Here is a 122,026-nt window from a genome sequence, read left to right as displayed (position 1 = left end):
TGTGATGATGTAAAAAAAAACTGGTACTCAGGGCATGAAGATTCCCATTTTGTAAATGATTTTTTTTATCAAATTTAATTGAAGTCAACAACAAAAATAAGACAAAATTTACATTTTCCCAAGCATCTAAATCACCTCCAGGTATGTTCAGAATGTAAGGTTTTGAGTCTAAAATGTCAAAATTTTCTTGGGGGAGCATACGATTTTATAAATAGCAACTCGGTTACAGTTTTATACGGAAGGGGATTTCCTAACTTTGCAGCTCCTGTTGACTGCTAGTGAATATGGTTTTTAATTTTGTAAAAAGGGGGACCGGTTGTAAAAACAAAACCAACTCTTTTTAAAATCATTAAAACATATATAATTAATTAATGTTCTCAATGTCAAAATTACAATTTTCATTTAAAACTAAATAATTCAAGTGATATTTCAAACTAATCTTTGGAATCTTTCAGTTCAACCATATTCACTAGCAGTCAACCTGCTGCAAAAATGCACAGAAATGTATATTGGTCTTGCAAGTTGCCAACATAACAGCAGTTCTAAGTCTGGATCAAATGCGAATATCAATCTGATCAAATTTACAGAAAATTCAACCACCATGCTACTAATTTTAATTAATCATTAACATTATCTTCATTAAAAAATGATGTTTTCAGTGGTCTGAATAAGGGTCCAGGAGACCCTCAAAATACTGGATTTTGCACCATTTTTAAAAAAAATTCTGGACACCCGGCCATATTTACTAGCCTTGCTACTTCAGAAATTTAACCTGCTTCATAAAAATTTACTGACACCACTGGATGCATACTACATGGTTCAGCATAATGCATATAATTTATCTGTCTTTTTATTTATTATGTGGGTCCAATTATGTGATACAAAATAACAGCTTTCTGCTCACTGAAAGGACAAAAACAGTACATATATGCCAGTTATTTTGCACCATTTAGCTTTTTGTCTTTTATCTTGAAAACTTTAATAGATCAATAGAAATTTAAATCTGTCAGGGGCAAAAATGGTCAGAATGTAGAGATCTCCTAACTCCATTTACATTAAAACTGTCTTGACGACTTTATATAGGGAGTATTTTACCAATTTTTATACGTCCGCAAAAAAATTTTGAGGTCGTATATTGGTATGATGTTGGCGTCGTTGTCGTCGTCCGGCGGCGTCGTCGTCGTCGTCTTATTCCGAAGACACATTGGTTTTCGCACTCTAACTTTAGTTTAAGTGAATGGATCTCTATGAAATTTTACCATAAGGTTCAATACCACAAAAGGAAGGTGGGGATTGATTTTGGGGGTTATGGTACCAACAGTTAAGGAATTAGGGGCAAAAAAGGGGCCAAAAATAAGCATTTTGGTAACTTCCAGACATAACTTGTGTGTTAGTGTATGGATCTCTCTGACATTGTACCACAAGGTTCCATATCACAAAGGGAATGCTGGGATTGATTTTGGAGGTAATTGCCTCCAAATTTTAGGAAAAAGGGGCCAAAAACAAGCATTTTTCTAGTTTCATGACAATAACTTGTGTGTAAGTGTATGGATCTCTCTGACATTGTACCTCAAGGTTCCATATCACAAAGGGAATGCTGGGATTGATTTTGGGGGTAATTGCCTCCAAATTTTAGGAATTAGGGGCCAAAAAGGGGCAAAAAACAAGCATTTATTCTAGTTTCATGACCATTACTTGTGTGTAAGTGTATGGATCTTTATGAAATTGTACTACAAGGTTCCATATCACAAAGGGAAAGCTGGAATTGAGTTTGGGGGTAATTGCCCAAAACGTTTAGGAATAAGGGGCCAAAAATAAGCATTTTTCTAGTTTCCAGACAATAACTTGTGTTCAAGTGTATGGATCTCTCTGAAATCATACTGCAAGGTACCATACCACAAAGGGAAGGCTGGGATTGATTTTGGGGGTAATTCCCTCAAAATTTTAGGAATTAGGGGCCATAAAAGGGGAAAAAACCAAGCATTTTTCTAGTTTCAGGACAATAACTTGTTTGTAAGTGTATGGATCTTTATGAAATTGTACTGCAAGGTTCCATATCACAAAGGGAAAGCTGGGTTTGAGTTTGGGGGTAATTGCCCCAAACGTTTAGGAATTTGGGGCAAAAAAGGGGCAAAAAAACAAGCATTTTTCTAGTTTCCAGACAATAACTTGTGTTCAAGTGTATGGATCTCTCTGAAATTGTACTGCAATGTACCATACTACAAAGGGAAGGCTGGGATTGAGTTTTGGGGTGATGAATCATAAGGGGGTTCAAAAAATTTGGGGGGGGGGGGGATTTTTTTTTCCTTTTTTTTCTTTAAAATTTTCCATTTTAAATTGGTTATTTCTGATTTATATATAAAAGCAAATAATAATGATATGGTTTGAATAGGTAAATTAAAAGTTCTTAGACCACATTCATTCTGTGCCAGAAACCTATGCTGTGTCAAATATTTAATTACAATCCAAATTCAGTGCTGTATCAAGCTTGAATGTTGTGTCCATACTTGCCCCAACTCTTCAAGGTTTCGACCTCTGCGGTTGTATAAAGCTGCGCCCCAGTGGAGCATTTTATTTGCATTTTTAAAAGCTTGTCAAAAATATATATATATTATATATATTATATATAATATATGGTATATAATGGTATACCATTGTCTGTCTGTCAACACTTCATACAATAACCATTTGCTTTAACCAATTCTCATGTTGTTGCAAAAGAAATGAAACACAGAATCAACTCTTGTTCCCTGTGTAGTTTATTCACTAGAACCTTTAAATTTTTTCTAAGAGAAATCAATAACTCATTGATTTATTGACCTTAAGAAAATCACAGTACTGAAGTACTGAACATGGGATGACCGCAAGTTCTTATGGATGGTCACGAGCACTTATCTCAGAAAAAAAAATCACATCTCTATACCTGAAAGTGAGGTTAATGTACAGATATAAAAAAAATTCTGAGACAAGTTCGTGCGTGGATGATAAATAAATGACAGGGAATTCAACCTCACTGTAATAACTATTATATTGTAGTGATACAAATCAGTATACTCTGGTTTGTTGTTGTCGAGCCTGCGACTTTTGTCGCAGAAAGCTCGACATAGGGATAGCGATCCGGCGGCGGCGGCGTTAGCTAACTTCTTAAAAGCTTTATATTTTAGAAGATGGAAGACCTGGATGCTTCATACTTTGTATATGGATGCCTCATGTTACGAAGTTTCCGTCAGTCACATGTCCAATGTCCTTGACCTCATTTTCATGGTTCAGTGACTACTTGAAAAAAAAGTTCAGATTTTTTGTAATGTTAAATTCTCTCTTATTATAAGTAATAGGATAACTGTATTTGGTATGTGAGTACCTTGCAAGGTCCTCATGCCTGTCAGACAGTTTTCACTTGACCTCGACCTCATTTCATGGATCAGTGAACAAGGTTAAGTTTTCGTGGTCAAGTCCATATCTCAGATACTATAAGCAATAGGTCTAGTATATTCGGTGTATGGAAGGACTGTAAGGTGTACATGTCCAACTGGCAGGTGTCATCTGACCTTGACCTCATTTTCATGGTTCAGTGGTCAAAGTTAAGTTTTTGTGTTTTGGTCTGTTTTTCTTATACTGTATGCAATAGGTCTACTATATTTGTTGTATGGAATGATTGTAAGGTGTACATGTCTAGCTGGCAGGTGTCATCTGACCTTGACCTCATTTTCTTGGTTCAGTGGTCAAAGTTAAGTGTTTGAGTTTTGGTCTTTCTTTCTAATACTGCATGCAATAGGTCAGCTATATTTGGTGTATGGAATGATTGTAAGGTGTACATGTCTAGCTGGCAGGTGTCATCTTACCTTGACCTCATTTTCATGGTTCAGTGGTCAAAGTTAAGTTTTTGAGTTTTGGTCTTTTTTTCTAATACTATATGCAATAGTTCAACTATATTTGGTGTATGGAAATATTTTATGATCTATATGTCAGTCACGCAGGTTTTATTTGACCTTGACCTCATTTTCAAGGTTCATTGCTCAATGTTAAGTTTTTGTGTTTTCGTCTGTTTTTCTTAAACTATAAGCAATAGGTCAACTATATTTGTTGTATGGAAGAATTGTTAGCTGTACATGCCTGCCTAGCATGGTTCATCTGACCTTGACCTCATTTTCATGGTTCATTGGTCAATGTTTAGTTTACTTGGTTAATGTTAAGTTTATGTGACAGTTGTAATAAAGCTTTATATTTAGGACTATCAACATAATATCAATGATTAGTAAAGAAGGCGAGACATTTCAGCGTGTGCACTCTTGTTTGGTTTAATCTATACCAATGAAATCCATGAAAATTGGTTTTCCCACGTGTAATAATGAAACCACATTAGCTTGGATCTTTCAGGATTAAAGTCATAGTCCCAGGGTATAGTGTTTTTAAAACATGTGTAGAAGTAAACAACTGTATTAAAAAATTGTTCATTAAGGAAAGAAAGGGGTTGGCCTGTTATCTCTTCCCTTCATGAGATATTTCTTGTATCACACTGAACATGATGTAATACAAATAGTTGATATGAAAAATGTGTTAATATGATTGGCCTATTCTGCAATGTGATACTAAATTCTGATGACTACTTTTCCTCTGTGGCAACAGAGGTAAATGATCCCTTAAAAAATATATAAAATTCTCACATTTCTTACCTGAAAACCTTCTTATTGTCAAATTTAATTCCATGAATTCTCAAGAGTTCAAAAAGCTTAAAATCATCTGATGTTAACATCCATGTTGGTGCCAGAAGTGGATCTACGACAGCAAATTGTTTAGGTGTCAAAGACTAAAACAAAGTTTTACAGAATTTACTATTTGACACAAATAACAATTTTCCTGTTAAAAAGATATAGATTTAATAGCTCTTGAGAATTGGATATAGCGTGAAATCAATACTCGATATTTAATTTCAATAATAAAACCGTAAATTCAGAGTTTTGCCATGTTTTGAAATCGCAACAGTGATATTGCTGTCTTTTTTTCAAAACTACCTCTACCGTTTTTTTGGGGGGAGGAAATGCATAATTGTCGAGTCTGCGACTTTTGTCGCAGAAAGTTCGACATAGGGACAGTGATCCGGCGGCTACGGCGGCGGTGGTGTTAGCTAACTTCTTAAAAGCTTTATATTTTAGAAGGTGGAAGACCTGGATGCTTCATACTTTGTATATGGATGCCTCTTGTTACGACGTTTCCGTCAGTCATATGTCCATTGTCCTTGACCTCATTTTCATGGTTCAGTGACTACTTGAAAAAAAAGTTCAGATTTTTTGTAATGTTAAATTTTCTCTTATTATAAGTAATAGGATAATTATATTTGGTATGTGAGTACCTTGCAAGGTCCTCATGCCTGTCAGACAGTTTTCACTTGACCTCAACCTCATTTCATGGATCAGTGAACAAGGTTAAGTTTTGGTGGTCAAGTCCATATCTCAGATACTATAAGCAATAGGTCTAGTATATTCGGTGTATGGAAGGACTGTAAGGTGTACATGTCCAACTGGCAGGTGTCATCTGACCTTGACCTCATTTTCATGGTTCAGTGGTTATAGTTAAGTTTTTGTGTTTTGGTCTGTTTTTCTCATACTGTATGCAATAGGTCTACTATATTTGGTGTATGGAATGATTGTAAGGTTTACATGTCTAGCTGGCAGGTGTCATCTGACCTTGACCTCATTTTCTTGGTTCAGTGGTTATAGTTAAGTTTTTGTGTTTTGGTCCTTTTTTCTTGGTGGTCAAGTCCATATCTCAGATACTATAAGCAATAGAGCTAGTATATTCGATGTATGGAAGGACTGTAAGGTGTACATGTCAAACTGGCAGGTGTCATCTGACCTTGACCTCATTTTCATGGTTCAGTGGTTATAGTTAATTTTTTGTGTTTTGGGCTGTTTTTCTCATACTGTATGCAATAGGTCTACTATATTTGGTGTATGGAATGATTGTAAGGTTTACATGTCTAGCTGGCAGGTGTCATCTGACCTTAACGCATTTTCATGGTTCAGTGGTTATAGTTAAGTTTTTGTGTTTTGGTCCTTTTTTCTTGGTGGTCAAGTCCATATCTCAGATACTATAAGCAATAGGTCTAGTATATTCGGTGTATGGAAGGACTGTAAGGTGTACATGTACAACTGGCAGGTGTCATCTGACTTTGACCTCATTTTCATGGTTCAGTGGTCAAAGTTAAGTTTTTGAGTTTTGGTCTTTTTTCTTATACTATATGCAATAAGTCAACTATATTTGGTGTATGGAAATATTCTATGATGTACATGTCAGTCTCGCAGGTTTTATTTGACCTTGACCTCATTTTCACGGTTCATTGCTCAGTGTTAAGTTTATGTGTTTCAGTCTGCTTTTCTTAAACTATAAGCTATAGGTCAGCTATATTTGTTGTATGGAAGGATTGTAAGCTGTTCATGTCTGTTTGGCATGGTTCATCCGACCTTGACCTCATTTTCACGATTCATTGGTCAATGTTTAGTTTTCTTGGTTAAGTCTGTTTCTTAGAAACTATAAGCAATAGGTCAACTATATTTAGTGTATTGAATGATTGTAAGGTGTACATGTATTTCTCGTTTGGTTTATATGACCTTGACTTCTTTTTCTTGGATCATGTTAAGTTTATGTAATAGTTGTAGTAAAGCTTTCATTTAGGACTATCAACATAATATCAATGGTTAGTAAAGAAGGCGAGACATTTCAGCGTGTGCACTCTTGTTATATATTATATTAATATTTGTATATTACAGTTGCATGTATATATAATTTTCATCCATTTGTATATCATTCTATTCTACTATATTAATAATAGTGCAGTGCATGGTGGACACTCTTCTGTAAAAATTCAATTTTTCTAATAGATTGGATTTGAGTAGGCATTCATATTTTCATGCAAAACGTTCAATCTCCCTTGCAGAGTTATCAGTCCTTGAGAGATGCATGGGAGATTGCAAACGTTCTTGAGATATTCTTCCGCATGCGTTAACACAATTTTTTGTACGTGTGCATAGATATTAATGATTTTTTACTTATATATATATATAACAAAACATTTTCATATTATTAATTTATGTTCTAAAAAATACATTTTATGAGTATTCATTGAAGAAATGAATTTATAACAAGCGATAAGGAATGTTATTTTAGGATGATGTTCGCGTATTTCTAGATTATAGATCGGTTACCAGTCAGACACGAAAGTTACGTAATGGAAATCTCTCTGGCAACAATACATTGGAATGCCCTCAAGGTCATCACGATGTAAAAATGATCTTCTAAGTAGATGAAATACCCAACTGTTGTATTAAATGCTCATAAAAAATATTAAACCAGATTGAAAATATAGCATTGATATGGAATAGATACAACATCACATGCAGTTTTGTGAGTTGATACATATATTTTCATTTACTTAGAAAATCATTTTTTTGATCAATAAGTGATGGATTTCTCTTAGAAGAAATTTAAATGTCCCAGTGAATAAACTACTCAGTGAACAATAGCTATTGTATCAATTCAATGGGACAAAAGAATTGACAAAAGTTGAAATACCTTGACCAAGAGAAATTTATTCTGTGGAAAAGTTTCATTTCTTTCGTGATTATTCACACAACATTGATGGAAGAAAGCTCCCTTTAAAACTTTTTGTCTTTTTTGTTCCAGAGTTAAGGCAATTATTCACATATTGCGCAACAACTCTTGTATGGCTCAAATGATTTCCTCAAAACTGTTCATCTTGTTGAGATTGATTAAAAAAAGCTTGCTTTCGATTTTTTATACGACCGACCGCAAAAAATTGTTTGCGTCGTACAATGCTATGATGTCGTCGGCGTCGTCTGAAGACACATTTAGTTTGCAGACAATAACTTTAGTTTAAGTGAATGGATCTCTTAAAAATTTTACATTATAATGGCGACTGGAACAGGGCAGCAACACCAAAAACTGAATCAGTAACACAGAGGTTACAACAGCGGATTCAGCAATTACAGTGGACTGTGTCCGACAGTACAATCAAGACACACCATCAGAGGAAAATAAAGTACTTTGTTTGCAGTACGTTGTGTAAGCGTAGTAATAGATGCCCAGCTCGTGATAAAATATGCCATAAAAGTAAAAAAAACAAGGTCATTTTGGTACAGTCTTACTAGTAGGAACCAAGAAAGATCTAGAAATGATAGGGGAAATTATTGTAATAATACTTTCAGATTTTAGGGATTAGCGCCTGTCCATAAGCGTCGGTCTAAGGATAGGCAAACAGGCAGATGTAATGCAGAGGTGAAGTTTGCGACATCTATGCATAAAAATAGAACTGGTGTAGCTGTCCAAGGCAGGAACACGTACAGCCTTGTAGACAAAAGCGCACATATTATATGTTGCAGCTTCAGTAAACTTCCTCTTAAAGACAATAAGCTTTGTAAATCTGAGTATTTTAGTACATATGGTGTTGGAGGTACACGTTCACGAGTATAAGGCATAATTTTGTTGCCACTTTCATTTGAAGGCACTGTAATTCACCAGTATGTTCATGTTATTGAAGGTCTTCAACATTCTTTTAAACATAGGATTCAAGTAGATTTTATTTTATCTCATAAAGTTCAGATAGATTTTGACACACACACATTATGCTTTAAAGGCACCGAAAAACAAATCTGCACTTTAAAAACTAATACTCGACTTGCTCGTTCATAATCCACTGTAATAATACCCTCACAACATGAGTCGGAACATTGGTGTCAAAATATCAAAACGAAATTCAGGGACATAGTTCTTTTAGAACCCAATCAAGAAATTCAGTGTTTAAATATGATAAATCTTAAGGAAAAGCAGTCATTTGAGTTTTAAACCCTATAAAGTCAGCAGTTACAATTCCTTCAACTAAGGTTTTAGCAACTGTGTTAGAAATTGAAAAATGAGTCTATACAAGAGTTAAACGGTTCAGCTTCAAATAATGCTAACATAGATTACGTTCAATAGTTACAGATAACAACACAAAGAAAACACGCATTGATTTTGACACAAGAGCAAAAACACAAACTTTTTACATTTTTGAACGGTATGAGAGATGTTTTCGCAACAAGTCTTACAGAGTTAGATCATTCAAAAATATAAAAACACAGAAGAAGATATACCAAGATGCAAAACCAGTGAAAAGACCGTTTTATCACCAGTCGACGCCTGTTGAAAAGGTAACTAGCAAACATGTCGAAGAGATGGAACGACATAAGCTTATACATCCATTAAGCAGTGAGTACCATTCTAACGTGGTTCTTGTGAAAAAGAAACAGTCAGAACAATGGAGATTTTGTTGTGATTATCGTCTGCTCAATAAAAAGACGGTTCTTATGTTAGAGAAAATATATTCTCATCACTTGGTATTTATAATGGCTTCCATCAGACTGAAATGGAAGAGGAAACAAGGCATACATCTGCATTCATTACAACAAATGGTGTTTATGAATGGCTTCGTTTACCTTTCGATCTCAGAAACTCTCCTGTCAGTTTTCAAATGAAATCATGTAAAAAAAAAAGATGTTAAACGCATCTATCCTATCCAACTTGAGATAAATGATACAGCAGATACAGTTAAGTCTGCTTCATATCTTGACTTACATCTAGAAATTGACAATGAAGGTCGGTTGAAAACAAAACTTTACCTACGAAAAAAGAGATGATTTCGACTTCCCGATTGTGAACTTTGCATTTCTAAGTAGCAGCAGCTCCTGCATACGGAGTATTTATCTCCCAGTTGATACGATATTCCAGGGCTTGTATTTCCTATCATGATTTCCTTGATAGAGGGTAGCTGCTCATAAGGAAGCTATTAAACCAAGAGTTCCAAGTGGTGAAGTTGAAATCATCCCTTCGCAACTTTTACGGACGCCATCACGAGTTGGTTAACCGTTATGGAATTTCAGTTTCACAGTTGATAGCGGATATGTTCCAAATGTAGCTACAATCCCGTCCCATTTTCCCCAAATGTGACCTACCGAATTAGACTTCTTACCGGGTTTGTACTAACATCAGCAACACGACGGGTGCCACATGTGGAGCAGGATCTGCTTACCCTTCCGGAGCACCTGAAATCACTCCAGTTTTTGGTGGGGTTCGTGTCGCTCAGTCTTTAGTTTTTCTATGTTGTGTTTTGTGTACTATTGTTTGTCTGTTTGTCTATTTTTTTGGCCATGGCGTTGTCACTTCGACTTATGAGTTTGAATGTCCCTTTGGTATATTTCGCCTCTCTTTTTCATTGCAAAACGTGGGATCTCTAAGCACGTGGGCAACAACCCTTTTTCAGTTAGTGTTTTTGGTTATTCGTCAGTTGCCATGAGATTCTAGTTTGAATAAAGTATAGTTATTTTGTAATTCTTCGTTTTACCAGGCCAGCTACAGTCCATTAAACATAGGCTGAAAGTCAAGTACGAAACTTGTATGCCATAGGAAGAAAAATCGTGGTGTTTCGAATAATTCCAATATTTTTTTAACAGTAAATTAACCAAAAAAAACGTATAATGATATTTTAAGTCAACACAAGTGTTACAAAATTTAGCAACTGGACTGGTTAAACTAACGGAGACAAAGCGTCCACCAGCGATGGCAGCGACTCACGGTGGTTGTAAGTCTGCGGACAGTGTATGCGAAAATACAATAAAAAATGTTGTACTGTAACTTATGTTTAACGATTATGTATTAAATTGAATATGTGAGTGAACAACCTAAAGCAAAACAAACAATATAACAGAAACACCGTTAGCTGCACATCTATGATTAGTATTACCATTAACTGAATAAAAACAAATCAGAAATATATTGCCTTCTATATTTGAAAATATATACACATGAGGAGTCATGCTTACGATATGACATTATAGATTTAAATAGATTTAAAATATAAGTTCATATTCACGCTTTAATAAGCATATCGGATATAGACGGTATATAGTAAAGAATTTATTGCCTAGATATTGCTTTAGTAATGCATAAAAAGGATATCAGGATCGAATTACTAAAACTTGATATTAGACAGTATAGAAGACCACATCTACCACCAACATCCAGCTCCTCATACAACATGTATAACAGGTGTTTATACAACGACAAAGAAGGACAAACAACAACAACGTCTACGTGTAAGTATAACGGAAATTGAATTAATCATTTGAATCACCCATGCACTTCAAGAAAAGTGTTACATGATCGCAAGATGTATGTATAGAATTTTAATATGTATTACACGAGTAAATATCTGGAAATTGATTAACTGGACATGTTTTTTTTAAGTGAAAAAGAAAATGTAATGTACATACACGTAGCACTAATCATTTTCAAACTAAGATTATGTACTAGTACTGAATATAACACACTGTTCTTCTCTTTTTGTAGAATAATCAAAATGACACGATGAGATATGGCAAAGTCGTTATACCCATATAGTAATGTTCACATATTGCAAAATAATATTTAGTGTTATAACCTGAAGAATCCGTGATTTAAATGGATGAATGAACAGCAGCAAAAATTGCAGAAGAAGCTATTGTGACTAATGACTTAGAAAAAATAAAGGATATTATATCCGTGATAAGCAGTACAAACGATTTCACAGAAGAGATTGCGACAGACTTGATAAGCAAACAACTTTACAATGCAGTTCAAAAGGCAAGTATAGAAATGGTAAAATTTCTTGTGGAGAAAGGTGCAAATATTTATTACGAAGATTGCTTCAAGCAGTCTGTTTTGGGCGTAGCAATTCGCAAAAATAATCCTGACAATGAGAATATTATTAAGTTCTTATTAGAAAACGGAGCTGATGTCAATCACGAAAACATTAATGGTCAATCAGATTTTATGTATTTAATGGACAGTGATAAACTAACATATAGCTATTTGTTAGATGTAGTTGATAGTGTCAGCAACGTACATGAGAAAAATATCAGAACTGGCGGGAGTTTTCTTCATATCACCGGCGAGCGTGTGCATGATAAAAACAGAGTTGATATGCTGAATAAACTGTTGAAAATGGGGTTGGACGTTAATTGTTTAGACAACAATGACGATACACCACTCCATGTTATGGATGGTATTGCATGTTATCGTTCGATAATGTTTCTGTTAGCAAATGGTGCTAACATTAAAGTGAGAAATTGATTAGGTGAAACAGTCTTACATTATCTCGCATGTAGCAACGAATTTGATGGCTACTCCGATTCTCTGAAACTATTGATAGACAGCGGGGTTGACATAAATGAGTTAGACTATACAGGGAGAACATGTGTTCACCATTCTTTATTGTCGAAGGATACAACACCCGAAGCTGTCAAGGAATTGATGAAATACGGTGTAAAAATTGATGTGCGAGATTGTTTAGGACAAAATGAAATATCATTTGCAGTACAAAAAGTGGACTTATCAGAATATACGGAAGTTTCTGATTTTGAACGTCGCTGTGAAGTTATCAAAATGTTATCAGGGGAAAGTGTTAATATAAACAATGCTGATATGTACGGTATTACACCACTTCATCTGTCTACAACCTTTGGTCCAGGTGACCTGGATATACTAGTCACATTGCTTGACATAGGAGCAGATGTTACGAGGAAAACAAACATGGGAGCTACAGCTCTTCACTGGGCATGTAAAGTTTACAATATGGCCCATGTTTTGATATTTACGTACCGACAAAATGGCTACAATATCAATATAACAGACAAATATGGCTCGACAGCACTCCATTGGGCTGTTTGGTATAGAAATTTACAAGCATGTCAGAGTTTACTACAGTGTGGCGCCGATGTAGATATTCAAGACATGGCCGGTAAAACTGCAATTGACCTGGCAAGAACTTTACACTTTGATGATTTTCACAGGTTGTTGACCACATATGATACCATGGAATCGCTTGGAATTCAGGATCCAGTTATAGAATGTAATGGAGGTGATCCCATATTTTGTTGCCCACTTTTAAAATACCTAAGAAAAGAAAATGACAAAGCCAATGTCGAAGAATATATAGAGCACGTCAACCGTCACAAGACTTCTCTATGTAAATCTATCAATATTGTGTTAGGATCTTCTAACATGGGCATGTTTTATGAAATTGAGGAAAATATCAGTGTCCCAGAGAAAATTGATAATTTGATGCAATTGCTTTCCGCCAGAGTGACTGATAGAAATAAGTTATTTCGTTGTGAATTGCGATTGGCCGGTAGTTCATTTGAAGGAACAAAAGTAAGACTTCGAGATGAATTCGATTACCTTTGGTGTTTGAAAGAACTCGGAGAGGCATTTGTTCCTGTCGAATCTTCTGCATATCCTCAAAGTTTTGTTAAACTTCGACTAAAGGATGATCGAATTCGCTTTCGTTTTTCTCAGTACATTAACCATGAAAACTTTCTAGACTGCAAGTTACTTACTCGACATCTATATATTCTATTAAACGAAGAGATTAAGAACATCCTCAAAGACCAAAATGAGTTTGTATGTCAGAAATTTTTAAATGAAATCTCTCATGGTACTTCCAGTTTGGTGTTTTATTATTTCGGATGCCAAGCAAAGTCATTTCCATTATCAATAGATGTCGTACCAACTGTTTGGTTTGATGGGTGGACTCCTGTAGAATTTCCTGTGAAACATTCACACTTGCTACATCATAATTCAAATGATCTGATGTTTTCAGTTGTCTTTAAGACGCCGGACAGGTTTCATGTGAAAGATTATACCACGTTTTATCGAATATCGTATGCGTACATTGAACAACGTATATTAAAATCAATACCATTGCATATTAAAAAGGGATACATTATCCTGAAATCGCTCTGTGAAACAGGATATTTTCCAAAGACCATCGATCACGACAAAAACAAAACAATAGAAAAATTCATTACAACTTATCATCTTAAAACATGTTTCTTGCATGAATTGGAAAATGCTAAACGTGGGAACGATTCAGATTTGGAGGGTTGTCCGGAAAACGCTATAGCAAGTTACAAGATTTCAATTCAATGGGCCAAACAGATTCTTGACCACATGGGGAAATGTTTTCATAATGGATCTTTACCCTCATTTTTCAATCCGAGTAAGAGTTTAGTGAGTTATGAAGGAATGGTTCACGATGGCATGATAGAACAAGACGTATTCCTGCAACTGATATCGTTGTTCGAACATCTGGTTAATACTGCTGAGACTGAACTGATCTGCAGTTGAACATGCTTTGACATATTCTCAGACAAAGAATTGGTGGATTTGTTTTGTCAAATGATTCAATTGGATTTAAAATTTTCGATCTTTTGTTTCAATTTTAATTTGTTTGTTTTTCTTTCATTGAATCATAAGTGCATTCACCTTGAATCACCTGCATGGTTCACCCACGTTGAATTGGTAAAGATAACAATTTCATGGTGCAACGGAACCGTGTCGTAGTATATACGCAATTTAAAAGAGGGCGTTTATTATTTTATTTTTTATGTATCCCCTTCGACGATAGTAATTTATTTCTTCTGGGTTTTTTCCGAATGAAAAATCTGGTTTTAACTTGGTGAAGTACGGCGGGCGGGCAGTGGGCAGCTGTCAACAGTTCTGTGAAATAATTTATCAATGTAAATGCTTTTCATGTTTTTATATGTTGTTTATAATGACAAAGTTTAGGTCAAGATATTCACTTTTACCGTTCAGGAGTTATATTGTCCTTGATATATTGGTAATGAAACTTAAGAACAGTTCGACCAATGTTTTCAAATTTTAATATATCATTGTTACTGCTGTTGTTACTGGTGCCAAAATTGAGATTAAGATGGATATTGACGATTTTCATTTGTTCCGTTCCTTGCTATTTTGGGAAATGACACTTTATGATGTGTCCGTGCGATAACTTATGTCGAATCGTTCTTCCAATGCTTTTCAAATTCTAAGATAATGTTCGTGATTACAAAAAGGAGTTCAAGTTCTTTCATGATTGACGATTTTCACTTTTATCGTTCCGGGGTTATGGTCCTTGATAGATTTTAAAATTGCAATAAATGTTGTTTCTGTGTAATAATCTATGAACCGATCAATCAATGCTTTTTCTTGTTCGTGAAATGACGATTTAATTTCATGTTTGTCCGTGATACCCCCCTTTTTCGAAATTATATGACGATGGCACATATTGTATGTTTAAAACAGCTGAGCAATAACGTTTAAGAAATGATGACAAAGTAGCATACCAAATATATTGTTAGTAAGCTGAAATATATATTTATTTTTTACATATTTATGTCTTGTAAGATATTTTTTTTTCTTTTTTTTTCCGAACGACCGACCGGACTTTTTCATGTGAAAAATCCGTTAACCAACAAATTAAAAAAAAAACCTGGCCTTAGGGGACGACCATTTGATATTCTGGGGGGGGGCCAGGAGGATTTGTTTTGGATCGGTTATTTATTTTTGTAAACTAAGAGGACAGATTATCTATTTTCTGCACTATTGAAGCAAGATTTTTCATTTTCATTAAAGCAAGGGACTGATTATTTATTTTCACAACTATATTTATAATATTCGAAAACATACAATTTTTAAATTATTTGTTTATTATAAATAATTCATGTATAGTCAAGTCATTATGTACCATTATCAGAATTAATTAGTATCCTCTGCAGAAATGAATCTTCTGTATTCCCCAATGCATATACATGTATTGCATACATACACAGTATTAAAGTTTGGTTGTAACTAATGCTCTTTTAAAAGTATTGGCAAACATGTTTCGCCGAGCGGAGCGAGGCAAAAATTTTTTTAAGGGTTTTTGAACCGCTGAAGGCCCAAGAAGCTATAGAAAAAATGACGCAAAATCATGCCTTCTGGGTGTTCCCCAGACCCTTTCTTAAACTGAAAATGCAAGTTCTGTTTTAATAATTTTATGACAATATTTTGGTCTCAAAGCAAAATCACGTTATAGATTCAGTGTAAGACTTAAGTTTCTAGGAACAACATCAAAAGACAAATATGCATGATAAAGCAAAAATGTAATTCACATAGTTAAGTCTGTGGCTGCTGTGTTTTTTTAAACTCATGATCAAGTTAATAATAAAATTACTAAATTACAAAATGAATGCAACACTAACAGAATACAGAAGGGCAATCAATGAACAAAAGACAAATAAATAAGAAACATTGATCCCGAAAAATCAGGGGCTAGGTCTGAGGGAGAACAGAACTTGCTTCTTGCAAGGCACTCACGGTGAACACAATTTGATATTGAGACTAGCGTTTGGTTTTGAAATTTCCTACATGAGGCATTTGTCTCAATGTAGTTACGGCCCTGATTTAATAAAAGTGAGGTAGGTGTTCCTGAGACAATTAACCTCAAGTTAAATGAAACCAATTTTCTGACATTTCAAGTATATTTAAATAATATTTATACTTTTATTATTAAAAGATATGGGAAGTGTTTCCCGATTTTTTTTTGGAAAAAAGATGAATTTATGAAGAACCTGGTGCCATCTCATACTTTCGATTAGACCTGCTGAGTTATTTATTTTCAATACATTGCAAGTCAGGTAATTTATTTTCAAACTACCACAGAACAAACCATTTATTTTTGTGATTATCAAGGCTGAGTTATTTATTTTCAAAATCCTCCTGGCCCCCCCCAGAATATCAAATGGTCGTCCCCTTAGTAATGAAAGGGGTAAAGCGTGAGCCGAGCAGTTCTCGGGTTAATTGACAGTTTACGTGCATTTCATGAAAATTTCAGAAGCCGGTCTCATCTTAAAAGTCTTTAATCGGTAGGAATGAATGAATGATTCTTATTATAAAAAAAAACTATAGTTCGGTAGAACACTCGCGTCACGAAAGTTGAAATCATCAACTGAATGGTTAAATTTAAACCAATTATGATATAATTAAAATTAGAATTAAATTTAAAGCTATAAAGATAATGTAGCCAGGTGCATGGATTGTCATGTAAATTATTGCCCAGTAATAAACACTCTACAAGGGGATAATCTATTATGATTTCTTCGGGAGTTGTACGTTTCCGCACATATATGTGCCTCCACCGTAAGCCGGGTAAACGTGTCGTCCCATGGGAAATGTAAAACATTGTAAAAATGACTTTCTGCTGGATAAGTCTTTTAATTATTGATATAAAGTCAAAACATCCTTACTTCTCATTAGACACGACTCCTGTCAAGTTTAATTCTTTTACATGTGGATGAAAAATAAAAGTCACAAAAACATTAACTAGGCAGTAATTGGTTTAACAGTCTTTAAGGCTTTGATTTTATTAGTTGTTATTGGCTTTGAACTAGCTTTCAGTAACTGCGAATACTCTCAGATCTGTACTTTGTGTCTTTTGCGCTTTTGTTGTTTTTTTTTTGTGTTCTTTATATCGATCTGATGATTTAAGCCCTTTTCAACTGATCTTTATAGTTTATTATTATGTTGTACTGTTACATCACTGTCCCCGGTTAGAGCGGGGAGGGTTTGGCACCAGCAAACATGTTTAACCCCACCATATTATGTATGTGCCTGTCCCAAGTCAGGAGCCTGTAATTCAGTGGTTGTCGTTTCTTGCTGTATATATCATATTTGTTTTTTGTTTAATATTTTGTACATAAATTAGGCCGTTAGTTGAAACGTTTGAATGTTTTACATTTGTCATTTAGGGGCTTTTATAGCTTACTATGCGGAATGGGTTTTGCTCAATGTTGAGGGCCGTACGGTGACCTATAGTTGTTAACTTCTATGTCATTTGGTCTCTAGAGGAGAGTTGTCTCACTGGCAATCATACCACATCTTATTTTTATACAGAACGTGGCAGGTCAAGCAAGTCTGAAAGTGCTTTCAAAATCATACAGAAAACCCGTTTTGCTGTCATGATTTGGCAGCTCATTTCTAGTTGACATTGACCTATGATATTTATAATTGTTTAAATTTATTAGGATTTGACCACTTCTGCAAACTCGCACAATGACATGATTGATGATTATTTTATTGACAACTTTAATTTGCTTAACTGGGTACAAATATTGCTTAAGACAGAACAGTCGGATTTAAGTGGTATATTCTATGAGGCACGGATTTAGTCAACATTATGGCATTGATAGGAGCTCGTGAAATATTTCAGGACCTCCCAATCTAATTAAAATATAGATCTCGGATTTCGTTATACTACTTTATACTTCATACGAAGTATAACGAAATCCGAGATCTATATTTTAATTAGATTGAGGACCTCCATTATTCGAATTCAGGATATCCATAAATCTTTGAGGACATCCTGAAATATTTCAGGATCTCCACAATCCTATATCAGGATATTCTGAAATTTTTCGGGACCTCCACAAATAATCGGTCAAAATTGCTTCATTTAGGGAGGTCCTATATATTTCCGGATACCTATAATATATATAGATATGGAACTCCATAATAATATATGTCAGGACATCCACATTTCAATTTCTGAATATCTTTAAATATTTATGGAGGTCCACAATTATATCAGGACCTTCATGATTTGATTTACAGAATTGTATCAACGTTGTTTTCAATTTCAATGTATAAGTCACAGGTTCTGAATCATTTAACATTTTTATTCTTTGAATAATTAAGAAATTGTAAAACTTTAAGTGTTTCTTTAATATTCAAATTCCTGTGATTATTTTTTTTTTAATTTACGAACTTTACCCAAAGAGCGAACTTCAGGAGATTAGTTATACTGACGTAACCGAAAAGATGCAGCATCGGTAGTATCACAGTGTAACAATTGTTTGCAGATCATTGTCATATAATATTATAAAAAAGATTTAATAACATAACGAATCTCTTCAATTCATTCGTAGATACTGCAAAGTGGGTATAGGAATAGAGAGCGGAAATAGAAGGTCACTGGAAAAAGAAGGAATGTTGGATAAGGCAACATGTTTGTCAAACAAAAACATGTGTCCGGCTTAGCAAATTTTTAAAATGTTTAGTTCTGTGACCAATCTTATTATCTAACTTCGGTGTCGTCTTCTTCGTAAAACGAATGGCAAAATAAGATCTTACAGGAAAAACATGGTCTGCCACATGGTCCAGTTTAGTGTTCGAGGAGCAAGCATTGCTCTTGTACAAACTTAGAACATATCTGCAATGTTCTGAAACTTTCTATGCTTAATTTTCATTTGTGCTTATTTTCTTTAATACTACTTGTTCTATCTCTGAATTATATAAAATATACTGGGTCCAGTAAATGTACTTGTGGGCAGACCATTCATTTTCGGCCTTAGATTTTCAAGCAGCATAGCTATCAAGAGACACCCATTCGCTCGCCAAGATATTTTACAGTGTTCTATCAAAAATACATACTTTAGCAAATGGTCCCCTCAATGATCTTTCATGATTTATCCCAAACTAGTTTTTTTTCATCAGATTTTTAAATAACTATGACAGATCTCAGGAAGGTACAGCAAAACAGACTAATGTGACACTTCTGCCATTGTGGCGCAGGTTTTTTTTTCCAATTTCAAATGTAATATTTGGATTGGGCATTCATTTTAGTAAAAATTGAGATGGGAAGCAACTGTCAATGTTGTTTTCACTGGAATCAATTTGTTTAATTTTCCAGTCTTTAAGCGTGTGTTTAGTTTCATTCCAAATGTAAAATTTAGAGTGGAACATTTATTTTGGTGAAAAATTGAGATGGAAAACGAATGTCAGTGCTGTTTTCAATAAAAGAAATCTATTTTCCTGGTCTATAAACGAGGAATTTCATTTTTGCTTTTGGTTAAGGTTGTAATTTCCAACCGTCATAATTTTCTCCATTCCCAATGACATATACTTTTTAACTTAGAAAGTCAGTATTGTCGGTCTTTGAGTAAGTTGTCGATGTGTGTAATTGCACAAACTTGAAAATCTCGCTTATCCAGAACACTGATAAATCAAATGCGTCAAATTATTCTTTTTTCTAACTTTGTATAAAAAGGGGGATGGGTTACCTACCGGTACAACATGATGTTAAAAAAAATTTAAAACAAAACGAGTCAAGTGATTCAATCAATAATCAAGCACATTACTGAGGTGCGTCATATTATGGAAAGCCTCAGCTGTCACATATTAGAGATTTACAAAACTTAATGCTGAAGCTTAAAATGTAAATTTAAGACAGCGTGATGTTGAATTGAGTCATCAAAATGCTAACTCTAAATTACAATTTGCTAAGTTGAATTTGCGCAATGTTGACTTGCAATGACAAGTGCTTTAATCGTGATAGTATAATGATAAGTCACGATGTTGTGATGATATGCCAAACACACGTAACGTTGGGTTTAAAGTACATAATGTGAAGTTGACGTTGCATGATGTTAGCTTGCAGATGGATACTGCTCAGTCATCCACTTCGATAGCTATGATAACAAAAAAAATGAATAGCTAAACTGTATGGTGCTGACTTGTTATTAATAAATGTTGAGCTGAGATAGTACGATGTTATATCATTGTGATATTACGATAGGTCTATCATGCAATCTGTTGATTTAAAACACCATGATGCACAGTTGAAAGTACATGATGTTAAGTTAAGATAACACGATGCTATACCACTATATTGAAACGAAAGGCTTACCATACAATTTGTTGACTTAAAACAACACGATGCATCGTGTTAAGCTAAGATGCTCACTTGAAACTACACGACGTACAGCTGAAATTTTGTAATGTTAAGCTACGATAGCACGATGTTATATCATTATAATGTCACAATAGGCTTGTTCTACAATTTGCTCATTTAAAACTACACAACGTACAGTTGAAAGTACGTGATGTTAAGCTAAGATGGTACGTTGTTATATCATTAGAATGTCACGATAGGCTTACCACACGATATGCTCGTTTAAAACTACATGACGTACAGTTGAGCGTACGTGATGTTGAGCTATGATAGTAATATCTTATATCATAATAATATCACGATAGGCTTGCCACACAATATGCTCGTTTAAAACTACACGACGTACAGTTGAAAATACGTGTTGTTCAGCTAAGACAGCACGATGTTATATCATTATAATGTCACGATAGGCTTATTATACAATTCGCTCATTTAAAATTACACCACGTACAGCTGAAAGTACGTGATGTTAAGCTAAGACAGCACGTTGTTATATCATTAGAATGTCACGATAGGCTTACCACACGATATGCTCATTTAAAACTACATGATTTTCAGTTGAAACTAGGTGATGTTAAGCTAAGATAGCATGTTGTTATATCATTTGAATGTCACGATAGGCTTACCATACAATATGCTCATTTAGAACTACACAATGTACAGTTGAAAGTATGTGATGTTGAGCTATGATAGCACGATGTTATATCATAATGATATCACGATAGGCTTGCCATACAATATGCTCATTCAAAACTACACGACGTACAGTTGAAAGGACGTGTTGTTGAGCTAAGATAGCACGATGTTATCTCATTATGACGTCACGAGAGGATTATCATACAATGTGTTGACTTGAAACTACACGATGTAAATTTGAAGTAGTTTGGTCTTGACTTGAAAAGTAAAATGTTAAGTTATAAAAACAGAACGTAAAGTCAAAATAAAACAATGATAGGATGACATACTCTTGTGCAGAATTGAAGATTTTTGGTGTTGACTTCGAATATAGTACAAATATTACATCGTTTTATGTTAAATTGAAAGACAATAATGATGCGTAAAACATAACAGAATTATTTGAATTGAAACTGCAATTCTATGGAAAAGAATGAGGGACAAATCCCCAGGATTTTTCTTCTTCATTTGCAAGTTGATGAATATTAATGTAATTTAACTCCGGAGGCAAAATGATATACAAAGAAAGTTTTCCATAAATTCATAAAGCAAAAGAATTACCCATCGCTATATATTACACTTGAATACAGTTTTGCCGTATATTTTACATGTTTTGTTTGGATTTTTTTTTATGATTAAACCAAACTTTTTTTTTGAACAATATTTAAGAAAATATTTATCTATTTTGTGTGTTAATATATACAACATAATATTGTGCTTATAAGACTTATGACTGTGAGGGTCAAATTTTACTCATATAAAATCACATCTATGTAAGAGTTAGCGGAGAATTTGTATTTACCACTCCCGTTTTCCACGAAATAGAACATAAGAATCTGGAGTCTTAATCTTAAAAAAACAAAGATCAACTGATATGACAAATAATACGCTTAGCGTAGGACTGAGAGGGTCAGAGCTATATCAGAATGTGACCTCCCCCCCTGGTCATGTTAGAGGTATCTGAAAATTTGAATTTTCTTTTCCACGAAATAAAACTAAAGAATCTGGACTTAATCAAAAGCGATGCGATTACGATTTCCATAGAATGCCAGAGACGGTTTGTCAACTAGTTTGTTAAAAATTCGGCTAGGCAAGTAAAGTGTGTCTTGTAACAAAGCAGGGTTTATTCATATTCATATCACACTTACATGTTCTCGTCCTGATATGCATGTAATATTTGCCACTGTATGTAAAAGGCACCTCTTTTCCCCGAAATAAAACCAAAACATCTGGACTTAATCAAAACCGATGCTATTTGGATTTCCATAGATTGTCAGAGACGGTTTGTCAACTAGTTTGTTAAAAATTCGGCTAAGCAAGCAAAATAGGTCTTGTACAGAGCCAAGATTTATTCATAGTCATATCACACTTACATATTCTCGTCCTTATATGCATGTAATATTTGCCACTGTACACTAAATACAAATACATTTTCATCAATTCTTTTTTACGAAAAGGAGACTATTTTAAGCACGTTCATCGATTTGACACCCTGTAAATCGTGTTTTTTTGGGAGTTCCTCGAAAATTATAACACATTCCTTCTTATTTGCAAAATCGCCAAGTGACGGGTGCCACATATGAAACAGGATCTGCCTACCCTTCTGGAGCACCTGAGATCACCCCTTTTTTTAGGGTTTCGTGTTACTCAGTTTTTGGTTTTCTATATGTTGCGCTTAATATACTGTTGTTTGGCTTTTGGTCTTTTTTCTCTCGTTTATTTCGGCTGATGAGTTTTTGTCATGACATTGTCAGTTTGGTTAATATTTTTACTATCCCTTTTGTATCGTTCGCCTTCTTTTATCCATTTTTGTGTATTTTTTTTTTTTCGATTCTCCCCTCCCCCTGAACAGTACAATAGATGGATGAATGAAAAAAGAAACCCTTTTCAACAAAAGGAGAGCTACAAGTAACTCGACGTAACCGAAATTGTAAATTTCTTCCTCATTAGATATATTGCCCTTTGGGTAGATCGGGTGTCTTCCGCCATCTTAGAGAGCTACCATTTGATTTTAATTGGGGGGCTAGGATGAAATTTGAAAAAAGGCAGAACAGGAGTTTTGAGTAAAAAAAAAAGGCAGGATGAGCAACTTGGCTAAAAAAAAAAGGCAGGATGACAATTTATGTAAAAAAAAAGTCAGAATAAACTAATACAAAAATAAAAAATGCAGGACCGAATAGAGTGATAAATAAAAAGGCAGGACAGAGATTGCAACTAAAAACAACTAAAAAAAGGCAGGACAAAATTTTTCATCCTAGCCCCTCACATAGATACATATTTTCTTAAATATTGTTTTTTGCATATGTTTTTCAACTTTTTCATATAGGGGAGATAACTCGGATAACATTATTTTTTGTCGTTTTTTTATTTTATTTTTTATTTTTTGCCATGGTATTGTCAGTCTGTTTTCGACTTATGTGTTTGAAATCCCTTTGGCATATTTCGTCTCTAATGATGGAATGTGTAGGGACTTAACTATTTTATTTTGTAGACAGAAAACGAGTCTCGTGATCCCAATTTTTATTTTTATTTTCTAACATTGAGTTTTCCATGTATAGTTTATACAAAATCTGACAATACTGCATAACCTGTAGCTTGCAAAATGCTCTGTGGCCCAAACTTTTTATTATGTTTTTCAAAAAAGAATAAACTACATTTTCGGAAAATAATTAAAAAAAAAATCTACCGATTTTAATTTAGACCACACTCATGAAAACTATGAGAGAGAGAGAGAGAGAGAGAGAGAGAAACTGTTGACATCAAAAAACATATCTACAAATTAATCAAAGCAATACCAAAAGAATTCATGGACTTTAACAATTTTTACAGATTTTTGATTTTTTTTCTTTTTCTTTGAAAACACATATAGATGGAGAGAAGCTGCAAAGAACCAAGAAAATCACTATGGACAAGAAAATAAGTGACGGAAATCATTAATTGGCTTCTTATTTTAAGTTATAGGGGTCATTGTCCATTAAAGACTTTACCAATTTAAAAAAATAAGATATTCTCCGAGTGGATATATACATAAACCTGGGCACTATCTTACTTGGTGCTGGAAAAATGGTTGGCACTGCTGTAAATGATGTATTTTTTTTTTAAAGTTGACGATTTAGACTGGAGGCTCTAGGTCAAATTTCATTTGGTTTCATATAGACTTAATGTATGAGCGAAAAGTATACAACAGAATCTACCATACTTTATGTTTGGGTTGGCCCCATGCAGTAGGATTCTTCCACCTATCAATTCTTTTTGTTTTATTTCGTGGAAAAGAAAATTCAAATTTTCAGATACCTCTAACAAGGGAAGGGGGGGCACATTCTCAAATAGCTCTGACCCTCTCAGTCCTACGCTTTAGCGTATTATTTGTCATATCAGTTGATCATGTTTTTTTTTAAGATTAAGACTCCGGATTCTTATGTTTAATTTCGGGGAAAACGGGAGTGCATGGTAAATACAAATTCTCCGATAACTCTTACATAGATGTGATTTTATATGAATAAAATTTGACCCTCACAGTCATAAGTCTTATAAGCCCATTATTGTGTTGTATTTATTAACACACAACATAGATACATATTTTCTTAAATATTGTTCATAAAAAAAGTCTGGTTTTTAATCATAAAAAAAAATCCAAACAAAACATGTAAAATATACGGCAAAACTGTATTCAAGTGTAATATATAGCGATGGGCAATTCTTTTGCTTTATGAATTTATGGAAAACTTTCTTTGTATATCATTTTGCCTCAGAACTTGCAAATGAGGAAGAAAAAATCCTGGGGATTTGTCCTCATTCTTTTCCATAGAATTGCAGTTTCAATTCACATAATTCTGTAATGTTTTACGCATCATTATTGTCTTTCAATTATACATTAAACGATGTAATATTTGTACTATATTCGAAGTCAACACCAAAAATCCTCAATTCTGCACAAGTATATGTCATCCTATCATTGTTTTATTTTGCCTTTACGTTCTGTTTTTATAACTTAACATTTTACTGTTTCAAGTCAAGACCAAACTACTTCAAATTTACATCGTGTAGTTTCAAGTCAACACATTGTATGATAATCCTCTCGTGACGTCATAATGAGATAACATCGTGCTATCTTAGCTCAACAACACGTCCTTTCAACTGTACGTCGTGTAGTTTTGAATGAGCATATTGTATGGCAAGCCTATCGTGATATCATTATGATATAACATCGTGCTATCATACCTCAACATCACATACTTTCAACTGTACGTTGTGTAGTTTTCAATGAGCATATTGTATGGAAAGCCTATCGTGACATTCAAATGATATAACAACATGCTATCTTAGCTTAACATCACCTAGTTTGGACTGAAAATCATGTAGTTTTAAATGAGCATATCGTGTGGTAAGCCTATCCAGACATTCTAATGATATAACAACGTGCTATCTTGGCTTAACATCACGTACTTTCAGCTGTACGTGGTGTAATTTTAAATGAGCAAATTGTATAATAAGCCTATCGTGACATTATAATGATATAACATCGTGCTGTCTTAGCTGAACAAAACGTACTTTCAACTGTACGTCGTGTAGTTTTAAATGAGCATATTGTATGGCAAGCCTATCGCGATATTATTATGATATAAGATATTGCAACTTAGCTCAACATCACGTACTTTCAACTGTACGTCGTGTAGTTTTAAACGAGCATATCGTGTGGTAAGCCTATCGTGACATTCTAATGATATAACAACGTGCCATCTTAACTTAACATTACGTACTTTCAACTGTACGTTGTGTAGTTTTAAATGAGCAAATTGTATAATAAGCCTATTGTGACATTATAATGATATACCATCGTGCTATCGTAGCTTAACATTACGAAATTTCAACTGTACGTCGTGTAGTTTCAAGTGAGCATCTTAGCTTAACACGTTGCATCGTGTTGTTTTAAGTCAACAAATTGTATGGTAAGCCTTTCGTTTCAATATAGTGGTGTAGCATCGTGTTATCTTAACTTAACATCATGTACTTTCAACTGTGCATCATGGTGTTTTAAATCAACAGATTGCATGATAGACCTATCGTAATATCACAATGATATAACATTGTACTATCTCAGCTCAACATTTATTAATAACAAGTCAGCACCATACACGGTTTAGCTATTCATTTTATTTGTTATCATAGCTATCGAAGTGGATGACTGAGCAGTATCCATCTGCAAGCTAACATCATGCAACGTCAACTTCACATTATGTACTTTAAACCCAACGTTACGTGTGTTTGGCATATCATCACAACATCGTGACTTATCATTATACTATCACGACTAAAGCACTTGTCCTTGCAAGTCAACATTGCGCAAATTCAACTTAGCAAATTGTAATTTAAAGTTAGCATTTTGATGACTCAATTCAACACCACGCTGTCTTAACTTTACATTTTAAGCTTCAGCATAACGTTTTGTAAATCTCTAATATATGACAGCTGAGGCTTTCCATAATATTAGCCGACGGCACTCAGCATGTAGAGACATCAAGAAATTCCTTCATAGTAACGCCTTCGCAAATAACCTTGAAACTGATGTATACATAGACGAATTCTTTGATGTCAAATGTCAATGACTAATCCACTATTGTGTGATCATTATTGATTTAACTTGAGTTTTTGAGAAATAACACGTTGTGTGGTGTCACAAGTGAAGCAGGGTTTCGGCTCTTACGGGGCACATGAGTTCACCCCCGGTTAATAGTGGGCTAGGCTTTGTGTAGTGTTTTGTAGACTGTTGTTTTGTCATTTCATCGTGTTTCGTCACAGTTTTGTCATTTCGTCGTGTTTCGTCACAGTTTTGTCATTTCGTCGTGTTTCGTCACAGTTTTGTCATTTCATCGTGTTTCGTCACAGTTTGGTCATTGCGTTGTCCGTTTCTATTCGACTTATGAGCTTTGAATGTCTCGATTTTGGTATTTTCTATAGCATATATTAAAAAGAAGATGCCGCAGGTATGATTGCCAATGAGACAACTCTGTAATATCTTATATCGGGAATAAATATAAAAAAACGGATTGTGACCATCTTCCGCCTCTTTTTTTATATATAAATCTTTATAAAACGTAATCATACAGTAATTGGATTTCTTTGCTAAAATTTGCCGAGAACAATTTATGGTCATTTCGATCCAAATATGACCGACGTGATGCATTGAATACGGAAATAAAACATTCCACTTCCTGAATAGTTTCATCTTTTATTATCCATTTGATTAAACGTCAATCTAACTTCGGTTGTCAATGAAACGTTTGAAATGGCAGCTTGCATAGGAAAAATTTCCTTTGCACATTTAATCAAAATTCAAAGCATAAACATATGCAACAGGTATACAGTACCATTTTATTCACAACTTAAAAGATTTGAAACTGTTGGAGTACAACGCAAGATTGCTTAGAGTGTATTTTCATGACACGAGCAGTCAGATGAACTCACGAATGCATGTCGTTTCGTAACCTGGTCGTTTCGTACCTGGTCGATTCGTAACTACGTTGTTTTGTAACTGAGACGTTTCGTACCTGGTGTAATTATATATGGTTAATATGAGGCAGGCATTACCTGTGAAAGGGGACGAAGTCTATATAAATTTTTTTTTTTAATTCAAACATATTTTAAGTTCTAAATCTGTTAAAAAAAGAAACGGAAATACCGTAACGTTTCCGGTTTTGGTTCTGTTGTTAGGGATTTTAGTTGTTACGTGATTTTAATTATTACGTCATATTCAATGTAAACAAAGAAACGCTATCATCAGGTAACGTTTTTTCATATCAAAGATTAATTAGAAATGAAATTGTTATTGTGTTCCTTCCTATATTTTACTGGACTGATAAATATATGATTCACTCAAAGTCTCATGACAAACGAGACCGGAAGAAGGAAGTAGATTTCTGCGCAAATGCGGGAATTTAAAAAAGTTACAAAAAAAAAGTTAACGATTTTCAGTTCATTAGTACAATGAAAATTTCGGGAAATTTTCCCGATTTTTTTTTTTTTTTTTTTTATTGATTTTTCTACTGTAATAGGGGACTTCGTCCCCTTATAAAGTGTTAGTTTAAATTAATTAGTTTAAATGAAAAAGTACTTGTGATCGGTCAGAGTTTCATCCGAAGACTGGAAAATTGGATGTTATTGTTAAGAACGCAATCCGACTTATCAAGTTCTGTCGAAACAAAGTTTAAGCTTCACGGCCAGGGTAGGTGGAAGAAAAGTACAGTCATTGAGACATTTTGATCTCCACATAGTGAAGAAATTTAAACCAGACTTTGTTTTCATACAGATTGGAGAGAATGATATCTGTGATAAATAATCTGCATCACACACAGCATCAGAGATTGTACAACTTGCAAAAGATGTCAAGCCCTTAGGTGTTCGTTCTGTAGTTATAGGCTCCAACATCGTCAGACTAAAAACAAGAAACATGAAAGAAACAACTTATGATAGAAAAAAAAAAGAAGATAAATAAAGAACTAAGCAACATAACTGAGATGAGTGGTGGCAAGTATTTGAGACATCAAAGCATGTGGCAGAAGACTAAATACTTTGATAAAGACGGGGTACATATAAATGATGATGGACAATTCAAATTCTTCTGTTCTATTCGCATGTGTGCAAAACTGTACTTGTAAAGTGTAAATTTATGTGCAATCAATTATTTAATAAATAAATATAGATATATATATATATACATCAATAAGTCTTTTTATTATTTTTTACGTAACCTGCTACTCATATTGTTATTATATATTGATATAAGGTTACAAAACGTCTCAGGTACGAAACGACCTAGTAAGTTACGAATCGACTAGTTACGAAACGACCAGGTTACGAAACGACCTGCACCCGAACTCACTTTCACAGTCACAGCTGAGACTACTAGTACTAGGTTACAAGAGCTCAATTATTCGTAATGCATTTTCCATAGGGTACCACTGGTGTTCCGTATTTGTTCCCTCAAAGACTACACAAAATAGGGAAAAACGGGTAGCAGTTCCTGTTACTAGAAATGCCAGTGTTGCATTACAACCAAAAAAATATATATGGTCATGCGGCAAAAATTGACTTAAAATGCAGTTGAAAAAGATCGTTTATTTTTTTCGCTTAATGAAAAAGGCATATTTTTAATGGCTCCGACATGCAGAAATGGAAGATATTTTCCATACTTTGTAAAATGTGAATATGATTTTCTGCATTTTTATACGACCGCAAAAAAATTTTGTGGTCGTATATTGGTATGACGTTGGCGTCGTCGTCGTCGTCGTCCGGCGTCGTCGTCCGAATACACATTGGTTTTCGCACTCTAACTTTAGTTTAAGTGAATGGATCTCTATGAAATTTTACCATAAGGTTCAATACCTCAAAAGGAAGGTGGGGATTGATTTTGGGGGTTATGGTACCAACAGTTAAGGAATTAGGGGCCAAAAAGGGGCCAAAAATAAGCATTTTTGTAACTTCCAGACATAACTTGTGTGTTAGTGTATGGATCTCTCTGACATTGTACCAGAAGGTTCCATATCACAAAGGGAATGCTGGGATAGATTTTGGGGGTAATTGCCTCCAAATTTTAGGAATTAGGGGCCAAAAAGGGGCAAAAAACAAGCATTTTTCTAGTTTCATGACAATAACTTGTGTTCAAGTGTATGGATCTCTCTGACATTGTTCCACAAGGTTCCATATCTCAAAGGGAATGCTGGAATTGATTTCGGGGGTAATTGCCTCCAAATTTTAGGAATTAGGGGCCAAAAAGGGGCAAAAAACAAGCATTTTTCTAGTTTCATGACAATAACTTGTGTGTAAGTGTATGGATCTTTATGAAATTGTACTACAAGGTTCCATATCACAAAGGGAAAGCTGGAATTGATTTTGGGGGTAATTTCCCACAACGTTCAGGAATAAGGGGCCAAAAAGGGGCCAACAATAAGCATTTTTCTAGTTTCCAGACAATAACTTGTTCAAGTGTATGGATCTCTCTGAAATTGTACTGCAAGGTACCATACCACAAAGGAAAGGCTGGGATTGATTTTGGGGTTAAATCCCTAGAAATTTGAGGAATTAGGGGCCATAAAGGGGCAAAAAACAAGCATTTTTCTAGTTTCAGGACAATAACTTGTGTGCAAGTGTATGGATCTTTATGAAATTGTACTGCAAGGTTCCATATCACAAAGGGAAAGCTGGGTTTGAGTTTGGGGGTAATTGCCGTAAATGTTTAGGAATTTTGGGCCAAAAAGGGGCCAAAAAATAAGCATTTTTCTAGTTTCCAGACAATAACTTTTGTTCAAGTGTATTGATCTCCCTGAAATTGTACAGTAATCATACATGTGAACCTCCCGAAGGGAATACAATAATCCCGTTTTCAGGGGTCTCCTCCCGACCTCCCGTTGAAGACAAAAAAATCCTGTGTATGAAATATTTCATGAATGAAAAATTTCAGCCCAACATATCTGGTGTAACTGACATTACCTGAAGTTATATTTTACCTGTAAATCAATTAACATGATAATTATATGGCTTCACTTGTCACCTTGGGTGTCAAACATACTGGTAATCAACGATTTTTACATCAGGCTAACTGCCGTTGTGTAATAAAACTTTGTATATTTATAAATGAATGTTGGGTTACTTCCCTTGATTTATCCTGTTTTAAGTTACTTTCCTTTAAATAATGTAAATTTTTAAAAGAATATAAATAAAATATAAATTGAACAAATAATCATAAAAGGATGGTAATTAAATGATTTTAAATGTCTTAGGACAAATAAAAAAATAATAATTTGAAAATTATTTGAGGGTTCTATACTTCCTTTCAAGGCTTAAATTGAAATTTATATATTAACTATGACCCATGAATCCAGTTTGAATGTGTTACTTATCATGCATTAAAAATCTACATGCATAAAGATTAAAATAAAAGATCTACTTGCAGATAGATAAGCAAATATTCTTATTGCAATGAATAATGGAAAAAAAGATATGACCTAAAAAATTTAAAGAACATACTTAAAAAGAAGAATGTTAGATTGAACAAGTTGAAAGTTTAAAAAGATAGAGAAAATTTATAAGTACAAGGGTACTATAAACATAATACATTCGGATGGAAAGTTGAAGAAAGCACACTTTAACAGACAATTTCTACAGCACACGGTTACATTTACGACAGAATTTATGTCGATTAAAAACCTCCTGATCTGAGTCCTAATCTCCTGACCAAAATTTCCCAAACTCCTGATCTTAGTTTCACAGTCCATCATATGTACTGCAAGGTACTAACCACAAAGGGAAGGCTGGGATTGTGTTTGAGGGTGATGAATCATAAGGGGGTTAAAAAAATATTGGGGGGAGGGGGATTTTTTTTTCCTTTTTTTTCTTTGAAATTTTCCATTTTAAATTGGTTATTTCTGATTTATATATAAAAGCAAATAATAATGATATGGTTTGAATAGATAAATTAAAAATTTTTAAGTTCTTAGACCACATTCATTCTGTGTCAGAAACCTATGCTGTGTCAAATATTTAATTACAATCCAAATTCAGTGCTGTATCAAGCTTGAATGTTGTGTCCATACTTGCCCCAACTGTTCAGGGTTCGACCTCTGCGGTCGTATCAAGCTGCGCCCCAGCGAAGCATTTTATTAAAACCTAATTGGATAAGCTTTCGATTAAATGTAATTCCAATCCTGTGTCATCCAATCAGAAGCCAATCTATTCTGAGTACCATCTTGTGGTAAAAAACTTGCTGGTAAAATGTAAACAAATAATTGCGCTCTTGTTACCACAATAACTATACTGTGTTATTGTAGTCTCAGGTCACAGGCACTTATTTCAGATAAATTATTTGCATTTCTGTAAAAAAATACAAACAATGCTATTTTCTCCTTTTATGTGCCACTTTTACTATGGAGTTTCAGAAAAAAAATCTTTTTGAGTTCATTTAATCCCCCTTTGATCTTCAATATCTAATTTTGCTTAAAATTCATTTTTTTATTATACACCTTAAAGTATAGTCAACAATACAACTTCAATACTGGATTATCAGTTATGTACCAGTATTGCTGTTTTTTTGTTCTAAAAAGTTACAATACTGGTACAAAATTTTTATACCAGTATACATGTACCAGTATTGCGATCACCAACTACAGAAGATCCAAAAAATCATATCCTGGAATAGAAAGTTCACATGCACTACCGCATGTGGGGCCGAGTAGCCAAATTGGCTTTCGTAGGCTATGAGTACCCGCATCCGGTTTTATAAGAAAATGTCATCGGGTCGAGAGTGGAACGTGAAATATACATGGAAATTATTGGTAATTTGCAGATTTTGTGAATTCAGTGAAGAGAATGGCATATAATAATTTTTAATTTCTATGTATTAGTTAAAAATACATAATAAACATTGCGAATTAGATGCACACTAAAGGAATAAAACTGTTACTGTCCCTTTAAAAGAAATAAATTGAAATTAAATGTGATTGCACATTTAATTAATAAAATTATAATGAATTTGAAAAAAAAGATATGTAAAAAAGTAAAAAAAACATTGAAAAAAATTACGGAATACCAAGGAAAATTCAAAACCGAATGTCCCTTATCAAAGGGCAAAAAACTTGAGTGTGAAAATAATTTTCTAGTAAAATGCGAAACAGAAACCAAAATTTTAAAATATCTAAAACAACTAAAAATAAAGCTTGAGTGTATACATAAATTAAAGAAGCAAGTAATAAAAACAAATTCATACGTATAAAAATAGATGCATTTGATAATTATATACATGTATCCATTCCGACCTCCAAATTCATCTTTTACTACTTCTATTGTTGCACCTGAAATGTAATAAAATATTTAAGGTGTTCATATATACATGTAGGTTGAAATGTTATGTAAGATGAATAAATTAATTTGAATTAATGATGTGTTATATATATGTATAGATAATCTCTTTTATTCATATCTTTATCATGTTTATTTTAAGAATTTAAACTGTTTTTATTTTGTTGATTTTCTCACTTGTTTGTAATACTTTTTAATTTGATTCTCATTTATTTATTTTTTATCATAGATTCCATTATCATGATTATATCAATAATTAAAGTTAATATTTAAAGGAAAAATATATATATAGAAATTAACCAGGGAAGTTTCTCATTTCTGTGAGTAATCAAAGTATTCACTTATTGCGATCATTTTCCACTTTTATTTCACGTTTATTCCTGATCTGACGACATTTGATTATAAAACCGGATGCAGGTACGCATAGCCTATGAAGGCCAATTTGACTACTCATCCCTGCATGCGGGGTCGCGCAGACACTGCCTTTTTGCAAAGGCCAATACTTTAAAAAAAACTTAATCTGATGCTTATGTTTATGTATCTTATTTAAAATTGTATATGCTAACATTTTATGTTTATGTGTACTTGTCTTATTTGAAACTTTGTTGTATTGTGATGTTTTGTGTATAGTCGACTGTTGAATTTGTGCACTTCCCCTAAATTTCCCATGTCACAATGCATATTACTTCACAGTAAGAACCATTTGTTCGAAGACTCCTTTTACGCTGATTGACCCTTGGTCAACTGGTGAAACTGTTTCATAAAAAAACAACTTGAGATTGGTGTATATAAGTTATAGTCTGTTTGGTCTTGAAAAATTGAAATACGAAATAAAATATGAATTTATGTTTGTTTTGTAGGGTTCTTATATCAAATCAATTTTCAAACAGTTGCAGATTTTGCATAGAAACTTTTTCAACTCGAAATATATATATGTTAACAGATGAATTGATATTCATTTGCATAATGTCAATTTCTATCCGACCCAGCTCAGATGAAGATGCTAAATCGTCTTATTCTTTATCTTCGTGTATCCAAGTCCTTTTCAGATACAGAAATCTGCCTAATTGATCAGGTGAGTTTTCCCAGAAAATTTGAGAATGGAAACGGGCAATGTGTCAAAGAGACAACAACCTGACCTGGCCACATTAAACTCCGAAACATATAAATGAACCAAAATTAAAAAAAAAACACAAGAGTAACAATGGCCAGAGGTTCCTGACTTGTTTGCTTTAGAATTGTATCTGAATAAGCTCTAGACTCATTTTAAAATAATACAGATCTTTTTTTTAAATGTTAGTTATGTAACTGCCAATACATGTATTCTTTTGGTAATCAGATACAACAAATTTGCGGGAAATCATATGATGCTCTTCTGCTTTATGTTTGACATTGTACCCATAGTCCCAATAGACACGATATTGGAAAAGACTGCTGTATCAAAAAACCTGGGAAGAACACTGGACTCATGTTTTTTAATATATCTTGGGACTTCAACAAAATAATTTGAAAGTTCATTAACAGTGCCTGTGAATTCATAAGCTCATGTCATGAAACTGTAACGAAATGCATGTTACTAATAAAACAAATATAGTGTCAACATCATTTTCATCATGGTAACTCATTTAAATTTAATCAAGTCATTGCAGTTTATCCAATTTTGGCTATTGATTGGTATCTGGTATTGTGTGTTATGCCTCAGCACACAGTAGTAACCTACAATATTTATATTTCAGATCACCATTGTTACACTGTCAGAGATGTGTTCAGACTGCAGGTGTTACAGGTAATAGTAATTTGTTTAGATTGATGATTGATTACTACTCTAAAACATGGAATTGCAATGATGATCATGAAAAGTGTACATTGTGACTAGACCCCTTTTTAAGCATATTTTTCAAATTTGTTTTTGACAATGTTGCCTATATTTCGATAAAAGTACATGTACATGATTTTCCAATGTCTCTCTTGGATCCAGTATGTTCATAAAAAGACTTATGGAGTTTGAAAATGAACAATGATACAATGGCCAATAACTGTAAGGGAACGACCATTTAACTTCAAGGTGGTGGTGTTTGTGGGGGGGGGGGGGGTTATGGTTTTTTCCAAAAAAAATATTTTGATTCCCAATTTGATGGAAAAAAATTATTGTGGTCAAGCAGATAACAAAAAAAAAATATTCTGAATCCAGATTTTCCCCATACCTTATATTGTTAAATATTGAAAAAAATAATTTGATTGATAGCGTCGAAGAACTAAAAAAATTTCTGACTCAGACAAATAACCATAACTAACCCTCTTTGAAGTTAAATGGTTGCTCCCTAAAATCACCTTTATATACATGAAGCTATATTTTATTTCCTGTCTTTATAGATATAAGAAGATGTGGTATGAGTGCCAATGAGACAACCCTCCATCCAAGTCAAAATTTATAAAAGTAAACCATTATAGGTCAAAGTACGGTCTTCAACACGGAGCCTTGGCTCACACCGAACAGCAAGCTATAAAGGGCCTCAAAAATTACTAGTGTAAAACCATTCAAACGGGAAAACCAACGGTCTAATCTATATAAAAAACGAGAAACGATAAACACTTATGAACCACATCAACAAACGACAACTACTGAACATCAGATTCCTGACTTAGGACAGGTGCAAACAATTGCAGCGGGTTTAAACGTTTTAATGGTACTAAACCTTCACCCTTATCTGAAACAATAGTGTAACATCACAACATAGAAAAACACACTATAAAATATCAATTGAAATGGCTTTAACATGTTTAATTCATGTATTTCCCATGATTGTATACAGTGATATAATTAATGAATTTATACTTTTTGTCAAAAAGATCTCAACTTATTATAGAAAATTTGATCTAAATGCAAATGTTATTTCTTGGTAACTTTAAATCAAGCACATTGTAAGTTGTCATAACTGTAATATCCTGTATGTTTTTGAATAAGAAAGCAGCTTAATTTACATGTACATGTATGTGTAGTAGTTACACATTATTACATTATGTACATTAATCTTGTGAATGAATTAACCGCATTTCAATCTTAGCATTCCCTAAGTGGGGCATTATGTTTTTCGATCTGTTCGTTTGTCCGTCCGTCTGTCCCGCTTCAGGTTAAAGTTTTTGGTCAAGGTAGTTTTTGATGAAGTTGAAGTCCAATCAACTTGAAACTTAGTACACATGGTCTCTTTGATATGATCTTTCTAATTTTAATGCCAAATTAAGAGTTTTGACCCCAATTTCACGGTCCACTGAACATAGAAAATGATAGTGCGTGTGGGGCATCCATGTACTATGGACACATTCTTGTTTTAACAAATTCAACAATTTAAGAAGGTAATACATGTTATTGAAGTGGTTGGATTTTCTTATCAAATAATTACAAACTATGATTAAAGCAGGTTGTGTCCTCTTTGGTGGAATTTGGGCAAAGTTATTGTATCTGTACAGAATCAGGAATTGTCCAGTACAATACAACTATTCCCAAACAGAAAATGTATGTGCATGATTAATGCCATGACAAAAAAAGTAAGAAAACTGTTTTATCATTTCAGATGTGACTCAAGTTAAAAACAGAAAACCTATAATATTTCCAAAGAAAAAGAAAAGGTATGTTCATTACACAATGCTTACTGTTTCAGACTTTATAACAAGCTTTAGAACTGAGAATTTCATATTAATATGGATTAGGTAAATGATAAGAGTTTTGAAAAGAAAAAAGGGTGTCCTCTACAATTTCAATAACAAAGATGGTGGAACATAAACAAACATTGCAAAATTGAGTTTTTTGTCGAGCCTTCGACTTTTGTCGAAAAAGCGAGACATAGCGATCCTACATTCCGTCGTCGTCGTTGTCCACAAATATTCACTCTGTGGTTAAAGTTTTTGAAATTTTAATAACTTTCTTAAACTATCCTGGATTTCTACCAAACTTGGAAAGAAGCTTGTTTATGATCATAAGATAGTATCAACAAGTAAATTTTGTAAAAAAAAAATCCGTTTTTTTCCGTATTTTACTTATAAATGGACTTTTCTGCCAGTTAACATTACATTCACTCTGTGGTTAAAGTGTTAAAATTTTAACAACTTTCTTAAACTATCCTGGATTTGTACCAAACTTGGACAGAAGCTTGTTTATGATTAAAAGCTAGTATCTAGAAGGAAATTTTGTTCCATTTTTTCCGTATTTTACTTATAGATGGACTTAGTTTTTCTTCCAGTTAACATTACATATAGTCTGCAGTTTAAGTTTTTAAAACATTTATTAGATTCATAAACTATCCTGGATTTTTACCAAACTTGGACAGAAGCTACTTACAATCAAAAGATAGTATAGAGAGGAATATTTTTATTAATTTTTTTCCTCATTTTTGTTGAGCCTGTGATTAACAGCAAAAAGTAGGCGAGACACTGGGTTCCGCGGAACCCTTACGAATTTTTTTTTGTTTCTTGCTTATTGTCCGCCTTGTCTTGCAATTTTAATGATGGAGTATAAGACGGCGGACAATTTGGAATTTCATAAGCACACGAAGTGTGCGAAATGGAATTCTAATTTTATGAATAACCGAAACAAGACCTGAAAGTGTTATCTCTTGCTGCGCACGCAGCCTGACTAGCCAATCCCTAAGATAATGCATGTTCCACGTGCATTTCCTCATTCTCTTACTGAAGAGCGTCCAGTAAAGAGAAAAAAGAATTTGACTGCAAAATCTAAACATAGGCTCAACGAAACCAATCAAAAATAAACTTCAGGAAACGACTGACAATAAACCCCAATAAAGAAAACATGTCCTTCAGTGGATAATTGTCTCATTTATATTATACCACATTTCTCAATTATGTACTTCTTGTTGATTTTATAAACCTGTTAACATTTGTGTATTTTTTTTTGTTTTTTGTTTTTTTGTGTTATCTATTTTAGAACACTGAAATAAAAATACTCTAAACAAAGCAAAACATTTAATATCATTTATTTTGATACTCCTGGTCCAATCTTGGTCATCGATCTTTCTTGGTCCCACCAGTACTTCTTGGACTGTTAGGAATTTATCCCTGTTCCCTGGTTCTACTTCCCAGATCTGCAAAATACAGAGATAGAATGTAAGATGTGAATAGTGAGTATATCTAGTAAATAAAATAGAATAACCGATAAAATTGAAAGTGATTAAAGGCAAGGGAGGGAGGGAACACTTTCATTGCCTGATCTATTACATCTTGGGTAGATAATCCAACGCGTTTTGCCTTTGAAGTAGAGGCTGAACGTGTCGAATGACCAGTAAAAAGGGATGAGAAACCAGATTTTTTTATTGTCTCTTTTAACCATCTTGCAACTGATGAAGGAACTATATGATGATGAGGTTTAACAACACTCAAAAGGAGCCACGATCTATCAATATTATCTCCTTGTTCTCTCCATGATTGTGTGCTAGACATATAGTCATTAATGCAAGTAACAACACATAAACTCTTTTCATTAGGGAAAGAGTTGAAAGCTATTGATTTAGTTTTAGAACCAGGACGACAAGTTTTGGTTAGTTTTGGTAACTCAAACAATATTTGTGAACCTTGTTGTTTCATATATTTACAATTTAACATGCCTATTTCAGATGCTCTACCAGCTGAAGATAGTGCCAACAACATCACTAACTTCCATGAAAGGTGTTTAATGTCTAAAGCTTGATTTGTACCCCATGATAAAATTTCATTCAAGACAATATCAACATCCCAAGAAAACTCATATTTTGACGTTGGTGTCCTTTCATTGAAAATGGCTCTCATATGTCGAATAATAAGAGGATGTTTTCCTACTTGTAAACTATCAATTAATGGATGATTCTTTGAAATTGCAGACCTATAAGTATTTATTGTTCTATATTGTAAACCATCTTTGAACAATTTTGTAAGAAATTCAATTACAGTGGCCAGAGGGGCCTGAAAAGGATTAACTGATTGTTCACTACACCAGCTGACCCGTTTTCCCCAGGAGCTCTTGTAAGAAAGTTGGGTTCCTGGTCTCCATGCTTTTTCATGCAACTCTGCAGCTGCTTTTGATAGTCCCACTGTAGTACTTCGTCCCCTGAAATTTTCCATGCCACAAGATTGAGAGACCCTGTTTGAATCAGTGGTGTGGTTCCCCCTGGGGTGACATCAAAAGATTTGGAAATATTGGTATTTTTATTGGATCTTGTATTAACATTTCCAATAACATTGGATACCATGGTTGTGCTTGCCATGCAGGGGCTTTTACTTATAACATTGCCTTGTCCTTCCTGGCTTTGGAAAGACAGCGACCTATCATTGAAAAAGGGGGGAAGGCATAGCCCTTTATTGTTGTCCATGGCATCAGAAATGCGTCTATCGCATGACTGATTGGATCTGGTTTCCAACTCACTAATTTTTTCAGTTTGAAATTTAGTCGTGAAGCAAACAGATCTATCTCTAGGGGACCTGTTTGTTCTTGAACTTGTTGAAAAATATTTTGATCTAGACTCCAATCGCTGGAGTAGTTTATATTTCTCGAGTGCCAGTCTGCTATAAGATTTTCTTTCCCTGGGAGGTGCTCTGCAGTGAGACTTATCTTCCTTGCCTGACACCAGTTCCACATGTTTTTCATTATTTGATTTAAATCTTTTGATTTTGTGCCCCCCATTCTGTTTATGTATGATATTGCTGAAATATTGTCTATTCTTAAATGAATGGCCAAATGAAGACTTTCTTTTGCGAATGTTTGCACTGCAAGAAAAGCTGCCAATAGTTCTTTTGCATTGATATGGAAATTTGATTCTTGCTTTCCCCATATGCCACCTGTACTTTCGTCTTGAAAAGAAGCCCCCCAGCCTAAATTTGAGGCGTCTGATGTGATCACAATATCTGGACAAGGCATTATTATTGCCTTTCCATTGAACTCTTCTATTTTTGTTACCCACCAAATTAATTCGTCTCTTGCTGTTTGTGAGAGAATTATTTTTTGTTCGTAGGACTTTCCCTTCAACAGACCCTTTATTTGATCCATTTGAAGAAAACAACTTTGCAAATTTGCTGGAAATATTGCTTGCATAGAGGATGACAGCTTTCCTGTCAACTGTGCTGATTGTCTTACTATCACAATGTCTGCACTTAACATTTCTCTGCATTTTGTTTTTATCTGAGATACCTTTTCTGTTGGTAGATAGAACATCATTTCTACTGAATTTATCTGAAAACCCAGAAACTCTATCTTTTGAGTTGGATTTAAGCTTGATTTTTTCCAATTCCACCTCTTTTATTTCCTCTGTGAAAACCATTTCCACGGGAGTTGCCTCTGCCTCCTGAGTTTCTTGCTCCCTGTGAATGACTCGGAGGCCTTGACTGAAAGGGCGGTTTGTCTTGATGAGATTCCTTTTGTTCCCATCGTTGACTTTGTTGCACCTGACGAGGTGTGTCATAGTTGATAACCTTCTTCTTGTGACTCTTTTTCTTTCCTCCGAGAGCTAATGCCATTTCGGAAGCTTCTTTCTTTGTTTTGCTCCATTCCTTCAGCTCTTCCTTGAATTCACTTCCAAACAGATGCTTGTCGTTTTTCGCTAAACATTCCTGTTTGTCGCTAAGAAGTGATCTTGCCTTCTTTGAATCTTGATTGTTTATTCTTTGAAGGATTGACAAACGTCGCTGATAATTTATTGCAACATTAGATTGTCCTACCAAACAAATTGTTTTCTCTAACAGATCAAGAATATGACGGAAGTCAACATTGTCAACATGCGCCTGAGCACTAGTATCGTCACACCCATTATCGATTTTTGATCGAATATCTTCAAATAACATCCATAAGTTACCAAGAGGCCCCATGGTGTCTATAAGCTTTGTCTGAATACTGACGAAAGCTTTATCCAACTGCGTATTTGTACTACGACTTTGTTCTTCCATAATAGAGAAAATCAATGGATCAATAGATCTGATAGTAAAGCCCTCGTATGATGGGACGGGCATCATGTTCAAAATTAATTCCTGAACTTTATGTGAAGGAATAAATCTATTGAAATTGTCATCAAGAAATAATTCCATATCTTTGGAAAACTGGAGTCCTGTTTTTTCTTTCTTGTGAGCATTAAAACAATGATAACTTTTGTTGCCGTTCTTTTCACTGTATGTTAAATTAGATACAGTTTCACTTATAACGGACCTTACTTCTTTGTCCGACTCAGAATCGGAAGAAAAGTCATCCTTCTTTGAGGATTTTTTGCTTTTTCTGCCATACTTTGTGGCTTTAGATTTTTTCCTTCTGTAGGAATAATCATCGCTCTCCGACTCCGAAGAATCAGAAGGAAAATCACGCTTGGCATACTTTGGCCATTTCCATTTCTTCTTGTGTCTTTCAGTCAAACTATTGTCACTTTGGACATATGACTGCGAAACACATGCTTCTTCAATGTCCGCCGTGTGGTCAACATGGAGTTCGTCAGCTAATTCACCAGAAGCACTATTGTCTTCTAATGAAACCTCGTCATCTTTTAAATCACTCATGACGACATTTCAATATAAAATCCCGGCGAAAAAATAAAATAAATCCCAAAATCCACTAAAGTAAAACAACAAAAACAGTTTGTTAATTAGCAGGGAATTTCTTGGAGCTCTTCACTCGACGCTAGCCAGTAAGAGAATGAGGAAATGCACGTGGAACATGCATTATCTTAGGGATTGGCTAGTCAGGCTGCGTGCACAGCAAGAGATAACACTGGAATATCTTGTTGAGGTTATGATATGAAATTCAATTTTGAATTTGGGGATAAAAGTTTTTTTATTTTTCGTCGAATATTGGACCGTTTGCACTTGGATTGAGAATTTTTTCAAAAATCATGAGGTGACATTGGGGAATTTTACTGAAAATCCAAGACAACATAAACTTCTCCCTGGAGCTACTCTAGAGGGAAGTGGGGAATCCTAGGGCTACGTAGTCGCTCAATTCGCCTGGTGTGGTGACCCCTGGAACTCTATATTCAGAGTTTACACCAAAGATTTGTGTAAAGCAATCATTGTCCATTGTAAACTTTATAAAAAAAGTCTTCACCTCAGAAACTACTGGAAAAAATGTTACAAAATTTCTCTGAATGTTCCCTTGGTAACAGGGTATGCAAAGTATTACAAGGGTGGGAAATCCTGGGTTTTACCGGGCTGGGCAATACTCCCAGAAATGGGTAATACTGGGGAATATGATTTTAAAAGATTATTTTTACACAGAAGAGTAAAGACTTGTTGTTTGTTTCATAGTATTATAGCTAAATATATACATTTTATACAGATAACCATAGAGAGACATTTCAGGAGGATTGAAAATTCATTTTCTTTCTTTTCTCAAATAATTCTATGTAGGCAGAATACAGGTTTTGAATACCTTGTTAAATTCCAAGCTTAGTTTCAATTATCCAAACTTTAAAAAAATGCATTTTATTGCAGTGTTTGAGTGAATTGTAAATTTTAATGGTTATACAATCGTATTGCTAAATAAAAACCGCAAGGGGACATGTCATGAACACTTATAGAAATGAAAAGGCTGATTATTGTTATATAAACAAATCTTTTATAATCTGAATAATTACATATTAATTAGTGATGTACATATATATACTGCTTAGTAAACATTTTAAGCAATGAACAAAAATTGTTTAAAAGTAATTTTCCTTACATATATAATTATTAATTCTTAATAGTTATATATATATTTAAAAAAAATCAAATTAAATTCTTTGGCTTTATGTTAAGTTCGACCAATCTAGGCAGAATGTCGAATTAATAGATTTTTAGGAGGATTACTGAGAAAAGCTTTTCATATTTGTCTAATGTGTCTTCATGTACTCTTGTGTTAGAGTTGCTGGAACAACAATTTCTCAGATTTATACACTTTATAATAAAAGTTTCAAACAAGTGAACTTATAAATTAAAATACTATGTTTTGTTTTTATAAATATCTTTAATGTATTGCATTTGTGATTTATCACTGAATCCTCTTTAAAATTCAGGCCAGTATTACTCTGTAAAACCCAGTAAAACCCTTGTTTTTGCCAGTATTTCCCACTAGGCTGGGCAATACTCATAAAACCCGGGTTTTTGCCAACTCTACTTGGTAATCTAGTTTAAAAATTGTATCTGGGGATTTGATTCATTCTGATTTTCTTTTGCCCTAAAATAATGAGTTCAAATGAATTTTAGTGTTTTACATTTTGAAAAAAATAATAGACTAAAACTTCAAATAGCAAAAATGATCAGCAACACGAGATCAACAAGTTAATCATAATGAATGTTATCTTCAATAAATCCTTTAAGGTACATTTTTTTTTTTTAAACCGTAGACATTAGACCAAAAATAAAATGCAAATCCCATTGCTTCTGTAATGTGTTTCATTATTTTAGTTGATAAAATATTTCATTAAAGGTACAGTTAATGTGTTGATTTTTTATACAAATTTCCTGATTAGAAAGTCAGCTTTTGAGTAGAGTGGGTGGCGCATATTCGCCATGGACACATTTTCGCCGTATTTGCTATTTTTTCTGTAAATTTTGTGTGCCTTTACCCAATACTTGCCTAAAAAGATGCTAAACGCTGTTTGTAATGTTCGAACTGTTGATATTCCTCTTTACCCCATTTCTAATGTTATTCGCACATATAAAGAAATACGCAGTAGTTTTTGAACGATTTTGGCAATTATGTAAGATTTATATGGCACGCATGCGCAGTCATAAAGTAAATATCTGTTAGAAAAATCGTATAGGAATGATCTCTCAAGCTAATTCATGTAATTGCAAACAATTGTTTTTATAATATACAAGGATAATGAGGATGATCATATCATACATTGTGGCGAAAATGTGTCCCCAATGGTACAAGAACAACTTGATTTCCTCTTGAGTTTGCGTTAATTTTTAAAACATTTAACCAATGTTTTGAAGAGAATTCCTTTATCAGACATTTTTTTCATATAGTAAACTTTCTGAAACCTACATAAAAAGTTTCAAATATTCGAATGTAGGTCGGATGTAGGTGGAAATGAACAAATTTTGCGGCGAATAGGCGTCACCCACTCTACAGGCAAATAAGGCATCATTTTAGGCCAAAAAAATATATGTGTTTTTAAGGTTGCATTCATGGAAAAAATAGGATCATTGAGTTGGATTATAAATTTTTTGGTTGATGCTATTATGTTCAGGGAACACATTCATCATATGATCACAATTAGCAACATTCACTGAGATTTAAAGAGAAAAAGATAATCTAGAATTTTTTTCATCAGACTTCACTATTATACACTGTGTCACTTTAAATCAGTTCACTTTACTTAAAATCTATTGTGTTTTGTCTTTTTCATGCAGTCATTTGATTTAAAATATAGCCATATTGTTTACCTACAGAATATCTTGCCAAGGCATATATCTTATTCAATTCATTTTTCAAAAATTGAAGAAGAAAAGAGGGTCTGATGGGCAACCATAAATCCACAAATATATTTTGGCCTTATACTGATTTTTCCAATTTCTTGTTAAAATCATTGTTCATCTTTTCACTTTTAGCAAATATCAACTGCATGTTCACTGAAAAAAATTGCAACTTATTTTTCAGGGATGAATTAACAGTATTGAAATGTTTAGCAGCAACAGTCCAGAGGGTGAGAAACATTAGTATTTACAATCATAATTTAAATACGCACATAAAAAAGGAAGTATTGGGGTATACAATTGTTAGGTCATCTGATGGTCTTTATTTTCATATATTATAAAATGATTTGACTAAGCTTTGACTTAAATCTCATTAAGTTTTTTGCATGATCAAAAGTAAGTTCTGTTTAAAATTTGACCATTTTTCACATCTGTAATTCTAGATTTACAGAACCTTCTTTTTCAAAGTTCTGTAGAATAGCCATTCATTTTTTTTTAATTTGAATGCTTCAATTGGTATCAGTAAGATTCTTATCAATTTTAAACTATTTCTTTTTTGTCAAGAAAATTTAATATGACCAAATCTAATAAAATGTTCACATACATAATGTAAGGATTGATAAGAGTGCTAAAGCACCAAGTACAAACTAATATTTGGTACCAAGCTTTATATTGGTAAATTATATCATTTGACTCATTGTCAGATTCTTTATTTATCTACTTTCTGTTTGCCAATTTTATGTGTGTTCTTCATGATGTGATACTGATGCACATTACCACATTTCATTGCATTTTTGTCTGCAAATAAAAATAGTGATTCTTGATATTAAGCTTCAAATTGAAAAAAGTATTAAGTTTGAAATAGTTTCAGATCCCAGAAATGATTAATTGATTTGAATGAAAAATCATCTTAAAAAATTTCATAACAGAATTTATTTCATATATTTCAGGATTCTACAGCTCCAGACTATATGTTTATAGATGATCCTCATCTTTACCCTGTAATAGCTAACGAAAAAGTAAGTTAAACAAAACCAGAAATACTTTCGTCTTGGTTTAAACATAATAAGAGAATTGTGTGTGTTAATTACCAGTACTTTTTGTCGAGCCTGCGACTTCTGTCTCAGAAATCTCGACATAGAAATAGTAACAAACTTCTTAAATCTTAATATTTCAGAAGGTAGAAGACCTGGATCCTTCATACTTTGTATATATATGCCTTATGTTATGAAGTTTCCATCTGTCATATGTCCATTGTCCTTGACCTCATTTTCATGGTTCAGTGACTACTTGAAAAAAAAAGTTTAAGATTTTTAGTATTCTTAATTTCTCTCTTATTATGAGTAATAGGATAACTATATTTTGTATGTGCGTACCTTGCAAGGTCCTCGTGCCCGTCAGACAGTTTTCACTTGACCTCAAAGTCATTTCATGGATCAGTGAACAAGGTTAAGTTTTCGTGGTCAAGTCCATATCTCAGATACTTTAAGCAATAAGTCTACTATATTTGGTGTATGGAATGATTGTAAGGTGTACATGTCCAACTGGCTGGTGTCATCTGACCTTGACCTCATTTTCATGGTTCAGTGGTTAAAGTTAAGTTTTTGTGTTTTGGTCTGTTTTTCTAATACTGTATGCAATAGGTCAACTATATTTGGTGTATGAAAAATTTAACGATGTACATGTCAGTCTGGCATGTTTTATTTGACCTTGACCTCATTTTTGAGGTTCATTGCTCAATGTCAAGTTTTTGTTTTTTGGTCTGTTTTTCTAATACTATAAGCAATAGGTCAACTGTATTTGGTGTATGGAATGATTGTAAGGTGAATATGTCTGTCTGGAAATTATCATCTGACCATGACCTAATTTTCATGGTTCATTGGTCAATCTTAAGTTTTCCTGGTTAAGTTTGTTTCATAGATACTATATGCAATAGGTCAACTATATTTAAAGCATGTAATGATTGTAAGTTGTATATGTCTGTCTGGAAATTATCATCTGACCATGACCTCATTTTCATGGTTCATTGATCAATGTTAAGTTTTCCTGGTTAAGTTTGTTTCTATGTGCAATAGGTCAACTATATTTAAAGCATATTTGGTGTATGGAATGATTGTACGGTGTACATGTATATCCAGTTTGATTTATCTGACCTTGACCTCATTTTCTTGGATCATGTTAAGTTTATGTGATAGTTGTAGTAAAGCTTTATATTTAGGACTGTCAACATAAAATCAATGTTTAGTAAAGAAGGTGAAACATTTCAGCGTGTGCACTCTTGTTTGTCAAATCTGTAAAATTTATATTGCAAAAGCAAACATAGTGATCCTAGATTCTGTCAGCGGTGTCAACATTTAGGTTTAGTCTGTGGTAAAAGTTTTTTTAGAAATCAATTACTTTGTCAAACCTTCGTGGAGTTTTATGAAATTTGGACAGAAGCTTTTTTATGACCAAATGACAGTATATTTATTTAATTTTTGCCGTATTTTACTGATGAATGGACTTAGTTTTTTACAGTTAAAAAGTAGATACAGTCTGGGGTTCAATTACTTTGTCAAACCTTTAGACAGATTTATGAAACTTTGGCAGAAGCTTTTTTACGATTAAGAAATAATGTCTGAAGCAAAATTTTGAAATATATTTTTTTCATTTTCAGTGTTTTTCTGGTAGATGGACTTAGATTTTTACAGTTAACATTTACATTTACAGACAGTCTGTGATTGAATTGTTTTGACATGATAAATTTGTTAACCTTCATGGATTATTATGAAATTGATCAGACGCTAATCTTCAAGTCCAAGAAATAGCATCTAAAAAAAGTGTGATTTTTTTCTTTCAATTCTGTATTTTACTGATAAATGCACTCCCTTTTTAGGTCAAATTACACTTTTACACTGACAGCAGCCGTAGCAGGCGAGACACAGGGTTCCATGGAAACCCTCACAAATTTTTGATAATACCACATTTAATCCACCAGGCAATTTTGATTTTATGAAAATGAACAGGTTTAGTTCACCTTACTCAAAGGTCATTTTAAAAATTTGTAAAGGCAAAATATAAAAAAAACGCCTCAAAACTACCAAGTAATGTCTGTTGAGACACATTTAAACATAGTAGGTATTGCCTGGAAAAGAGAAAAATAGTTTTTAATTACATTGCCTTATGCAATGACATTGGTTTAAATTATTTAAGTTTCAGCTCATTTATTTGAAGAAGAAAGTATATTGAAGTAGCTCATACTTATATACAGGTTTCTATCTTTAAATTATTTGTTATACTTTATTCCAGAAAATATACACTTTGGCAAAAAGTAGCGGGAGGAAAGCAGCCAGATACTTTGTTGATAGATTACCAGGCATATTTTCTACTAATATGTTCAAAGAAGAAGCATCAGTTCCAGGCATTCCTGTATGTTAAATAAACAAACATAAACATCATCACTTTTGTCCACAATTAAATGTTTATAAAAAAATTAACAAATAATCCAACATAGAAACCAGATCTTTAATTCCAACTTAAAAATAAGATGAATTAAAGCATCAACTGCATTTAGTTGTATGTAACAGTCAGATTAACATGCTACAGCTAGAAAGATTTAAATTATATAATTATATAATTTTAGATGATCATCATTTTGTAAAGAAAATAGATCAATTTTAAAACTTTCAGCTCAAATTGATTGATTGGTTGATTTATTTATGTTTGACTAAATGTCAGTGACAATAATTTCATGCACATTGAGGAAGTTAAGAGATCAATAAATCCTATAGTTAGGTACTGCAAATTATGGGTAGTTTTGGACTGCCCTTGGAAATGGAGGATATATGATGAACATTTGATATGATGAATTTATTGCATTATCATCAGGCTATTCCAAAGAGGTTGTAAGTAAGCCTTGACTCCTTATTCATACTGCACTGAATTTTATCGATAGATTGATTCTGAATGTCTGGTGGAATATTATTCATACTGCACTGAATTTTATCGATAGATTGATTCTGAATGTCTGGTGGAATATTATTCATACTGCACTGAATTTTATCGATAGATTGATTCTGAATGTCTGGTGGAATATTATTCATACTGCACTGAATTTGATTGATAGATTGATTCTGAATGTCTGGTGGAATATTATTCATACTGCACTGAATTTTATCGATAGATTGATTCTGAATGTCTGGTGGAATATTATTCATACTGCACTGAATTTGATTGATAGATTGATTCTGAATGTCTGGTGGAATATTATTCATACTGCATTGAATTTTATCGATAGATTGATTCTGAATGTCTGGTGGAATATTATTCATGGATGTTCAGGACAAGAACAAGTTGAATACTATATCATATTATAAGTAGGTTATTCATGTTGGGTTGAACAAGATGATGAAGTTTAAGTTAAGTCTGTAAACAATATATCAAATTAGTATGCTTTACAAAGTGGGTTGAACAACATGATGCAGTTTAAGAGGTGTCTGTGTCCTTATACATGCAGATAATGCAAGGAAAATCAATCATTATATTTTGCTCACAGTTTTATATGTAATTAAGTTGACGTGACTTGGCTCACATTTGGTCACTGTTCCAATTCTATAAACTTGAATTAAACATTTTTATTTTGTTTAAGGAACTGATGCCAAAGAAGATAAAATATGAACATTTTGACCCCAGTGAAACAGCTTTGATTGAGAGGATAGACATGAGAAATGTCAGGGATGCTATAGATATGTATAATGAGATTCAAGATCAAGGTATAGTTAATGCCAGGGATGCTATAGATCTGTATAATGAGATTCAAGATCAAGGTATAGTTAATGTCAGGGATGCTATAGATATGTATAATGAGATTCAAGATCAAGGTATAGTTAATGTCAGGGATGCTATAGATATGTATAATGAGATTCAAGATCAAGGTATAGTTAATGTCAGGGATGCTATAGATATGTATAATTAGATTCAAGATCAAGGTATAGTTAATGTCAGGGATGCTATAGATATGTATAATGAGATTCAAGATCAAGGTATAGTTAATGTCAGGGATGCTATAGATCTGTATAATGAGATTCAAGATCAAGGTATAGTTAATGTCAGGGATTCTATATATATGTGTAATGAGATTCAAGATCAAGGTATAGTTAATGTCAGGGATGCTATAGATATGTATAATGAGATTCAAGATCAAGGTATAGCCTTCTTAGAATTGACCAAGCTAGGAAGGTTGTAAAAAAGAATAACAGTTACAATCAAATGTATGCCACAGACATAACATTCCCTAAATGATAAAAAAAGTACTAACTTTCATCTAAAGATAACAACTGATGAGTTTGCTAACTTGTAACAAAAAAAAATATTTGAAAAAACTAGTAAACATTTAAAATATTGACATTTACATTTCCTTCTCAAAAATAGCTATTGACAAAAGTCAGGTAAATTCAGAAATGTTTGTGGCCATTTATTATATCAATTGTTGAATAATAGACAAAAAAGCAAGATTTGTTTTTGCAATTTCAGGACATGCTTCATACAGATAATACAATTAAAATTAAAAATCCAACGTTTTATTTTTGTTAAATTTATCCTGTTGCAATATTCACAAAAATAAAAATAACAAGTATCTGAATTTTTCAATAATAATTTGCTGGCTGTGGCAATGGTGGTGTTAAAATTAAAAAAAAATATTAAAGTAGTTTATGGTGACACTTTGTCAACCAGTCATTGTCTAATGACATTGAAGAAACTTGACACAGTTGTAAAACACCACCCAAGGATGTGCATTTAGTAATATAATCCCAGTCCTTCATGTCGAAGGTGAGATAATCCAACATGCTTACCTAAATATTATAATATGTGGAAATAGTCTCTTTTGAGTGCTACTCCACCTAAACAACTGGACAGATATAAATGAAACTTAACAGTTGTAGAACACTACCTGATGACATGCATTAAGGATTTAAATTGTGGTCCAACATGCATTAAGGGAGATAATCTAATTTGCAGGATAGGGATAACTCCTTTTTTGAGTTCATAAACAATTATAGTAATAAGTATATCTTTTCTTATACCTTTGTTGATGGTTGGTATTCAAACATATATTTTTGTTATGATTTTATAAATGACTGATAATTAACTTTTTTTCCAGAATTGGAGCTTTCTCAAGAAACAAAGATCTCCTTGCTTAATCTTCTGGCATATTACAACTCAATTGACCCTCCTGAAGAAAAGACACCAGAAGATATGAGATATTTATTTGAAAAAAGATCATTCAATAAAACTTGGAAGTAAGATTAAGTTAAGATTATTTTAAAAAAATATGAAAGCATGTCGTATGTTTGTGATGGTTGGCATAGAAATATAAAATTAAAAAATATTAATATGTACAAAAGTCTACAAAGGTATACTTTTTCTTAATATTTTTATATGAGTAAGATGTTTCATGGTAAAAGAAAGGTTTTAAAAATGATAAAATTACTTTTAATTAAATTCATCCGTATTATGGTATCCAATATGCAGAGCATAATCAAAATAGTAGTAAAATATTTATAATTTTTGTCTCACCTTGTCATTGATATTTGGTAAGCAGCTGTATTAGCATTGGCATATCTAATTTCCATGGAGATTATTTGGCCCCACCCCCTCAGTCATGGTCTGTTGGCTTTGAAACTTTTGCTTAGTTTACATGTTTTAGTTTGTGATTAGGTCAGTTTATGGTGAACTGATAGTGGTGTGCAGTTTTATAAGCGTTGGCATTTCCCATTTCCATGGAAGTTATTTGACCCTGTGCTTTCAGTCATGGTTCATTGACTTTGAATGCTTTGCATAGTTTGCATGTTTAAGTATTGCCATTTTAATTTCAACATTTGCATTATATTATCAAAATTACAAAAAAGACGATACACATCTCTGTGTCAACAATTTATTGAAGAAATAAATCAAACCAAAGTTATTTTAAGATTATAAACTTTGTTTTGGACAAATGTAATTACCTGAATAGCAACAGTTGTAAAAGCTTGTTTAAATCCTCCACAGAAACCTTGAATTTCATGGAAAATGCAATTCTTTAATAATTATATTTGATCAAGTTTGGTTTATATATGTAAAATGGGAAATATTGTTGGGAATTATTTACACTGACAGATCAGTCCATTTCAAAAATGGTAAATCTAGCTTGAAATGATTTATCTTATATGTTCTATATTCTGTTTAATGGTAAATTGTGAAGTGTAAATCGTTCTTCTATTCTTCAGTTATTGAACTCTGTGAAACTAATAACAGTGTAATGTTGGTGATGAAACAAACTATTTCTGTTATATCAGGTTGAACGGTATGTTGGAATGGGTGTTAACTAGTGTTTAATGCATCAAGCAGCTCAAAATTTAAATTTTGATTTTCCAACATATTTAATTTATGCATTACTTTATTACAACTAAAAACTTTTTCAGAGATAATGGACCTGCAGTTAAAGTTTTTAATGATCTAAATGAGAAGACTTCTGAAGCTTACTGTGCAATGATCAGAGGCATGACTAAGGTATTTTTACACTTTTATGTATAATAAAATGCCAAATATTTCGTTGATTTGGTAGGTACAGGGTAACCAGGAATTTAAGTGTTCAAAGAATTACAAATTTTCTATAGAAATGTATGTCGACAATGTTAAAACCACAAATCAAATATCGATGAAAAAGTTTTCCTCAAACCAAAAAAATGGTACCCACAAAAATGAATGCATCCATGTAGTTAAAGCAAATTCTATGTTTTTATTAACCTTGAGATCATTATTTAATTCAAAGAAAGTTAAGGACAGCATTGAACTTGTTAACTTGTAAGTCAATCAAGTAGGGTTAACTTTCTTTTTTTAATTTATTAAAAAGGCACTTTTAAAATTTTACTCAGCATATTTGCTTTGATTTTATAACAGAAGAGCACAATTTAGTCTTGGAATTTTAAGAGTCTTTTTTATTTATATTGTTTGTGTTTCTGATTTACATCCCCCCCTCATTTTTCCAGTCTACTTGTCTCTTCCAATATAATATATGTTATATTTTACAGTATTTGGAAGTGGAGAAGGCATTTGAACTTTATGAAGAAATGAAGGGTAAAGGATTACAAGCTGAGGGTAAACTATTTCTAGTTATATTCATTAATTATGGACTTTTGATGAGGCCAATATCTTATATATGGACCTGTTCAGATTATATTTACCAAGGATGAAGTCTGATATATAACATATTGACTGAGTGAAAGTCCGTAACTTATATATTACATATGTAAAAAGTGTATTGTGGAAATAGCCCCAATGTTCTGTCTGTGTATTTTACATTGTATTTTGCAAGATTTTTAACATTGACCTTCAATATATACATGTATATAAATACAAACAAAGCCTCCATATACTTGAAATTAGAAACAAGGCTTCAGGTACATTGAATACCCTTTAAATCATGTGATTGTAATAACCAATGAAAAAAGAAGAATGCTACACCATATGTAATGAATATAAATATTTTGAAAACATTTTGCTGCTTCTTGAATCTTCTAACTATTTGTAGAATTAGGTAATTTTAGTGACTTTCAGTATTATGGACTTTAAGAACATAAGCTAATTATGTGGATTTTTCTTTGTAAAAATTATGTTTTGCAAAGACATAAAGATATGCATTCTGTTTAAGTTGCTTAGTTGAGCAGTAAATGTAACATGTCTCAACCAAATTCCTTTTGAAAGGAAATTATTTTTTCAGATAAGACAGATCTTTGTTTTACCAAATTTTAAGTTACTAAAGAATTAACACTGTTATTTGCAGTATAGCTCTATATTTCTCAAGAAGTACATTGAACGACACAGATTTCTCCAAATGACAGAAACATTTATAAATGACTGAAGACAACCACAGCAGAAATGCTGACTTTGGACAAACACATGATCATGTGGCTGGGTTTTTAGATTTTAACCATCCCCCCTTTTAATTTTGACCTTATGATATACAAAATGTACATAAAAGAATATACAATAGAAATAAATCATTCATTACAAGAAAAATAATCAACTGGATTAAAACAATACAACAGATAACAAATACACAAAAACATTCAAAAATAATAATTCAATATTACCATAAAAAATGCTTGCATTTGCTTAAGGATGTCCATTCACCTATTTCAAAATAACAAGCTTTTTAAGATGCTGTTATAAATTGATAGTAAATGAATAATGGAACTTGAAAAGCAGAAAAAAAGTAAACGTCCATGTTCTTGTTTTTGAGATATAAGCAATTGAAAATTTTGGGGGAAATGATTCTTTATAGATTTTTAAATTTTTCATACATTGAACATTGAAACTTTTTTTCTTTCAAAAACTATGAAAAAAATAACAAGGAGTTTAGAAGGTTTTCAAAAATGGCTAGTTAGGTGTACTTAATCTACCAATGTGAAACCAGACCATCCTACACTCTTAGACTGTACTTCAGAGTAGATAGCATACAGCAACATCATAAACATTTATTAGTTTTGTTTTGTAGTTGATGTCAGAACATACAATGGCCTGATAGATGTTATGAGACAGTATCCTGCAGATCAAGAAGAACAATGGACAATTATTATGGTGATTATATTAATTAAATGATAATTACTTGTTCTTTTGTTTCTAGCATTGTTGTAAAAACACAGTCTTAAATAATTAATATTTCCATCCATCCTTTATATCTTTGTTGTCGCATCACAAATGCCTTCTTTTTTGGTGTATTCTCTTCAAATTTGAAGGGTCCTAAACATCAAAACCATAGATGAGTATACTGATCTGAAAAATCCAAAATTGGGGATAATTTTTTGGGAAGGGGCTTGTAAATATATATTACAATTATTCTAAGTTTTAATACATGATCCTCCAATTGATGCTTTTTCCCAGAAAAATTTGATGTCATAAAGCAAATATTTTGACCAAACAATTTCCTATGGTGTGTTTTCCCCCAAATATCCCCAGGTCAACAGGTGCAGTTCATTCATAAAATTCAAGTTGGAATTTCATGTATATGGCATCCCTCTCAAAAGTATTTATGTAATTGAGTGTCAAGACGTTTTTTTCACATCTTATGGACTCTAACAATTTGCACACAAAATATTGGTCACTGTTTTTACTGTGCGCTCTACTCTAATCTTAAAGTAATTGTCTAAGATTGTCATTTTTCTTACCTAGTCCATGGTTCTCTTAGAGCACACCAGCTTCCTCCACCAATAAAAACTGACTGCAACGAAATAGCTCAATAGTGCGTTAAACACCAATCAATCAATTAATCTATATACCATTATTGATCATAGGATTCCTTTAACATATAAATAATAAACTATTCAAATGGTGTTTTTCAGGGTCTTCTGCAAAGTATGAAGGAGAGTGGTGTTCAGCCAAATGTCCAAACCTTTATGTCAGTTCTCCATTTCTTGAAAGGAGTGATGACGAGATTTAGAGAACAGAAGGTGTATTTTGTACTCAATGAAATGAAAGCTATAAATATAGGTAAGTATAAAAAAATGCAATATGATCATAATTTCAAGACATGGTTAGAATCCTGTTATCACTTCCATTCTTATATACATATATAGAAGGTATGATTTTGGGCCAAATAATCCCTAAAATCAGAATTAAATATTAATACTATATTCTTCTAAAGAACATTGTATTTTTGATGATTGACCATAATAAATGCATTCATTGATGTTAATATTTACAATATGAATTTAAATTTCAAAGTTTCAAATATGGACTTTTGAGGACATTTGACTACAATGCAGTTAACAGAAAATTCAAGGTCTTGTCAGTTGGGTTGTTGAGAGAAAGGGTTTTCTATGAAAAACCAAAGCTAAGCTTTTGTTTGATGTGAAATGATTTTCATATTGTTACTTTTTTCAGAACCTACATTAGGAATTTATGCCAATCTCCTTCAGCTGATATATAATGACCATTCTAGGAGTAAGTACTTGAAGTAAATATTGTAGAATATAGAATAAATGTGCATTAGTAACTTTCTCAATGATGCATAAACCTTATCTTATATCTTTTGTGATTGGAAATAAGAAATGAAATAAAACTTTCAAATTATAATTTGAAATTTGCCAATCCTGATATGAAAAGTGTGTAAAAAATGTTTAAGTTCATTAAAGATATTGAAAAATTCAAAGAATGGACAAACAGGAAATACATGTCTTCTAGTTCCAAAAAATGCTGATACAGTACAACTTACCTCTGTCAAGCTGCTGAACAAATATGTAGTTATTCTGTTGAAAACATGTACTTCCTGTTTGTAGATTCTTTGAATTTTTCAATATCATTAATGAACATAAAATTTTTCGACACACTTTTCATATTTTAAATGTAAGCTAAGCATAACAAAGCAAAACATGCATTCTTGTTAATGGTTTTTGTCGAGCCTGCGACTTTTGTCGCAGAAAGCTCGACATAGGGATAGCGATCCGGCGGCGGCGGCGGCGGCGGCGGCGGCGGCGTTAGCTAACTTCTTAAAAGCTTTATATTTTAGAAGATGGAAGACCTGGATGCTTCATACTTTGTATATGGATGCCTCATGTTACGAAGTTTCCGTCAGTCACATGTCCAATGTCCTTGACCTCATTTTCATGGTTCAGTGACTACTTGAAAAAAAAGTTCAGATTTTTTGTAATGTTAAATTCTCTCTTATTATAAGTAATAGGATAACTATATTTGGTATGTGCGTACCTTGCAAGGTCCTCATGCCCGTCAGACAGTTTTCACTTGACCTCGACCTCATTTCATGGATCAGTGAACAAGGTTAAGTTTTCGTGGTCAAGTCCATATCTCAGATACTATAAGCAATAGGTCTAGTATATTCGGTGTATGGAAGGACTGTAAGGTGTACATGTCCAACTGGCAGGTGTCATCTGACCTTGACCTCATTTTCATGGTTCAGTGGTTATAGTTAAGTTTTTGTGTTTTGGTCTGTTTTTCTTATACTCTATGCAATAGGTCTACTATATTTGGTGTATGGAATGATTGTAAGGTGTACATGTCTAGCTGGCAGGTGTCATCTGACCTTGACCTCATTTTCATGGTTCAGTGGTCAAAGTTAAGTTTTTGAGTTTTGGTCTTTCTTTCTAATACTGCATGCAATAGGTCAGCTATATTTGGTGTATGGAATGATTGTAAGGTGAACATGTCTAGCTGGCAGGTGTCATCTTACCTTGACCTCATTTTCATGGTTCAGTGGTCAAAGTTATGTTTTTGAGTTTTGGTCTTTTTTTCTAATACTATATGCAATAGTTCAACTATATTTGGTGTATGGAAATATTTTATGATCTATATGTCAGTCACGCAGGTTTTATTTGACCTTGACCTCATTTTCAAGGTTCATTGCTCAGTGTTAAGTTTTTGTGTTTTCGTCTGTTTTTCTTAAACTATAAGCAATAGGTCAACTATATTTGTTGTATGGAAGAATTGTTAGCTGTACATGCCTGCCTAGCATGGTTCATCTGACCTTGACCTCATTTTCATGGTTCATTGGTCAATGTTTAGTTTACTTGGTTAATGTTAAGTTTATGTGACAGTTGTAATAAAGCTTTATATTTAGGACTATCAACATAATATCAATGATTAGTAAAGAAGGCGAGACATTTCAGCGTGTGCACTCTTGTTATTTCCAATGTCTAATATTTTCAGACCCAGAACACCCATTTTTACCACAGTTAATGGATTACATCCAGGGCAAGGACTTTGATTTAACATCAAAAGATGACAGTAAGTAAATACACAGTATACATACTTCCCTTTTAGGCAGCTTGTTACATTTTATTTTTTTATAACCAACATATCCTATTATACCCCAAGGTAAGGGAGGATAAAGAAATTAGACTGTCTGGTTTCATCCATCCAACAGTAGGAAGGGAACTTTTATTCCACAGTAATGCTTGATTTGTAAGTACATGTTTATGGTCATCGAATCTTATTGATCTGATAAAAAACCCATGTAAGGAAAATACATGTACATGTATTTTCAGGAAATAGAACACTGCCAACTATTTGATGGTTCCATAAGTGTCAAATTTCAGACAAAATTTATGGACCTTTACACCCTTGTATATCAGAAAATAATATATTTGTTCATGAGTATTTTTAAAAGTAAGATAAAGTGTGACAGGTGTGTCTTATTGTCAGTAGCTCAGTCTTCATTTCAAGCATGAGTTGTCAACATCATACTCACTTATTTGTCATTTCAAGCATGAGTTGTCAACATCATACTCACTTATTTGTCTTTCTTCCTGATCCTGTATATTGGTATAATATTGAACCTAAGAAAAATTTTATTAAGTTCTGTTTTAAAGTTTTTTGCAATTGTCCTTTTACTTTGCATGTGGTTTGCAGATCTTAATTTTTATAAATTTCCATTTCAGTACACTTTTTTGTTGCTGCAATGAAAGTTGTAAGTATCCGATGTGGAGTCAATATAAAATCATACCATACCAGTATAGAGTTAGGACTATTCAAATAAAATGAATGTATAAGGTTAAGGAGTGTTTTTATATATTTTTAAAGCATCCCCCTATATTCCCATACAGACAGACAGTTATTTCACAAACAAATGGATTGTCATAACAATCATAAACGAACTACAGTAAATGTCCAAGAAAAGTCTTTTTTATTTACCATTATTGCTGGATTTATAGTGCTGAATCACTTGAATATGCCTGTATAAGTAATAACAATATTCTGTGAGTGAAACTTTTCATAGATAATTGTATGATGTATCTTATACATTGTTAGGCATTTTTTTGTTAGTTTGTCATTTTGTGTAGTTGAATATATACAATCTCAACAATAAAGTTTGACAATTGTTTTCTTTGAATATGTAGGGCCCTTTTAAGTGGTCTTTTATAATATGTTTTGAAAAGTTCTGCCATTTTCAATATGGCAGATTGAAAACATAAGCAATACTGCTTCATCTCATTTCTTTATTTCTGATAGAGATTCATCTCGTACAGACAGCATGTGAAAAACATGCGAACCTGGATAAACTTTAAAACATTTGGTTTATTTATGAGATCTTTTGTTGCAATAGAAATAATGAAGATTCCAATTGTTCTAATTTCAGTGTGATATTTACCTTCATGATAAAGACCTGGCTTTCAAGGTTGATGCATTACTACATAGCAAAGATAACTATAAGTTCATGATAGATTTTTTTGCTGAATCTACATACTGGTAAGGTTTTGATAAACTGTTATATGTTTAAGACATAAGATTTAAACAGATAATAAAAGGATTAGTGAAATCAAAAGTTCTAACTTAGCCCTATTAAAAATAGTTGGTGTTTGGTTCACACAATTTATGTTATTACAGAATATTTACTGTAAATCTGTATACAATGATAAATGTTGACACATTTCCAGACAACAACCAGGTTTCATTTTACATACTTAAATAGATAGCTATCGTTAGACTTATTTTGATTAAGAGATGGTGCATTCAACTCCAATGTTAATTGACCAAGATTGTCATTGTTCCTACCAAAGGTGGTTCTCTCCAGGCACTCCTGCTTTGTCCACCAATAAAAACTGACCGCTATGTAATGCCAATAGTGCTGAAAGTGGCGTGAGATTTAGAGCTATTTCCCTTTGTGCCACATTCATAAATCAACAAAATTCAACTTGTTATATATTGTACTGACCGCAAGACTTTCAGTTGCTCTTTGAACTGTTTTATTTTGTTTAATTAAAGTCTTGTATAATTCATTACAACGATCTTATAAGGATCTTTTATCAGACTTGCCTGAGCCATATGTTTTAATTTGGTTAGTGAAATAGAGAAAATCAACCAGTTTGCTCCCCATCACAATGACCAAGGGAAGTAACTCAAATTATTTATATCAAAAACTATCTATAGGTATTGTATGTGTCTGTTTTCTGCTTTTAAATGTCTTGTTTTAACCAATTGTGCAATTTCTAAGGCAGTTCCGGAAAAAATTGTTGCCATGATTTCCATTATTTCAATGAATGTACATTTCATTTGTTAGAATATTATTGTGATATATCAGCCATTGTTCACCATGATAGTACTTCACAGTTTCTCTGCTAACTACATTCATGCTTGTTTAAATTTTCTTAGATATCAGATTAAGGTATAGATTCATGAAATTTTTATTATATACCAGTACCATTTTGCCACTGAATTTCTCCTTGATTGCTTTCTGATGTCTTTTTAATAAAACAGGTGTTTTGTATATTTTCAGTAACATATTTTTAACGTTAATTTGCCAGTTTGAACATATTGATAAGGTAATGGAAGTGTATCACAGATTGACACCAAATGTAAGTAAAAATGTTCAGAGATATGATGAAAATATCTGATATTTTGTGTTTAAGTAAATGGTCTTAAGGGAAAATATTCAGGCTGGAACAGGAAATGAAAATATTTTTTTGCAGAATGATTTTATCCAATTTTGTGTTTTTTTGTAATCATTTGCACGAAACATATACACAAATTTGATAAAAAATACAATTATTGATCAATATAGACAATCCAAATACAACAGGACAAACTGTAAAATCAGAAATTAATGCATGCATTTATTATTGCGAATTTGACTGCTGGAAAACATGCAAAATCTATTTAATGTGATTGCAAAAATTTTATGAATGAAAATCACTACTAAAATTATGAAAGCGAGTTGTTATTATTGCAAACCTGATACTCTTACAATTTTTGTTGTAATGAAAACATTGTAATAATTTCTTAATTTACGGAAGTCAATTTCTGTTAGGGTCAATAAGGAGGCACACGGTAACTCAAAGTGATCACAGCAGTATTTATAACCTCAAGGTTACCATGGTACATTTTAATTATCATTTTCTATAGGATACTTAAATAAATGCTTAGATATTCTGAATTTTTTATGCCCCACCTAGGGGCATTATGTTTATCGGTCTGTGTGTTTGTTCGTCCTTCGTTCGTCTGTCCAGCTTCAGGTTAAAGTTTTTGGTCAAGGTAGTTTTTGATGAAGTTGAAGTCCAATCAACTTGAAACTTGGTACACATGTTCCCTATGATATGATCTTTCTAATTTTAATGCCAAATTAGAGTTTTGACCCCAATTCCAGGGTCCACTGAACATAGAAAATGATAGTGCGAGTGGGGCATCCGTGTACTATGGACACATTCTTGTTTGTCTGTTTCAGGTATGGTCACCGACTTTCTCTGTGTATTATGATATACTAGGAGCCATTGATCTATACGATGCCTATCATTATTTACCAGCTCTTTGGTCAGGTAAATATGCCTATCATTATTTACCAGCTCTTTGGTCAGGTAAATATGCCTATCATTATTTACCAGCTCTTTGGTCAGGTAAATTTATATTTATTTCTAATGACAAGCTGTTTTGAGATTAAATTAAAAGACAGGTTTACATGGAATAGATTTTGATGTGCATTTCTAGAGTTGTACAAGAGGAAAGCTTGCAAGGAAGTGATCTTTATTTGTCTTCCTAGATGTTTACTAAGTTTAAATTTTACAGTCTATGTTAGTTACACTGTATCTCAACTTGGACTAGTTTATATTTTTTTTCACTGAGAGAGTGAGAAATGAACTTTGGGAACAAAAATATTACCAGAGCAAACTCTTATTTTTATTATCAACAGATTGGCAAACAAAAATATCTGGTTTGGATATCAAATCTTCCAAAGAAAATGTTTAAATCTATTAATGAAATTAATATTTAATTAATTACAATATTGTTTACATAGATATAGTACTGTAAACATTAGCAATCTTCTTTTTTATTACAGATTTTATAGTATTCAGGATAATAACAGGGCCTAAACATGCACAACTTATGATTCCATTTTTCCAGTTAGTATCTAAGAAGAAGCACCCAGAAGAGGCAAGTTTTAATTTTTTTTTTCTATGGTATAGCTGTGAATAGCATATATTTTAACATTTACTGGTCCAAAATCACATGCGAAGTCAATAGATATACAACATAAGTACGGGAGACAACTCTAATTTTTATAGTATTGGAAACAATTCTAATTTTAATAGTATGGGAGATAACTCTAATTGTAATATTATGGGAGACAACTTACTATAACTAACCAGACTTTTAAAATGAAAATACTGTTAACTATATCAAATCAACATGTTAGATGGTGATCTGCTAGAACTTTAATATCTAACAGCTATGGGTACAGACAATTATGCATTGTTTTACGAATATTCTGCAAATAATCAATGATTAGAACATATTTTAGATAAAAGAAATTCTACACAAATTTAAGTATTTTAAAAAATAATTTCAATGATGTGTCCTCTGGTTAATTGAATAAGCATTATGATCATATAATTTTTTACTCAGCACATTTTCACTTTCAGAGGTAAACAAGTAAGAGTTAAACATCATTTAAGGAAGTTCGCTACTCAGTTTCAAAATAACAAGCTTTTCATATCACTAGAATATATTGATAGGGGTCTAATAAAGGAACCAAAAGAGCGAACAAAAAATATAGGTCCATGTGCTTGTTTTTGAGATATTAGCCATTGAAATTTTGGCGGGAAAATGTTCTCTTTTGATTTTTCATAGCTTTAACATTGACAAGTTTAAGTTCTCAAAAACTATTAAAAAATAACAAAGATTTTATAAGACTTTTACAGATGCCTTATATTTATACATGTAAAAGATTTATAAAAAGAAAAATGGGGTAAGTGGGCAAAATTTGTTAAGGCATTCAAATGGATAAAACCAGAGTATTCCGAAAATCTGACAAAAAATCCAAAACATGACAAGCGAACATCCTTAAGTAATATTTTTATTTTGCAGCTTCAACAAAAGTTTGTTGACACAATCCTGTGGGTAATTAACAGATGGGAAGAAAATATTCAGCTGAATGGATCATTTGTGTATGTATGAATAGTTTATCCTGCCATCAGAATCACATCATGTAGTGCTTCAATCTTGTGTCTACCTTTTTTATTTTTTAAAGGAATCTGATTCATCAGTATATAGGTTGTCCATATAACATGTCATTACTTTCAATAATGCTTGACAATGGACGTTAAACAAACAACAATCATACACTCAATCAATATTTCTTGGCCAAAGAGAACAATATTTTAGAGGACTAAAATAGTTTTAAATACAACACCTGGGTAATGTTAATATATATTTATGTTATTGAGATCAGTATAAAATATGTAATCCGTCCATTGTTATATGTTAGTCTGTCATCAACATCTCCAGTTTATTCACCAGAAACAAACTACTGCAAACATTTCAGCAGTATGTGCACCTAGTGCATGTACATTTAAGAATTCTGCAATGTTCAATAGTGCTTAAAATTTATTAAAAGAAATAGAATCTTTAGATTTCTTAAACATTTCTTTTCAGTGTAATAATGCATTACTGTTTACTGTATGAATAGATAATTTAGAGAAAAAATTCTTTCGTTGAGATATTGTTTTGACTAAGTAGATATTTGATGGTGTTATTCTTCAGGTTTGACTAACTTGGATATTTTGTCAATGACATAACAATGTTATAGAATTATCTTGTCCCTTTGTTTACAGATTGACATCAGGAGTGTTAGTAGGAGAACTTATCAAAGTTAGTCTCAATGCCAATGAAGTAGACTTGGCTTGGTAAGTAAATCTTAAGTTTTAAAGCATTATAAAATATACCTCTATTGAATTAAAAGTAGGTAAAGGCTGTTCCAGATTTAAACACAATGCAGGGGGAAGGGAGGCACTTTTTAATACCCCAAACCACCCATAATATAAAATTTTCATTTTACTTATAATTCTTACAAATTCTAATGCAACCACCCACAATTTATTAATTAAGTGCCTCCAGTCCGTCCCATGTGTTTAAATCTGGAACAGCCCTAATTAAATCAGACTGTATCCTAAACTGAAGCATCCAAACAAATAAAAAATATTATCTTAAAATTTTACACTTAAATATTACAGTCATTCCTTATGATTTAATTCTAAATTCCATTTTTAAGGAGTAAATCATGAAAAAACATTGATGACGTCACCGTCATATGACAAAATTATGTCTATGAGACAAAAAACTTTCAGCCAACCAGAAGACGTGTTACATTCCAAATTAAATTATTGTTGTTTATATAATGTGTAGGTGTCCACTTTCAATAATATTTCAAGCAGTTTCAGGTTAAAGAATTTTGAACTTAAACAGAAAGGAAGGATTTTTGTTTAAGATTATGTTAAAAACTAAATTGATATCATTAAAAGTAGATATGGGTTTATAGGTTAATGACAGTAACACAACAAAACAAAAAGACATCTTAAGGGTCAAAACACAGCCTAACCTAATAGATAAAAGTCTACAATATATCAAGGTTACAAAACAAGGGAGGTTACAAAAGTCACTAGCTTAGAGGAAAAATATTACTTTTACAAATTGTGATTTGGATGGAGAGCTGTCTCATTGGCACTCATACCACATCTTCTTATATCTATATAATATATCAAGCTCTAAGTTGTACTGACTTTAGAAAATGAATAAATTTATCCTAGACTAATTGATCTGCCATCAAAATATCTTGTGTTTTACTGCAATTTTATTCAAACAATGTGCACAAAACAGTTTGTTTATTTGTTTTGTTCTATAATTCTTTAGTAGCTATTATAAATATGGAAACAAATTGGTTAATCAATAATCCTTTGTGTCACAAATTTGGCGAATAACTTGACAGTTGTTATTCTTTTTAAAATTAGTTAGTAGACAAAGGTCATGTTGATTTCATGCCCCACCAAACAAACAAGCTAACTTATATGTAGCTTTATACTCATAAAGCCAATGCATCACATCAGTACAGAGATAACAACAACAATAACTATTTACAATATATACAAAACAAGGGAGGTTACAAAAGTCACTAGCTTAGAGGAAAAATATTAATATTATTTTATAAATGAACAAAGTTTGTTCATGACTGGTTTCCACATAAGTTCAGAAAATTTAACTGTCTTATGTATTATAAAATAGGTTTTAAATCCTTTATGTTTTTGATTGAAAAAAATTACAATCAAATATTCAATGATATTCATCTCCAAACTTAAATTCATTGTTTTGTGCACACTCTCAAATAAGCTGTAGCTTTGCAAAGTAAATCCAGTAAACTGGCACAACTATTTGTTCACCTAGTTGTGATACACATCACTAGGTAAACTCAGTGTTTAACAATAAAATTCACAATATAAATAAAAACTCTGAAATACCATGTAGTTATTGAAAAGTCTGCCAAAAACACACAATATGCAATGATTGGTAACAACTACTTCAAACTGTAAAATGAATATTGATGCTTCAATGATTTGAACTGGAACTCTATTTTAAGGTATCTGAACAAGGGTCATGTTTATTGACAAGCAGTGCCCTAAATGCTGCAATTTAGATAAGATAGACAACTGCTTCCAATGGAAATAAATTTGTTGGAAAAAACCAATGCAGGAAAATTGTAAATATATAGAAATTTCATTGAATTTCGGCAGATAGATTTTGTTTTTGCTGACCCAATTAATAAATTTTATAAGGCTTGTCACAGGTAATACAAAATATGTGTGTTTGAAATTAATGTCTGTTGTTACCACAATGTCAAATTAAAGTTTGATATTAAGCAGATCATGGTATCAGTATTTTAAACTGTCAAATAATTACCAAACTAGAATTTGAATACTTATCTGTTTTTTTAGATAAAATTTAATGTTATTTTAAAAAAACAACCTTACAAGAACAATATAGTGACAGAGGTATTCAAATTGAACATTCATTTTTATTGTCTTCTACAAAATATATTGAAGTACACAATTTCATATACTATTTATTCAGCTAATTTTTATCTTTTACTTTATTTTTATACCTCACCTACAATAATAGAGGGCATTATGTTTTCTGTTCTGAATGTCTTTTAAAATGTTATGCATAATAGGTTTTTTACTCATATTTGGCATAGTTTACTGATCAATGTGAAGATGCATGAATGTATAGACAATGCATTTATTACAATCATTCAATAAATCCATTAATTGACAATTTATTTTCCAAAGGATAGCTTTTATTTTTTTTAATGGATCCTGGTAAAAGTCAAAAGGATTCTTGTTCTTATTAGGTCTCTGTACTATCATTTTAGGAAAATTTTAATGATGTACACAAAGCACAAAAGAAGATTTACAGAACAGATAAGGTAAGTTGCAAGATGTTTGTGGTAGCTTATTGATATTCCTATTACAAGAATACCCATTTACAATTATTAATTACAACTTTCAAATTCTCATACATTTTCTATATCACAATGCTTATGATATTACTTCACTGTAAGAACAGATTGTTCAATGATGTAATTTACACCTATTGATCTTGGATCAACAGGTGTAACTTATTCATAAAAAACAACTCGAGATTGGTGTATAAAACAGAGAAATTAGGTTTATATAGTGATATGGCAATGTAACGTAAGATGCAAGTTTGATTCCTTTCTAAGTCATTACCCTTACCAATGGAGGGTTGTAATATAATGGTCTCTGTCCCATATCTGTATTTATTTGCTCCAACTTTCAGAGGTTTATAGCTGTAGTATATTGTGTTAAAGATTCAGGCTTGATCCCTCAACCTGTGGCAATTTATTGTTAAGTTCTTTGAGCTTTGAAAATTAAAATTTGAGAAAAATGGCAATTTCGGAGGGGTTGGCTTCCCATCTCTATCTTGCATACACACTACAGAGGTCTTGAAGTTTTAAAATATCACTTTCTTGGATAGAACTTCTATTATTGAGATACGCTTCAGTAGTGACTAAAACAGCTGGCTGCAGGTCCTGGTTCAGCAAAAAATCAGGAAAAATAGTAAATTTTCAGGTTTTTTGTTGAAACAACCTTCTGTAGACTGCCATGTTATTAATTTTTTCTCTCAGAGCTTAGCACTTTTGTGGTTTGTGTTCCCTCAAGCCCACTCGTCATGCAGGCTATTGCAAGCTTCACCTATCAGCATCCCTAAGTCTTCCATTAAATTAACGCTTTTTCCTGAAGATGATTCAATTTTGGGCAAAGATACCTCCTACACAACCCTAACACGCCCCAGCATGTGATTATTGATAGTAGCTTTATTGTCATCAATAAGCATTAGTAGCAGGGTAAAGCTCATATGCAGATATTTGCAAATACAAGAAAATTAGGTATTTTCTAAAAACAACTCAGCATGGTAAAATTTAGTTGTTGGAAAATTCTAACAAAAGTTCTAAAAGCTGGTGGAAAATCAATTTGATAATAATTTTCTAGTCATTATACATTTATTGCTTTATACCACAGACAACAGCAGTCTGTTAATTATCTTTTTTTGTACTTATTTTGTCTTATCTTTTAAACATTAGTGAGGAGGCAGTAACTATGTTGTTAGATGAGTTTATTAAAGAAAAAGATCTGGATAAAACAACAGTAAGTAGTGTGTTATTAAAATACCAAGTGCCTTCTGATATGAAAATATTTTAATATCTATCTGTTCCAATTGAAGGAATTCTTTTTAACAACAAGAAACAAAAACATAACTTTTGAACAGATATATCAGGTCTAGCAGCTCAGGAAATTTTACCTTTTCTCAACTGGAATTTTGCACAAAGAGCTGTGCAGAATATGCTAAATCTGTCACAGAATATATCTAAAGATGAATTAGTTAAACATTTGAAATTTAATTCCATTCTTCTTTCGCTATGGGCAGCGTAAAGCAATTACTAATCAATCAATCTTTCGCTATCGACCCATTTGCTTTCTTTTTCTATCAAGCCATTTGCAAAGCAGATACATTTAATAAAGCACACAAGTGATCTAGTGTCCCTGTGAAGGGTATTCTTGTGTATCTACCCTGTGGTGGTGATAAATATATGACAAAATTTCATCTGAAAAGAAAATACAAGTAAAATTCACTAGTAACAACTAATCAAAATACAGAATCCCCAATAAGGTGTAATTATGGTATCTAAATCATGTTGCAGTCTCTCTCGGGTTATTGACTTCAGTCATTAAAAACTCATGAAATTGTTGACATATATTTATGAAGGACTGTTCTCTAACAGGATGCATAGGAATGATGTGTTATAGATTTGTTCCTATAGAGTAAATAATTATGGAGTTGTAAGTGTACAACAAGATTGAGGATGGAAAATTTAACCAACGTCATGGTTGTTGTAAGAAAATTCAATTATTTTCACAAGCCTTAAGATTCTGACATTGGGAATTCCATAATAGACTGTTTAGTGAACTGCATTTATTTTATTGTTCTGTTTTTCATTTCACCAACTGGGTTTTTATGACTTTTAATATCTATGTAACCAATCATTATATAATTAATTTAATTCACTTTGTGTTTTAAGATGTGTTTGAAGTTGATGTCAACAGAGTCTTTTCCTAGCCTTACCAAATACAAGAAACAACTAAGAGAATTGGATATGACAGATCTTGAAAGTAAGTTACATAGTTTAATAAAAATAGGATCTTTGCAAGGAATTCTTTTCTCTTATATCTTCATATAATGGTGTTGTCTGTTTTTGATTCTTAGATTTTGTCATTGAATGGAGTTTAGAATCAGGAATTGGATAGATTTAGACATTTTTATCTTGCAGAATGGAACAGTTTATACTATGTTGGACATGACATCATCGCTTTATGACGTCCTCGATTTATGACGTCCTCGATTTAGGAAAACTAACCCTTTTAAGACGAAGCATTATCTTATCTTGCTTTTTAATATACAATTTGTTTTAAAGGAATTTAAAAAGATTTATCAATTGAAAAATAAAGATATATTCGTCACTTCAATGTAGCGTAAGTGGTTGATTTCAAGTAAAATAAAGTTCGCATTCAAAGTATGAAGGAAGCCTTCTAATTTAATATGGCGATGGCGATGTGTTTGGTTCAATTGATGTACCTTCGTTCATTCTTGCTACGCAAAAGCAAAAAACAAAATAAAAAAAAGTCTATGTGGCTGAACCTAACTTTTGGTAAACCTTTGTATGTTAAAAGAATATTTCCCCAAAAAGATCTTGTTCAAAATTATATGAGAACCAGTGAAAAACACATTTATTTAGCACAAGTTTCTCAAATTATGACATTTTTTTTTATCAAACAATGCCAATCAAAAAACATGGTGAAAAACAAAGAAATGAATATAATGTCCATGAATTCCAATTTGATCTATTATTTAGTGACAAAAAAACAAAGTAAACAAGAAAAGATGATCAGTAAATCAAGAGTTTTTGAAATGATATCAAGCTGGCTTAAATACCTCATGTCATCTGGCCTGAGTTATTTGTTCCCTAATAAAACCCTTGGGCTCATTTATAGTCATTTTTTCTGTACTCTTATCTGCTTGAGTTGAAAATTTTCTGACTTATTCATCAATAGTACTTAAGACATTGTACAATATACTTTAAACTAAATTATTCATCTAGATCCGATGCAAATATGTTTGTGTCAGATCTTGATGAATAATTAAGATCTGACACAAACATTAGCATCATTTCTGAGTTGGGAAAGGTCAGATTAATCAAAATATTTTTCTTTTTCAGAAGTGGTTACCAGTTGATAAGAGATCAAATAGAAAAACAGAATTGACCAATATTAACTTAATTTTTAAAACTGTGATGTTTTTCAAGGTCATTTTAATAACAGTAATGTCAAAGTCATGTTTAAGTTTTCTGTGATTTACAAAGGACAGTAATAAAATTTTCCATTGTTACTTTGTCTTCTACTTTATCATTTAACTATTCTAATGCTAATCTGAATGGCAAAGCACTGAAGTACTTTTGATTTTTGATCAGATGTAAGAAAAACTTTTTTCAATGTAAAAGAAAAATGTTATTGCATGGACCTCAACCAATTTTAAAATGAAGGATGTTTCTATTATTACAAAAGATGTGACAGGACAGGTTTCACAAAAATAAAAAATGCATTTAAAAATTTGATTTGTGTGGACAATTTTCTGAAAGTGCAATAATTGATCCCACATTTTTTTCCTTTTTTATACGCCCGTTAACAGGACATATTATGGTATACCATTGTCCGTCCGTCCATCCGTCTGTCTGTCCATAGTCAACATGTTGGATTATAATTCAAAAACACTTTAACCAATTTGCATGAAACTTTGGTGAATAGTTTATATCTATTGACGTAAGCTCCCTTTTGATTTTTATAAATTTTAGATTTGACGTTTCTGAGTTATGGGAGTTTTTTTCTAAAAAAAAGGGGGATATTCCAGTTTCGGACAATAACTCAAAAATGTTTTGAGAAAGCAACGGGCATATCATGCGCTCTTGGCGCAGCTTTTTATTGAAAAATTGCAATAATAAGTTCACACAAAAATTGGTGAATTTATGGCATTAAAAAATTCAGACCTTAATGAACCCTATTTTGCCAGTTTTATGGCTAAATGAAAACATAATCAAACTAGGAACATAAAGCTGCATTTATTTAGATGGTAACAGCAATATCCCTTAATAAGAAATGAATTGGTCAATGTAGGGTGGAATAATAGTCTAGAAAGTATCAACAAAAGCAATAAAAGTTAGCCTTATGCTATTAATGTATAGCAAAGATCTAGAGAGCAGATTACTTTTCAGCTAGCTACACTTTACAAAATTGCAAGAAATCTTAAGAACCAGTAAAAATAACATGTTACTATTACAAACTTCAGAATTCTCTGAGGTGTACTGTTCAGGAGCAAGTGATAAGCTTGAAGTTACCAAAGGACCAAGGTATTTTTGCCTCATCTTGATTCTGCTCACACTGATGACAAACTGGATTTCACTTAAGAGGGAAACTATTTATAATACTTCACAAAGTGAAAAGTCCTAACACATTACCTTACTGTGTTCTGGACTTATGAATGATAAAAAAGACATGTTTTCTTCACATTTTTAGCCGGATAATTCCAGCAAAATAAGCAGGTATGTGCTTTGATCAATAGAAATTCAATTTTTCGATTGCTAGAAGCAATTTTGCTTTTTTTCATTTTTTTTGCTGGCTTTGCATTCATAAAATTTTGGAGCATGACTAACATTCTCAGACTCACAAATCAACCAATCAAAGTACTGGATTTGGTGTTTTGAGAAAAGCCCTTGACCCTAAAAACTTTAATGCTGAATAAATTGATTTTACTTACATTTGATGGTTACAGTGTATACACAGCTACAAAAAGAAATACTGGTAATTTCCTTTAGTTAGAGTTTGTAGTTTTTTGAATATTTTGTTTCCATCTTATGTATGTATAGTTTATATTGGCCTCTACACATGTACAGTTTACATAGTTACCGATGAACAGATTATATATCAAGACTGCTTATACTACTTTTTTAATTTGGTGAGTCTGGATTGCTTTTCTGAATTGACCTTCATTAGAAACATTCACACCCTGAAATTTGAAATCTAAATAAAACGGCGATAAATTTAAAACATAAACTAAATTGTTGATATTTGCCGGCTTTTCAGTTCTTCTGTGCCTAGATGTAATATGATTGAAATCTAGCAAAGAAATCAGATGAAACTGGTGCTTTACTCCATATTGGTAGCAACACTTTGAGATGAATCACAGCAATAAAACACTTTTTTGCTTTCGGTTTTGTCAATTGCATGCTGGGATTTGTTATCATTAATTAATACATTTTTTTCTATTAATCTATGACAGTAGAATACTGCAAATTGTAATTCATGACAGTTTTTATACAGCTGCAAACAATTTGCGTTCATATAATGCTATCATGTCGTCATCCGAAGACACATTTGGTTTCCGGACAATAACTTTAGTTTAAGTGAATGGATTTCTATGAAATTTTACCAGAAGGTTCAATACCACAAAAGGAAGGTTGGGATTGATTTTATGGGGTTATGGTACCAACAGTTAAGGAATTAGTGGCCAAAAACAAGCATTTTTGTAGTGTCCAGACAACAACTTCTGTGTATGAGTATGGATCTCTCTGAAATTGTACCACAAGGTTCCATATTCACAAAGGGAAGATTGAGTTTGGGGGTAATTGCCCCAAACGCTCAGGAATTAGGGGCCAAAAACAAGCATTTTTCTAGTTTCCAGATGATAACTTGTGTTAAAGTTTATGGAACTCTCTGAAATTGTACATTTTTCCTGAAAAGAAAATAATCTTCTAAATTTCAAAAAAAATTTGGGAAGGGGGGTTTTCAAAGTTTGGGGGGGGGGGGATTCTTTTTCAAATTTTTTTTGGGAGGTTCCTATTTTTTTTCCTCAAAATTTTTGAAAATTTCAAATTTGATTCAAAAAAAAATTTTTGGGGTGGGGAGGGGACAATTTTTTGGGGGGATTTTTTTTTCATAATTTTCCAAAAATTTTCCATTTTTACATTGATTATTTCTGATTTATATAAAAAAAAAAGCAACAAATACTGATATGGCAGGAGATACACACCAAACAGGGTGTGAAATTTATTATTTATAACAGATTAACTAAGTATTGTGCAACTGTTTTAACCAATTTAAATGGGATTAATTTAAAGTCTTTAATATTTAGGGATTCTAACCTTGTATTACTATTTTGGATATTGGGCCCCATTTTTAAATTGTTCTACATTGAGGTCCAGAAGGTCCAAAATTAAACTTTGTTTGATTTCATCAAAAACTGAAGTATTGCGGCTCTATGATATGCTGAATCTTATTGTGCATTAATATTTTTTTGAATTTGTGCCCTGTTTTCAAATTAGTCCATATTAAGGTTTGAAGGGTCCAAAATTAAACTTTCTGCGGTCGCATCAGGCTGCGCTCGTTGAAGCATTTTATTTACATGTGGTTTCTGGTTATTAAAATGTAAGCGGGTGGTGGGCTGTGGGCGGCTGCCTTCAGTTTTTGTGCAAGAACTTATGAACTGTTCTACCAGATATTCACTTGTTGTCGAGTATCGAGTTGCGAGTTACGAAAGTCGAGTTGCGAGTTACGAAGGTCGAGTTGCGAGTTACGAAGGTCGAGTTGCGAGTTACGAAAGTCGAGTTGCGAGTTACGAAATTAGATTTTTGTGAAAATGGGGAAAACCATTTAAATTTTTTGGTGTATCTCTTTAACATTTTTGAATGATGATTGCTTATAGAATTGTTTACAGTATTGTTGATTCTTTTTGTTGTTTGTATTTCATCTGAGTCTCGTGTAAAAAAATGAATGGATTGCTTACATAATCACTACGCAAAGTATGGTTATTGTCGGAAGAAACAGATAGCCTTTTGAAATACAGCAGATGACTTGTAGTTTAATTATTATTAAAATTTTATAGCTAGTAGCACCGTCATATTAAACGTAAATGGAGATAGCAACTAAACTATAGAACATATATGTAAAAGACTCCATCTGCAAATTTCGTTAAGAGTGGGCTCTTTGGGGCAGCTGCAGAGGCAATATTTGTTAGGGACCCCAAAATGTATTTTTTTGCAGTGACACTCAAAATCGTGGACGTTTAAGTTATATATGTCTACGTTGGCTAGAGGTGAAGGGGGAGGTTGGGCGCTCATAAAACCTGTTTAACCCCGCCGCATTTTTGCGTATGTCCTAAGTCAGGAACCTCTAGCCTTTGTTGGTCTTGTATGTTTTAATTTTGGTTCATCTATATGTTTCGGAGCATAGAATGGCGTCTATTTTATTGATCTAGTGTACATTGTGTTTCGGGGCTGCCTCTGGGTGTGGGATTTCTCGCTGTGTTGAAGACCCATTGGTGGTCTTGGGTTGACTTGTATATTTTGGTTGGGTTGTTGTCTCTTTGACACATTCCCCGTTTCCATTCTTTATTCTATACATGTAGCTGTCAAAGATACTTTTGTAAAAGGGACAAAAGACGCAGTTTTGGAATATGTAACTTCTTACTAGAAAACGGGTTAATCATACAAAAATGTACAATACCCAGCTGATATCTGAAAATACAACATTTGTATCAAGGATGCATGCAGGTAAAAAAGTAAACTTGTGACAGACAAGGCTTCCGTGATCATACCGTAAAAACACACACCAAAACATTCCTTAAAACTGTTCCTTTATTTTTTGTAACAGCGGTATAGCTTATTGTAGAATAACGTCTTTCCAAATTAAAAAAAAAACATATTATGATCTATGCCAGGAAGTTACCATAATTTCATAGAAAGACATCTATAGCATGCTTATTTTTGCGTTGTAGTATTCAGATATACATACATTGAACAACTCGATTATTAACTATTTGGTATACATATGCACTCCCCGCTTGGGTTTGAATCACAAAGTTAACAAAGTTCAAAATTATTTAATTTATAACATAAAGCACATAACATATCACATTTCTGACTAATTCATGAGATATTTTCCTAAGTTAAATGTGCAATTGTGCCTATATCACCCTAAACCTTTGCGAAAGACGAAGAGTTAGCACTCGGGGTGCTAATGAATATCCTTTATTCAAGCGTCACTGATGAGTCTTGTATAGACGAAACGCGCGTCTGGCGTAGAAAATATCATAAGCCTGGTACCTTTGATAAGTATATTTACTTAAGGCCTAACACAGTGCCATATTCTGTGAGATGTCGATAATTTGCAAGTTTATTTCGATCATTTGTCGACATGCTTTATTTGTTATGCTTGATTTGTTCAGTACGGTATACATTTTGTCTTTAGTTATATCTACAGTATATCCTGTTTTATTTTAGAAAATGAACAATGTCGCTCTCATGAAAGAAATTTAAGCGTGCGTGACTTTGCAACATATAGACTCTTATAAATAAGTATCACATAACTCTTTCAAATCCTGCAATCAAAATACCGGGACCCTTCCCCATGCAGTGTATAACTAAGTTCGGGTACATGTATGCTTTGTTTGTTTCAAAAATCAGACGACACGACCGTTTATATATATATATAATTCTTAAGAAATTATAGAAACATAATATTTTTGTAACTCGCAACTCGACCTTCGTAACTCGCAACTCGACATTCCGATTCGTTACTCGCAACTCGACCTTCGTAACTCGCAACTAGACTTTCGTAACTCGCAACTCGACTTTTGTAAATCCGGCAACTCGGCCTTTTCAACTCGCAACTTGCAACTCGACGATAAGAAATCCTCGTTCTACCAATGCTTTTCAAATTTTAATATGGTGATACCAATGTAGAAATGGAGGTCAAGTTCCATATTGGCCATTTTCACTGTTACCATTCCTTACCATACCAAGATCATTGATATTTTGGAAAATGACACTTTATGTAATTTCCGTGTATTAACCTCTGAACCTTTCCACTGATGGTTTTCAAATTATAAGGGGACGACCATTTGATATTCTGGGGGGGGGCCAGGAGGATTTGTTTTGGATCGGTTATTTATTTTTGTAAACTAAGAGGACAGATTATCTATTTTCTGCACTATTGAAGCAAGATTTTTCATTTTCATTAAAGCAAGGGACTGATTATTTATTTTCACAACTATATTTATAATATTCGAAAACATACAATTTTTAAATTATTTGTTTATTATAAATAATTCATGTATAGTCAAGTCATTATGTACCATTATCAGAATTAATTAGTATCCTCTGCAGAAATGAATCTTCTGTATTCCCCAATGCATATACATGTATTGCATACATACACAGTATTAAAGTTTGGTTGTAACTAATGCTCTTTTAAAAGTATTGGCAAACATGTTTCGCCGAGCGGAGCGAGGCAAAAATTTTTTTAAGGGTTTTTGAACCGCTGAAGGCCCAAGAAGCTATAGAAAAAATGACGCAAAATCATGCCTTCTGGGTGTTCCCCAGACCCTTTCTTAAACTGAAAATGCAAGTTCTGTTTTAATAATTTTATGACAATATTTTGGTCTCAAAGCAAAATCACGTTATAGATTCAGTGTAAGACTTAAGTTTCTAGGAACAACATCAAAAGACAAATATGCATGATAAAGCAAAAATGTAATTCACATAGTTAAGTCTGTGGCTGCTGTGTTTTTTTAAACTCATGATCAAGTTAATAATAAAATTACTAAATTACAAAATGAATGCAACACTAACAGAATACAGAAGGGCAATCAATGAACAAAAGACAAATAAATAAGAAACATTGATCCCGAAAAATCAGGGGCTAGGTCTGAGGGAGAACAGAACTTGCTTCTTGCAAGGCACTCACGGTGAACACAATTTGATATTGAGACTAGCGTTTGGTTTTGAAATTTCCTACATGAGGCATTTGTCTCAATGTAGTTACGGCCCTGATTTAATAAAAGTGAGGTAGGTGTTCCTGAGACAATTAACCTCAAGTTAAATGAAACCAATTTTCTGACATTTCAAGTATATTTAAATAATATTTATACTTTTATTATTAAAAGATATGGGAAGTGTTTCCCGATTTTTTTTTGGAAAAAAGATGAATTTATGAAGAACCTGGTGCCATCTCATACTTTCGATTAGACCTGCTGAGTTATTTATTTTCAATACATTGCAAGTCAGGTAATTTATTTTCAAACTACCACAGAACAAACCATTTATTTTTGTGATTATCAAGGCTGAGTTATTTATTTTCAAAATCCTCCTGGCCCCCCCCAGAATATCAAATGGTCGTCCCCTAATGAAATACTGACAATTTCAGTTTTACCGTTCAGGAATTATGGTCCTTGATATATTGGAAAATGGCACTTTATGTCGTTTCTGTGTAATAACTTTTGAAGTGTTCCACCAGTGCTTTTTTAAATAGTTTCATATCTTTTTACTGATGACAAAATGGAAGTTCAATATTGATGATTTACGCTTTTGCCCTTTAGGAGTTATGGTCCTTGATAGATTGGAAAATTAGCATAGAACATGGCAGGTCAAACAAGCCTGAAAATGCCTTCAAAATACAGAAAACTGGGTTTGCTGTCAATTTGATACCTCATTTCTGGTTTCTCTATTATCATGACAGCTCATCCATGGTGAAACTGCATGAAATTAAAAAGATATCAATCATTTGTCATACTAGTATGAAAATCACAGAAAGAATATAAATGTTGAAAGGATAATATGGCATGACAATTTCCACAGTTTAATTTGTTTATGCAGAAGTATGAACAGTTCAAATAAAAAAACAACATTAAACATAACACAGTTTATTAACATATATGGATAATAACAGTATCACAAAGGGAGGGGTTCATAAATATTCATATACACATGTAAGACACTTAATGCTGCATGAGCTGTGAAAATTATATAAAAACATTATTACATTATATTGTTTTTATTACATGAGATTGAAAATCTTTTATAAAGACTAATTGCTCTTTGCTTAAGGTCAAGTAGCAAGCATTTCATCCATATTCTTGACAATATAATAAGAGGATGAATTAATTTTAATTATAGGTGCTAAAAATTTATTTTATGCAAATTGCAAGGCACATATCAAATAAAGGGGTTCATACACTAACTTTTTTAATGACAAACAAAATTTCTGGATCACCACAACCTTTCCAAGTGTGGAGGCCCTCCACCCTTGAATATATTGGCACTACTTTGATTTTTCTGCTTCAACCTGAAGTTCTAAGTACAATTAATGATGCCTTTGAAAATTTTGTGAAGTAATTTTAACACTAAGGGTTGTTATATTAAATTTCAATCTGCTGACATTCTTAACAGTTATTGATTCTTGCAGGTTGTCAACAAAGTAAAATCTTAAACTTCATCAATTGTTTAAATCTTATTTGGTTCAACTGTACATCTTAAGCACCACTATTCTCTGACAACCTCTTCTTATATAAACTGAAAATTTTTAAAGCTTCTAGGAAACAGATTTGTTTTTCACAAAAAAAATAATTTTAATTATAAGCCATATTTTACAAGTTCTTAACTTAACGAGATTTTTAGTTCATTTCCTGCATTTTGATTACTGGAACAGATCAATGTTTTAAGTTTGAATGTTTCCTCTTCTAGGATTGCTACAAATAGATTGAATGAATAGATTGATCTTTTTCACCAACAGAGTTAAAATGAACAAGTTATGGAATCTTTACCAAAGTTCATAGTATCACAGCTTTGCTATATGTTATTGTGATAGAATTTGACAATTTTGACTTTTTCTCTGATAAATGAAAACAGTCCAAACCAAAAAGATGTAAAATTTGAACTATTTAATCAAAATTGATTTCAACAGGAATGTGTTGGACTGAATAATATTTTGATATAATGAGTATTTGTCACCATATCATTTCTTTACACCTTAATATTTATTTGAATTCTACTAAGTTTTAAATGTAACAACTTTCTGATATTGGTTCTGTTCATGGGACAATTTTCAATGTAACAATATATAAATAACACATAGCTGAGAGGGTGATAGAGCAGATTGTTACCCCGAGAAAACATTATTAACTGAGGCGAAGCCAAGGTTGACAATGTCTTTTCGAGGGGTACCAATCTGCTCTATCACCCTCTCAGATATGTGTTATTTAATTTATTATACTGAATGTTCTGTTATTACTGTCTATTAAATTTCAAAGTAATAAACTGTGTCGTCATGTACATAACAATCATCCGTATTTATTAAAGCGCACACTTGAGCAAGCGTCTCCGTGAAGGGTAATAGATTTTTTCCATTGGATAGAGTACATTGTCTCCCTCGTATTAACCAATCAAAATCTGGTATGTTAACATGACGTATAATAATTCTATTTGTTTTATGTATACTTGTACAATTTATAATAAAAGCAAAATTATCAATTTGAAAAAAGATGTCATTATTTTCGTTAGTATTTTCCATTTTAAAAATAAATGGTTGAAAAAGAATGAATGAATCACAGAGTTTATTATTAAGATTTTTGTACCAGGTAAGTTAGCACAACACAATATTTGAACACAGTTTTTTTAACACACGATCATCCAATTAGAATCATTGTAACAAACTATGTATTGTCTTGTCTAAAGTCTTCTTTTCCATGGTTGTCATTTGTCCATATTGATTAGCTAAGGGGGATAATTGTGATTTTCCAGCACCACTTTGTAAACCTTTTGACCTTGGTGAAGGTGCAATGTCATTTGGTTGGGACCATACTGTTGCCTCAAGCCTTTTCTTGGTCTTTTTATGGAGAAAGTCTGTTGGACTTGAGCTTTGATGCCTTCCAGGTCTGAAACAAACAAATGTTTTTTTCATATTTCACTAGAACAGAAACTACTAGCAAATGGAAACTGTTTAAATTCAGATATTTTTTTTTGACAATTTCCAATGAGAGTGTAAATAGAGATCATTATGTCTGTCTATGTAATTGTGTATGGTCCTTAATAGAACTTTTCAAAACAGGTATTAGTGTTTTTCTCTTTGAATACTCCTATTTTTTTTCAAATCTCAATTGCAATGTACAGTAAAATGTGGATTTTTGTTCTTTGTCCTAGTTGGCATTGTGATGTATTGCCATCGCTTGATGTCCTTGGCCTATAACTTTTCATATTTTCACCAGCTTTTCTAGCCTTTGAATCAAATTAGACCGGAAAAATCGTTCATGAAAGATCCTTTTATAATATATTCTCATTCTGTTCCAACTTTAGATAAAAAAAAAATATGGCTGTCATCAGCAATAACTGATGTTGATTAAATTCTTTTTTTTTCTCTATGAAAAATTGAGGCCTAATCATCTGAAGGTAAAAAATGATGATATGGATACAGGAATCTTCAATACACCCCCACTCATCTGAAGGTAAAGAATGATGATATATATGGATACAGGAATCTTCAATACACCCCCACTCCAATTTGGCAAAGGAGGGGTAAACTGGTTAACATCAGTCGGTAACATATCTTTTGTCTTTTTTCTCAGAAACTACAAGATATAGCATCTATTCTTTGGTATTAAGCTTCATCTAGTTATGCCAAATAGTGTTGACACGTTTTCAGGTCCCCATTGCTGAAAAACTTGAATTTTCAAATTGTCATGCACATATATGAAGTTTTCTACCATTAAGGTATATATGTAAAAAAAAATCGGACAGGTGCCTGTGGTTTTTAGGCAAGAAAAAAAACCATTCCCAACAAAGTTTATGGTTCTGGTGGTCAATTGTCAATTTTCTTTTCCTCAGAAAGTTTGTTATTTTTTTCTCTGAAACTGCATGTACAATATCGGAAATGATATATATTCTAAGGTCATTCATAGATTTATTAAGCGAAAAATACGACCATCAGAAACCATTTTGGATTCTCGGGTTTTGGATTTTCGGGTTGGTCAATTTTCAGATTTCTTCTATTCTGAAACTAAGAGATCAAATCTGTTCAAACTTCATAGGAATGTTGAGTTGGAGGCCCTCTATAAAGAATAGTCATTTCGTGCTGCTGACATAATAAAAGGCTTCAATGCTTACTCACGGTTCCAAAAGGAATATACCCTTTTTAAAACCTGTACACGTAAAGTAATAGACGTATTTACACTTGTATGCAAATTATTTGTCCGCCATTACGTAAAATCACACAGGTTCCCGTAAACTTTGACACCATAATTCAAAACATTTGACGTCACAATTAAAAAGTGATTGTTGCCTGACGTCAAAAGGTGATTCGGAGTAGATCTAAGGTCATTCGGAGGCAAAATATAGCTAAATATCAAAAGTGTAAATACGTTTATAGCTGAACTTTATTTGTAAAAGTATATCATATTTACTTTTTACTTGATAATGGTGAGGAGGTCATAATTACCGTTACAGTCTCCTGACGAAGTAGAGAGGTATGTCTAAACTTACCCTAATGCTGCCTTTAAATGTGGTGGAGGAGTGGGAGTTCTTGATTCTCCTTCTTTTTCAGATCTTAACGCTGCAACCTTATCGTGTAGGACAACTGGTTTCCCTGAAAATACAAAAAAACATGTTTCGTCATCGAAAGCTCCTTCATACTCCTTTTTTTTACAGCAGATAACCGTGTAGAAAGTTTATGGCATAGTTCATATAGATTTTAACAAAATTCCATCAAAACGCTGAGAATTGAAATTCTGACAATGGTTTATAAATGTCATTCGTGCTTAATTTTGATATTTTCGTACGCGCTTACAGTTTCAAATTGAGCTCAATACTTAATTATTAAGATATTATATTTATTTGTACTCGCAGCAAAGCAGACGAGAAAAGCACAAGGTTATACGGAGATAAAATTCAGCTAAATACCAAAAGTGTAAATACGTTTATAGTTTCAATAACATGAATTTGAAAAAAAATTTATGTACTATTGTAAAGCACTTATATATACCATTATAAAGCACTTAAGTATTTACGTATACCTATGTGATGACAGCACGAAATAAAAGAATGCAACTGCACTCTAATAAATCTAATTTAATGTCTTATATTGCGGGCAAACAGTAACTTCTTTACAATTTATGTCCCATCCTAAATACAATTCACTATATATCGTGGAGTTTACGTTAGTGACGTCATGTTTCTCTGGCGGACAACCATCAACATATTTTATAATGTTGTACCGAACTTCAGTACTAATGATTACTTATAATTTCAAATGACCTTCAAATAAAATTGCTCATCTTCACATTACAACTACATAAAATAATATATATTGATGAAAAAAATGTAAAGTTAACAATGATGTTGAAAATTACACAGCATCTTCAAGGGAAAGAACAGTTCAGCTTTATACTTGAATTCCTGTGGACAATTTAAGACATAGTTGTGAAGTTTACGTATTCGAATCCCTTACAAAAATTTGGCAGATTGGATTTTTTTCATCGGTTTTGGAAGGGAGGGGTATATACTTTCGCACAAGTGCAGAACGAAGAATATCATTAATTGATTGTTGGTTGCTAAACGTCAAGTGGCAAATAGTTCATGCATGTCCAGGACGGAAAGAATATCACTTACATCCCATCTTGACAAAAAAAAAATAAGGTTCTAGTCATCTATCAGCTTTATGCGAAAGGATGCTACTCTTTGCGCTGTCTTTGTTAAAAAGTAGACTATTGTTCGCCAGTCACACAAAATAAATTGTTAAGCAAGCATTCATTGACGCTATTTCATTGAAAATGTGAATTCACTACGGTTGTCATTTATTTTATAAAATGTAATTGTTAAATGTACGAATTTTGGTAATTTTTTTATGAAGTCTATAAACCATGCATGCAATGCTTAATAGTATGTATTTCCCCAACTTAGTATTGCGATTGATTGTTTGTATATTTTCTGGAGATGAAAACATTTATATGCTATAAAAGAATTTCATTATTGTAACGTCAGAGATATTAAGCAGAGTACCGATTTAATTGAAATAATATATATAATCAATTTCTAGACCAAACGTGATAACTGACGAGTCGAGAACATAAAACAAGTAACACTTCAGCTTATTAAGGAACCAAAGTCAATAGTTATTTACCTTCGAAAAGATACTGGTTATTTTTTTTCTAAACAACACAACCGAAGCCAGCTGTTATTTTACGTTTGTTATTTTGAGAGGAAAATGATAACATTATATGACCTCTCTAACATTTTTAGTATTTGTTTTCATTATTATTATTTATCAGCACATTTCATTGCGAACATATTTCAATATTGCGTCCTTGAAGAGGATGTGCTAAACATTGACGATTTACACAATAAAAGACGATAATTGTTTTGTCCACTGTTTGTGTGCAACTGTTAATTTGTGCCACTGATAAAATGTCATGTCCATAAAGTGATATCTATTTTCTCTGACTTGACATTACTTTTGAAGAAATAATTATTTAGATGCACTTTAAGTTGCTTTAGAAATATATTATCAACATAATGGTTAGACTTGCTACATGTCCCTTCCTTATTATTTTTTTTTAATTTGCCCCTTTAACAATTTTACTGCTATAACTAGGAGATTACCATTATACTGACATCTGCAGAGGAAGGTTTCTCCAAGGCCAATCAGTATACTGGAAGTTAACAGTAAACATATAAATTAGTAAGAAAGAAATAAAAGAAAGGGAATTGTAGCAAGTCTACATAATGGTATTCCATGTCTATCCTGTCAAAATAATGAAAATCACAATAAATTTTTTAAATGTTAGATATCCCATATGAATAACAAACACAACTTTGAATATTTAAAGTATAGGTGTAGAAACAATAATTGTCATTCTGTTCTTTGATTTATAAAGTTCATCTTCCTTTTATATAAAAAAAATACTACCCTTAAAGTGATTGAAATTCAGAGTTTTTCAATAGATAGTAATTTACTAAAAAATGCACTAAATATATCAAAATTAATTTCCTTTCATCGATAGGCATCGATTTGAAGACATTTCACCGAGACCGAAAGTTGAGTCAAGAATTTTTTTATATTTGGAGGGCAAGTGCAGTTAGCTTTTTGCATTCCAGACGTAGGACAATAATAGTACAGGCCCAGGAATGTTTTTCCTTATCTGTTAGCAATTATTTATCTATTTATTCATTCATTTAATCGTTTAAATGGCTTTTGCGAAACTCCTATCCCGACAATTAACTCTACGTAACACTTAAAAATTTCTTTATGTTAACTGTGACCGTCTGAACTTGAAATCATTTCAAGGCGAAAAAAAAGTCCTCATTAATGGCGCAAGAGTTACAATAGATGTATTGAAAATAAAACTTATCAAAAAGTTTCACTATTATGTAATAAGAATTAAATGAATACAACACAATTCAATAAATTAAACACACTTTCTATTGAAATGGTTATACTGACGTTGACTATCAAGTCATGTTTCGACTACGAATTTAAATAAATGTTAATTGAAATGAAAAATCCGAACCCTTCTTTTGTTGTAAAATATAGGAATGGTTTATTTCACAGTTAAAACATGAACATTAATAAAAATTTCAATTTCTTTATCAAATTCTTTATTTGATTTTTATGCATAAACAGTACAGCTCTTTCAAGACAAGAATGCATACGAGCGGAACGAGAAGTACAAAATGTAGGATACCAACCCTCTAGAACGTGCAACATTTCGGACTGAAAAAATGATCAGGAATTCCAAAGCAACATAACAAGTCTCGAGACCTCTAGTCGGACAAATGCACACCAATGATCACTTAGTTGTCAAGAAAACGAAACACAAGAACTAAAAAATAGGCTAGAGGGACTACAACGGCGTCAAAGTGTCGTATCAAAACTTGAAAATGTCGAATATTGATTAGTTGGTTGTTGGTACCCCGGCAGGACCATGATAATAGTATACACAACCCTAAACGCACACATCTGGTTATAAAGATATGTGCACAAATAGACAGCACACGATACTGAAAGTAAAGCTTTGGCATAAAAGGCATATTATTCATGTATTTGCCACTGGACGTAAAGTAACCAAACAATCAATTAATATAATATCTAGGTTATAACGAGGTTAATCCTTCTTATATTCGCCTATTGAGCATTTGTTCGCACTTATTTACCGGTTAAAGCTTTTTCGTCCAATTAATAACTAAAAGGATAGAAAGAACGAATGCATATTCAAAACTGTTGTCTTTAAATAATTATTTCTGTATTCACAATTCTAGTTTGAGCATGGACACAGGTTCGTGAAAGGAGATTGGCGTCAGAACACCATGAATTAAAACCAAAGATGTTCTGAGAATCTTGTTCCTTATGCACTTCTTAAATCCATTTTGTGTGACATCATTATGGCTTTGTTGTAGTGTTGATATTGACATGAATGTTTGGAATAGGAATATTTACTTAAACTCAAAAACCTTTTTATAATTTCGTCTAATCGTAAAGCAAAAATAAATATTTCTATTGTGTTGGCATTAAATGAAAACATTAATATAATAGATATCCCTCGATTTGACAATATTATCAAATTCTGTTTAACATTATGCCGTTAAGCTTGTCTGATAAGATTTAAGATAATTTATAAAGTAATTTATTTTAACTGAATTTAATTTAATAAACTGAGATAAATAGAAATAAATATTAATCCGTTTAATATTACTTCATCAGAATCAGTACAGAACAGAAATCGTGTTTTTTTAAACATTAATTGCAATTTACCTTTACTCTCCCGAAGTTCATGCTCGGCAATAAATGGGATACTTGTTGCTCGGTGCAGCGGTTGTTCATTGTTATTTTTCTTGAGGGAGGGACGTGTTTCCTGCTATTCATAGACTTATGATTTGTATTTACTCCATATTGTTGTCTTTCTTTTTTATCATTATTGTGAATAAGTGATGTTCTTGGTGTATATATTTTTTATCTGATTCACTCAAGGCAAAATAAACCAAGAATCTGGGTCCATACGACACCACTCCCCGCTCGCACTTTATTTATATCTTTAGTTCAGTGAACCGGGAAATTGGAACCAAACCCTTATTTGGCATACAATTTATAAAGTTATCATAACATCATGGTAAATAGTATCATTACATCATGGTAAATAGTATCATTACATCATGGTAAATAGTATCATAACATCATGGTAAATAGTATCATTACATCATGGTAAATAGTATCATTACATCATGGTAAATAGTATATTAAGTTTCAAGTTGGTATGACCACAACTACTTGGTAAACCACCATAACCAAAATCTTCAACCTGATACTAGAAGTACAGACGGACGGACTGACATTCGGACGAACGACAGACAAGAAAATATTACCTTCCTTACTATTGTTAAAGGAGCATAAAAATAAGTAAATATGAAGGGTCACCAAAAATGTGTAGAAGAAGAACAGATAACATTATGACCAAACATCTAAACAGCAATTACACATATATCTATGTATGAAATAATATGAAATAGTAGCAAAAATAGCGTTGTTTCTTTGTTTAAGTTTTTTCATGTGCATGTAGTGTTTTCCGTTATGTAGTGTTTCACCATATCCTTTCTTTTTCATTATATACAGATACTAACACTATATTTTAAATATGGTTCTGAACAGAATACACAGGAAACTAAATATCAATTAAAAATTGGGAATGAACGTCATTATAAGGAGTTCTAACCAATTTCAATTTCTACTGCATGCAGTTGACAGCATTTAAACCAAAGAACTAGCAAGGAAAAAAAATTCCCGTAATACACCCTAAGATTTAAAAACATTTTATTTTGATTATCAATTTTAAAACATCTTATCAGATTGACTAGGCTGTTAAGATTTTTGATTATAACCTTTCCACTGCCTTATACAGGTACAGTATGCAATCGCATTTGACATGCTTATATATCTTCGATGTTAGGTATGAAACATCAATTATATTCATCAGTTGTTTTCTAATTCAATGAAAACAACGATACAATACAGTCTAATCCTACTTTAAAACTGCATGAATTCTCTTGTAATCTTTAAAACAAATTTAAATATGTTAATTTCTGTTTTGATATCAAATCCTTACCTGACTTATCTAGCTGGATATTAGCTCCGCTCTCTGCCATGTTTACGATTACATATAACAGATAATCAATATAGAAAGAAGTTCCATGTCATTAGACTAGTAATATATAGCAGGTAAATTATCACAATTGATTTTTTTTTCTGCTTGATAATGTTATCGTTAATATTCATCAATTTTTATCCCTCTAAATTTCATCACGATACCTGAGTGTGATATACAAAATGTCACCAACTGATTTTAAACAACTACAATGTATTTCTAAATCACATGCTATAATAATGGATTAAAACATTACACTGCGATCCAGGGGTGTTTAAACTGGTTAATACATGGTGGTTAATAATATTTATCAGTTTGCAGGTACTTAAAGGATAATTAGTCTACGTAAATGTATAGGCAAGCAAAGTCGATAAATTGAGTAACACGACTATATACAAAAAGTTTCGTGTGTTCAAATTGACCGAGATGTCAAAAGATTTAACTTTTGAACTTTTAAACTAAAAAGCCAACTTTAAATCAATTTGTAAATTTGTTATAATTTATATATCTATTCTTTATTCAATCAGATAATTTACTTAAAAAATGATATTCATTTAAGATCATCAACATCAAAAATAAAACTTATCTTTACCTATGTGCTTGCATTACAAAAAACAACTAGTTTGAGTGTGGTTCTTAGCTGAATCACATACCGCTAGTAGAACACATTTTAAAATTGAGAATGGAAATGGGGAATATGTCCAAGAGACAAAAACCCGACCAAAGAGCAGACAACAGCCGAAGGCCACCAATGGGTCTTCAATGCAGCGAGAAAATCCCGCACCCGGAGGTGGTCCTCAGCTGGCCCCTAACTAAAATTGTGTGCTAGTTCAGTGAAAATGGACGTCACACTAAACTCCAAAACATATAAATGAACTAAAATTAAAAAAACATACTAGACTAAAAAAGGCCAGAGGCTCCTGACTTGGGACAGGCGCAAAAATGCTGCGGGGTTAAACATGTTTTGTGGAATCTCAACCCTCCCCCTATACCTCTAGCCAATGTAGAATAAAGAAACACATAGCAATACGTTTTCAAATATTCAAATATTCAATGCAGTTACTGAACTTGTACTCAGTGTTGTTTTTATATATAAACAGACGCTTTGAATCAAGAAAATCACTTCAAATAATTGTTTTATCTTTTAGTTTTTAACGTTTGACAAATTAAAAAAAAAAAAAAAAAAAAGCCAACAAAGGCCCACCTGCCGCAAGCGGCTAAATTATCTTAAGTTACTAGCTAATAAAATAAAAAATGGATTTAATTTCTAAGTTTACAGTAGTCTGTTATCAAATATGATTCAAAAATTCATTCAAAGACAGAAAATATAAAAAACAGTCTATTCACACGAAAAGTTTCACATAAATATTAATAATAAAGGTATGGAAAATATGGGGCTAATAAAGTAACCAGTCATAAAAATACAGTCCTATTTTATTCAGTGTTGTATCGTCATAATGCACAATTATATGTTAAAATTATAAAACTGTCATATTTAAATGAAAATAACACTTTACTATTTAGAAGTCCGAAGCGCTTTTCTGGACTTTTCTTCCTTTACCTAACACATCTAAAAATCACACGAGTAAACGTACGTCATTAAGTTTGAATAATGCTTTACAGAAACATACATACTTATTAATCTTTTAAAAAACCAGTTTTTTTGCTACATTATCAACTAAATCTCTTACACTAGTTCACAGCTACATTACCAAACAAAACTCTTACACTAGTTCATAGCTACATTACCAAACAAATCTCTTACACTAGTTCATAGCTACATTATCAACCAAATCTTTTAAACTAGTTTATAGCTACATCATCAACCAAATCTCTTACACTAGTTCATAGCTACATTATCAACCAAATCTCTTACACTAGTTCATAGCTACATTATCAACCAAATCTCTAACACTAGTTCATAGCTACATTATCAACCAAATCTCTTACACTAGTTCATAGCTACATTACCAAAAAAATCTCTTACACTAGTTCATAGCTACATTACCAACCAAATCTCTTACACTAGTTCATAGCTACATTATCAACCAAATCTCTTACACTAGTTCATAGCTACATTACCAACCAAATCTCTTACACTAGTTCATAGCTATATTATCAACCAAATCTCTTACACTAGTTCATATCTACATTACCAACCAAATCTCTTACACTAGTTCATAGCTACATTATCAACCAAATCTCTTACACTAGTTTATAGCTACATTACCAAACAAATCTCTTACACTAGTTCATAGCTACATTACCAACCAAATCTCTTACACTAGTGCATAGCTACATTATCAATCAAATCTCTTACACTAGTTCATAGCTACATTACCAACCTAATTTCTTACACTAGTTCATAGCTATATGTTTGCTGGATTTATATATATAAGACATTTAACTAAACTGATAATTCAATTAATTTAAACTCATTCATAAAATATCTTAATACGTCAACAAAGAATATATCACTGCTACAATTAATGTAACACCTATAGAGTTATGCCGAGGTTTTTCTTCAGGTTTTGTTATATCAAGGTCAAAAATGTTAGAAGTAAACTCAATACATAAAAAATTGACATAACTATACATTCAGCATATCCAGATACCACACTATATGAATTAGTGTACGCAACACGTATCATTGGGATCAAAGTACAACTTATAAAAATTCAGTGAAATCTGTTGATCGTTTACATATCTGATACCAAAAAGAACACATATTCAGAAGATAAATTGGAGAAACTAAAAGAATGGAAATGGTGATAACAGCAAAACATAGTATTCAAGGACATGAAACAACAATTCATGGCATCACTGATACCGAAATATGCAAGAAGTTCGTTACCTTGTGAGCTCCACATTGAGGTTTCTGGTGATGCTCTCGGAGAGTATTCCTATTTCAGGAACAAAAGGTGTAAAGAGAGCTTCCATCTATGTTAATACAAAACTTAATAAAGCAGAAAGTGACTATCATAAACTTAAATGACTACTTATACGGCCAGCGGTTAGCATTCCTTGGTGACATCAACCCTGTTACATATATATTGACCACTGCTAAGCTGGATACAACCGGACACCACTGGTTATTTGCTCTTTGACCCTGAGATTAAATAATGACCGACTAGGAACGAATAAGACAGGTGTTAATGTAGTCGACTACCTATCAGCGTAGAGTCAATAAAAGCCCTCTGTAATTCAACATTGTATTCTAGTTTACCATAGTCATGTGTTGAAAACCTAACAGTATCCCCAAATGCCGTATCAAATGTCTATGACTCGAAAAGAATCAACGTTAGAAATATCGTGGACCGGGAGAAGGCTCTCTCTGTGAATCTTGATATAAACAAAATCATAGACTACATTACAGACTGTAAAAAGCCACATAGAAACACTTTGGATTTAATCCTCTACTCCGACCTTTCGTCTATTTGAAGTTGATACTTCGTATAACATCTATCGACGAGGAAAACAAAAAACCTGTTAATCCAAACCATAGCACATGCATCAACTGTACTAAAACACTCTGAAACGATATAGGTAAATAAGGAAAGGACAAGACATTGTTGTGGATAAGAGACAGATACTACTGCCGTGAGATGCATAAAGGCATCGATATTTAAATTGAGGAATGTGGTAGATGCAGTCAAGGAAAAACTTAAATCAACCTTAAAACACCTGTTGTTAACATCATTATTTATGTGTGGATGTTTTGACCATTGGACTATATTAGAGAGGACACTAGGACATTCTGGTGATCATTGTTAACTTTACCAGATTTGCAAGGACTATTCTAACAAGAAAACAACTAGCAGATGATTTCCTTGATCAATTAATCGCCTATTATGGCATAACGAACCCATTCATCAATTATCTTTCAAAAAATATAATGATATCTTTTCAATTATGTCATAATCAGTTCCTTAGGAAACTATCTAATCAAAGTACCCTATCATCTATTTGATACTCTATCAAAACAACTGTCGTATGTATACTAACATTTTCTGGATTTAAGTTCATCATGAACGCTCATACCTAAACATTTGAAATCCAGGGATGCACGAACGCGTAGAAACGTTAGGAGCTATATGTGATCAAAAGGGACCCAAAACGAATGTAAGGTCAACTTTGCAAGAGGGAGTTGGGACCTTAGTTTCTTTTTATAAATTTGTCAACGGAAATTCGTTTTTTTAGAAAAGTTTGAAACTCCAAATGAAAAGGTACGCCCACAATTTTACAAACTTGTATTTGAGAAAAGAAAAGTCGTCATCAAATCTAGTTGTTCACAGAGAACATCATAAATTACATATGAAACAATTCATTAAACAAAACAAACTAAATATAGTTGACAAGATTGAATGACCACCACGTGAATCATTAACTTGAAAATAGTTTTTGTCGAGCCTGCGACTTTTGTCGCAGAAAGCTCGACATAGGGATAGTGATCCGGCGGCGGCGGCGGCGGCGTTAGCTAACTTCTTAAAAGCTTTATATTTTAGAAGCTAGAAGACCTGGATGCTTCCTACTTTGTATATAGATGCCTTATGTTACGAAGTTTCCGTCTGTCATATGTCCATTGTCCTTGACCTCATTTTCATGGTTCAGAGACTACTTGAAAAAAAGTCAACATTTTTTGTAATGTTAATTTCTTTCTTATTATGAGTAATAGGATAACTATATTTAGTATGTGCGTAACTTGCAAGGTCCTCGTGCCCGTCAGACGATTTTCATTTGACCTCGACCTCATTTAATGGATCAGTGAAGAAGGTTAAGTTTTCGTGGTCAAGTCCATATATCAGATGCTATAAGCAGTAGGTCTACTATATTTGGTATATGGAATAATTGTAAGGTGTACATGTCCAACTGGTAGGTGTCATCTGCCCTTGACTTCATTTTCATGGTTCAGTGGTCAAAGTTCAGTTTTTGAGTTTTGGTCTTTTTTTTCTAATACTATATGCAATAGGTCAACTATATTTGGTGTATGGAAATATTTTATGATGTACATGTCAGTCTCGCAGGTTTTATTTGACCTTGACCTCATTTTCACGGTTCATTTCTCAGTGTTAAGTTTTTGTGTTTTGGTCTGTTTTTCTTCAACTATAAGCAATAGATCAACTATATTTGTTGTATGGAAGGATTGTAAGGTGTATATGTCTGTCTGGCAGGTATCATCTGACCTTGACCTCATTTCACGGTTCATTGGTCAATGTTAAGTTTTCATGGTTCAGTTTTTTTCTTAGAAACTATACGCAATAGGTCAACTATGTTTGGTTTATTAAATGATTGTAAGGTGTGCATGTATTTCTCGTTTGGTTTATCTGACCTTGACCTCATTTTCTTGGATCATGTTAAGTTTATGTGTTAATTGTAGTAAATCTGTATATTTAGGACTATCAACATAAAATCAATGGTTAGTAAAGAAGGCGAGACATTTCAGCGTGTGCACTCTTGTTAATAGGTTAAAGGTATCCAAAAACTACTGGCATGAACACTCAACAAGTAGATTTTTGTAAGGCATATAAAGACTCAAAATAACTAATACCATATACACATTACTATCATTATTCCTTGACGCATTGAAATGATGTGGGATAAATCATTCAATATGCCAACGATGCTTATTCTTCAATAAAAATCACTTTGAAATCTTTTTTTCGGAGACAACATTCCTTGAGACTAATAATAATAATTTTTATTCACCAAGTACATAACAATTATATGCATACAACATTTAGACTACACATATTATATATAAAATAGCAAGAGGTAGAGTGAAACATAAAACAACATGTCAGATCTTAATTTTTGTGCACGGAATATGAATTATCCTAAATTACATAGCTCTCTTAGATTATTTAAAACTCATTAATTATATATATTTATACATAGAAGGTTTCCTCCAATAATATTATTTAATAAAATAAGATCTAAGACCTTGATAAGTGGGAAATTTAAAAATAAAATGTATCTCATCCTCAATGTTATCCTTACAAAAACAACAGAGTCTATTCCTGCTAGAAATTTCAGAGTAACGTCCACATTCTATAGCTAAATTATGACTCCTAAGTCTTATTTTGGCAATACATGTCTTATAGTAACTGGTATTGGTTTACATAAGTAATACTGTAAAAAAACAACACAATTGATGGTAAGGGTGAATTCATTTCAACAGGTCTGTACTGCAAGTCCGCAGACAAACACCAATATATTTTTCCAAGACGGAGATGTCGTCAAAAACACTTTACTAAAGCTTTCTCTACAAACAAACTCTCAAACTTAAGCAGATTAGTTCCACCAATCATACCACGAAAAAGCGACAACAATGTCACCTAACCCACCGAGTTCGTATTGGACGACAAATCTTTTATGAATCAGGGCCTTGAAATTTTAAAGTAGGCAGAGGCATCCGTGACATCCAAACACATCTACATGCAGATTTCTGTAACACCTATACCGGTATTTCATTTCAGATATTTAGATTGTGTTCGTTTTATACCATTATTTTTTTTTATGAAAACCAGTAACCATTTTAAACCATGGTCCATAACCGATACGCACTAAACAACAGATTATTACTATAATTATTCATTACCTTAATTTTACTATTATCACATTTACTTAATCCAATCTTAATTTATTTTTACGTTAAACATAATAACTGAATACATATAAATTTTTTGAAATGTTAAGCGAAGATTTTTCAACGAGTATGAATTAACTGATATGTAGGACAACACTTTTGAATAAACAATAACATACAAGACATCTGAACTTTAATTAAACCTGGCAGAAATAAACCCAAATATGAGAATATGTGCGCTCTCAACAATAGAATTTAAACTTTCACAAAGGTCTTGCAATTGATCGTCTGTAGCTGTTATTAAGAAACATGTAAAGATAAATAGATACCACATTTTAAGCATAAATCCTATTGTCCGACCAAAAATAAAAATATTAAGCTACCAAGTTATACAGAATGATTAAATACTCACAGGGTAAAATATGATAACATATTTCACATGCTTCTTTAATCATAATTATGCTAAACATATCTTCATTATCAATCTAGCTTTATTTTTCTTACCTGTGGCATGTTTTGGGACTCTAAGTGGTGCGAGCTCTTCTTCTCGTTTACTTTCTGGTGGTTGGACTGGAAGTCTTGGTGACAGTGGAAGGAGGGGCGATCCTACTGGAGGAAGAGGAACTGATGGAGATACTGAGGGAATGAAGTACCCAGGTGAATTAAAATCTGTATGTGCCTGTATTGAAGATGTGAAAGATAACAAGAATATAAGTATATCTTAACAAGAATATAAGTATATCTTACATAAATAGCTTACGTTCAATTCACTGGCAAAATTTTGTTGTTAATTCTCCGAAAATAAAAGACCGCACGGATATCAGGGAACATTCATATAAGACAGAGGATTTCGTATAACACGGAAACGGACTTAAATGTTTTGCAGAAGATGGCGGCGTCTGTTTGGAATATTCCATCATGAAGTTGTATAGGTACAAAGTTATTGTTATGATGCGAAGTAGATTTTAATTTTGTTTCAGCAGTGACTGATATTTTTTTTTGTAAAGAGTCATTGAACATATTTGAATTCGTTTATTTGATAAAGTTCATTGTGGTAGTGCAATGCAACTTTTAAATATTAGAAATAAAAGAAATGCAACATTTTGTCTCTTTGAACATGATATCATTCATATAAAGGGCATTTTAGAATTCATGGAATAACGTGGGAAGGAACTTTGATAAAACATAGGCACGTTTGTGTGTGTACACGTTAAATAATATAGTCAGTTCGATAAACTTCTGAAGTCGTTAATCGCTTTAGTTTGAAAATCAAAAACTGTAAACATTACAAAGCTTACCTTATGAGGCTTTTTAGACTTTTTACGTTTCCCAGTATTTTCCTTTCCGTCATTATCATCATGGTCATATAAAACAATTTTTGGCACAAGCGTCATCGAGGTCACTGATTCTCTTTTGTGAACTGTTTTCATTTCTAATAATTTATCGTCATTTTTAACATCATTTGACCTTTTTTTAAATAGTCCTTTTAATTTTTCAAATGGATTTAAAGAATGGGGTTGGTCTTTACTTTTCTTTCGTTTTTCCTTCTTATGCGTAGGAGAACTTTTAATTCCAAGTCTTTCCTCAAGGAGTTTCTGACATGCTACAAAAAATACTTAAATAAAGTGTTTTCTTCTGTTGTTAAGTTAAGCGATCCGAAACTATGAGCAAAGAAATAGCGAGTAAATATTGTCATAGTATCCCCATCAGTATTGCTAAAAGGATTTGTTTTTAAAATTAATTTATTTTACTTTCTTGGGTATGAATAATTTATTTTGTTTTTATAGATTCGATGGTGACCATCCAAATATAATCATTTTGTTATTATCAGCTACAGTTTTAGTACTTTCCCACAGGCAGAATTGCCTTTTTTGTTCAACTGATTAACAACTTTGGTTTCCAGTTGTACCATTAGAAATATTCGAAGCAATAATTTTTCACAGAAACAAATTCATGCATGAACGAGGAGGTCTAATGTACTGAAAGTTTTCACACAAAGTAACATGTTGGCCATTGTTGCATTCTCGAGTTATTATCATTATCTTTCAGATTACACGGAGATCGATCAATATAATTCCACACACAAAAAGGCATACTATTAAGGAAAATTGCATTCACAGATTATTGAATGCAAAATTAAAAACAATTATGAACATTTTATGTTATTATTTCACCATATTAAACGTATATTTCTGATATTTTCTAACTCATTGCTTCCTTTACTGGAAGAACCAGTTTATCTTTATTTTGTCTAAACTCCGTAATGTACCTGTGATCATTTTTCTAATAAGTGTAATTAACTGCATTTAATTAAAACATTAATCTGATCTCTACCAGGTATTAAATATACGTCATCGATCGTAGTCTATGGACTCTTCCTAATTAGCAAACTGAGATCAATTAGACGATATCTTTTTATTGGAACATATTTACACATATATTGATTGAATACAGATTTTGTTATTGAACATTACTTTTAAAGCTATATTTGTCTTGCATGGAAGATGCGTGTCGCCTACGGTCTCCAAATTTTATAAGCAGTTCACAGTTTTAGTATGGGAAACCCCAAACATCTTTCAGATAAAAAATTTCAATAGGAGATTAACTTTATTTCTTGTGTAAGAATCTGTGTAAGTTTGGTTGACTGTTGTCAAACGTTATCAGGGAGTTAAAAAATAACGGTATGATAGCAGAAACGACGAAGTCGGTGGTTTGGTATGGAAAACCCCCAAAATCACTCAGATGATGAAAAAAAATTAAACAGCAGGAGAAGAACTTTATATCATGTAAACAAATCAGGGCAAATTTGATTGAATTATGTCAAACTGTTTTCAAGGAGATGTGGATTAACAAAGTATAATGGAAGACATAAATAAGACGACACAAGTTGTTCCTATACAGTACAACTACTTCATCAATAGCATGCTCAATATGTGTTGTTTCATATCAGCTGTCTAAGAATAAAATGAGATTCAACTCTCAATTGTCTGTTTTTTGTTAGGAAAACAATGTTTTTCGTGCCTCGCAAAACATTTGTCGATGTTATGTTTTATACTAGGCATTATGTAACCTGATGGAGGACATCCAGTCACAATTAATCCTTTTTTGTCACTCTTAAATTGTATGATTTTCAATGTTCGTATTTGAATTAACATATGGTGAATATGCAATTTCACTTGGCTTGATAGAACTCATTTAAATTCTTCCACGAAAACCAATAATCAAGATCTAGAGTACAGCTGAGATTTGTAATTAGATAATGAAGTTAGAATGGTATTATCAAAAGCTTTTTAAATTAAGTAACGCATTGAAACGGCATCTTGTTGTCAAAGTACAGTTCTGTATTAATTTAAAAATCCTTTAAATCTCACCTTTATGACCAGTTTGTCTTGTATAATCAATTGGCGTGTTTCCGTCAATGTCGATTGAGTTTGGTTTTACCCCTAACCTCAGTAGTAGCGAAACACAGTCCTGATGACCCATAGCAGCAGCCCAATGTAGAGGAGTTCTGTAAATTTCATTTCGAAATAATTATTAAGTGGATTAAATGCTTATGAAATCACAGATACCCCCGCCTCTCCCACCGTAAGCATGTCTTAACTAATCAAGGATCCAATCTCTAAATCATATATAACGTTACCACCAAAAGCGAACAGGAAGTACAATGACATTATTTAGGCTTCAAGTTTATGCTTGATAATATCCGGTTTAGAGATAAAGAATACTACAATGTAATCGGTCATCCGATAAGGACTAACTGTGTCCCCTATTATTGCAAATTTATGCATTTATTGTTTAGAATCCCACTTTATGGCAAAACTGTTTAAAGACTCAAGGAAAGCACAATTAGGTATATATTTTTGACAATACAGATATTTCTACATTCTTCAGTAGGTTGATATGTGCGATGTTGCAGTGATAGTTTGGATACCAATGTATTTAAAACGTAATATTTTTCTTTTTCAAAAACTTATAAAGCAGGGATATAGATGTCATAAATTGGTCAAACGTTTTACTAACATTTGTCACAAATACAGAAATCCACTGCGGTTGTATTGTTTTCCTCCGTTGAATTTCTATACAATTCGTTTTTGGCATTGCACAATATCGTGTCCTATATTGTTTATGATATTTCGGGGTTAAATCTTCTATGAAGTACACCACCGGATATTAGAGCCATTGGCAGAAACATTTCATGTCGACAGGTTATGTGATTTCAGTTTGCTTTCAGTTTTGGTACGTGTCTTTTAGTTATCTATTGAACCACTTTTTCAGATTAAAGTGCTTTTCTGTGCTGAATTTTGTTTTGTTTGTTCTTTAGTTGATCTACTGATCGGGATTGAAATAGAGAGAGAGTAGAGAGAATTGATATCTCAAAAGACTAGTTTAATCCTCATGCAAAGTAATGTAACCGCTTCAAACCAATGGCGTCATCGGCGGTTGTCTTTGATCGTAATGTTTTAAGTTATTTAGTGAATCTGGTTTTGAGGGTATTTAAGATGTTACTGACTTGAAGATCTGGCAAAAATAAGCAAGTTTTTTTAGCACTCGACCATTTCCCTTTTAATCGCGACTCGGAAATAATAATACTTCCATTATCTCGATTAGTGGAATCACTGTTTACGATGACTGATTGTCTTATTGCGAATTTACCACGTTTGCACCAAATCATTAGAACGTAAGCTAAACAACGCTATTATAATAAACTTCACAAACATACCAAAATATTTTTGCAAGACGAATCTTGATTTGCAAAGTACCCGTAGAAAATTATCATTGATTTACACAACAAACTTTATTTAATTTATCTGTATAGCAAATCAATTTTCATAAAAAATCGTTAGACTTATTTAGAAGATTAATTCCATTTGCATAAAAAAAACTCCATGTATACCAATCTAATTAAAATATAGAACTCTGATTTCGTTATACTCGTATTAAAATATAGAACTCTGAATTCGTTATACTCGTATTAAAATATAGAACTCTGATTTCGTTATACTCGTATTAAAATATAGAACTCTGATTTCGTTATACTCCAAATGAGTATAACGAAATCAGAGTTCTATATTGTAATTATATTGTATGTATAATAACACAATGAGAAACGTCTCGTTAAATCAAAAACAGTGCTGGCTTTAAATTCAATAATCTTATAGTTTTTCACATAGTTTACTTTTTATAAGTCTTCTGATTCTTTGTGAAAATGAAACGAAAATTGAGTTTCATTTCTTTTATTTAAATACAATTGTATTCTCTTTAGGTATTATTGAATTTAATACATGGAAATGAAATCTAACCTATCATCTGGATCTTCAGGTTCAATGCTAATATTTTCAACATCTGCCAGCAGTTTTATGACGTCAACGTTTCCAGCAGCAGCTGCATAATGTAATGCGCACTTCCCAGAAAAGTCTTTATAATTAACAAGTGTAGCACCAGTAATGTCTAGTAGTATAATTCGGCAACATTCGCTGCTGCCATTCTAATGAATAAAATACCCCAGATTTATTTGAAAATTCCAAAAATAAAAAGAAAGGGATTTTAATACCCTGTTCACACTATGAAATCAGCTCCGGGTCGAACCCGGGATAGTTAACCCGAATTAACTACCCCATTTCACGTTTGTTAAAACTTATCCAACTACGGGATTTTCCCTCTCAGAAAAAAAGACATGTAAACGCCAAAATTGTTACTCGAATATATCCACTGAATTTGTTTACATTCTTTACATTACAGGTGCATTATTTGAATGTCTGGAACTCTTTCTGCACTTCTGAGCGGTTCGGAGGAAACAAGCATCAATCATCCACCACCCACCTTCTTTCCCGTGTTGGCAAGTACATTGATATTCCGTGTATGTGAGTAAAGTTCCTCTTGCTTTCGCCAATTTTATATATTATTGTTTTCTCCTCGTTTCACATAAGATCGCATTTTCTAACAGACAACAGATTCTGGTGTTTCGCCTATGATCTGGCTTCTGTAATTTCAAATGACGTGAGTCAACGTCATGTGCCACAATACCAACAACCTCGCATCAACTTCACTTTACGTTCACATGCAGAAAGCGAGGTAATTAATACGGGTTCGCCTAACTGTATACAACTATAAACAACTGTCATACCAGAAGGCTCAGCTAGCTATAAAAACCAGGTATAACTCACCACTTTCGTCGGAAATGTCTGTACCAAGTCAGGAATATGATAGTTGTTTTCACTCGTTCCGTTAGTTGATAATGTTTGATTTTGTCAGTTTTTATGGACTCCCCTTTTTGAATTTACATAAGAGTTCGGTATGTTTGTTATACTTTTTTTTCCATCTAAATGGTGGGTGATTTTAATCCGGGTTCGCCACGGGTTAAGATGTTCACACTATAAAAATTTAACCCAGTTAACAATTCAGGTCGAACCCAAATTAAAACGATATTGTGTAAACGGGTTATAAGACTATTAAAGAATTAAAATGTTAGGTTAAATCCTCCAATTTCATCTCTTTCTCAAACCATTATCTAACTAGTACATGGCAATTATTGTTTTAGGCTTTTATACATTTGTTCAGGCCTCAAGTTGAATAAGAATTTCGTTCGTTTAAGAAGTAATCTGGTTGGTAACTGTAATATGCAGTTTCTTTCCCCTCGCGTTTACTTCTACGGTATACGGTCTCTGTGGGTAAAGAATGAGAAAGGTGGTTTCCGATATTTGTTTACCTAAGCCATCGTCATACTTTAACATGGCTATTTAAAAAAAAATGTGTCTTGCTCATTGAGTTTGAAATCAAATATACTTGTACCAAGCATGGCTACAGCGCTCTTATGGTATTCTTTATTTTTTACTCTGCCTTTGTTTTATCAGAGTTGGCAGCTGGTGAAGTGGTGTGCGTGTCTTATATTTTTTGTAACTCCTGTTATCTTTCTGTTCTAAATCAAATAGCATTTTTCATTATTTACCTGTGCAGCCCAATGAAGCGGTGTTTTGCCGTCTACATCTTGCACCGAAATATCAGCACCATGATCAAGAAGTAACTGAACGTGTTGTGGTCTATTGTGAAAGCACGACCACTGGACTGCAGTCATCCTCTGTCATGAAAAACAATGATAGCTGAAACTCTTACATCAATCCAAAAAAGACTTTCAAGAAATATTAAAAACATCGTTATATCTAAGAAGCTTAAATCACAAACACAAACGCATTCTTAAATTAAAAAGAACACAATATAAATTTCATGCGTGAAAAGAAGATTTTGAAATACTAATATTGAGTTAAAATGTTGAACAGTCTCTAGCGTAGCTCCTGATATTTAAGATGAAATTTTCATACACAAACGAAATCATGCGTGAAAAGAAGATTTTGAAATACTGATATTGAGTTAAAATGTTGAACAGTCTCTAGCGTAGCTCCTGATATTTAAGATGAAATTTTCATACACAAAAGAAATCATGCGTGAAAAGAAGATTTTGAAAACTAATATTGAGTTAAAATGTTGAACAGTCTTTAGCGAAGCTCCTGATATTTAAGATGAAATTTTCATACACAAACGAAATCATGCGTGAAAAGAAGATTTTGAATTACTAATATTGAGTTAAAATGTTGAACAGTTTCTAGCGTAGCTCCTGATATTTAAGATGAAATTTTCATTAGAAATTGAGAGAGAAATTAATGCATGAAACATAAACGAAAATGTTCAAGTAGCTTTTTCAATTCTATGTATGACAGACGTGACGATTACAGCTTTCATATGTTAACGTCCCATTTCTCGTAAAGCGATTACAAATCGTTTCAATTGATAATTTACCTGCGTACATGTTCTCATTATAGACATTATTATCAGTGAATTTTTACTTTTCCCGATCGTGACATTTTGACTGAGTCGTTATTCACAGTGCGGGTAATTACGCGCTTACCCTATCGACGAACCCTATTCGAAGTTTATGCTATTCTCCCAGTTTGTTTTCTCTAGATAGGTATATTTTAAATTCTCTTTTTGAACACCAGTAACCTATCATTGCCTCTTACTTAACAATTAAAACCGAAAGACGAATTTGATCATAGGCGACGAACACCCAAACGTACAGCATGATATTTAATGTCATCAACGATACCAGACTTATCATTTAGTTCGCCAGAATTGCTTTTAGTTTGTACCAGACTTATCAGTGGCAGTTTAATCAAGACATTTGAAAGGTAAAATCAAATATATAGCCACGGTAGTATATTAGATAAGAACATTTTTGAAGTTGTGCCTACTTTACGGTTGAAATTAATGCCATAATATAAATTGCATTTCAGTGCAACAAACATTTAAATAACAGTTTAAACACAGTCAGTTTTAGAAAACTTTAACATCCCCCCAATAAGATTCATGCAGTCAACTATATGTGCTCTGCAAGTAAAGGGCATTGTTTACATGTGCAAGTTCAAAAAATATATCTGTAAAAAACATTAAGTTGTTTTGCATATTTATTCTGAAAGTATATATATTTAATACGTTAAAGTGGTTAAAAAAGGTAGGTGTATATCCTTCAATTCATTTCACACCTTGGTTGTTTTAGATATTTGAGGCTGAAATTCACATTAGCACAGCTTTATACGTGTACATCTAACCAAATTACAATTGCTTTAGATTCGGACAATTTAGAGTTTTTGACAAATTTTGAGTTTTAATGAAAAAATGATAAGTAGGATATGCTTAACTAAACCAAACCAAAGCTAGGTATAATTAGAGATAAATCAAGTCTTTCTATGCACAAATGTACAAAACCATTAAACAACTTGAAATATCGTGTCTACACTGTCTTCAGCAGCAAGCAAAGTATGGCGCTGAAGAAGAGTTTCGTTTTATAGAGACCATTTATATTATCTTGCTGAAACTTTTAATGAAAATTTTAAAACTTTACATGACAACCAACAATTTGTGTTTTTATTCTCAGGTATGATACATGTGTGTGCCAAAACCTGTTAATTAATTTTAAGAAGACATAGAAATTATATTTATTGTAAATAGTACTTTATCTCATATTAATTAACTAATATCTGTTATTACGTTTTTTTCCTCTTATAGTTGATGTATTTCCCTCGGATTTAGTTTGTAACCTGAATTTGTTTTCTCTCAATCGACTTTTGACTTTTGAACAGCGGTATACTACTGTTGCCTTTATTTAATGTAACATATCTACACATTCTAATAGTCTCTTATAATTCTGTATAGAATGGCTCTCATTTTATGTAGTATTGTTTTACAATGTATAAATACTGATTGTACTTGTTGAGAAATGAGACTTTAATCAAACATTGAATTGAATTGTAATCTTGCTGGAAGTGTTTGAGTACATTATTTAGACTTTTTGATATTGAAATTTGCAAAAAGAGAGAAAATGATACCAAGGGGCAATCAAAATATTTAGTCTAATAATGCAGGCGTCATAGCCGGAAACAAAACGACGAAAAGTCCAACAACAATAATACAGGCGCCACAGCCGGAAACAAAACGACGAAAAGTCAAACAGCAATAATACAGGTGTCATAGCCGGAAACAAAACGACGAAAAGTCAAACAGCAATAATACAGACGTCATAGCTGGAAACAAAGTGACAAAAAGTCAAACAGCAATAATACAAACGTCATAGCTGAAAACAAAGCGACAAAAAGTCAAACAGCAATAATACAGGTGCTATAGCCAGAAACAAAACGACGGAAAGTCAAAGAGCAATAATACAGGTGTCATAGCCGGAAACAAATCGACGAAAAGTCAAACAGCAATAATACAGACGTCATAGCTGGAAACAAAGTGACAAAAAGTCAAACAACAATAATACAGACGTCATAGCTGGAAACAAAGCGACATAAATTCAAACAGCAATAATACAGGCGCCATAGCCGGAAACAAAACGACGAAAAGTCAAACAGCAATAATACAGACGTCAAAGCCGGAAACAAAGCGACGAAAAGTCAAACAGCAAAAATACAGTAGCCATAGCCGGAAACAAGGCGATGAAAATTCAAACAGCAATAATACAGACGCAAAACAGCAATTACACAGACGTCATAGCCGGAAACTAAACGACGAAAAGTCAAACAGCAATAATACAGGCGCCATAGCTGGAAACAAAACGACGAAAAGTCAAACAGCAATAAAACAGGCGTCATATCCGGAAACAAAGCGACGGAAAGTCAAACAGCAATAATAAAACACTACACATAAAACTAAACATTGAGCACTCTAAACATCGCCAATATCAAGGGGTGAACTCAGGTGCTCCGAAAGGGTAACCAGTTATTGCTGTACTAGTGATTTCCCACTTAAAGTTTCATTTACGTTTTTTTTTAATTTTGGCTCTGAGAGCAAAACAAATCCAGATGAAATTGGCCACACCTCTTTATAAATATCCTTTGACAAATTACTTCCAAACTGAGAACAAACAAAATTTAATAAATATTTTGTTTTTATTTTTCAATGCTTATGCCTTTCTTTATTAAGTGTAATACCCCATCAGATATCAATTTCACCTATTTACTACATATGTTACTGACCTCATTGTCTGAGTAATTCACAGCGTCATGTGACAAATTTTTCAGTAGAGCAGCAACAATTCTGCAATTAGAAAACAAAGAGGAATGAAATACATAGATTACAACAATCAACATGTAGCTTGAATTTGTGTTTAGGATGTAATTTCTTGTATAAATTTACAAAATAGTTCATCTTTGAATGTCGTTCAGATACTACCAAAGTTAAAAGTAGCTATAAAGCGCTGTTCCTAGATATATATAGGTTATTTACTTGTCTTTCATTTATAAATAAAAAGAGAGGGTAATACGTCAATGAGACATCAACCAAACGACATAAATAACCAAAATACAGAATGAAAGCAACGTAGTCTTCAACAATAGACAACATATCAAACCCATGGCATTTTAGTGTTATCTATATATATTTATATATCAATCCCATATTCATGTTTTGTCGATATAACGGAACTATAAACAACTGTCATACAAGTGAGAGATTTAGTAAGCTATAAAACCAGGTTAAACCCACCATTTTCTTTGGAAAAAAAGTAAAAATAACAAAAATACCGAACCAAGGAAAATTCAAAACTTATAATCCTTTATCAAATGGCAAAATCAAAAGCTCAAACACATCAAACGAATGGAAAACAACTGTCATATTCCTGAATTGGTACAGACATGTACCAAGTAAAAATATGACAGTTGTTTTTCACTCGTTCCGTTGTTTGATAACGTTTGATATGGTCAGTTTTTATGGACTTCTCCTTTATGAATTTACCTTTGAGTTCGGTATTTTTGTCATACGTTTTCATAAATGAATAAAATGTTAATGTTTGTTTTCTTCTATGCTTACCTAATGCTATCCAGATATCTTGATAAGAGCGGGAAATGAAGAAAAAATATACGAGCCCAGTAAGCGAGGTTTTGAGGCGAAATGCAAGTAAAATTTGTACATTTCCTTATGGAAAATATAAAAATGAATTGAAAAGCGGAAATTACACGGGTTTCATCCTTAAATTAAGTTTGCTTTCACCTTAAGATTGCACACGCCATGACGAAAGCTTCATGATGGATACACTGGGTACTGTTTCGGAGATTCGTATCCCTCCAAGCTTTAATGAGAGTATCCATTGCTTATTTGACAGAGTATATTTTTACATACTTTATTTATTATTATTTCATATTTTATTACATGCCAGATGTTATACTTTATTAAATCACTTTGAATATTTCATCTTTTGATTTATCAGGGCCGTAATTAGCCTCTTTTAAAAGTGAGGCAAGATATATTCGCTGAGCGAAGCGAGGCTAAACAAATTTTGGCGAGGGGTCTGGGGGCCGCTCAAGGACTCTCAAGGCCCCTAGAAGCTCTGGAAAAAAGACGCAAAATTGTGCCTTCTGAGCGTTTATCGGACCCGTTCTTAATCTGAAACACAAGTTTTGTTTTAATTATGTTTTCGACAATATTCTGGTCTCAAAGCAAAATAAATAGATTCATTGTAAGACTCTTAGTTTTTAGGGACAACTTCAAAAGACCGATAAGTATGATAAAGCAAACATCGTATTTCACATACTTAAGTGTGTGGCTGCTGTTTTTTTTTTTTTAATTGAGTTCGGCTTTCAGAAAACGTATTATACCTGTTAATTATTATTTTTCAAATCAAGTTAAGAGGGGGCTGATTATCATTTATTTAACTATGTGAATTCAGATTTTATAACGCATTTCAGTTACAACTTGATGTAGTTCCTAACTGGGATTAAAGGGTACACTCAGGGTAGAATCAGGAAAACTGTTCTTAGACCTCATTGCTACATTTTATACCGGCTGATTAATGTCGGATCTGTCTGTTCTGGTCTTGTATTGTGTTTTGACTTTGGTGTATTTTTTTTGTGACTTTGAAAGTTATTCACAGTACAATACTTTAAGTACCGCTAAGTCGACGCTAGGGGCCGTCTTGACCTTGTTGTAGGGTATGAATGATTCTTTCATTGTTGAAGACCCTCAAGCGACTGTCAAGATGAAGAACAGGAATAAAAACCCTGTTCATTGATAATTTGTACTTTTTCTATGTAGTGTGTACGATTTTGTCCCATGCATATCTACTCCATATCCCTTTATTTTCTATTTAAGGGCCTGGACACGGCTTGCAAGTTTAGCCCTTCAATGTAAAAGGTCGTATAATAATACACGATTTTTCTTTTTAAATGATTTGATTCCGGGAGATTGGTTGTCTCACTTTAATTTAACCCATGTCAGCTTTTTAGTTTTATTTACAAAAAAGAGAGCCAGTCTTGTATTCTTTAATATAAAGTTTAATTTTCCATGAAAGAAACGACCAATTTTTCTATGTCCGGTAGCATCGAATCTTCTCAAACCATTTTTTCGAACAATATCTGGACATCGGTAGACATGCAACATTGCCATATCATTATCACACAACCTTTCACCCGTCATCGTTGAACCTTCCCAAGTCTTAAGTTTACGCAAAGCAGAGAATGAACGTTTACAACATACAGATGTTACGAGAAGAATCAACAACAGCTTAATATTGGACAACTGAAGTGTTAGTCATAAAGATTGATTGGTTGATTGAATGGTGTTCGCTTAACGCCGCCTCAGAACAAAAAAAGAGAGCTGATTTCAAATATTTTTACAATTTCAAGTAGGTTTTAAAATTAGACAAAAGGTCCTTAGATATAATAAAACTCAAGTTTAAAACAAAATTACTAACGAAATTCAACACTAATACAATAGTCATAAAGAAGCGCAATAAAGGAACAAAAGACAAACCCGGTAACAGATAAGACACATAACGACGAACAATAGACCATCAACACTGAAAACTAAAAATAAATGAGAAACATGGATCCCGAAAAACGGGACGACGTCAGACCTGGTGAACAGAACTTGCTTCTTGCAAGACACTCGCTGCGGGGTGAACAGAACTTGCTTCTTGCAAGACACTCGCCGTGAAAACAATTTGATATGAAGACAAGCTTTTGTTTCAACTTATCATTTTTTTTTTCGAAATTTTCAACATGAGGCATTTGTCTCATTTTCCTCAATGTAGTTACGGCCCTGTTTATTGTCTATTATTTCTTGCATGAAAGTTCAAATCAGGCGTAATTCCTTGAGCATAGTTGTAGCTTTATCTACCTGTGCAACTCATTAGAATTTCAATTGCCACACATTAATTATCTTTATGGTCAGTTTTAGTGGTAATTCTGGACACACCTCATAGATTTTGGGAAAAAAGTAATGGGGCCAACTCTTGCAAATTGGAGACATACATAGATCTAATATCATTTGATAAACACTTCTTGTTCAAACTGTATATAGTGATGTGACTTATATAGACACATGCTATATAGTACACGCGCTATTACACAGTGACGTTCCAATAATTTGGAATCACTGTAGTTATTGGAAGTTACATTCTTTATATCTGGACACATATATTATAATGTTTTTTTTAGAGTTTTAGTAACACTGATACTGGTTGTACTGTAAATGTCAGAATTTATAACCTGGTTCCACAAATTGGGTTTACTTATTCTTTCTTTACTTGTCAAAGTATGTGATGTTAAAGAATCCTAGTTGTCGTTTATGGAAACCAGTGAAAATCAGCTAATTATAATAGCGCCCACGTAATGACCATTTGACCTACGCAGCTGCGTATAGTTTTTGAAAAGCACAAATGCACTTGATACACTGTTGTTGACAAAACATTTTAACACTTGAGTTAATTTGGTTTTGCATTTCTGCCATTTTCATTCATATAGGACATCGGAAAACCAATTACATCTTGCACAGCTTGATTCTCTTGTTGAGAGGTGTTAACAATTTTTACGGCAAATAATGCTCATCATTTTTCCGGAGCTAATACGTAATGCATTTTATTGCATAGCAATATAATATTTCCCACAGAAAGTAAACAAAAGTTAGCGTGCAATAAATTCTAATATTGCACCAGTGCAATAAATCTTCAAAATTTATGACGTCATCAACGACAAAATCTTAGTTTAAACCAATTTTTACTTTCAAATATTATTTTGCTATACAATAAAAGGGTTATTGCATGAATATTGGGGAATATTGTCCCTCGTAGAACATATATTGCACTCGCATACTCGGGACAATATTCCCCAGTATTCATGCAATAACCCTATATTATTATTTGTTAATACATTTTTACAATTAAGACAATAAAACTTCGATTTCTATTTCATTATCCATTCAGAAACTCACAAGTCGAAGAGAAAGTGACAACCCATTGGCAACAAATGAAAAACAAAAGACAAACAACTCCAAAAACACAACATAGAAAACTTAAAACTGAGCAAGACGAACCCCAATAAAAACCGACATGATCATGTTATATCTTACTGTTGGTACAGCCAAATTTCACGTGCATGTTATGTTTACTCTCGAATATTATCTAGACTTATGCAAAGCCTACTTTCCTCTACTTTTATTTTATCATATGTGGTTCTGAAGATCTATAAATAGTTCATTTTCCTCACCTGTTGATGTTTCATTATCTATGTATTAAAGATCAGAAGAAGTATTCATATACGTTTTGTAGGATATTTTTTTTCAATCTCTACCCTTACTTTCAGGCAAATACCTTTCTTCCATGTATTCTATTCTTATCCATAGCTAATTCCATCTATTTATCTTCCTATCTTGCATCTATGATCATATCCCTACATTGTATCTTTATCTATAGTCGCAGTATGTGCATTTATTTTTATATTCGCTAATTGCTGTATGTGTATCCCTTTATTGTACCTATAGTGGTGTCCCTGCCTTGTAACTTTATTTGTTTCCCTTTATTGTATCTGTAGTGGTGTCCCTACCTCGTAACTTTATTTGTTTCCCTTTATTGTACCTGTAGTGGTGTCCCTACCTCGTAACTTTATTTGTTTCCCTTTCTTGTATCTGTAGTGGTGTCCCTACCTCGTAACTTTATTTGTTTCCCTTTATTGTACCTGAAGTGGTTTCCCTACCTGGTAACTTTATTTGTTTCCCTTTCTTGTACATGTAGTGGTGTCCCTACCTTGTAACTTTATTTGTTTCCCTTTATTGTACCTGTAGTGGTGTCCCTACCTTGTAACTTTATTTGTTACCTTTATTGTACCTGTAGTGGTGTCCCTACCTGGTAACTTTATTTGTTTCCCTTTATTGTACCTGTAGTGGTTTCCCTACCTGGTAACTTAATTTGTTTCCCCTCTCTTGTACATGTAGTGGTGTCCCTACCTTGTAACTTTATTTGTTACCTTTATTGTACCTGTAGTGGTGTCCCTACCTCGTAACTTTATTTGTTTCCCTTTCTTGTATCCGTAGTGGTGTCCCTACCTCGTAACTTTATTTGTTTCCATTTATTGTTCTTGTAGTGGTGTCTCTACCTGGTAACTTTATTTGTTTCCATTTATTGTACCTGTAGTGGTGTCCCTATTTCGTAACTTTATTTGTTTCCCTTTATTGTACCTGTAGTGGTGTCCATACCTGGTAACTTTATTTGTTTCCCTTCCTTGTACATGTAGTGGTGTCCCTACCTTGTAACTTTATTTGTTACCTTTATTGTACCTGTAGTAGTGTCCATACCTGGTAACTTTATTTGTTTCCCTTCCTTGTACATGTAGTGGTGTCCCTACCTTGTAACTTTATTTGTTACCTTTATTGTACCTGTAGTGGTGTCCCTACCTGGTAACTTTATTTGTTTCCCTTTATTGTACCTGTAGTGGTTTCCCTACCTGGTAACTTAATTTGTGTCCCCTCTCTTGTACATGTAGTTGTGTCCCTACCTTGTAACTTTATTTGTTACCTTTATTGTACCTGTAGTGGTGTCCCTACCTCGTAACTTTATTTGTTTCCCTTTCTTGTATCTGTAGTGGTTTCCCTACCTCGTAACTTTATTTGTTTCCATTTATTGTACTTGTAGTGGTGTCTCTACCTGGTAACTTTATTTGTTTCCCTTTATTGTACCTGTAGTGGTGTCCCTATTTCTTAACTTTATTTGTTTCCCTTTATTGTACCTGTAGTGGTGTCCATACCTGGTAACTTTATTTGTTTCCCTTTCTTGTACATGTAGTGGTGTCCCTACCTCGTAAATTTATTTGATTCCCTTTCTTCTATATCTTTATTTATATCTCTACCTAGTATTTTTTTTAATTATATGTATAACCTTGTATTTATATATTTCCCTACCTTGTATCTTTATTATACGTAGAGGCATGCAATGGTAATCGTCCTGATTTGTCCGCAATATTCTGTTTAGCACCTTTTCGAAGTAGGTAAACTACTCCCTCATACCAGCCCTTCAAATGAACATATAACAACACACTATTAGATACATTGTCTAGCCGATTAAAATCATAATCAAGTAAAAAATTCGGAAAACGACTTAAGCGATGACAATTTTTAAACATAAAAGTAAGTAGTTATTAGACAATATTGCTATTATTACCTAGAGCTGACCCTGTTCAGAATTCATACATTTATAATCAACTTCCGTTAATTCAGAATCTTTATTCCATTAAGCAAGATATATCGCTGATACATCATATAACAACAAGTTGTGACGACAAAACATGTTCATTTCCAATCGGAAGCGGCTGGGTATTTATACATCCGGTTTTAAGAAAAGAATTGTACTGTTGGACGAAAGAATTGGAGGTAGCCATATTTCTTTGGCACAAACATTCTGAAAGTTGATGAGGAAACACCACGAAATTCGTTCACCGTGCAGACATATAAATAGACTTGGTTATCAATGTTTGCTTACATACTATGACATGGACTTGTATGACTTGTTACTTTATTTTTTCCCATGTTGATTAGAAATTGCGGGGCCTCGGTGGCCGAGTGGTCTAAGTAGTTACTACTGTAATCACTAGCCAGTCAACACTGAGGTTGTGAGTTCGAACCCCGCTCGTGTGGGTGCACTCGACTCCAATCTTAATTGACTAGGATTGTCAGTTTTCCTATCGTAGGTCGGTGGTTTTCTCCTGGCACTCCGGCTTCCTCCACCAATAAAAACTGGCCGCCACGAAATAGCCCAAAAGCGGTGCTTAAAAGTGGCGTTAAAACACAAAAAAAAAAAAAAATTAAAAAAAAAAAATTAGAAATTGCCGCTTTTCATTTCGTTATTTCAAGAATTAGAAGTAAATGTTTGTTTAATCATTTTATATTTCGGACTTTGATTCTTCCGTTAAATTATTTGAAGTTGAAAGTAAAAATTGAAAATGTTTAATATCGAACATTTGTATTGGCAATGTAATCGAATCTTCTTCAATTTCAGAAATATAAAGTGAAATGACAGAGAGACATCAGTCGCTATTTTCTCTTTGTTACATTGATTTGAAATAATAGGATAAAAAAATGACTTTTTAAAAGGCTATGAACTGTTACTACCCTGTAACGTGTATTTAAAAGAAAGTCTGATATTTCCCCAGTCTATGTTTTGCCACATTTAATTATGCAATATTTTTACTTATTTACCTGATAAGCAGCCACAGCCAGACCAGTTCTTCCTTTGCTGTCTTGTGCATTGATATTGGCTCCCATTTTAACTAGTCGCTTCACTGCTTGGAGTTGTTGCATCATTATTGCATGAGCTAAAGGTTTGTAACCTGTATTACAGAACAACCTCATTACGTTTTGTTTCATCAGTACGACAGAACTATGTCTACTTACTAAAACTTTTAGCGTCTTTATAGTTTTTTTTCATACTAGGCAATTGGGATCAATTCAAAAACGAAATTTTGTAGACACTGTAGGCTTTATATAAAAACCTTAGAGATATTACATTTAAATGGGATATATCAAAATTGTGAACTACTTAATACAAACATTGTTCTAGTATCTATGATGAGTTTATTGGTATTATGCCACACTCTCTTCTTTTGAAAGGAAAATCTAGTACAGAAAAAGACCCCTTCGTTTAGGTATGAGAGCGGTCAATATTATCACAGTAGTGTGATCTTTGGTATCAAAACAGCATACTGGAGTTGATTACAAGACAGTATCGCAATATGAAGGTATACTACTTTCCTGTCATAAAATATCCATGTTGCTTTCTTAGTCCGATAAGGTCGAATTCATATTGGTAAACTATACGTTAAGAAACAAATCACACGTGACGCTAGGACAAACGAAACAACTTTTTATTCTACCCTTATGGACAGGCTATAAATAAATACATATATATTACGACAAATGAAGGGATATGGGGTGGAACTACCTGAGGCACGGTTTTACGAAACACAAGAAAACAACCGATATTTTAACGAACCACCCTTCTTTAACGTAACAATTGCTAGAAGAATTCAGCGATGAGCTGGCCAAGGTAACGTGTTTTTATATTGACTGATTATGACTACTTTACGTTCAGCAACATATATTACATGCATATTCAAGGCAAGAATATATGATCATACTACTATATACTATTAATGATCTACGACCATGTATTGCTTTATTCTCTAGACCGACACGCTGAAAAGGATTGTATGTGCTAGATTACACGGCGCATAGCAAGACTCGTCATCCTAATCAGACAAATTATATTCTGGCTCCGAGCAGACCAGTTTTTGCCCTTACTCGTAAATGCCAGGTGTTTGACGGAAAAACAACAAATGCCAATTTTAAAGTCTTTGGTTTGACCGAGCCGCGGCTAGAACTCACGACTTCCTGCACTCGGGAGCCCTGGCGAGAACTTGACCACGAGATCAACGAGACGACCATGTAAAGAAACATATGGTAGCTGTTTTTTTATTCAAGTTATATGCTGCAAAATTCCAGTTATACGGTAAGAAGTCAGTATGTGTAATTAACATTAACATGATTAAGGGCCGGGGTTTAAAAAATCATTCTTAACAATGTTATCGTATTACAAAGTCAATCACATCAATGTCTCTTGATGAATTGTCGCAGTAATTGAAAATCAGGTTAATTTATCGATTTCCTCAGTATTGCATTACTACGGAATCATGGATTTTTTTTTCAAATTTCATTCTATGATACTTGATACACAAAGATTTTGTCGGTTAAACAAAAAAATCAGTGCTTATATATCTGAGGATATCGTTAGTAAATTTTTAAATCCAGTTTTCTTTTTAAAAAAATCATTCTTTATTTATTAACACTCCATTATTCTCTTTTTTTGCCACCCTTTTTTAAATAATATTATTCTCTTTTCTGTAAAACCCCATTCAAAACCTATATTGTTTACAGTGCTGTTGGCAAATTGACCGTCTAATCATTTTTTTAAAGTTACCTACTGAAACGTCATTTACATATTATACATCAGTATTTTATGCCTTTGTAAAGACGCATGTTCCTATTTTTGTTGTCGCTAGTTATTTGTATAACTTCTAATTAGGAGTTTTTTTGTAGCACTAGAAAGTTGTCATTTCCGGTTGATATATTCCGGTTAACTAGCTCTTGAGATGGCGAAATATCGATTTTAATGTAATGATTTTTGTGCTTTTTGTGATGTTAGGCATATCATCTTCTTAAAAGCTTTTTTTCTATCGTAAACTCAATGTATATTTTGCTTTTGCCTTGAACGTTAACCACAATCTCCACTGCACATGCTCACATCGTTCATACCATAATGAGCGTCTGATTGGGTGTACAGAATAGAGAATAATGGTAAAAAATTAAGAATAGGAATAATGGGGTGCTCTCATATAAAGAAAAGAGAATAATGAACAAATGTTTTTTTTTAGAGAATATGGCCTTGAAAATGAAGACCCCCTGACAATACCCTCTAGAATTGACATTCAATAATTATTATCTCTCTATTTTATATTTCAATAAAACTTGTCTTCAAATATATATTCCTTTGTAATATCCATTATTAATCAAGACTATGCATATTTCAAACTTTTAATTCTAATGGGCACCCTCTGCGTCGATAAAATTCATGTTTGAACAGTTTTAATTATCCTTCGAATCATTAAGCTTGATCAACAACTTCCATTAAGTTATCATTATTGTTTGTTAGAAGCTCCCTTACAGTTCTTCGTACTTTTCAAACTTGGTTACAGTAGTCTAAGGAGGCTATTGTTTTCGTCGTGCGTTTCATCCTATCACCTATAATATGCATAATGACAAATGATTTCATAACTTAAAATCCTCATTAAAAGTTTAAAAATAAGGTTCCATTTACTCAATTTTTGTTGACCTATGGCGGTTCTCGCTGTACATTTTGGTTTCTTGTCTTTTGTTGATTCCATTTCTTTCAAACGTTTAACTCTGTGTTTGGAGATTAATCCTGAATAGCGCTTCGAGCAAAACTAAGAACGTACGACGACCATTACCAGTGTATTTGCGATGTTTTATTTGCTTTCCCTAGGCCTCGCAACGACGTGTCATTATTTCGACGTTTGTTTTATATTTTATAATAAAATAAAAACACCACTTTGACTGATTTTTACCACAAAAACGAAGTTAGTGATCCTATGATTATTTTATATCATTTGAACGGAAATTTATCTGGCAGTATCACGCCGATTTAAAAGAAAATCTATGGAATAGGTATTGTGCAGGATCGAGTTATTAAATATAATTTTGAAAAATAGTTTAGTTAACGAAATAATTTTTTCATGGTTTTTTTTGTAAGATTTAAGTTGCAGTCAAACATGTCAAAGTTGTATGTAAACTTTAACAAAAGCTTGTGACATATCCCATTTACTGTTCCTTGACTATTAACACTCTATAATAATTCTTATAACAGGAACTTAGGTTATTCTTTTGATCTTTAGATATTTAAAAACTTGTTTTGACTTGTCGTGTTATAAAAGATGCAGATTATTGTTTCGGTGTGGTGGTGGTTTCAACAATTCTTCGACACAAGCCTTTATAATGTACTCGGATTCATATATGTGTTTCCCCGGAAGAAATCAACGCCTTCAATGTTTTATTTTTTCTGAGCTATGTTTGAATTTTCATTTGAAATGTTACCATTGTTAGAATAGTTTTGTTACATACCGTCACCATCATCTTGCTCAAGTACCCCTGGGTCACTCTTGACAACATGAACCAGCAATTCTATATTTCCCTGTGCTGCTGCCTTATGTGCAAGACATCTTTCTGCATCTATATCACATTCAGATGAACCATCTGTAAGAAAATCTGTAGACGTTAAATATATTGCAAAATTGTTTGTAACGTTCGTGTTGATTGTATAACGCCACAAGATTTATGGTATCAATTCCACGATTGAAGGACTAAAACTGCGAGCGTAAGCGGAGATGTCATGTGAATGATTCTAAAATGTATGATTTAGCGGTGTTTTCTTTCATTTGCATTAGAATGTAGATAACAGTATTGTATTTGAAGAGATGTGGGCATCACTTTTTGATTTGATGGTGGCACTTATTCGTTTACTGACGGAGCTTATGCGTCGCCAGTAATATCGATTGATGCCCGAAAATCTTCAAATACTACACTGTTAAGTCCTGATTCATCCTGAATCTGTTCAATATCCATTCTGCGATGTCTACGTTAATACTGTCATGGAATATAACAGAGCTAGCTGGAAATAATGTTACAATACTAAATACCACAACCAATCAAAACAACGAAGAGGAACTGGCAATTTTCTTTGAAGTTTATTTCAATGACAGGGACATTTATTAGGGAGAGGCGAAAGATACCAAAGAAATGTTAAATCTCATAAACAAACTGACAACGACATGGCTAAAAGCGAAAAACGACCAAAAGACAAACAACAGTATACAAAACACAACATAGAAAACTATAAAAACTGAGCAACACGAACCCCACCACAAACCAGAGATTATCTCAGGTGCTCCGGAAGGGTAAGCATTTTCTTAAGTCTTTGAATTTTTACTAAAATTGACAGTTTCTCGTCTTTCTTTTTGAATTTGATCTTATTCAACAGTTCTGCAATATTTCTGAATCTTCAATGGAATTGTAAAAGTTAATAGATTGCTTAAAACTTGGATATACATTTTTGAAAAGTTTGAGTATTGGTCTACAAAAATGTTTTTTTAATAGGAAGGAAACACAGAACCATTTGCACAAAATGAAGAAAATTAAATTAATTCGTTTTGATTTAAAAGATACAAAACCTCAAAACAAAATTAAATAATGTTAAATATTCTTTCAAAGTTGTTTTTGTCAACAACGGGTAAAGTGGTATACGATTTTAAAATCCAACCGCAGTGGATAATATTCATTGAGCCAGAAAAAGGAAAACAAGAGGATAGCGGCCATTCAAAGGAAAAACATAAATATATTTTGGGGTTGAATGATGAAACAAGTATTGACGGTCGGATGTTGCATACGTAGATACGGGATGATGCTAATTTTCTTTACATATTTGTCGACATCTTTACAAATGCAACAAATCAAAATATTATTCTGACCTGGAAATTGCAAGATAGATCTGAAATTATTCACACTACACGGAACATAAAATGTTTGTATCTGAAAAACTACACAAAGCTTTACACTCGGTAGAATTTTGGCTTTGGTTTAAGGTATCCTTCTTCTTTTTATGCTAAAATTTTGCTGAAATTGATCAGAAGTGTTTCGCCATTCGTTTGCATTTATGATTTGATTAAATGTGAAGAACTTTTGATATAATGATGTTAAACCTCAAAGTACACACAGAAATAGGATATTGTGAATATTAATTAAGATTAAAAAGCTCCGTTGATGAAATAAATACAAGGGGAACCATTTTTATTCATTTCTCCTAGAATTCAGTTGGAAAAATGCAAAACAGAAAGTCTATAAAATGTGAACTTCTCAGATGTAAGTATATGTGTGGTGCAGATTGTCTTAGAATATACAATAAAAATTGAGAATGGAAACGGGGAATGTGTCAAAGAGACAATGTATGAAATTGCCAATAGTTCATCAAGATTGTCTTCAATGGCAATTTGTAAGATTGAATATCATTAGTAATCCATCCCACAGGGTTTCGTCATCCTCCATATCGAATATCTGACTTAAACATATGCAGAGTGAAATGGCAGCTACAATTTCATTTCGGAACCGTAGTATTACAAAATGCATCATTGTCAATAACAAAAATGATAAAATATATAAGATCTATGTATAAACTTATAAAGTTACTTCTTTACCCCGAAACAATTCTAATTTACCTGCCATTATTAACTACATCCGTTAGTTTAAATAAATAAACGTGTAGCTAGGTTCAGTAATTATAAACGATATAAATTAGACGAGGGTCGGTCAGCTGATCTTTCTTGTATTTATATTTGAATCATTTAACAATTGTTCATTATTCTATAAGTCGTAAAGATGTCCCGATACTCCACTCAATACACACAAGTATGTTCATATCTATTCAATTAGCCAGGATTTGTATTTACATCTAGGACATGTTAGACTTCAAGGCGTACAAGAGCCTCCTTTATCGTGAAATTTAACTTTTTTTAAATTATAATTTTTGAATTTGAAAACGGAACAAGGACAATGATATCTTGATAAAAAATCAAATAAACCTTACCATTGTTTCTAGTTTTAGTGAAGTTTAAAAATCCATAAATAGCGTATGACAATATATATTTAAACATCGAAATTACGATACTCAATAAACAATTTATGATTTTGTGTACGGAGAGAGAGAGAGAGAGAGAGAGAGAGAGAGAGAGAGAGAGAGAGGTACTGCTACAGTCCTCACTGAATAATTCAAAGTCTGATAACTTTGTTGATTCGTATCTTTTCAACAGAAATTTATAATATGTTCGGTTAAATGGTAATTTTTTACGACAAATAAGATGATTTAAATTTTCACACAATGAACCTGCAATTTCTTTGTAGCAATATTCAAGCCGCATATATTTCCGACTTAACATAATAAGCAATGGCATGATTTCCTATCATGGTTTTCTTCATGGAGAGTTGCTACTTATACAGGGAAGTTTTTGAACCAAGGCTTCAATCAAGAGTCATCTATAAAAAAAATCAAAAGAATACATAATGGTTTGGTCATACGGCTGTATGATTGCTGTATCGCCGTATGTTTATTCAACAGGAGCAACATAACAGAAGTCACTAGCTGATAAAGAACTCTTCGGATGCACCTTTGATTTTAAGTTGGGTTCATGTTGCTCAATCTTTGCTTTTTTTAAAGTGTTAGGCGGACTTTTTTTTTTATCTTTTAACCACGTTTTTGACTGTCTGTTTTCGTTTTTTTATTCCGCTTTGATATCCTCCAACTATTTAATACTAGGTGGTAGATAGAAAATGGGACAATAGATTTTTCTTTTGCAATAAGTTTATTATTTTCCATAATTTAAATGGACTAACATCAAAAGTACTTTAAAAAAATATATATATACATCAAAATAGAACCAAGGGAAACATAAACTGATACATATCACGAACATTTCCTACAACATATTGCCAAAGACGTGGATATGTTTTAAAAGACAATTAGAAGTATGCGAATGAGAATAATCTTAAAGAAGAAAATCAATAAAGTGAAGTTAATTTAACTAAGATTAAAGCTAAATGCAGCAGGAAAATATTAGAAAAAATATATTGAAATTAGCTATTGATTCAGGAAACAAAGCTAGCAAACAGGAGCATTAGCGAAGCACGTCATTTAAAAAAAATAAGGAGATGTAGTTTGATTACCAATGAAAGAATTATCCATAGACCAAAGGACAAAGATGTGAAAAATTACAGGTCACTGTACGGTAGGGCCTTCAACAATGACCATCTTCCTGAGTATGCATGAAATATTTGCCACTGGATGTAGAGCAAACAACAATAAATCAATCAACAATAAGCAACAACAAGATAACCAACACCATATTTACTCGTTACCAAGATAATAAAAAACAAAATTCCAAAGAGAGTAAAGTAATATATATGACTAGAAGTCTTTTGTTGTCTGTGTTGTTGTTTTGCTGTCTCATTGGTGTTTGTCCCGGCCACGTGAATTTGCTCTAAATCCTATCATTGATACAAATATTGAGTTTCCAAATCGTTACTATGGAAAAAAGCACAACAGCAAACATAGAATAAAAATTTAGCGGAATTTTTTAAAGAATAAGGGAGAGAAGATACCAAACGAGAAACTGGTAATTGTTTTACAGATGGAAGATGGAATAAAAATAGAAAATAAAAATTTGATTCCCCTAGTTGTTACGCCATTATAGGTTAACCAAACAACCTTCATAATATATAATCAATTTGATGTATGAAGGAGTTAATAAATAATGAAGCAGCAAATACGTCTAAGGGGCCAGCTGAAGCCCGCCTCTGGGTGCTGGATTTTCTCGCTGTGTTGAAGACCCATTGGTGGCCTTCGGCTGCTTTCTGCTCTTCGGTCGGGTTGTTGTCTCTTTGACACATTCCCCATTTCCATTCTCAATTTTACTACAATGTCATACTTATTTTAGAGAAATTTTGTATTTAGAATACAAAGAAAGGAAGACGACAATTAAGAATGGAAAGGTTTAAAATTCTAATTCATGAAAGCTGATTTATGGAGTCAATCTGTGATCCCATGGATACTGTGAATATTATCAACTTTTGATACATTCTTGTAAATTTTATATGTCTTGGTATTTTTGCATTGAAGTACATTCATAATCAAACTTAATTAAATTGTATCTGGAAAACAATATGTAGCTTTATTTCTAAAGAAATTTGGGTTAGATATGAATGTTCGGATTATTTTCTTTGATAAATATTATAAAAATTGTCAAAATCTATCAAATAAGCTCATCATAGATACCAGGATTGAAATTTTATATTTACGCCAGACGCGCGTTTCGTCTACAAAAGACTCATCAGTGACGCTCGAATCAAAAAATATTAAAAAGGCCAAATAAAGTACGGAGTTGAAGAGCATTGAGGACCAAAATTTCCTAAAAGTTTTGCCAAATACAGCTAAGGTAATCTATTCCTGAGGTAGAAAAACCATGTTAAGGCAATGCTAACCAGGTTACATTCTCCGAAATATGTCATTCGTTGTAAATACATTAAATGTACATACTATGGATACTGTGAATATTACTAAAGATCAAACAAACTTTTTGAAATTTTGAAAATGGTCCTGACGTGAAATATATTCAGGGTAGTTTGAATACACTTTGATTTAATCATCACTTAGGTCTAAAGTCATACCTTCATAGTTAAGGGAGAAACATTTTCATTAATTAGCTACAGAGATAATTGATTTTATCTATTTTGTTTTGCACAAGGAGTTCAGAGTTCGTGTTGTTTGATCTTTAGTTTTCTGTTCGGTGTTTTGTGGCCTTGTGGTTATAAAAGTTTACTAATGAACACTGAAAAAGGAAGTCTGGTAGAGAGTTGTCTTATTGGCAATCATACCACAGACAAATTCCGAGTACGATTATCGTACTCAGACTTTGAATTTAACCAATCAAAATACTGAATTTGGTGTTTCGAGTACAAAGGAGTAGGCCCAGTAAGACCCCTTTTTGGCCACAAAATATAGCAGTTTTACAAAATTGTTAAAATGTAAATTTTAAGCTATTTATTGGAAAGAAGAATACTTCTGTTACATAAATATGTGCTGTTTTTGACAATACAATGCACATGTATCGGGTACTAGCGTCATTAAGTCATGCTAAATTACTGAAATCTTCGAAATTTTCGCATTTTGGTTAATTTTAGACGGTTTTCGTCTGAAATGGAAGTGGCCGCATTTGTGTTCATTCTTAATATTTAAATGTAAGTTGTATTTGATGATAATACATAACATATATAAAGGTTGAGAATGAACACGGATGCGGCCACTTTCATTTTTGACAAAAACCATCTGAAAAGTGACATATTATGGCATATTTGATAGATTTTTCATATTTAAGCTTGAATTTGAGCGTCTTTAATGACTAAATCAGTTCAAATCTTTCACATAAACTAATTGAATCGACTGAAGTAGACACTTAAGTGTTTAAAAAGTGTCCAAAATCTTTCATCAGATGAACCTGAATTTTGAGGCCAAAATCGGCCCTTACCGGACCTACTCCTTTTGTATACCGAGTACTGAGTTAAATTCTATGATCGAGAGCCCTGGTGTATGTCTGTATGCCTTTCTTCGACCAATAGTTGCTTAAATCTACGTTATTTGGTTTCTGGTGCATTGTTGTCTTTAATATAAGATATCATACCACATCTTGTTTTGATATAATGGCTTATGATTGACTCTTGGTATGTTCTAACTTTTTTATTCTATTATCATGTAATACAGAATATTACTGATGAAGGTAAATCCAGAAAAGCGCTTCGGACGTGTTGTTTTCATTTCTTTTACAGTTTATGAAACGAGGATCAAGGATTTCTAAAGTAACTATTATACAAATCCTGCGAAGACAATGTAGTATTCATACTAGGATATCAATTACTCGATTAAATGTTTTTGCTCTCATTTCTTGTCTATTTTTATCAAATTTTAGGACAAATTTAATCTATTCTTCAAAGCAATCGAAACTACGTATTAACTAAACGAATATCAGTTAAGCGATCCATTTCGACACACTGATTTCCATATTTAATCAATTCAAAATCACATTTCATTCACGTAAACAAACAGTTCAAAGAATTGAATATCCACGTTCGAATAGGGATAGAAACGAGTGACAGTTAGTATAGCACTATAAAATAAAGATTAGCAAGTGTAGCAAATATCAATAGTATCAACAAATAAAACAAATTAGCAAAGAAAAAATCGTAATCTTACCCGTATCATGTTCTACGGAATCCGACGGGAAGTCCATGAGTTTTCATGACATCGTGGTACTATGACAGGTAGAATTAATCAATATCAGATATAAACAGATTCACAGCCAGGTAATTATTGCCGTAAACATCAAACCTCCATATCGACGATTATTCATAGCTTTCTCAGCTTTTTTTATATAGTACGATGCTTATTAATGATTTATACTTAATAAACATGACACGTAATTAAAACGGTACTAGATATGGTATAAACATGCTTAAATAAGTGCTGAATCTGATAAACTCTGTCTACATAAGGACGTTATATCAAGTCATCTGACCAAATAAAACCAAGAGCATTTCAGAAATAAGCATATTCCTTATGATATTATATTATCAGGATTATGATTTTATTTAAATAGATGTTTAAAGGATAATTGACAATTAAAAATAAGGGAACTAGCAAAACCAATATTATTACTTAAAATATTGTTTCGTTTCGTAACAAAACGATAACAGAAAAATAATGTAAAAAGAATGTAAAAAAGAAAAATCATGCAAATAAAATTAACTTTTTATGATGTAGATACAAACTGATTACAAACATAATTCTGGAACATTTCAGCCTAGCAGGGCGAAAATGTAAAACATTTTTTTTTCATTTACTAAATATAAAACGTACACACTACGTGTGACAAATCCTGCAAAGTACTTTAACATGATCGAACTTAAAAAAAACAAAAGACTTTTACGATTCTGTAATTCTGTAATATACATTATTTAAGTGACATGGCTGTTTAGTAGCTATAATAGTACTTCTTTATAACAATTTGGTAATTCTACAAAATAAAAAGAGGAGGAAGGGAGGGGGAAGGAAGTAAAATACCCTTTTTAAAATGAACCAACTACCTTTACATGCAAATTAGTTGGAGTCGATGTATTCGAAGGAAGAAAATTACAAGAATATATGTACAGACCAATTGAGACATAAATCTAAAGCTTTGGGCAATTCAAAAATCAGCCACAACAAAACATCTGTAGCGAAGAGTTGATTAAATGCATAAGAGACGCCAAATATGTTATGAAGCATGAAATTTCTATTTTTCAGATTTGATATACAAACTTTAAAACACTTTCAAACTTTTTAAGGGAAATACACAATGTATGATCATCGAAGTGCATACCAAGTATCATTAACCTATCTTTAGTGATTCATGATCATGTGGTCAAAACGCAAACTTAAATAAGAAGGTGTGAAATTTCAAAGTTCA

At 32.6% G+C, this 122,026-nt stretch overlaps 3 protein-coding genes across 10 annotated transcripts; 2 read left to right on the top strand and 1 right to left on the bottom strand.

Annotated features, from left to right (window-relative positions):
- Nucleotides 1–10,943: 10,943 nt before the first annotated feature.
- LOC127735757 (uncharacterized) lies at nt 10,944–14,306 on the top strand. The gene is made up of 2 exons (XM_052246054.1): nt 10,944–11,144; nt 11,398–14,306. Exon 2 carries the CDS (start codon nt 12,340–12,342, stop codon nt 14,212–14,214), a length of 1,875 nt encoding a protein of 624 aa, XP_052102014.1. The 5' UTR covers nt 10,944–11,144; nt 11,398–12,339; the 3' UTR covers nt 14,215–14,306.
- A 13,265-nt stretch (nt 14,307–27,571) lies between these two features.
- On the top strand, nt 27,572–69,337 carry LOC127735756 (pentatricopeptide repeat domain-containing protein 3, mitochondrial-like). Of its 7 annotated transcripts, none has more exons than XM_052246048.1 (28): nt 27,572–27,667; nt 34,897–34,946; nt 36,733–36,787; nt 44,769–44,814; nt 45,535–45,603; nt 47,873–47,992; nt 49,212–49,335; nt 49,390–49,497; nt 49,552–49,605; nt 49,714–49,767; nt 50,724–50,862; nt 52,024–52,111; nt 52,633–52,699; nt 54,099–54,181; nt 54,943–55,090; nt 55,484–55,543; nt 57,263–57,340; nt 57,994–58,022; nt 58,692–58,801; nt 59,829–59,907; nt 60,774–60,864; nt 61,383–61,477; nt 62,411–62,490; nt 63,157–63,228; nt 65,745–65,798; nt 66,978–67,041; nt 67,974–68,064; nt 69,168–69,337. In XM_052246048.1, the coding sequence occupies exons 1-28, from the start codon at nt 27,597–27,599 to the stop codon at nt 69,182–69,184; spliced, it is 2,196 nt and encodes a 731-aa protein (XP_052102008.1). In that variant the 5' UTR covers nt 27,572–27,596; the 3' UTR covers nt 69,185–69,337. The 7 variants fall into 7 exon arrangements, with proteins under 7 accessions (XP_052102008.1, XP_052102006.1, XP_052102010.1 ...); XM_052246046.1 differs by having other exon boundaries at nt 60,774–60,903; XM_052246050.1 differs by lacking the exon at nt 49,390–49,497 and having other exon boundaries at nt 60,774–60,903.
- A 7,346-nt stretch (nt 69,338–76,683) lies between these two features.
- On the bottom strand, nt 76,684–121,114 carry LOC127735755 (ankyrin repeat domain-containing protein 55-like). Of its 2 annotated transcripts, none has more exons than XM_052246044.1 (12): nt 120,775–121,114; nt 114,048–114,179; nt 110,553–110,683; nt 109,260–109,369; nt 103,070–103,130; nt 99,490–99,618; nt 97,844–98,028; nt 95,915–96,051; nt 93,842–94,146; nt 93,048–93,222; nt 80,310–80,412; nt 76,684–78,709 (listed from the first exon to the last, which is right to left on the bottom strand). In XM_052246044.1, the coding sequence occupies exons 1-12, from the start codon at nt 120,809–120,811 to the stop codon at nt 78,475–78,477; spliced, it is 1,740 nt and encodes a 579-aa protein (XP_052102004.1). In that variant the 5' UTR covers nt 120,812–121,114; the 3' UTR covers nt 76,684–78,474. The 2 variants fall into 2 exon arrangements, with proteins under 2 accessions (XP_052102004.1, XP_052102005.1); XM_052246045.1 differs by lacking the exon at nt 120,775–121,114 and adding an exon at nt 116,195–116,247.
- Between the last annotated feature and the right edge of the window lie 912 nt (nt 121,115–122,026).

The sequence above is a fragment of the Mytilus californianus genome, unplaced genomic scaffold (assembly GCF_021869535.1).
Source record: "Mytilus californianus isolate M0D057914Y unplaced genomic scaffold, xbMytCali1.0.p SCAF_3, whole genome shotgun sequence".
Lineage (NCBI taxonomy): Eukaryota > Metazoa > Mollusca > Bivalvia > Mytilida > Mytilidae > Mytilus > Mytilus californianus.
This window is presented reverse-complemented; position numbering and strand designations above follow the sequence as displayed.

Coding starts and splice junctions, on each gene's coding strand:
- LOC127735757 (XM_052246054.1), top strand. CDS start 12,340: ATGAAATACGGTGTAAAAATTGATGTGCGAGATTGTTTAGGACAAAAT.
- LOC127735756 (XM_052246046.1), top strand. CDS start 27,597: ATGGCAGCTTGCATAGGAAAAATTTCCTTTGCACATTTAATCAAAATT. Junction 57,341..57,993: donor TTTAACATCAAAAGATGACA/GTAAGTAAATAC, acceptor TTTCCATTTCAG/TACACTTTTTTGTTGCTGCA. Junction 58,023..58,691: donor TTGTTGCTGCAATGAAAGTT/GTAAGTATCCGA, acceptor TTCTAATTTCAG/TGTGATATTTACCTTCATGA.
- LOC127735755 (XM_052246044.1), bottom strand. CDS start 120,811: ATGGACTTCCCGTCGGATTCCGTAGAACATGATACGG. Junction 110,684..114,047: donor TGAGCAAGATGATGGTGACG/GTATGTAACAAA, acceptor TCTGTAATACAG/GTTACAAACCTTTAGCTCAT. Junction 93,223..93,841: donor AGTCTAAAAAGCCTCATAAG/GTAAGCTTTGTA, acceptor TCTTCAATACAG/GCACATACAGATTTTAATTC.